The 141,501-nt window shown below is 49.5% G+C and overlaps 3 protein-coding genes across 15 annotated transcripts; 1 reads left to right on the top strand and 2 right to left on the bottom strand.

Annotated features, from left to right (window-relative positions):
- Positions 1–7,239: 7,239 nt before the first annotated feature.
- KANSL3 (KAT8 regulatory NSL complex subunit 3) lies at positions 7,240–43,205 on the bottom strand. 7 transcript variants are annotated; one of them, XR_013994566.1, is made up of 22 exons: positions 43,127–43,192; positions 41,954–42,218; positions 39,099–39,269; positions 30,353–30,443; positions 30,056–30,241; positions 25,134–25,265; positions 24,780–24,896; positions 24,446–24,547; positions 24,262–24,333; positions 23,162–23,236; positions 22,870–23,027; positions 20,969–21,032; positions 20,384–20,584; positions 20,054–20,210; positions 17,058–17,240; positions 16,589–16,673; positions 16,060–16,190; positions 15,449–15,618; positions 15,144–15,253; positions 14,506–14,728; positions 14,037–14,170; positions 7,240–9,590 (listed from the first exon to the last, which is right to left on the bottom strand). XR_013994566.1 is itself a non-coding variant. In XM_081067846.1 (22 exons), exons 2-22 carry the CDS (start codon positions 42,166–42,168, stop codon positions 9,570–9,572), a joined length of 2,691 nt encoding a protein of 896 aa, XP_080923972.1. In that variant the 5' UTR covers positions 42,169–42,218; positions 43,127–43,198; the 3' UTR covers positions 7,240–9,569. The 7 variants fall into 7 exon arrangements, 5 of the variants coding, with proteins under 5 accessions (XP_080923972.1, XP_080923975.1, XP_080923973.1 ...); XR_013994567.1 differs by lacking the exon at positions 43,127–43,192 and adding an exon at positions 18,582–18,659 and having other exon boundaries at positions 41,954–42,301; XM_081067846.1 differs by lacking the exon at positions 15,449–15,618 and adding an exon at positions 18,582–18,659 and having other exon boundaries at positions 17,058–17,225; positions 43,127–43,198.
- Positions 43,206–59,359: 16,154 nt separating this feature from the next.
- FER1L5 (fer-1 like family member 5) lies at positions 59,360–112,756 on the top strand (the record flags this gene model as incomplete). Its single annotated transcript, XM_081068421.1, has 52 exons — positions 59,360–59,444; positions 63,029–63,081; positions 63,637–63,728; positions 64,431–64,539; positions 66,180–66,246; positions 66,884–66,990; positions 68,779–68,907; positions 69,600–69,662; positions 70,386–70,436; positions 72,664–72,694; positions 73,328–73,443; positions 73,674–73,797; positions 74,209–74,261; positions 75,419–75,487; positions 78,011–78,054; positions 78,146–78,228; positions 78,305–78,399; positions 79,316–79,444; positions 81,066–81,243; positions 96,144–96,268; positions 97,087–97,187; positions 97,732–97,909; positions 97,982–98,137; positions 99,149–99,280; positions 99,935–100,098; positions 100,386–100,500; positions 101,335–101,437; positions 102,051–102,214; positions 102,306–102,479; positions 102,713–102,854; positions 102,980–103,057; positions 103,529–103,710; positions 103,895–104,056; positions 104,319–104,420; positions 105,412–105,558; positions 105,632–105,823; positions 106,496–106,546; positions 106,656–106,760; positions 107,043–107,162; positions 107,626–107,787; positions 108,030–108,121; positions 108,528–108,698; positions 108,903–109,051; positions 109,256–109,395; positions 110,466–110,554; positions 110,759–110,854; positions 111,034–111,175; positions 111,366–111,465; positions 111,538–111,731; positions 111,898–112,007; positions 112,264–112,411; positions 112,526–112,756. The coding sequence occupies 52 exons, from the start codon at positions 59,360–59,362 to the stop codon at positions 112,754–112,756; spliced, it is 6,195 nt and encodes a 2,064-aa protein (XP_080924547.1).
- A 1,043-nt stretch (positions 112,757–113,799) lies between these two features.
- Positions 113,800–137,476, bottom strand: LMAN2L (lectin, mannose binding 2 like). 7 transcript variants are annotated; one of them, XM_081068545.1, is made up of 9 exons: positions 137,264–137,476; positions 135,986–136,104; positions 133,072–133,189; positions 132,217–132,299; positions 119,680–119,712; positions 118,499–118,660; positions 118,299–118,413; positions 115,536–115,655; positions 113,800–115,196 (listed from the first exon to the last, which is right to left on the bottom strand). In XM_081068545.1, exons 1-9 carry the CDS (start codon positions 137,448–137,450, stop codon positions 115,054–115,056), a joined length of 1,080 nt encoding a protein of 359 aa, XP_080924671.1. In that variant the 5' UTR covers positions 137,451–137,476; the 3' UTR covers positions 113,800–115,053. The 7 variants fall into 7 exon arrangements, with proteins under 7 accessions (XP_080924671.1, XP_080924673.1, XP_080924672.1 ...); XM_081068547.1 differs by having other exon boundaries at positions 137,332–137,468; XM_081068546.1 differs by lacking the exon at positions 119,680–119,712.
- Positions 137,477–141,501: the final 4,025 nt, after the last annotated feature.

Genomic DNA, 141,501 nt, shown 5'->3' with positions numbered 1-141,501 from the left:
GGGTGCTGGGCTGCAGGTCCTCAGAGGCAGCTCCCCTGGGTAAGGGGAATGAACGCTATGTGTGTGGGGGGTCCTGCCTGAGATAGGGCAGTTGTGGTCCCTTTCATCAGCAAAGCCACAGCAGCGGCCTTGTCTGGCACCGAGGTGGCCAGGTCTGCACGGTGGCAGGACTTGGTTGGGCACTCGCCGCTCAGAGCTGTAGTGGTGGCACCCTCTGGAGGCTGCTCTGGGGACTACCCCAGTCCACGTTGGGCGTCAGCGTGCTGAGCTAGTCGGTGGTCAGGACGCTGAGGCCCCTACTTGGGACCCACAAACGCCGGGGGCTCCCTGTGGGCATGCTTCCTCGAAAGCCTGTGTGCGTGTGCCCTGCAGGTCCGCTGTGCTGGCTTTGCACGATTGCTCACTCCTCACAGTGCCTGGGGAAGTGACTGCCCATTTACAAATGGAGAAGGGGCTCTGAGCCCTGGACCTTCAGCTCCAGGCCAGGCTGAGCAGGAGGGAGCCTGGCTACTGGAGGGCAGCCTGCACGTGCCTCTGGGCACCGCTGCCCTCTGCGGGTACTCTGTTTCCACTCATCAAGCCAGTCCTGGGCTGCTTAGACACCAGGCGGCAGCCGTTGTTCTTGGTTGTCATGGGTGGGCAAAGGCCAGTTTCCTAAGCTAAGGACTCCAAGGATGTCACTGCTAGAAAACTCCGAGGGCTTCCAGACAGGACTGCAAGGCAAACATCGTCATTGCCAGGTTGTCCATGCAGTGTCCCTGGTTCACAGGCCAGCTGGAGCTGGTGGCAGTGGGCTGGACAGGGTATGCCCGACTGCTGCATATCCAGCAGCTTCTGCCCTTCCCGGGCCACGTCTGTGCGTCTGCAAAATGAGTGCTGTCACTTCCAGGTTCCGTGTGGCTGCTCCTGCAAAGCCAACATCACCTGTCCACAGCAAGTGGCAGCCACCACTCAGCCGTTTATGGGGCCTCCACGGGGAGGAAAGGGGCTCCTGGGCAGGTGTCTTGGGAAGGTGAATTCCTCCCATCTTCACTCCTCCCCCATGGCTCTTGACTGTCTCAGGTCTTGGGGTTCCTCCCACGTGCCTGCTGTGTCACTGGAGGGAGCTGCGAGTTGGGGAGGAAAGACCAGGAGCTGGAAGCTAGAGCACAGGCCCTGAGACCGACTCCCTCACGGATTCGGTGGGCGAGTGGGGGTTTGCAGGCCTTTACAGGCAACAGAAACAAACTCCCACTCAGGCAGGGGAGAGCCTGCGTGGCCCACAGACTGCAGGGGGTGCTACAACCAGGCAAAGAGGCCACAGCCCAGTGCCCCTCTCTGGGGCTGCCATGTGAGCTGGAGCTGGCTCCTGCTGTCTCATCATTCAGTGGTGACATGCTGGTAGCTCGAGTTAGGACACCGCCCAGGAATCAGCAAGCACCACAAATCAGGGCTCCCCACCCCTGGTCCCGGCCCCCAGCTTCCAGCACACCGCACGCCAACGCCAGTGCCATGGGTTGCCTCCCTCCATTCTGGTCTCAGCTCCAGAATGCATTTTCAGGAGCCAGAGTCTGATCTCCTGTCCTGTGCTTACCTGTGTTCCCAAGGCACCCACCCGTGCCTCAGAGGAAGTGTGGCCGCCGAGTGGACCAAAACGGCAGCTGTCACACTGGTGACACCAGGCGAAAATGCTCCCCTGGCCTCCATGTCCTCATTTTCCATCGGCAGCTTCTTCCTGCAGTCCTGCTTGGCCAACCCGCCCCGCCCCGCCCCTGCCCTGCCCTTCACCCAGGTACCAGCTCTGACTGACCACGTCTGCAGCTTTGGGCTGACTAGTGTGGAAGTCGTGGTGGATTGGTAATGTCTGCCAGGCGCCAGCGGGCAGGAGGCACGCTCGCCGGCCAGGGCTGCCCTCCCCGCTCTATCAGCATGGTGACCAGCTGCTGACCACCTCATCAGGGACTAACTCAGGTCCTGGCCCTACTGCCCCCTCTCAGCCACAGGTCCTGTGCAGAGCCGTTTGCTTTCCCTTCCACGTGAGCAAGGGCTGTGGGGGAGCAGGCCCAGGGTGGGGGCCCCAATCCGAGAAGCCTGAGTGGGACATCACTTGCCCTGGAGCTACCAGGTTGAAGGCCTGCGTAGTAATCAGTGAGGCAGCTTCTTAGAAGCAACCCAGGCAAGCTGCCCACCCCAGGCCCCACTGCAAAAATGGGCTGTGTGGACAGGGATAATCTGTGACCGAAACCAAGAGTAGAGTGGGAGTGGAACCGCAGTGTCGTTTATAGAGTAACTGTGGTGCCTTTGAGACGGGACCTGTGGCCTTGAGTATGGGGGAAAGCAGTAGACGACATATTAAAGGAACCATTGCCAATTCTCCTATGTTCTTGCTAACAGAATTCTAACTGGGTCCTTACAGGTGGGGACGCCGAGCTGCAGCGGCAGTGACCGGCTGTAAGGGAATGTGACCCATGTGGCGTCAGAGCCCCCTGTCATCTGGAGGCAGGGCAGCCTCTTGTCAGCAGGTTCACGGGAGGGACGTGCTGGGAGGCAGAGAAGCACGGGGGGTGCACGCTGCTTTGCACCCGAGCATTCATTCATTCTTGAACATATCCCTTCTACTTGTTACCCCATCATTACTTGGTTTTTATTCATTATCTTGTTTTAATTATATTTTTTCCATAACTAATATCTCCATCTGGTTGTTTTTTTTTGGTGTTTTCTTATTGTTGTTTCATCTTATGATTTCTGCCTTAACTCCTCCCATGTATTTATCATATATGAACTTCTTAGTCAGTTTCTTCCAATGACTCTGCTTCAGACGTACATGTTGTCTAGTGTGATGTCTTTCTATGAGGTGGATGTCTCTTCAAATGTCTGGTATTTCGGTGTTGGTGTCAAAGGATGCCAAGTGGGGAACCGCAGCTTTCGATCCAGTGAGTGGTAATGAGGGGTCATCCCCCATCCCCACTGCGTCACTGGGACCATATGATTAGCCCGATCACCCAGCCCCACCTGGAGGCACCCTCAGCCCCCAGGGTACTGTCAGCAAAGGTCTAGTGGAGTCAGAGCGTTCACCACTGCCAGGAGTGACAAGGACACGTAACCCCTGCAGTGTGAACTGAAGCAGGGTGAGGAAGAATAATGAGGCACCCATTCCCATTGCAGCCAGGTGGGCACTAGCAGAGGCCTAGTGGGGAGCTGAAAATCCTCCTTGCACCCAGCAGTAAAGAGGAGCCCCTCTCTTACCCCAATGTCAACAGCAACCAAGTAGGGATGCTAGACTTCCATCTCACCTGGCAGTAACAAAACAGTCCTCCTTATTCTGACAGCAGTCTCAAACAAGGCTTGCTAAAACAGAAAATTTAAATAAAATCTATGGTTTCATAGATAATACCCAAGACGTCCAGGTTTTGATCAAAACCACTCAAAGAACACACCAAGAACCAGCAAAATCTCCGCTTGAATGTAAAATCAACAGATTGACAACACTACAGTGTCACAGATACTGGAATTGGCCAATGAGGATTTTAAAGCAGTCATCATAAAAACGGTTCAGTGAGCAATTATGAGCACACTTAAGTGAAACAAATGTTCTCAGCAAGGTTAACAGAAGACATAAAGAACAAAATAGAAACTTTAGAACTGAAAAATCCTCTAAGTGAAAATCTCAATGGATCGGTTCAACAGCAGAATAGAAGGGACAGAGGACAGCATCAGTGAACTTGAAGACAGAACCACAGAAATTATACATTCCCAAAAGAGAGAAAATGGAGTAAAAAAGAGAGAGAGAGAGAGAGGGAGTCTCAGGGCCCTGTGGGACTATAACTAAAGATCTAACATTCATGTCTTTGGAGTCTGGAGGAGTGGAAAGGGGGCTGGGGCTGAGAAAATAATGGCTGAAAATTCCTCAAATTCAGCAAAGAAGCTAAGCAAACCCTAACAAGACAAGCCCAAAGAAAATTAGGCCAAGACACATCATAGTAAAGTCTAAGAACTAAAGACAAAGACAAATTATTGAAAGCACAAAGAGAAACAACACCTTGTCTACAGGGGAGGAGGAACGGGGGGATTGAATGATAGCGGATTTCTCATTAGAAACCAAGGAAGTAGCATAATATTTTTCAAATGCTGATAGAATGGTCAACCCAGAATTATATATATCCAGTGAAAATAAAGGGGAAATTAAGACATTGACACATGAATGAAAATTGAAAACATTTATTGCCAGCTAACCTTCTCTAAATGAATGGCTAAAGGAAGTTTTCTAAACAAAATGAAAATGATCAAAGTAGGGAACTTGGAATATCAGAAAAAACATTGTAAAAATAACAATATGGGTAAATACAATAGATTTTCCTTCTCTTGATTTTTCTAAATCATGTTTGAAACAAAACTTATGACACTGTCTAATATGGTTCTCAACGTATAAGGACAATTTTATTAGAGATGGCAGAGGGTAAAGGGGTATAAAGGGAGGTTAGTCTTCTATACTTTAAACTGGGAAAATGTGGATACCAGCAGACTGTGGTAAGTTTTCTATATACAACATGTAGAGCAAACCACTAAAAGCTGTATGAGGAGATACACTCAAAAATACTACAGATAAATCAAAATGGCATTCTCAAAAAATGTTCAAGTAACCTACTTGCAGGCAGGAAAAAGAAACACAAAAAGAAAAAAACAGAAAACAAAATGAAAATGGCTGACTTAAGCCCTAACATATCTATAATTACAGTAAGTGGGGAAGGTCTAAAAACACCAATTAAAAGATAGAGACTGACATCAGAATGTCAGATAGAGTAAACTTCAGGGCCAAGAAAATTACTAGGTACAGAGAGAGAGAGACATTACGTAATGATAAAAGAATCAATCCACCAAAAAGACGCCCGAATCCTAACTGTGTATGCACCAGATGACAGAACCGCAAAATGTGTGCAGCACAAATGGACAGAACTGAGAGGAGACACAGGCAACCCACAATTACGGTGGGAAATTTCAACACTACTCTCTCAACAACTGGTAGAACAACTTGACAAAAAATCAGCAAGGACGTAAGAACCTGACAATACCATCGACCAACAGAATTAGCAACACTTATGTGCCATCCAACAGAACACGTTCATTTCAGAACACGTTCATTTCAAGTGCTGACAGAACATACATCAAGACAGGACATCATATCGGGAACAAACACCAACCTCAACACGTTTTAAAAACCATGAGGTATCACCACTCACCTACAGAATTGCTATATAAATAAATATTATTAAATAAATAAGAGACGATATCCAAGTCGGGTGAGAGCAGAGAAACGCTCTCTCCCAGATTACGGGTGGGAATGAAAAATGATACAGCTACTCTGCAAAACAGTTGGACACTTTCATAAAAAAATTAACAACTTACCACATGACCCAGTAATCACACTCCTGGGCACGTATCCCAGAGAAATGAAAACTAATGGTCACACAAAGCTCCGCTTACACTTGCTCAGAGCAGCCTTATGTGTTACAGCTCCAACTGGAAACAGTCAAGATGTCCCTCAGTAGGTGGTTATAGAAACTGCGGTCCGTCCTCAGCAATAACAAGAACTACTGATACGCACAATTTGGAGGGATAGCAACGGACTTCTGCTGAGCGGAGAAAAGCCAGTGTCTGAGGCCAGGCACCGTAGCATTCTACCGTGTTCCCCAGAAAATAAGACCGGGTTTTATATTGTTTGCTCCAAAAGACGCATTAGGGCTTATGTTCAGGGGATGTGATCCTGAAAAATCATGCTCGGGCTTATTTTCCGGGTAGGTCTTATTTTCGGGGACACACGGTATTTATCTCGTTTCTAGCAGGGATGCTACAGGTCCAGAGCGGGGAGAGAAGGGGATGGTGTGGTTACAAGGGAGAACTCGTGATGGGATGGCTCACCATGGCTCTGGCTGCAGGGATAAAATGACGTAGAACTATACTCACTCACTGAACCAATGGCATCTTCTGGTTCTGATCTGGCCCTGGGTACGTGAGATGCCAGCAGTGGGGGACGCTGGACGAAGGGGACATCATTGCAAGCTTAAAAAACAAACACCTCGAAATAGCCTAATGGTTTTTCTGTTGTTTTTCCATCCCTTCTCCTGTCTTCTTAGAAAGGAAGGACTATGAACCACACGACTTCCTGCTCTACACACGATCATTAGACTGGGGAGGGAGATGTAAGAGCCAGTCACAAGTGGGACTGAGGCATCAGGGTCACTGTTCAGAATCTGACCCAAGACAGAGGCTGGCCATCCATGAAGGGCCCCCAAACTGGAAAGTCCTGGGACAACGGGACCCAAACCGGTCGCCGGCAAGCCCGAGTCTGTTGAGGTCCCGAGGCCCTGAGGTCAGCAGCAGTATCAGGCCCCGGTCTGAGAATGCCTACTGAGAGGCTTCCTTTAAGAACTGATGTGGGTGCTGAGCGGTTTCTGCTGCGTGTACGCATGGATCCTGGCTAACACATGCTTTAGAAAAGGAGCTGAAAGGTTAACAAAGCTTCTTCTGCACCCTAATGTGCTATGGGCCTGTCCCTATACTCCTCTGAACGCTAATCCTACTGTCTCCCCGAGTCAGTGAGCCGAGCTAGGAGGGAGAAGGCGTCAGTCCACTGTGGGCTAACAGTGAGCCCACACATATGGGACACTCCAGTCTACCACCATGACAGCTTGCACCCACGCAGGGTGCCAATGCCAGGTCACGGGCCTGGAATTCCAAGGACGGAGGGAAGGTCCTCTTGAACACAACGTCATAAATAACCTGGAGGTTGGAATTCATTCATTCACCTCTAAATCTTTATCGGGGGGTGGAGTGTAGGATGTACAGAGAGGCTTCAGTCTCAGGACCCAGGGCCAGGACCCCACCCTACTGACTCGGGCCCAGTCAAGAGCCCCACCATGGCAGCAACAATCACTCAAGGCCTGGTGGGAAGGAAACTGAAAAGGGTCACATGAGGCCAGGCCACCACGTTCTCCTGTCCTCGGCTAATCCCCACTTCCGGGTTCCCATCTCAGAACCCCAGGACACTGTAGAGCAGAACAGACACTGGCACCAGGATACCTGAGTTCTAGTCCTGCATCTGCCGCTTCCTCTCGTGTGACTTCTCCGTGCCTCCGTCTCTTCACCAGGACCTACCTTGTGGCATCAGTGAGATGACCACAGGCATTCCCACAGTATCTCAGCTTTTATTTTCTGTACTACCTCACTGGGTGATTACCAAATAAACACGGGAAGTCAACTGTAAATGAGCTAGAGCAATGCAGAGTTGTTTTTATTGTTTTTGCTAATGTCAGAACAGAACCATCACGGTGGCTCAGTCTATAAACCATGCAGCCCAAGACTGCTCTGGTGGTGGGGCCAAGAGCAGACAGGTCTCCCACAGCAGCCTGTTCTCAAAGCATAAGGACATCTCCCAGAGGGCATCAGCAGGCATGCCACCTGGGAATTTAACTAAAGCCTTCTTGCTCCTTCTACATTTTTGGCCAGAGGTATCCCTGTCTGAGGTTGTAGACTGCAGGTCTGCTATGTGACAGGTAGAGGAAAGCTTCCTGTTACATTTCAAGCAGTGTGGTTGCAGAAGATGTGGAATCGGGGAATGTGACTCTGGGCTTCAGTGGCCTCCCTCTAGCCCGACCCTCCAAGGTGAAAAGCATCGGTGTTCTCACGAGTCCCCTTCTCCAGTCCCGGCATTCTGCGGGGTGTATGGCCCAAGCCCAGGGAGGTCACCGCGGGAAGCGTACGAGGATTTACACGCAGACAGGGCAGGGCCGGCATTTCGGGGGCAGTCCCTCCAGCGCTGCCTAGCCTGCGCTCCTGAGTGAGGGAACACCTGCCTGTTCAGGACCCTCTGCTTGTCCTAAATATTTCCTGAAAGTGTGACATAGTCCCGGTCTACCGTCCTTGGGTCCTACTGCTGTTATTATCTTACTGGAAGTTATCAATCCTCTTTCAGAGTTCATAGCTTCCTCAAACTCACTAAATGCCTCCTGAATTCCAGAAAGCAGTTACCTACCAGCTAATTAAGATTACAGCCTAATTCTGTGTGAATCACCAGAGACCAGCTCTGCAGGAGTCAGGGAGGGAGGAAGGGTATGGGTTGAAGATGTCTTCTTCCTGGCCACCCCCATCTGTCTTGCTTGAGACTCCCGCGCACTGTGCACCCCTCCTGCCTGCCACTCAGACTGGCAGCTGAGGCTCCCGGATTGAACGCAGGTGGCCTGGTGTGGCTATTTGGTGCCCGAGGGTCAGGACCGTGGACCACAGTTCTGGCCATGGCGTGCTGTGGGCCCTCCCTGCCCATAGATACAGAGCAGAGTCCCACTTGGGTTGCCTGACTTATCACCGTGGCTGGGAACGTTCTAGAGTATGGAAGGGAGGGGAGCCTGCCCTGGATGGTGGGTCCTAAGTCAAATCTACAACTACCTTTGCGCACAAGTGCTATGAGGGGGAGGAGGGGCTCTGAGCTCCGTCTTCAGCGATCACTTCTCCAGGAACCTCCACCTCCGGCCCAGGCTGGCACCAAGAGCCCTGCTCAGTGGCATCCATGCCAATCACTTCCCCACTTCTAAGCGAGCAGACAAAAGTCGCAGGGAACAGAAACAGAAACACTGAAGCATGGCCTCATCGTCTCGACACCTAAACTTCCTGGGACAGCCCAGACATTAACTTTCACCTCCAAGCACTGGAGACAGATGGGGGGTTGGGGCTTCTTCCCCGATAACATGGCAAATTCTTCTCCACTCCAGCGGACTCAACAGTTCCTTAGGTACCAGAAGCAAAGCCTCAAGCCCAGATCATTTTCACCACAGAACCTCCTGGCACGTCCCTGAGGCCACTTCAGCTGCTGTCCCATCACTCTTCTTCAGCCTTTCTGGACCCGCAGGCTTTCTGCATGCAGGAACTGCCCAGGGCATGATGAAAGAGAGAAAGCGGCCAGCTTTCACCTCCTGGCAGCTACTACTCCCCACAGGTAGTGGCCAAGGGGCTGAGAGGATAGCCCAGTTCACCCGGCCCTCTTGGGGATCTGAAATGAGGCCTTCTGGTCTCAGCAGGCTACTAAGAGGCAGCTGCACAAGGAGCACGCCCATCTGGTGATGACAGCAGCCGGTGGGCGGACGAGCCTGGGCCTCAGACAAGGACTCTCAGTCCAAGCTCCTGCCGCCCCGGCCACATAAACGTCTCCCAACTTGGCATGGGGGCAGCACAGACTTCCAGAAGGGGCTGCTTTCTGAAATGCAGCGAGTGGTCCAACACCGCTACTCGGGGCAGGTGATAGCTGGTGCTGGAAGAAGGGCCTCTGGTTCATGCACAGCCGGGTCTACCCCAAAGCTGGGGAGTCTGGGAAGCAGACCGGCAGAGGCTGCAGGGCAACACCCCCTTGTGGGCACCATATCACTCAGCCCAACAGTTTCACAAGACGCAGAGGCCCAACCTTGAAAACAGTTGTGGGGGAGGCCAAAACGAGTGGTTAAGAGGTCTTCAGACAAGTGGACGGCTCAGCAGGACAGCACACAGGCCCAGGCTCACTGTGCAGCCATCTCCACCGGGTAAAGGACAACAGTCGCACGGCGTCTTCAGGGAGCTGGCGGCAGGCGCTGTGGCAGGAGAGGTATGAATACGGGTCAGAACTCTGCCAGCTTAACACAGCCAGACCCTGAGCCCTCACCCAACTCCTGAGAATTTACGCTGAAGTAATTCTCAACAGGGCAGGGGCAGGCTGGGGGTGCAAGGACGTATGTGCTTCGCAGAACATGGACGCTGCATCAGACCCCCACCTCCACCACCTTCTAGGCCAGTGACTTACACTCTCAGAGCACCCTTTTCCTCATCTGTAAGATACAGGTGACAGCCCTGACTCCCCAGGTGGTTGTGAGGTGACATGAGACAATCTGCATAAAGCCCCTATACAACTATACAAAGGTGAGCTCCGATTATTACGATGAGGCCAGGCAAAGAATGCAGGGCAAACACAGATGAATGCTGAGGGCGACAGAGCTGAAGGGAAGTTGGCCCTACTTGTTCTGACGTCATCACTTCTCAGATCTGCCCACATTTTTGGGGGAGGTGTGGTGGAGGGTGCCATGAATGGCTGAGCCCTGCAGCTCAGGGAGATAGACATAACATAGAGAGGGTGGGCTTTCCCCACCAACGTTCCCCCACCCCTCTGGATCTCACCTTTGGAAAACGCCTCAGGTCTCAGAATGCAGTAAAGAGGGGAAGGCGGAGGGCACAGCAGAGGTGGGCTGAGGAGGGCCTGACAGTCAGAACCGGAAAGGACATGTGTCCCAGAGGCCCACGGCACGCTGTGCACAGATGCTCCCTCTGTCCTGGGAGGAATATACCTGACAATGAGCCTGGTTTTCAGGGGCGGCCGCAAGGCCACGTGGCCAGAGAGGACAAAGACCTGGGGACCACAGGCAAGGCTCCGTTCTCAGGACCCTGACGCAAGCACGGCAGTCTCCTGCCCCCTTCCTCTTTACTGCAGCGTCTCAGTTGTAAGCAGCCCAACAGTCCAGCTCCATGAAGGAAACACACAGTAAGTACCCCTCGGTGCAGAAACGAGATAAAAGACTAAGTGCCTCAGACAAGTCTAGTCGGTGTTCACGACCTTTTTCTTTTTAAATTCATTCCGCCCATAAATATTGCAGTATGTAATAAAAACATTATTTTTTCAAATTTAAACACCATTATCACATAAAAAGGCTAACAATTCCTTAATATTAACAATTATGTGATCTGTTCAAGTTTCCAATTGTGTCATAAATGTCATAAATGGGTGGTTTGTTTTTCACCCTTTAGAAACTCACCTTCCAAAGCCTGAGTGGATTCTAAGAGCCCTTACTAATTCCACCACAATAATCACCATCTCACTAGACTAGATGAGAAAACCAAAGTCCAAAGAGGTTGGGTGATTTGCCCAGGATCACACAGCTTGTTGAAAACGGAGGTCCTATCCACAGCCCAATGCTTTTCTGGGTATCACACTGTCTGGCAGCCTACACACACAGGAAACTGTCAGAAGCTTTCGAATTGGCAAGTCTTAATCCAATAATACCTCCTTTGCTTGTAAGAAAAGAATCACCACTAGAACCCTAATCTTAGTAAGCACACACCCATCTTTACTGAGGGAAAAACAGCTCTCACATTCATACCATCAGGGAGCATCACACCTTGACCTACTGTGTGCCTCCAGTTAGCCCCGAACCAGGACTCTCAGTGACCTCTGCTCCGAACACTAAACAACCCCCGGCCACAGTGAGCTGAAGGCCCACCTAACAGGGGGTGGCCCCTAGTGAGGATCCGGTCCTAGTTCATCAATGTGCCATCGGCAAAGGTCAGGGCTGCCTGGAAACAGGCCCCAATGCTTGGAGGTCGTTTCCTTCAAACCATCAAGGAACTGATCATTTCCGGGCTATGTAAATATCTTAGCATGTGAGAAGAAAACAAAACATTTCGCATTTCATCCTGTAAGGACAGACACACACCTGACCAGCTGGACAAGGAAAGCTGCAGGGGCAGACGGGAAGAAAACTACAGGCCAATCTCACTATTGACACACAGGCCAACACCCTAAGTACAATAAAAGCAATCAGAAGAGGAGATGTGCTTTGCCTCTGAAAGCTTGGTTTCTTTCTTTCTTTTTTGCTTTGTTCTCCTGTGATAGGGACTTGTTTCCTTTGTGTGCACAATAAAAACAAATGTGGGCATGTGCAAAAAAGAATAGGACATATGGGATCTCGGATTTAGACAGTCCAATACTAGGAAATCCATTCAAATATTTCATCATTTTAACTGATTACAAGGAAATATTTATGCTCATTCATCTCCTTTGATTCCAAAAGGGCAATGGACAAAATTCAAACCCTATTATTTATTAAGGAAAGGAAAAGAATAAAGATATTAGCAAAGTAGAAACACAACGGTACTTCCTTCACTTGAAGACCTGCATTATCAAACAGGAACACCAGGCCAGGGAAGGGACAGACAGGTCGGGGTACAGAGGCGGCCCTGTGCGCACAGGAAGCCAGGCTGCGAGAGCAGAGAGCAGAGGTGTTGGATGAATGGACTCAGCAGCCTTAGGTCCTTAGCTCACTCAGCATATAAAAAGAAATCCCCAGGGGGCTGAACAACTAAAGGTGATCAAACAAGAGCATTATAAGAAAACTGTGAGCTTCAATATGGGATGATGAGCAAGTTCTGGAGATGGATGGAGGAGTGGTGATGATTTCACAACAATGTGAATGTACTTAATACCACTGAACTGTAAGCCTAAAAAAGGCTAAAATGGTAAATTGTACGTATGTATATTTTACCACAATTTAAAAAATAAAACATAAAAAAAGAAAATGCAAAAAGATTTAAAGACACAAAACCTTGGAACCATAAAGGAAAAGATTTAAAGATTTTACTGTATAAAAATTTTTAATGTCCATATGATACAAGATCCAGAAACAAAAGTTAAAAGACAAGCACTTAATACTTCAATAGAAGGAAAAAAGAAAAAAAAAGATAAGCAATTGACTGGAAGAAAGTATATACAACTTTTACAACAGATAAAGGATTGCTGCTTCTTCAGCAGCATATATACAACAGATAAATGAGTACCATCTGAATATACAAAGCCGCTACAAAATTAACAGACAGAATATGACAGGCGAGTCATAAAAGACACAACTGCCTATAAGTTATTAGGAAAATGCACACTGATACAATTTCCCTTTGGACCCATGAAGTTAATGAAATTGAGAATACTGATTTCCACAACTGACAAAAGTATAGGAAAGCAGGTATTCCCGTCACTGTGGTTTGAACTGTAGACCAGCAAACCCTTCTTAAGGCCAATCAGGCAGCAGGTGCCAGAAGGTAGATGTATGGACCCTCCACTTACTGGTCTCCAGCCTGCAGAAATCTCCCGGAGGCACCCAAATCATGACGGGGGTGTGCACTGGACCAATATTTACAATATCAAAAACCAAAACACAACCCAACTCTATCTAACAGGATTGGTGACCTGCTTCTGTACCACTCCCCCCAAAGACAGGCGGCCACGTGCAAGACACAGACAGGTCGCTATGGAACAAACAGAGAAACATGTCACAATGTTCTATAAACAAAGGCTATACAAGTCCATATCCTGTGACTCCATTTTTGTCAAAAAAGAAAATATTTTGTATAGAAAGAGCAATCTAGAAAGATGCACATCAAGCTACTAATAGTGGACGCCATCTCTGAGAATGGTATCATGGGAAATTCTCACTTTCTAAGTTGTATTATTTCTGTAATGTTTAAATTATTGAAAGCAAGCATAATCACCTTCATAATTAAATAAATAATGACTAAAATAAAGAAACGAGAGGGGGGAGAGTGGCTATGATTCCAACGAAGGCTGGGAAGCAACCTCAGGCAGAAGAGCCTCTGGGCCAGGTGGGAACTGCCCCTGCCCTGGTCCCCTGGCTTCCGCAGGTGGGTGTGGTGATGCCGGGACCAGGGCCAGCCTTCAGCCACAGCAGGTGGCACAGCACCCTGCCCACACAGGAGGCCTTGGCTGAGACAGTGGGTGCTGTCTCAGACTAGACGCAAACCACTGTTTTAACCTCTGGACTCTGGGCGGCTCTCGATCACCACGCCAGATCAGGAATGCTTCACGTGCAAAGACTGTCGTGGGCATCAGATCAGCTGAGGGACTGATGGCGTAGGAGCTAGGAAAACCCATGTGCCCTAAAAGGACGGCAGTGGGTGCCAAGGCCTGAAAGGGCACTGTGCTGGGGAGCCTTGCCACGACCTCTGCGTGGTGAGGCTGAGGGGAGGAGAAAGGGATGGAGAGGGAGAGGAAACTAAAACACTGAGCTGTAGGCACTGCGACACCTTGAGCACTACACACTGAATCCTCACAACAATGCAGGCAGTGGGCAGGAAAGGAGGCTCTGGGGTCCCGAGGCAACAAACCCCACGTCTGGACTTGAACCCGGTCTGCCTGCAGGCCCAGGGCATGGAAGCTCCCCACGCTGCAGCCTGCGTCTTCCGTCTTCCCGGCAACTCACCTGCGAGCTGGACGGCAGGGCCTGGGACGTGGGCTCTTCGCACAGGCCTGTTCCTGCGCCCATGGGGCTCAGTGTGGTGATTCGGCTTGGCTGCCCACGGAGGGTCAGCGTAATGGTGGTGGGGACCTTCAAGCCTGAGAGACAGAGAGGAAGGGAGGGAGGTATTTTGTCACCTCCCCACCCTCCTTTCCTGGGGACCTTCTGCCCCACATAACACACCCCTTAGCCTCTCAGCTCGGCCTCCTCCCCAGCTGGGTCACCTACACTCTCTCAGTCGGTCTGAAAGGCGACAGGAAACTAACTGCCTGCCTTCTCTCAACCTTCCTGGGGATGGGCCCTCACAGCCGACTCCCTGAGGATCCGTGCCAGGACACTGGGGCTGGGTTCAACAGCACACCTTGCCACGTGAGACGGGAAGGCCCCGGGGGGCACACCCTGGGAGTCCCCATGCTTCTCAGGACAGACTCACCTGATGCTTGGGTAGAGATCTGGGCCAGGCCCGGGAGGCTGCCCGCCAGCTTGGCGAGGCCCCCGTTGGTCAGCAGCTGGTGGATGGCTGTGGGCTTCCCACCAGGACCGGCACCCAAGGAGGACAGAGTGGTGGCCACAGGGATGGTGCGGACGAGGGTGCTGGTGCCTGTGGTGATGGCACCTAGGCTCTGCATGGGGGTGGGCAACTTCACACTGGTGGCCTAGGGGACACAAGCCCAGGTGGTGAGCAGCTGCCGCCCACCAGCCACATGGCGAAGGAAGGGCCCACAGCACACGATCAAAGGCTCCCTGTACCGAGGGCCCACAACACACAACGAACTCTCTTCCAGGTATTTCCCACATATTATCTCATTAATCCTCAAACCTACTCTGTGACAGACAATTATCCTCATTCTATAGACAAGGAAACAAAGATACGGAGAGATCAAGAAACTGGCCTACTGCCACACCGTAAGTGACGGAGCTTTAACCTTTGATAGCTCCTAGCTGGGAAGTCAGAGGCCGTCTGTCTGTCCTTGACCCAGGCTGCAGACAGTCCCAGGCTCCCTGCCCAAACCTACCAAGCAAGGGCCTCACCCTGCCACCCCTGCCCGCCCGCTGAAGGCCGATGTGCACCTGTGGGGCTGGCCCCGGGGAGGGGTTTGCTGGGAGGCCAGACGTCTTGCTGCTGATATCCTGCAAGCTGAAGCTGAGGCCCTGGAGGAGGCTGCTGGCTGACGCGGCCCCTAGAGAGTATGACAGACATGAGCACAGCGCAAGTCCCTTTCCTGACGGCAGCCACGCCAAACACCGTGCCCTTTCCCTCGGACATGCCGGCAAGGGCTCCCCGGCATGCAGGCTGGGTGCCTGAGGAGAGCTCTGCGGCAACATGGCCTTCGGTCCCTCGCACACCCCAGCCTGCTCCAAAGCACCGGCCCTACCTTCTGCACAGTTTTAGGGAAACCGAAGAGCGCCTGAATCCCAGAGCTTGAAATTCCCTCGCTTCTTTCCAGGGAAGAGGAAAGACTTTTTAAGGCAAAAGAATTCCAGTACCTGCCTTCCACTTCACCTTGCACACAGTCCAGGGGCCTCACAGCAGAGGGAGGTCCTCCTGTAGGAGGAGGACGGCTACAGTGCCTTGGCCTGCTGGGCGCAGGCCACCAGCCTTCCAGTGTCAGGTGGGGGTGAAGGGGAGGGCACATGTGCCGGCAGAAATGTCTCGTGTGCTAAAGCCCACTCTCGCACGTCTCCAGCTTTATTCAATCAGACGTGTTGAAAATACCAAAAGGAAACACAGCACGTACATCTCCCACCGGCTCTCTCCTCCTTACAGTCTGGGCCACACTGGCTGCACACTGGGATGTTCATTCACTGTGCGCAGTAAGGACAAGAACCAGCCCCCCCACCACCTGTCCCAAGCGAATTCCAGCCACACAGCCCGAGACCCTGAGGAGCGTCCTCCAGACTCCACTCCATTGGTGCCTTCCCAGGACCACCCTCCAGAAGCAGCCCAGACTCTGCCAGGAGGCAGGGATGCTGGGCCCCCTGGTACCTGGGAGGGAGCTGCCGGGAGAGGTGGCCACCAGGCGGTTCTGGAGTGTGTGCAAGCCACTGGGCGCAGCGCTGCTGGGGACCACTGAGGGGGCGGGGCCGGTGGAGACACCCCCTTCAGAAGCACTGGGCCTGCACACAAAGACAGGAGCTCATTACCCAGAGGTCAGGGGTGCAGGCCCTGGCAACACAGGGGTCCAGGGTGGGGCCCAACAAGGCTTCAGCAATGGACACACCAAAATCTTTGGTTTGCTCAGCCTAGCTCCGGAACCCAGCCTCCAGTCCTCAGAGCCAGGCCTACAGTAAAGGTTTCAGGACTTAAAGCAAGAGCTATGGGACACTCTGCAAACTCTAAGGACAAATGAAATCTGAGTTGACCCACAAGAAAGACACAGCTCCCACTTCGAAATAAGTCACATTTCCCAAACTGACAGAATCCAGAATCCACCATCTTCCCAGGCGCTAAGTGTACCAGAAGAAGCATGGCGAGAAGGAAGGGGCAAAGCTGGACAGACCAACGGCAGACGCACTTGCTTGTGGTGAGAAGCCCCGTGAGCTCCTTCGCCCCTGTTGACGCCTGCCCCAGTGTCATGGTGACGGGCCTCCCTCCCGCGGCTGCAAAACAAAACCCCAAGGCTACTGGTCAGTGCTGCTCAGCCAACCTTTCTCAGGCTCCACATCTGGGTGAATCCAAGATACCGTGGACAAAGACTGGAAAGAGCAGGGCTGGGTGGAGTTGTTTTCCTTCTATTTTCTAAACTTTCTAGAATATTTCGTTATCTTTAATAAAAACCAAAACAAAATCCCAAAACGTACGGTGCTGTGAATGCCCCATCGCTTCCTCTGGTCCTTGTCCTGCCTCCCCATCCCCCGTCCCCACGGCCACTGGAGCCCTCACTCCAGGCAAGTCTCGCCCTGAAGCAGCCCTGAGGGCAGTGCTATGTGCCCTGGGACGGGAGAGCTCAGGCAGCGTTTCCTAGAAAGGCCAGGGAAACTCACCTTCTGGGGCTGCCCCTTGGGAAGGTCCTCCTGCCGGCTCCCCCTGGGCAACAAGGGCCACTTTGATCTTGGGCCGCTTGGAGGCCTTACTGCCTGGGAGAGGACTGGGGGGCTGCTGCCGCTTCAGCTGGGCCCGGAGGTCCTCTTTCTCTGCTTCCTCCGCGTGTTCTGCTGAAAGGGGAACTAAGACATGGAGCTGTGCTGAGGTCCTCCCTGACCCAAAAAGGCCGCCAGACACCAACAACCAGGACCCGTATGGGCACAGCTGTGTGTGGGGACACACAGGAGCAGCAGCCACACCCGGAGTCACACTCCAAACATGAGGGCCACTGCGGCGGTCCTGCCTTGCCCCTCTCAGGGAACGGCACCAGCCCCACCCCTCACCCTGTCCTGGGGTTGGAAGGAAGGGGCTCTGAGTCATGGGAGCAAAAAAAAAAAGGAAAAGACACCCGGCCCTGCCTAGTAGCGGCCAACCCAAACACAGGCTCACGCAGCAGATCTAAACAACACTTCCCGTGCTCACAGAATGAGACAATTGCCTGTCGTAAGCCCTCCCCCACCCCACACAGCTGGAGGGCGGAAAGTTCCAGGGAGAAGCAATAGGGAAGCAGGCCACCCACTCCTCTTACACACTCCTCTTACACCTTCGTGGGGCTCCGAGTCCCCCAGGCCGGAGGCAGTGAGAAGGACCGCCACAGGACTTTCCGGCTGGCTTTGAGGAGCTCCTAGGTAAGGAAGCATCTCAGCCAAGATCCCTGTGCAGCTCCTGCTCAAAAGTAACAGGGCCACAGTGGCCCATGTCACCACCTGGTCCCAGGTCACTTGTGGTAGTACAGAGAAAGGCCACCTGTTCACACAATGGGCTTCTCCCTCCACTGAGTCAGACTCATCCTGCGCATGGCCAGGCCTCCTAGACTCAGGTCATCCTTCAGCTTCCTCGTACAGCCCCTCCTCTTTCAACCCAGAAGGCCCCCGATCCCCTGCCCAGTCCCCCTTCTCAGCACAGGCAATCAGGGGTGAGGGCAGCAGTCACATAAGGGCGGGGGCTGCCACAGGCCACAGGGAGCTACCCCAGACCACAGCTGGGCATAACCAGCAGGCAGGCTTGCTTAGGGGGAAAGGCATTGGCTACAATCAGGGTCGAAGGAGGTAATAAAAAAGAAAGGAGTTAAGTTTTATGCTGGTAAGTGGCTGGTGTGCTTGCAGCGGTCAGGATGAAGGGAGGAGACCAGAGGCAGGGAGAGAAACACAAAAGGGAACCCAGGCTCACAGGCAGCGGCCACAGGCACACATGGGAGAAGCAGAGCCAAGAACCACAGGCAGAGACAAAAAGAGAAACACCATGGGAGACAAACAGAAAGAACGGAGAGAAAGCAAAGGCTGGAGTGACCAAAAGGAGTCAGAAAAAAAACACCCAGAACATAGAAAAAGGCAGAGAGAAAAGGACAGAAGGACACCAGCAGGGACAAGCGAGAGACCAGGTAGGGGAGAGGCAGAGGGAGGAGGTGAGAGAGCAATACTCACCGAAGACACAGGAGGAGGTGCCAGGAGGAAGAGCTTTCCTCACCAGCACATTTTGTTTCAGAAAAGCAGCAAACTGTGCTGGAATGAATCAGAAAGAATTACAGAATCACAGCCAGCCAGGGAAAGGAGAAAACGAGAAGGAGTAAGAAAAAGACAGGAAAAAGTTCTAGAAAATGGTCAACAGAGGCTTTTCCTGGAACTACTGCATGGGTCTGCAGCTCCACGGAGTCAACTGTGACAATACTAGACGGCCTGCCTGGTGAGGGCCTCGCCACACAGGTCCACGGAGCCACAGATAGGTGTCAGGAAAGGGTGTGGCACCGAGTGTGGGCTCCACAAACATTGCTCACATCGCACCTTGGCCTAAGAGTTTGGCCAAAGCCAGGAGCTACGGCTGCTGCTCTCCTCATGACACTCTGGGTCCCATTTCAGATGCAGATCACTGATCAGCCTTCCAGAACACCTTAGGTCCACGACTACCGTAATCATCCCTCTGTTAGCGCCGCAGACCACTGGCTCTCTCTTCATCGAGAGCCTGAGGGGCCACCACTGGCCACCCAGAACCTGGCTCTGACCACCACTCCCCAGATCCAGGTCACAGAGCATTACGTGGGCCTGCGGCCTGGCCTTTTTCTTGCCTTCACGGATCGCACTTTGCTCCTTGTCAGCGTCACTCTGAAGGGCTACCTCCTAAGAGGCCTGGGGTCATGTCCTGCCCTCGGCTCCACTAAAGGAACTACAGGAAGCACGCAAGCCCATCAGCCCCCTACCACCTCTGCGTCCCTCGCCTTGACAGCCTCGTTCCTGATCCTGATGATGCGCTTCCGGACACAGCCCACACCCACACTGAGGACTCACCTCACGGCCGCCCAAGTGGATCAAAGTGGGGCCAGGGTGGAGCCACCGTTTCTCTCCCCGCACACTTACGTAGCACCCACTGACCGCCAAACTCTAATCTTAACCACACAAATATTTCCGAGCCTAATCTAAACCCCACCTGCACAGACCCCTGATAAACCTCAACTGGAGTCCCAGTGTGGAAATCTTAACTCTTCAGGGACAAAACAGAGAAAGCAGGATCCAGCTGAGCTGCCGTAGAAGCTGGTGAATCAGCCAATCACCTGCCAACATGACGTGTGTGTGCGGGGGCCGGCAGGGCCTGCCCCGGTTAGGAGTTAGGCCAGCACATGTGTAGTCAGTGCACCGAGCCCAGGGGCCCAGAACGCCACGGCAAAGTCATCCCCAGCGGGACAACGCAGCCCCACTCACACACAGACCTCTTGTGGGTCCGTGGTGTGCTACCCCGGACCCAGCCCTTGTACTCGTGTCCACCTAATTCTGCCTGGGCAGGATGTGGGAAGCTGCCTCCCACATCCCCTGGAGAAAGCTCGTACCAACACTTGCCAATGGGCACGTGAAGTCAAGTGCAGAGGACAGAGCCTGAGAGAGGCCCCTGGGCCAGGCCCCCGTACCTTGGGCTTGCTTGTGGGTCAGCACAGCTTCTGTCCGCTGCACGTGTCTCTTCAGCAGCTGAGCACTCCCCATCTGACCGGACTTCTGGGCAGAGGCCACAGTGGTGACTTTGGTCTTGGGACTGGAGGTGGGGCTGCTGGACACACTGGAAAGATCCTGAGCAGGGGAGAAGGCCAAGGGCCCGGCCGCTGTTGTCTGGGTCAGGAACTCTGCCCCGGGACCCACAGGCCCACAGCACTGGCCAGGTGCACAGGTGTCCCCAGGAAGTGGAGGCGGCAGCTCCGTGGTCCTGGCTCCCCAGCACAAGTGCCCCCTCCCTGCCACATTACCTCTGAGCCTGATGGGGAGGCAGGCAGCCTGGCAGCTGGCGAGGCCGGTCGACTGCCTCGCTCAGGGACCTCAAAGGCCAGGTCCCTGCGGGCCATGTCCCGGGCCTTCTTCTTCTTCTCAGCATCCTGGTCCCGAGGCTCGGTGCCCACGTGCCCCTCGGAGCGAGTGAGCACGCCCGTCAGGAAGTCCACGATCTCATCCTGGTGTAAGGAGGGACGGACGCCTGAGCTCCCGTCTGGAGAACAGGGATCTCCCGACAGTTCTGACGAAAGCTGATTTGTTTTGGCGCTGGCGTCAGAGCGGCCAGGCCCTCCCCTCGTGCCTGAAGCGGGAGCCTCGTGAGGGGGCACCCAGGTGGCCATGCGCCCCCACACCCCCAACAACTCCTTCTCCTGATGCGCCGCCCTCCTAGCGCGCTCCTCTCCTCCGTGCTTTCCCTCTCCCCCTCACTGCTTATGATTCAGGGTTAGCAGAGGCCCTGGGGGACCCCCTCCTGTTCGGAGCCCAGAGGCTGCCGCTGCCGAGCCACGGCTAATCCGGCTCCGTACAGGCCCCCCGCGAGGAAACGCACGGCAGCGGCATACCTGAATGCACCTGTCCACCATGCTCTGCGTGAGCCCTTCTGACTTCTTCTTAGCTTTGCTTATCCTAGGGGACACAAGGAGGCAGTGTGCACTTCCCGAGCACTGCATGGCGCCACCCGGAGCTAGGGACGGGCCTGTCTTCTGTGTCGGGAGCGCTGCACGCCCAGGAAGGACTACGTTAGCCCTCAGGCAGGTATCCCAACCTCTCTGCACCTTAGTTTCCACGTCTACAACATGGGGACTCATATGCCTTACTCATGAAGTTGGGGGATTGCACAGAACATAGCTCCATAAGTCCCAGAGCTATGGCCTCACAGACTGAAGTCCCCAACATGGGCCCAGACCCCAAGATTCCTGTGTGATGTTGAAATGAGATTCATAGGACGGGAGGAAAAGGGGCCAAATGCTAGTTCTGAAGGGTAAGGGAAATGCCGACAGCTGGCACCACTGCCCTCTGAGAGCCTGCCTTCTGACTGCAGGGTGTGGGCAGAGAGAAACGGCACCACGTGACAGCGTGGAGGACGTCCAGCGCTCCCAAATTCTGAGACCCCAATATACTGGTTATTGGTCTCTGACCTTGTGTAACACCCCATTTTACAGATGAGGACAGTGAGTCCAAGAGGGTGATTTACCCGAGCTTCTTAGCCCAGGACCGAGGCTAAATGGAGGTCCGGTTTTCAGTCCAGTGCTCTGGGCACCATGCCAACCTGTCCCCTGTTCACTGTGAGGAAACTAAGCAGCCTCACAGTGGTGGCCTCACTGTCCCCGTCCGTCTGAACAGCATGAGAGGTGATGCATTTACAAGAACACATGGCTCCGAACATCCAAGGACTAGCTTCCACGCCCACGAGAAGCTGTCAAACAACCAAGACCAAAAGGACTTCTCCCAAACGCCTCTGGGTAAGAAACCCACAGACAGGTGTGAGCAGGTACATGCTTTAAGCTCTCTAGTTAAAGCACACAAATGGTTGAACCTCTAAGGGTGCACATATCAGAAAAGGAGGCCCGATACATGACACACTCTTTTTCAGTACATTGCATGAAAACGGAACTGAAGACCCTACAGGCAGCCAGACTTTAAGGAAGAATGGCCAGCTCAGTGACTCAGGGGCCTTCGTAAAACCCCTCCCAAACTCTGGCTGTTCATACTCCAAAATATATAAAAGGTGCCTGATACAAATACGATCTGTGTTCACATTTGTCCTCAGTAGGAACAACATGCAAAGAAATGCCTATCCCAGTGAAACCATGATGACAAAGGCTATATTTACAGGGTCTCAAAGTGTCTTCTCCCCACAAGACAACTACTAATTACAAATGGAAAACAGTAACTTTACGGGGGAGAACCCTGGCAGGTGCCACCTTAACCGGTGATCAAGGTCGACCTCACAGTGATTAAGACGGGTCAGCATTAGGTATCGCATGTGGGTGCACGCAGGGCACCTCCCCTATGACATTCCTGCTACAAATGTTCTTCTCCACCACATAGTCAGAAAATGTTAAAAACCTAACTTGGGGGAGAGTCTACAAAATAACGGACAAGCAGTCTGCAAAACTATCAAGGTCATGAAAGACAAAGACGGACTGAAGAATGGTATCAAATTAATGGAGGCGGAGGAGACATGACACCAATAGCAACTGACAAAATCTGTCTGTAGACAGATTTAGACAATAGTATCAGGTCAGTGCTCATTTCCTGACTTTTGAGAATTATACGTTGGTTAATATTTGGGAAATCCGGTGAAGGGTATATAGGAAATGTTTGTACTAATTTTGCAATATTTTACAAATCTGAATTAGTTAAAAATGTAAACAAAAAAATTTTAACGCCCCTTTTCAGGTTTAGTCTCACAGGCATCTCTGCAGCATGGCTCTCTCGCAGCCCTGTGGGGCCCACCCACCTGAGATTATCGTCGGCTCCCCCAACCACCACCAAGCTGTTCTCAGCCCGAATCTTCTCTCGGAAGTCCTCCATGGCTTCAGGGTGACACTGCAGGGAATTCTGACCAATCACAAAGAGGACTGGAGTCTTCATATCCAAGAGGGGGTCATCCACATCCTGCAACAGGCACAAGGCCACGACAGGCTGAGCGCTGGCTGCCGGGCCCGGAGGGGCCGCCGCAGTCTCCTGTACCCAGCCTGGGCATGCGCTCCCTACGCTCACCGCCCAGCTAACAGCAGCGCCCCACTTACCCCTCTGGGGCCATCCACAGTGAGCAGAGGGAAACCAAGGCAGACAGCTGCAGTGACGTACTCCATCACCGACACCTAGACGTGACACAACATTCTGTCTCAAGGTCAACTGCTTCATCCTACCCCGAACCCAGCGAGTGCCATCTCCTCCTCTCATCCTAACCCCCCGAGAACCAACCACAGCGGCAGCAGTAAAAGCGCAGCACACAGATGGGCTGTTCCATGAGTAGCTGCCACCTGGAGAACTGGGCCTGAGAGCACAGGGTGGTAGCTCTTATACTTCCATCCCAACTCCAGGCCAGAGGCCTCCCGCTTGCCTTTTCCTCCACGTCCAGCAAACACAACCAGGACACAAATGCTGCTCTTCTCCCTTAAATGAAGAAATGTCTCCCTTCTCAACTTAATGGGTAGCTCCCAGACACCCCAAATTTCTTAGAACAGTCACTGACGGAGTCCTGCCATCCTGGGACCAGGGTCATGAGAAAATGGCCTTCTGTCTCATGGCCTGAGACGGCATACTGACCAGACCACACAAAGCAGCACAGACTTCGCTGACTGGATTTGCTTGAGAACCGGGGCTCTGGACAGGTCAGAGACCCTTACACAAACTAACGTACACATAAACGTGTGGAAAATAATAAAGAAAAGATTCCTTGATGACTCGGAAAGGGACAGGACAGCAAACTCCAGGCTAGTAAACATTTTGCCTGCTGGAATTATTGTTTTGGTTGTTTTATTAGGTGCGAGAATAGTACTTATGTTTGGGGGGGAAGGGAAGTTTTTTCCCATAGACACATGTTGAAATACATATAAATGAAATGTTAGTTGGGATTTTCTTCCAAGTATCTGTAGAGAAAGAAAGTGGGCAGGGGTAAGATGCAAACGGCCAGGTCATGAGTTGATCAAGCTGGGTGAGGGCCCAATGGCTTTTTTATACTAGTTTGTGCCCCTGTAAGTCTGTTTCATCTTGTAGCGTTTACAACATAATCATGAAGGTGCAGCAGCTAGCACACGGCCTGCAGCGAAGCAGGGACTCTGCGGTGGCTCTCAGAGCAGTCTTTTCTCCCAGGACAACCTCCAAGGAAGCGGGCATGACTTACGTGACAGGCCACCAGAGCTCCTGTATTCCAGCCAATGAGAATGACGGGCTTGTGGGGGAAGTGGCTGTGAATCTTTGTGGGAAGACAGAGAAGACGGTAAGCCAGGAGGCCGCCGCTGCTGCAGAGCCAGCCTAGAGGTGGGGCTGCCGCGTGCACGCCGTGCGAGCCGGCAGGGGAATCTCACCTCCAGCACCTTGCTTCGCACAGCCCCGATCATGTGCTCGAGACACTGCAGAACCCCAACCCCACTTCCACTGCTCAGCAGGTGGGTGGCGACAGGGATGACCTAACGGAAGGAAGTGGCAACCACGCCAGCAGAGGTAAGTTTCGAGTCTTCTCTCAGATCTGCTAACTACCCTAAACCTTCAACTGGGCTAAGCACTCTTCGAATTCCAAACAAAACAGAAGCTGGGGAAGTTCTACCTCTAAGCTCACCCACTTGGACCCCCTCTGCATTGTCTGCCCAGCACCCAAGACATGCCCACCCAGGACAGAGTTCCTCTGGTCCCCACACATGCCTTGCCCAAGCAGGACAGCTGAGACTGCCAGAAGCGGTGACGGCGTGAGGTGGGGAACACAGAGCTGGAGGGCCCAGAGGAGGCGATGAGGATGAGCGGAGAGCCCGGGAGTTTGCTCTGTGGAGAAAGAACCCGCCGGAGAACGGGAGTGAAATGTCTCTCCATGAGACCCCAAGTGTCCCCAGGCCTTCCCATCCCAACCAGTGCTGATCTGCTCATGAAACTATGTTAAGACTATAACACCCAGTTATTAATGGAAAGTTAAACAAGCCACTTATCCCCCTCCTGCCAAAGTTCTAAGACCAGATTCTAGACTCCACAGGCCACGGTGAAGTCCTGAGCCGCGCAACTCACCGGTTTGTTGTGAGAAAGCACCCCCACCGCAGGGTCCCAGGGCCTCTTCAGCAGGAGGGATAAGGCCTCAGCTCCTGCAGCCCCCGTCTTCGTGTTGGACGACACAAGCATCCGGTCAATCAAGGTAGGGATCTAGAAGCCAGGAAGAGCAAAGGTGCTTCCAGTGCGAAGCAAGAGACCTGCCCACCAGCAGCAACCAGGCAGCAGCAGAGTTCCACTGTGAGCAGACAGACTTCGGCTGAGCCTTCACACCTCCCTCAGGAGCAGAGGTGCAGGCCAGTGCGTGGCTGAAAGGTGAGCCTCCGTCACTGAAGGCAGATGGGTATTGTTCTCTGGAAAGACACCTGGTGATAGGCGTCAGGAAACTCCCTTCCTCAAAAGGAATCTACTTCTGAGAACCTTTCCTAACAAAATATGTCAGAAACACACACACACACAGCAGAAAAATATATCAGAAACACACACAGCAGGGGTTTGGAAAAAGACAAATTCACTTTCAGTAACAATCAAAAAGTGGAAACTACTTAAATGCATATGTAAGAGAGTGGTTAAGCAAATTATCTACATGATTAGTTATTAAGGGTTAATTTTAAATGTTTTTAAAAATTTGTAATAATGTAGGGGCATAATTTTGCTAAAATGTTCAAGGTGAAACAAAGTATAAAAATTATCTCCACTCAGGAAAAAAATATTAAAACGCCAAAATGTTAATAGTGCTCTTTATGGCGTCATGGCCAACAGACACGTGAAAGACACTCAACGTCACTAATCATCAAGGAAATGCAAATTAAAACCACAATGAGATATCGCCTCACACCTGTCAGGATGGCTGTTATCAATAATTCCACAAACAACAAATGTTGGCAAGGATGTGGAGAAGAGAACCCTCGTGCACTTTGGTGGGATTGCAGATAGGTGCAGCCACTATGGAAAACAGTATGGCAGTTCCTCAAAAAATTAAAAATGGAACTACCTTATGACTCAGCAATTCCACTCCTGGGTATTTATCCAAAGAAATCCAAAACACTAATTCAAAAGATATACGCTCGTATGCACCCTTATATTCACTGCAGCATTATTTACAATAGCCAAGCTATGGAAGCAACGTAAGTGTCCATCAATAGATGAATGGATAACGAAGAGGTGGTACATATATACAATGGAATATTACTCAGCCACAAAAAAGAACGAAATCTTACCATTTGAGACAATATGGATAGACCTGGAGGGTATTATGCTGAGTGAAATAAGTCAGACAAAGAAAGACAAATACCGTATGATTTTACTTATATGTGGAATCTAAAAAACAAACGAACAAAACTGAAACAGACGCATAGACACAGAGAATCGATGGTTGCCAGATGGGACAGGAGATGGAGGATGGGTGAAAAAGGGTTAGGGATTAAGAAATACAAATTGGTAGTTACAAAATAGTAACCGGAAGATACTGAGGAAGAAGGAAGGGAGTTAACACTGGATAGCAACCACACTTTTATGAATTATTAGTACTTGTTCAATGATTTCTGAATTCATTGGCATTGAATTTAAATGAATTTCAAGAAGCTGAATTTAAACCCGTTGTCAACCCTATATAACCCAGTTATTAGCCTAGGACACACTATCGTGTCTAGAACTGACCAATACGATCTGAAGTAAATTTGAAAGTTGTTCATCTTCTGTGATGGTCTTTTGATCTCTAATCCTTGATCATATGTCATACTTAAAAAGCCATCACCTAAATTGATTTCCATAAATTGTTTCATGAAAATGTTCTCTTTTTGTCTAATTAAACAATTAGTTCTTGGTGTGTCCTTTCTTCAAAATTGCTCGGTTATTCTCAGTTCTTCCCATAGTAATTACCCTCCTCCTTGAAAATGACAAAACACTTCTCTTCTTCACTTCTTCAAATAAATTAACATCCTTTTCATAACTTTTTTTAAACGGATCCACTTTTTAAATCTTTCAATCATCTATACTGCTCCTATATGCAAAGGCATATTCTATTATCTGGGATATAAGGTTCTCACCAAATTACGAAGTTGAATGACTACGATTGCAACTGGATTCTGAAGGCTATTGGTTAAAAGCCAATAAACTGAATGATTATCTGAGTCACAAAGTATACAAAAATAAACAAGTTCTGGTAAAACTTTGAAATCCTCAGGGGAAAGGAGTTAACTTATTTGTCAACATGTGCTACATCACTCTTTTCTGATACTCATCTTATTTTTCAGGTATACTAGTCAGGCTCTGTTTAAGCAGATGCATGCCTGGCACACACTTCTCCCCTGAATAACTGTTAGTTCTGCATGGCGGAACCTATCAAAAACGATTGGAGAGACATGGGGTGACAATGTTGGAAAGAATTTCCTAAAAGGCTGTGAATTCTGCTTCAAAAGTAAGGCAGCAAATTCATTCTTTCGCTCATTAGGAAACCATTCTATCCAGTAAAATCGGTGTCTTTTAGTCACTAAAAAAAAAAAAAGTCATCAGCATGGAAAGTTCAGACAGCATAAGAAATATAGTCAATAAGATGGGGTACTAGACTTGTGAGGGGATCACTTCATAAGTTATATAAATGTCTAACCACTATGTGGTACACCTGAAACTAATATAATATTGTAGGTCAACTGTAATTAAAAAATAATAATAAAAAATAAATAGTGTACAACAACAAAAGAATGTGCGGGGCTTATTCTAGGCACAGATGGCCGGAAGTCGGGGTTCGAGTAAGGGAGTACGGAAGGGTAGACCAAAGACCAGGGCCAAACTGCACAGGATCTTCACTGCAAACTGGCCATTTCTTTGTAATTTACTCTACAACTCTATGCCCCTCACCATCTTGAGGCAGAGGATATGATCTGACTAGAGTCTAACAGCTTTTATCCAGCAATAGAGTGCACCTCTGAAAGGACAGAGCCTTGAAGCTCATGTTCTGTCAATGCAGAAGACTTAGAAATTATTAATCAGTAGCCCTCTTCTGTGCTGGGAGCTCGGCTGACCGAGCTCCCCAGTCTTTCCGCACTGCTTCTCTCAGCAGACAGTGAAGAGGCTGGGTCTGTACCTTCTCTGCTCCCTTCACGGCGGATCTAATGGAGGGGCCGGGCCAAGAACAGGAGCCAATCCTCTGCATTTTCATCCAGCAGGCACACGAAAAGTTGTGGGAAACAACCAAAGTACTTCTTGTGACTCTGAGTCACGGGGCAGTGAGAGTCTGACGGTAGAGGGAACACTGCTGAGAGCACGGCCTCTCTCCGCATGCCGTCTGCCATTCCCACTAACACACACTACTACCCGGCAGGCGGCTGGGCAGCCGCCACTGTGCGCACCTGTGGAGCCCCCCCAGATGTCTGTGACGCTCATAAAACCTAGACACCACCTCGTTCACTTGGGAACATCCAGGCAGTAGCTTAAATGTGGAAGTGGGGTGAGGGGAACTACATCGCAGTCCTGGGGCCGTGAGAAGGAAGGAGTCACTAGAGAAGTGGGACTCTGGGCGCACGCACCCCCAGACCACATGCGCCTGTGTGTACCTCTCCCATGGAGACAGTTAAAATGACTGAAACACTCTCTGTCAGGGTACTGTCTTGGCCCCACACCCGACCTGTGCCCACGCCCACCCGCCATTCACCTCCTGGACCCAGGAATCTGCTACAGAAGAGGACAGGGGACATCTGGGCTGTCTCTCCAACAAAAAACAGGCTCCATCAGAGTGGGCATTGCTGTTTTGCTCACCTCAGTGCCTGGCACATTACAGGTGCAAAATAAATTATCTGTTGAATAAATAAGTTAATGTCAAATTTCCTACCTTGTATACATATCATTCATGTATCTAGTCCTGAGTTTTGTTTTATTGTGCACTAAACCAGTCTTCTTTTGCTTTCAAACAAACTCAGCACCTTTCAACTGAAAAACAGGTGGGAAACAATGAGTCTGAAAATTGGGAGGCTATGACGGGGAAGCTGTTGGCCAGGCAAACTATAGCAACAAAATGGGCCAGCTTCCTGCAAAGGAGAAGAAAGAAAGAAAAAAAAAGTTAAGAACTGAATCAATCCAAGTTGTCTGAGGCTGTTTTGTATCAGAGCAAAACTAAAAATTTCAAGAACCCATGACGGCACCACTTACATCATCGTAAACCATCATTGTAAATCGTGGGCTTACTATGGACCAAATTTTGTACCAAGCATTCTATCTGGATTAGCTGATTTAATTTTCACAAAAATTGTAGCTAGGTGTTAGATTACAGAGAAGGGAACTGAGACACTAACGCAGGTGACATAGCCAGTTAGTGACGGCAGTAGGATCAGCCTTGAGCACCCCATTCCACCACCCTGAACAAAACCCAGGGCAGTAACTGAAATCACAACAAAGTAGAATCATGAAGAAAAATAGTTTAACTTTGTGGGATACTATCTCAGTGAGAACGCACAGAAATGTAAGGATACGTTTTACAGAGAACTATTAAAGTCCAAGTATTGCTACTGAAGGCTCACCCATGATGACAGATGGAGACGCAGCCGGCCCCCCTGCGTGGGCACCTCCCCACCCGGACCCCTGCACTGAGCGCACGGCTGCTTCTGGTCCCTTCTCAACACTCCTCCCTGGGAAACTTCATCTTCTCTGTGATAATTCCTTTCTCACCTCAGAGGTGCCTCAAACCACAGCTCAGGACTGCAGAGGTTAGAAGTGTACTCTGGTTTTCAGGCCCACACCTCATCCTGAAGACAGCGGGACCGAAGATGTTTACACCAGACAAAGACATGAAACGACACCACGTCTCCCATTTTCAGTAGCAAACCTGGCAGATTCAGCCATGGCCTCCAGGCTGACCTGGCAATGACCTTGTCCAGCCACACTCTCAGAACCCTAGCAGAGGCAGGCTACCCCAGAACAGGGCAGACGCCAGTCATGCACAGCCTTACCTTCCCTTTCAGCGTCTGCAAAGCATCCAGGTAGGCCGCCAGCATGGGCAGACTCAAGGTCTCCACCAGAGTGGTGTGCAGCCACTGGGTCAGCTTGGTGTCCCAGCTCACACTCGCCAGGGCCTGCCGTACTCTTCTCGCACACTTGTCCACAGCCACGCGGCGCAGCACCGGCTCATTACAAGCCTGGAGTGACAAAACGTGAGGGCCACCTTGTCAGGAGATGGGTACACGTCAGCCAGCCAGTGAGGCCTTAACTAGGGAAAGCCCACCACAGGCAGCTTTCTGGAGCCTCACCCCTTCGTTGGCCAAGCGGGCAAGCCGGTCAGACTGCAATGCTTTGAGGGTCTTGTTGAATAGCTTGTTCTGGGCCACTGTCCAGCCCGTCCTGCAAGAGAAACTCCAAGGAGTTAAAGTTAAACCCCAGATGCTCCCCACGCATGCACACTGCACAAAGGTTATGCCATATCTTTTGCTGCCGCTACGAAACAGGGCAACTCGAAGGCGCTTAGTCCGAGACCACTGAGCTAAAGCACAGAGCCAGCCCCTGTTCCCAGCTCTGCCGCGGGGCCACCACAGCACTGCAAGGCAGAACCAGTCACAATGGAGTCTTTTGTGCCAGCCAAGCTAATTATTCACCTGGCAGCTAAAATAATACAATACTAAATGAAAGCATGGCTCTACTGCAGACATACTCGAATTTCACATAAAACGGCAGACAAGATGAGCAAGCATTTTAGTGTACTGAAACCTCGGGCTAAGATAAGAGGCCTACTTAAATTAGCTTCAGGAACAAAAGTAGAACAGAAAAATAGCAAACCAAGTGGCAATTCTCCCACTCCCTAATATACCACCCCACACTAATCTCTCTCCCTTTTCCATGTGTACATTTTTTCTGTATATCCCACAATTATCAAATTTATTTTTGAATGTCTGTTCCATTAATATTGCGTCAGCCCAGTACAGGCAGCGCGTGTACACTCCTACCCTGCTTGTGTGGCACGTGTCCTCCTCCAACCCAGTTGGGAAACCCTGCCATTAGAAACCTGTCTCACTGCTGTCCCCACCTGCCACACCCCACACAGTGAGGTGCAGCTTATTAAAGTCCCCGCCATCCCATTCCTGCCAATCTAAATTACTCTGATACCCCAACTCTGGGCAGTCATCTTCCTAAGGACACTAAGAGAAAGGTATAGAAGATGCCCAATCAATATTTGTTTACCAAATCTCTCAGCTGTAAAAATGACTGGGTGATTAGATTACCTTTAAAAACTCTTTTAAGTGGGTACCAGACCTGAACAAGAATGTGGAATGAAACCAAGGCAGCATTTCAAACCAGTGGGGATAAAGTTAGTGGGGCTGAGACAGCCAGGCGCCAACTGGAAAAAGAATCCCCGACCCCTACTCACCACTCTTCATAGCAATATAAATTTCAATTGGAACAAAAAGTTAAAGATCAAAAAATAAAATTACTAAAATTCTAGGAAAAACTAATCTACCTTAGAATGAGTAAGGCCTGTCTAGGTATGACCTAAAAATCTAGAATCCATAAAAGAAAGATAATTTAACTATGTAAGAATTTCAAACTTCCGTAGAGGAAAAAAATAAAGATCATAAATAAAGTCAAAACACAATGGGAAAATAAGTGCCATTTCATTAAAATAGAAAATTAAGAAAAAGAGAAAATACTCAAAACAAAAACAGTGGGCAAAAAACATGAAAAGGCAGTTCACACAAAAAAGTATAGTCAACTCCATTCAAACTCAAACACAGAAATCAAAATAATAAAACATTGTTTCATCTACCAAATGAGTAAAAATTAAGTGTAATACTACTCTGTGTTGAGAGGGTGTTGAGAAAATAGGTCCCTCCATACTTTGTTGCTGGAAATATAAATTAGTACAACCTTTTGGAAAATCAATTTGGAAAATCACTTTTGGAAAAAAAAATCAATCAAAAAACCTAAGTCAGATCATGTCACTCTGCTCAAAGCCCTCAGTGGCTCCATGTTAATCAATTAAAAGCAGAAGTCATTGCCGTGGGCGTGGGCATCATCCTGTGAAGGCCGGGACTTCCAGGCCTCACAGGATTGCAGGCCCACCCCCAGCATGCTCCATCATCACGGCTGCTAGTTAGCCATTTCCTCTGCCTGGAACAATGGCTCCCTCTTCACCTCCTTCAGGCCGTTGCTCAGAAGTCATTTTCCATGGAGGGGTCCCGACTCACCCCTATTTAAAACTGTCAACACCCCACTCTGACCCCAGCTTCCCTGCCCCCTCTCCAGCCATGTTCTATCCACTGTATGTATTGTTTCGTTGGCTCCCGCTACTGGAATGTGGAGGCCAAGGCGGCAGGGCCCTGTCGGTTTTAAGTGCTAGATCCCATGCCAGCCTGTGCAAGTGTCTGACACACAGTAGGGACCTGACCCAGTATGGATGAAATGTGTGCACCCAACATTCTAAGTCCTGAAACAGCTGCGCACACTCCAACCCTCCCCTCCACCACATGGAGTCCACGGGGACCGAGCAGCCGGACGCGGAAGCGTGACTTTCCAGTGACTGAGTCGAGCCCTTGGCCACAGCAGGTAGCCACATGTCAATGCCTCTTACTTGTCAGCCGACTGGCATCCTTCCCATCACACCCCACCAAGAAGGCACCGATTTTGCACAGCTCTTCCCTCTAAGAACACTGAGAACATGGCCTAGTCACCATGTGAGGGGCACAACTACCTTCTGTAATTCACTCTGTACAAACTACCTCTTAGAGTAAACACCCTCAGGAAAGGAGGAAAAGAATGGTCCAACTCCTCCTGTAAAATACCATCTCCAGTTTTACAATCGAACACAGCTCCATGATCCAGGAGACACTAACTGGGGGCCAGGACTCCCACCAGCTCTGCAACAGAGAGTGGGCCATGTGCCCTCATCTCCTCTGTAACAGCCTGGATGAGATGATCTCGAAGGTCCCACAGCTGAGCTGAGCTTATGATGTAAGCAGAAGCTGCGAGAGCTGTTCCAGACCACAGGAACAGCTCCTTCTCCTCTCCTGGCCACACCACACCCTTTCTTAACTCCAAAGCTCCCACCCTTTCCTAACCCCCTGGTGGGTATGAGAAGCAGTCAGGTTTTTAGAATTGTCCTTTTTCTTTTTTTCCAAAGATTGTATTGGGGAAGGGGAACAGGACTTTATTGGGAAGCAGTGTGTACTTCCAGGACTTTTCCAGTCAAGTTGTTGTCCTTTCAATCTTAGTTGTGGAGGGCGCAGCTCAGCTCCAGGTCCAGTTGCCGTTGTTAGTTGCAGGGGGCGCAGCCACCATCCTTTGCAGGAGTCGAGGAGTCGAACCTGCAACCTTGTGGCTGAGAACCCGCGCTCCAACCAACTGAGCCATCTGACCACCTGGGAGCTGATCGTCAGCTCATTGACTCCATTCTGGTTGCAGAGGGCACAGCTCGCTGGCCCACGTGGGAATCGAACTGGCCACCCCGTTGTCCAGAGCTCGCGCTCTAACCAAGTGAGCCATCTGTCCACCCCTGGAATTGTCCTCTTTCTTATTTTCCCCTAGTTCTCTTGGCTTTTTCCTGCTACTTCATCAGAATCCAGTCTGGTTTTGTTGCAGTTTAATATTCAAAGATTTTGTACTTGAGAGGCAGGGAGTGGAAGCTTCAACTCAGTTTCGGGACTCAGGATACCCTGGGACCAGGAGGTTTGTGGGAAGCAGCTGGTTCACATTATTTCAATGCACACAACACACACACACACACACACACACACACACACACACACACACACAGAGTAGTATCTCTCTTATGCAGACTGAGTCTCGGGTGGGCCTGAGGGTCTAGAGGTGATGCCAGGAGACCAGGTGGTCGCATGTGGTTTAACAAGTTCTTGGAGATACATGGATGTATTTCATATTAATACACCTCTTTGTTTATTGGCTGGTTCTACTGTGGTGAGCCTTTAGGTTGTGTCCCTTTTACTGCTCTTATGAAAAGCCGCAGTGACACCCCTCTTGTCCCCAACACACACATACAGTGACCTTGCTATGGTTGTGCAACTCTGTAGGACAAATTTCCAGAGGCAGAAATGGAAGCTCAAAGGCTACTGTGTTAAAATTTTCCGGTTCCCAGTTCTGTGAAAATAATATGGGTGAAGAACCTGCGACATCTTGAGTGGGATTACACTGCAGCCTTACCCCAGGAGTAGTGCTCACTGATAATTAAAGCCTATTGATCACGTTGCAAGCTTTAATGCCAAGGACAAAAAATGAGGTATAATGTACTTACGAAGCATAACCTACTTATGAGGCATCAACAGCATTTCACGTTCTTTATTATATAACAGGATGTTTTCTCCAGTTGTTTTTCTTACTCTATATTTATTCTGAAACTCAAAATGACGGGAGCAAGGGAAATGATGTGAACAAAATGGGAGGGGGGTTAGGAAGCTATTTAGAAATGATTCCCATATGCCAATGACAGCTGAAATTAAATTGAAAAACCACAACGTTGACAGTCTGAAATCCCAGAGAAAGTTCTGGGGTTGTTCCTGGATCGGTAACAAAGTGATTCTAAGAATTGAAATGTTCTCTGTATTTTGTCAGCTTCGTGGGAGGCTGGGAAATTAAGTGGACAGGAAGAAAAATCTGACCCAAGATTAAGATAAAGAGCATGCAAAGATATAATTGAGGAAAATTTTAAAAACAGGAGACAGAATTTAAATACAAGTCTAAACAGAATTTAAATACAAGTCTAATAGCTTTTGGGAACTGTGGTAAGTCAATGCACGATCCCCCCAAACCTATCAATTTTCATGAGTGCAAAAATGCCTATTCTTCATTTCTTAGATGAGAACAGATGATCTTATATTCTTGGTCCTCTGATTGAACCTAAGAGGTTTTGACCTCTGGCTCATCTTATCCAAAGCCACCAGAAAGTCATGTTGGTCCTAGAAAAGCCTGATAATTTCAAAGGGAATTATTCTTTCTCTGATAGAGACTAATTTTGCAAGGGAGACGAATTCAGTATTAAAATGTCTAAAGGACTTTTTTTAAAACCAGAAGTTTAACAGGGGGAGACAAAGAACATCAGAGAGACAGTATAGGTCACACTTACTTTTTCAGATTATAAAAATCCTTTGCTTAAACACCAGGAAAAAGAAAGAATAAAGGGGAAAGGGAAAGGAGGGGAAGAAACGAAAGAGAAATAAGCAACTCAAAGATCTTGGACTCAAAATTTCAAACATCCAACCTAAGACTGATACATAGATAGATACATACAATATTGAGAAATATAATTAAGGCAAATTCAGAAAAGGAGAATGGATTTCTTTTGGCTGAATTCAGAGACGTTCTGATTTCTAAGATAAGACGACCTGCTTTAGGACACTAGACTCTTTTACTGAAATGTTGGAAATGTCCTAAAATCCATTTGAGCAATGCTGAGATGTATCATGTGTCAGGAGTATTTTGTTGAATGTCTTTCAAAAATTGTGCATCTAATTAAACTTGGCATTTGAGAAACATTTGGGGGAAAAAAGAAAAAGTTGGTCCAACTTCTTCAGGACTATATTACTACTTCAGTGAAATGTAAATCATTCTCAGTGGTTCTCCGAGTCATATGACCTTGGCATGCAGACACAGGAACATGGTCTAGACCAGAGGTCAGCAAACGTCCTATAATGGACGGGGATAGTAGATACCTTAGTCTGTGGGCCATGTGGTCTCTGTCATAGCTATTCAACTCTGTGGTTGAAGTACAAAAGCAGCCATGACAACACCTAAATGAATGGGCATGACTGTGGGCCAATAAAACTGCCTGACAGACACTGAAATTTAAATTTCACGTGTCTTCCTTTGAGTTTTTCCAACCACTTAAAAGCGTGAGAACCATTTTTAGCTCACGGGCCGTACAAAAATGAGCAACGGGCCCGATGTGGTGCACAGGTCACAGCTTGCTAGCCCCTGATCTAGACAATCTGATCGGGCATGAGGGAGATTTAACATTCACAAAGTATCAGGCATTACCAGCCAAGTTCAGAGTCACTTGTTTCGGGGGGAGGGGGTTTTATCTTTATTTTCTATATACAGAGAGTTATCTGAAGGCAGTTTCTATTGAAATAATTAAGAGGGAAACACAAAGAAAATTAAGTTTCTGACCCCACTGGTAGATCAGTAAGCCCTCTAAGAAAAAACAAATCTCTAGAACTCATAGCCCATGAGTTCTTGATGTGGGACACTGCAATTGTACATGATTTTAGACAGGAAGGACAGAAGCTGCAATTTCACAGTCAAGTCAAGGTGGTTATGAGCAGAGCAGAGGGAACTGACTGCAAGCCCCAAACAGGCTTCGGAGCCAGAGTTCGAGGACAAGATCACAAAATGACGACTTCTGAAGGTGAAGCCGGTGTCACCAATGAAACCAGCTGTGTGCAAAAGTGACCTACCTGAAGAGGGTTTGTAAGACTGCTGCTAACGACAGGATGCCTCCAAAAACCTCATCAAATACTAAAAAACAAATAATCTGAGGTAAAGTGAGTACTAATTAAGCACATCAATCTGTGGCGATGTCATAACAGAAGGATGGAGGTCCTCATGGAGAAAAACAGGCCAAAGATAAGAATGTGGCCTGTTTCTCTACAGGACTGGGAAGGTGAAGGCATGCCCTGGTCCACTCTTGCTCTGAGGAAAGATGGGTGCTTCTGGCTACCCTGCTGCAAAAGGGGGCCATCTACTTCGGGACTAGGATGGCTTCCCAGCCTCCCCCACTGAGTCAGCGCTCTGGCCAGGCCACCCTGTGTCCCTTCTGCTTTGCAGCAATCTCTCCTTGTAAATTAAAAAGCTGGTATTCATATGTATGAGTCTCTGACAACTTTGGTAAGTACAGAATCCCCAAAAACCTCTTGATAATGACCACGGGTCACCTGATAAAACCTTAATGCAGTTCTCCCGGGCAGTTTCTGAGACTGTACATTGAGGACACCACAAAGGGACACATAACCATGCGGGGCCACCTTGTTCAGCCACCACTAACTGGTCTCTTTTTACCGCCCTTGAGTAGAGGGGAGGAGTCGAGAACACGGCTTTGGAAGCGGACACATTCCTGCTCGATTACTTCCTACCTGAGGTTCTTAACCTCCCCGAGCTCAGTTTCTTCATCTTGTAGAAGAGATGAAGAAGGGCTCTACCTTGAAGCTCCTGTGAGGATTTGGAGATCAGACCCATGAAGCAGTTGGCACGATGCCTGGCACCTGGAAAGCACTCGACAAATGGTAGCTTTTTGTTCCTACCGCTGCCATTGTGTTTTCTTATTAACCGTTCTGTTGACACCGAGCCCGGTGATATTCTGGTAGCTGATCCTCACTCACAGCAGTTTCCCTCCTTATCTATTAGAAGCTCTGGACAGCATGTCCCTGTTTAGGGCACAACGTTAATTCCAATTCAAAATCCCGAACACCGTCTTCAAAAGCTCTTCAACCAAGGTGTGGGGCTGTTCCTCATCCAATAGCTGCGACCTTGATGGCACGAGCACACCTGCTCCATCTCATCCCCTGCTTCCGCCCAGACTCCTGAATCATGACAACTGCCTGCCACTTTCCTACCCTTCTTCCTAACAAATGTCTTCTTTCTCTGCCATTATTATAAAACAAGAGCTCTCCAACATCATAATGTTGTGTGTAAGAAGTGTGTAAGGAGATAAGTACAGAGAGAGCCATCAGGGAAATGCAAATTAGAACCACAATGACAGGTCACTTCACTCCCACTTTCTTTCATAAAGAAAAAGACATAATAACAAGTGTTGGCAAAGATGGGGAAAACTGGAACTCTGTTACAGTGCTGGTGGGAATGGAAAATGGTGTGGCCCCTTTGGAAATCAGTCTGGACATTCCTCAGAAGTGAAACATGGAGTTACCGTATGACCCAGCAATCCCAGCCCTAGGTGTACATGCAACAGAACTGAAAATCTGTGTCCACACAAAAACAAGCACATGAATGTTAATAGCAGCATATTCACAATAGCCAGAAAGTGCTAGCAACCCAAACACCCATCAACAGATGAATGGATAAACAAATGTGGTCCATCCGCACAACGGAATAACACCTGGAAATAAAAAGGAACGACGGGCTCATTCACGCTGCCACACGCACGAACCCTGAAAACAATCCGCTAAGTGAGAGAAGCCAGACACAGGACATGTTGCAAGATGGTCTTCACGTGAAATGTTCAGAACAGGCAAACTGAGAGGCAGAAGGTAGCGGTGGCTGCCAGGGGTGGAGGGACTGGGAAATGACTGCTAATGGAACAGAGTTTCTCCTTAGGGTGGTGAAAATGTTCATCACGTTGTGGTGACAAATATACTAAAATGTGCACATTAAAAAAGTGAGTAGGATGCTATGTGCATTCTGACTTCATCAAGTTGTCGTGCAGTTAAGTAAAAAATAAACACGTTTGCCAAATGAACAACGACAGGACTTGGAGAGGAGTGTGGAGTCCTGGGTCGGTAAGAAGCACGGGAACAAAACCAGCCAGCAGACTCATGAAAAGGGGCCAAAGTGTTCCCTCAAAAGCAGACCGCAAATCTATTTTTAAAAGCCACTCAAATCAAACATGTTAGCTTTGCAGGTGACTCCAAAACATTTTCATTACTCTAGTTGTAACCCATATAAAACAGTTATCTTACAATTGTATTTTTATTTAATGGTTTTGAGGGATTTTTTGTAATCTGGGTAACTCCCATATATCTTGTACTATATAAGCTACAGAGTTAGTCATACCTATCAAATTTAAGTCACTTATTTATTCAGTGACTGTTTACTACGCCTACGGTATGCCAGGCAGGGTCCTAGGTGTCAGGGACGCACCGATGGCTGCGATGCAAGCCCTCCTGTCCTCAGGCTGAGCTGACAGTTAGCACGCAGGGTTAGAGCACTCTGTGTGGCGGCAAATGACATAATGAACGAGGCGCCCAGGAAGTGCGTCTCAGCGCTGACGGTGCCGCAGCATGTGTGCTGTGCGGGGAACACGAGCCCTGAGGAGCGGCCTACCTGTTCACATGCTCCTCCCAATCCTCTGGGGGGGGAGGGGCGTCAGCATCCGTCCTGGCGAAGATGACATGCCGTTCACACTCGTTCATCACACTGCGTGCCTTCTGATTGTCGTAGAGTGGCACAGGGGTTGAAGTGACTGTCTCCACGTCTATTGGGACATCTGATTCACTGTAAACAAGCCAGAAAATAGGACCAGGCCACACGGACTTTAAACAACACAAGTGTTTAATGACCATCTGGTTGCCAAAAACATCTCTGATAGAATCAGCTTTAAAGCATGATAAGCACATTATATTCACAAAAAAATTATGATCCAAAGTCATGTTTCCCACACTTGTTCAGATCCCTGCCCTCCGACACACTCTTATGTGCGCGGGGGACACAAAGTCGTTTTAAAATGAGTTTATGCAAAAAATGACAAACAGCTATTTTTTAAAAAGACAAATACATTCCATAAGCAAATAGTTCATTGCCTAGATGTACTTTCCAATACAATAGCTATAAGCCACACGCAACTATTTAAATAAATGAAAATTAAACAGAATTAAAAATTCAGTTCCTCAGTCACGCTAGCCACATTTCAGGTGCTCAAAGGACATAAATGGCTAGTGGCTACAGACATAGAGCGTTTCTATCACTGCAGGGAGTTCTGTTGAACAGTGCTGGGCTAGAGCTTTCAATTATTCACACAAACTTCTCCTTCCACTAGCAAGTCACCACGTAGTTAATTGCATGCCGAAAACACCTATGATTGTCTAAGACAGAGCACCTGGAATGGAGACACCTTAGCTATTGAACTCACTGTGAAAGGAGCCTACAACAGAACCAATAGAATGGACAGCTGAAGGAGCTTTCATATGTTAAATGTTGGTCATGAAATTCTAGTGCCATAAGTGTCCTTTATCACCAACTTTGTCACCCAAAATACTTGCCAATCAAACCGGTCTAATGGCTGTCTACCAAACATCACCTTTAACTTTTGGACCTCGGTGACCCTGCTGCATCCATTCCCAAGGGCTGGAATAATCACATCATTATGAACTGAAGTGAAATCACGAGCAGCTAGTTTGTGTGTTGGGTGAAAAAGCTGACTATCTTCTCTGGACCAGACAGTGCGCGAGGCACATGGACCTGTGTGCCTAAAAGAGCTCTCTCAATTTCACCATTCCAACCTGTCCTCCCCAAGTCATGGCACCATCTAGCTGCTCAAGCCAGAAACCTAAGAGTCATCCTAATTTCCCCTTGCTCCTTAATGCTGGCCCCTCTTTGCAATTCACCACAGCAGGTCCAGTTGATGACTCTACCTATGAAATGTACCTCAAGGCCACCCATTTTTCTCCGTCTGTGCTATTGCCGCCGCTATCCCAGCCATCGTGGTTTCTGGTCCTCATTACTGCAACGGCCTCCTAGCAGGTCTTCTGTTTCACGCCTGCACTATAATCTCTTCAACAAAAGTTCAGTGATCTTTAAAAAATATAAATCCAATCTCCAGCTCAAAACCCTTCAGTGACTTCTTACCACTCCTCAAATGAAATTCCTACATGAGGTAGGTAGCCTTGCCAACTTCTCTCCCAGCTCCCACTTACACCCCAGCTGCAACCGTATTCCAGACACAACAACCTAAAGAGCTCCTGGAACATGCCAAACTCCCACTTTCAAGGCCTATTTACGGAGATAGCTTATAAATAATTTTCTAAGTACTGAAATAACCAAGTCCACAAAAATCTCACTTTAAACACAGGAGTTTCATGTTAACAAAAAATTATTACATAACTAAGAGAAAAAGATTTCTGATTCTGTTTAAAGGAGCTCACCAGTTATGCCCTGGGCCAGAGGCCTAAGGATTAGATTATTTTCTAAAATCACAGATCCTGTGCCCTGCACAAGCCAACTAAATGCTGCCCTCATTGGGAAATGAAATCAAAACCACTATTCTGCATGTGTTTAAAACATACACATCATGGCATCCCACGCTCATTACAGCTGAGTAGGGGACCTAAAGACGCAAAATACAAACTAGACATTCCCCAACTAACCTAAAACGTGTGCTAAAGGAAAGATTAAACATTAGGTCAGATTACAACAAACAAACAAACAAACAAAAAACCTCTTCCCCAAAACAGTTTATAAAATAATTAAGGGCATGATTTGATCATTGAAATAGAATATATCAACAGATCTTGAAATATAAGTAATCAGAACACCTTAAATCTCAAAAGAATTGCTAAACAAGTTTATTTAGGCCAAATGTAATCGTATCACCTTTTACATACTAAATTTATGAAAAAAGTTCCTTACCCTATAATGTAGGCCGGCTGAAAATACAATGAGACCTAAGAAGGTAAGCTCACCCTTGGGTGACAGTTCTGTAACAAGCTAAGGCAGAAAGCAAGGTCTTGGGAATGTGCTCCTAACTGTGCGGGCGAGACCAGGAAAAGAAACCACATTACCAGAAAGAGGTTACTGTTGCCAGAGTTGGAGCAAGCCAGAACACTGGACTAAGAAATGAGTCTAATCCTGGATGGCAGTTTTTAAAAGTCAACTCTTCAGTCTTTTTCTTCACCAGTTAAATAATCCTCTTCAATTTCCTCTTTCCAAACAAGTCCTATTACCTAAGTGGAACAGGTGGTTTGCTTTCCTTTGAACAGCTTGCTTTCCTAAATCGTTAGATGTCTTGAGTGTTGATGTCCACATATAGGCTTGATATCCTCCCGCTGCTTCCCAGAGATGCCTGAATTAGACAGCCAAGCCCCTCACACAGTCTCCCACAGTAAAATGCTCTCGAATCCCCACCATCTGATCACTGCCCAGTTAGGGCAATGGCAGCCCTTAGGAGAGGAGCCCAAACTCACATGGTACTTTCGTGCTGCCTCCGGGGCGTAACAAAGAGCGTGCGGGTGGGCCGAGCACTACTGGCGTCTGGGTGGGCACTCCACGGCTTGGCATAGCTATGATCCAGAAAAACCAGGTCCAGCTCCCGCTCGTGCACCGACAGCTGGAAGAGCAGCGAGGTGCCCATGCGGCGGGCTGAAGTCTGGAAGTCTCTCTCGGCGCCGCGGTGGGCCATGTCAGTAGGGAGGCGGCGAGCCGGAGCCCCGGAGTCTGCGTGCTCGTCGCCTGAAGCGGAAAACCTCAGTCAACTCACTCGGTCTCGCTTTCTTCCAACCCGGAGCACGTCCTACGCGCCTGACTTCTGTGCCCGTCTCTCCTTCACACCTGGGCGTCTATCCCTCGGCAGACCCTCACGCACCCCGGGAGGGCTCCCGGGCCCCCCCCGGAGGCCGCGGCGCCCCGCGCTCCGCCACACGCCGTGCCTGCGCCACGCGTGCCCCGGGGGGCCGGCGGCCGCACCGTCCCCAGGGCCTCCCACGGTCGGTCCCAGGCCCGCCGGCCGGCGCCTGCAGAGCCCGTGTGGCCAGCGGGTCCCCGCAACGCCGGCACAAGGGCTGGGCCCCGGGCCGGGGGTCGCGGCCGCGCGTGAGCACCGCCCACAGCGTCCCCGCACCGCGGCACCGGGGGCCGCAAGCAACGAAGCCCCACAAGGCTCCCGGTTTTGTTAAAAGTTTTGCAACGACTGCAGACTCCTCCGGCGTTTGAAGCACCGCAGCCGAGGGCCCGGCCGGAAGCCGGTAACAAAATGCCGCCAGGAGGGCGTCCCCGCGCCGGGGTGGGCGGTCCCGGGGCCGGCCTCCGGGGGTCCCGCCGCTCACCCTCCAGACGGCCCCATCCCACAGGCGCGGTGGGGCGCTCGCGTGTCGCACACGGAGGCAGCGGCTCACGGGGACTAAGGCATCTGCCCAAGGTCACCCCGAGTTCGCGACGAAGCGCGGCCTCGCACCCGCCGGGCCTGGCCCGGTTCGGCGCCCGCGGCCCCCGGACCGACACGCCTGGCCGCCCCGGCCTGGCTTCCAGCCCCCGATCCCCGCATGCCCGGGAAGCCCGGGGCCCTGGACGAGCCCCCCGCCCGCTCCGCCCGGGGCCGCGACCCCCAGGGCCCGCCACCCGCCAGGGCGACCCTCCCTCACCCGCAATCCGCGGGCCGCGCGTTCGGCCCGGGCCGACTCTCTGCGCGCGTGCGCGTCACCGCCCCCACGCCTAGCGACCAGGTGCCCAGCAAAACGCGGAAGCGGATCGTAGCCCGGGAAGGGAGGGGCGGGGAGCGGGAAAACCCGGAATAGATACGGATTCGCCACTAAGGCGGGAAGGGGAGAGTCGGGCAAGCAGGGTTACGGGAGGCAAAAAGTCAGCGCCCAGTCCGGTGTCCCACCTCTGTGACAAGGAGGTCAAGAAAAGAAAAAAACAAAAAAAACCGTGCCTCAATTCAGTTTAGACAATCTACTTAACAATGGAAGATAAGCAGGTCAGAGCAAAAGTGCCGTGGGAAATTTTCGGCCACCCGAACATATCTTCCGTTAAAACCATGTACCCAGTTAAGCTTACCCCAAAACTAGATATCCTGTTGCTGCAGCAAAGATAAGCAGATCCTGTTGCTGCAGCAAAGATAAGCAGAACATCCCCTTACCCCTGGGAACATTCCCTTAAGGAAAACCTACCCCTGAAAACATCCCCTTAAAAAATAATAACCAGCACCCCTTTTTTCTCCAAGGCACATAAATCAGAAAAAGGACAAGTAACAGAAAAGAATAAATAGGGATGGGAAACAGTGCTCAGGGCTCTCGCTCACTGCTTGCTATGTCAGTGGAGGCTTGAGCCCAGATTCGAATCTGTAATAAAGGCCTTGTTAATTTGTCCAATTCGGCTCCGTGGTCATTTCTTGGGGACTCGCTCCGTAACATTTGGAGGCCCCAGCGAGATCGCCACCGGGACGCCCTGGAGCCCCCTCCTCAAGGTTGGAGGGAGCCCAGAGGCTCCCCTGTAACCACCTAAATTCCTGAATCAACGACCAGCGGAGACTCCCTCCGGACCAACTAGCTAGCGGCGCCAGGTAAGTCAGGCCTCTGTCATTCCTGTTTTGTTTTGTTTTGTTTCTGGTTTGGTAGGTACCCTGAGTGGTGGACGTTTGGAAGGCGGGACGCCGCGGAACTTCCAGTCCACGGCCTAGACGGTGACGACCGTCGAGGTCCTGGTTTGGGCAGATTGGGGCTCCAGCCGCCCCAGTCTCCAATCTCAATCCTGTCAACTGTCGTGTTTGTGGACAGCTTTGGGATTCTGGATCTGTTTTTGTGTTCTGTGTTGTCTGAGTGTCTATTGTCTTGGCGCGCAAGCGAACATGGGTCAGGGAAATTCGCAAGCCGGGGGATTGAGTCCCCTCGACTGTGTTATTAAGAACTTTCAGGATTTCAGGAGGAGGGCAGACGGCTACGGGGTGCCCGTGGACGCCTTCTCTCTCCGGAAATTCTGTGAACTAGAGTGGCCCACTTTTGGGGTCGGGTGGCCTTCTACGGGGACCTTCGATCTAGATTTCTGTTACGAAATTCGGCGAATCACTTATGGGAAGACCGGCCACCCCGAACAAATTCCCTACATAGATATCTGGATTGATATTGTAACTGACAATCCAGGTTACCTGAAGGCCTGTGATTGCCCTCCCCAGAAATCGGGGAAAAAAAAAAGCGAAAACGATCAGTTCTGTTGGCTAAGTCCCCGGGCCAGACAGAGAGACCCAGGACTGAACAGCCTCTTCCTGCCCCGCCGGTTCTCTCAGCCCCGGGGGAGGATCCCGTCCCCCATCGGCGGCCACCCCCGTGCAGCGGCGGCGCCTGTCGGGGGAGCTGTGGGGAAGCCGGGAGGGGCGGGATCCGCCCGGGTTCCTCCCGGCCCGCTCTCCCCGTCTCTGGCTGGCCTCAGTGGGGAGCGGGAACCCCGGGGCGCAGGTCGAGGGAGCCAGATTTCGACTGGCCCGGCTGGGGAATCGAGTTCGCCTGGTTCTTCCACTGGGGAAGGGAGCCCTCTAAGCCCCCGTAACTCTTTAAGTTCCTCGCACACCCGTTCGGGGGCACTTTTTGGAGAGGCTCAGGCAGTTCCTATTTTGCCCCTCCGGGAGGTGGGAAAAACTGGTCCGGGAGGGGTCCCGCTACGGACTTATGTTCCCTTCACCACTTCTGACTTATACAATTGGAAAAATCAGAATCCTTTTTTTCCCCAGAACCCCCAGGGTCTTATTGTTCTCCTTAAATCGGTATTTTTCGCCCGCCAGCCCACGTGAGATGATTGTGGCTGCTGCTGAGCGCTCTGTTCGCCGAAGAGGAGGGGGAGGGAGTTGGGACCGAGGGGAAAAGGCAGGTTCTTGGTGCCCGCGGGGAGCCTTCCGCTCACCCTGATCCTGTGGAGGCTGTCTTTCCCACACCTGTCGTAACTGAAGCTGTAGTTCATTGGTTAGAGGAGGGGCTTTGAGCCATTGCCGCCAGGTTCTTTTCGGGTGTCCGAGCTGCGGCTAGGAGACCCACCAGTCTATCTGGGGTGACCGAGGTAAGGCAGGGGCCGACTGAAAGCCCGTTGGCGTATCTCGAGAGGCTATGTGAAGCTTACCGGACTTACACGCCTATGGACCCTGACGCCCCAGCCAATCGGGCGGCCCTTGCAGTCCAGTTAGTAGCCCAGTCAGCCCCAGATATTAGACGCAAACTACAGAAGTTAGAAGGCTTCGAAGGGAAGTCTCTGTCTGAGTTGCTGGCCGAGGCCCAAAAAGTTTTTGAAAATAGAGAAGACCCATCTCAGGTCTTAAACCAAAAAAATGGCTAAAGTCCTACTTGCAATACAGAAAGATAGAAAAAAGGGACGAGGGAGAGACAAGACGTCTGGCCAGGAACAAAGGAAAGAGCGGAAACAATTGGGGAAGAACCAGTGTACATACTGCAAAAAGATTGGCCATTGAAAGAGAGAGTGCCCTAAGAGACCCCAGAGTGGGAGGGACACAGCCGCTCCCATCCTAGTAAAAGAGACAGACTGGGAGGGTCAGGGCTCCCCTACCCCCCAGGAGCCCCGGGTAATGCTGAATGTGGGGGTAAAAGCCCATTGACTTTCTGGTAGATACTGGGACAACCCACTCTGTTTTGCTGAAACCTGAAGGACTCCTCTCGAAAGAAAGGGTGCTCATCCGAGGGGCCACTGGGAAGTCCAAATCATATCCGTGGTCCCGAGCCTGGGTCTCCAATCTCGGGGAAAAGACGGATACCCACTCCTTTTTAATTATCTCCGAGTGCCCCGAGCCCTTACTCAGGGGGGCCTTCCCCAAAACCTGGGTTCGTTGGGGTATCGTGTCTCTGCCAAAAAGGCCCAGCTCTGCAGGACGAAGTTCACCTATCTGGGTTATCTTATCCAAGAGGGGAAGCGCACTTTATCCCGGAGCCGGATCCAGGCGATTCTCCAAATCCCCACGCCACGGACTAAGAGGCAAGTACGGGAATTCCTTGGGGCCGTGGGCTATTACAGACTCTGGATCCTCGGGTTTGCTGGGATCGCCAAGCCTCTGTACTCAGCAACCGGGGGAAAGGAAACAGAACTCAAGTGGACAAAAAACAAAAAAAAAAGCCTTCACCGCACTCAAGACAGCCCTGGTGAGTGCCCCCGTCCTAGCTCTCCCTGACCTGGAGAAGCCCTTCCAACTATTTGTGGCTGAGTCTAAGGGGATCGCAAAAGGAGTTTTGACCCAGACCTTGGGGCCCTGGAAACGCCCCGTGGCTTACTTATCTAAGTGACTGGATCCCGTAGCTGCTGGCTAGCCTGGGTGCCTCCGGGCCATCGCTGCCACTGCCTTCTTGGTAAAAAAAAAAAAAAAAAAAAAGCCTCTGAAACTAACGTTTGAGCAGAACCTCCAGGTCACTGCCCCTCATGGTATTGAGGGCTTACTGTGGTCTCCACCAGAGAGGTGGCTGTCAAATGCCAGAGTGACCCAATACCAGGTCCCCCTGTTAGACCCACCTCACAGCAGGAGAAAAGGACATTAAAAACTCCCAGAAAATCCTGACCCTACTGGCCTCCATCTGGGGTCCTACTGCAGTAGCAGTCTTCCATTGCCGGCAGCACCAAAAGGACAAATCAATAGTGTCACAGAAAAACAGGTTTGCCGACCGGACAGCCCGAGACGTCGCCAAAAGACCAGTAGGGCCCCTACAAGTCCTGAGCCTCCATGAGGTCACCCTCCCTCCGGGCCGTATTACACACCAGAAGAAAGGGAATTAGGATATAAACTGGGAGGAACCGAAACAGAAAAAGGATGGATCCAGCTCCCAGATAAAAGGACCTTACTTCCTCAAAGCTTGGGCAGACAAATCGCCGAACAGATCCACAAAAGTATGCATCTAGGTGGTACCAAGCTCGCAGAACTCTTGAGAAAAATTTTTTTCATAAAGGGACTCTATAAGATGACCCAGGACATCGCAAGGAGATGTCAGACTTGTGCTCAAGTGAACTCCAACCCTACTCCCGTCAAGAAACCTGGGCTCCGGTTTAGGGGAGGGTCCCCAGGTGAACATTGGGATTTAGACTTCACTGAGTTGCCACCAGCCAAAGGAGGGTACAAGTACCCCCTCGTCATGGTAGATACTTTCTCAGGATGGCCAGAGGCTTATGCAACCAGACAAGAGACAGCCCAGGTAGTAGTTAAACAATTGGTTTCTGAAATTCTCCCTCGGTTTGGCCTACCGCTATACTTGGGATCTGACAATGGCCTGGCGTTCACCGCCCAGGTCACCCAGTTATTGGCTTCCACCTTAAAAATTAAGTGGAAACTCCACTGCATATATAGACCACAGAGTTCTGGCCAGGTAGAAAGGATGAATCGGACTCTTAAGGAAACCCTAACAAAATTAAAGCTGGAAACTGGCGGTGATTGGGTAAGTCTTCTCCCTTTCGCCCTCCTGAGGGCCCGGTGTACTCTGTATACCCAGGGTTTTACTCCTTATAAAATAATGTTTGGGCATCCTCCTCCACTCCTACCCCGGTTGGGGAAGAGCAGCTGGGGGCCATCAGAAACCATAATCTTCTTAAGTCTTTACAGGCTCTCCAGGTAGCACGGAACACAGCTCAAAATGTGGTGTGTGGAGAGAAAGACCTGGAGACTTCCAGCCCAGTGAGGACTCCTGTTACTAAACCTGGTAAATTAGTCTGGGTCAAAAAGCTCAACCCAGGCCAGCTTAAACCCAGATGGACTGGCTCATTCACGGTGATCCTGAGCACCCCGACTGCGGTTAAGGGACGGTCCCGACAACCGGCTTACAACATCGACCAGCCGCCTATAGGGCCTAGCAAATGTGAGGGAGAAAACAACTTCTACTGTGCTGCCTGAGGCTGTGTCACCCTAGCCCCTTGGACCACGACCGACCAGCACCTAAGATTCCGGAGGGTCGCTCGCCACGGGGGCTCCAGACGCACCGGGGACCTGTCAGACCCCCTCTCCAGGGACTCTCCTAGAACACGTCTGCCCGTGGGGAGCCCACCCAAAACTAACTCTTGACGACGTGCAAGGAAAAGGCACATGCCTTTTCCCAGGCAACTTTCGCATAGAGGATTCTCCTTATTCATCCTCCTGTGTTCAGACCATCATCCTTCCAGAGACAGAGACCGACGGGGAAAACGTCCTTCTCGTCGCCCCCGAAGGGACTTGGTGAGCCTGCACGGAGGGTATCACCCCTTGTGCTTACCTCCCTGCTATCATGAACAACAACTCTTTAGGGCTCTGTATCCTTACCCGTATTCTTCCTCAGATCTATTATCATTCTGGTAAAGGGGGTAAAGAACATCTAGGGTTAGAGCCCCATAGGGCCAGGAGGGCCCCAGTCCTAATCCCACTCTTGATCACATTGGGTGTCGCCGGTTCCACTGCGGTCGATACTGCCTCCCTCGTTAAACAAGACCAAGATTACTGAGAGTTAACTAGACAAGTGGACTTAGACCTCAGTACCCTTGAGGAAACGGTTACAAAACTTAAAAGCTCTCTGAGCTCCCTTGCCGAGGTTGTTCTCCAGAAGAAAAGAGGCCTCGACCTCCTTTTCCTTAAACAAGGAGGACTATGCCTCACCCTGGGGAGAAGCCTGTTGTTTCTATACTAACCATTCTGGGGTCATAAAAAAGTCTTAGCCAGCTTAGACGGAGACTCAAGGAGAGAGAAAAAGAGCGAGCCAGGCAAGGAAACTGGTATGCGAACCTATTTTCCTGGTCCCCATGGCTCCCTACTCTCCTTAGTGCGGCCGCTGGGCCCCTAGTTCTCCTCATCTTAATCGTCACTATCGGACCCTACATGTTTCCATCTCTAGTCAACCTAGTTCACTCTAGGATCCAAGCTGTCAAGGTCCTCATGTTTCGTACTCACTATCAAAACTTAGGCCTAGATGATGCTAACTTCCCAGAAAAAGATCGAGAATCAATGATTTGATTCCTGGGTAAGACCAGTAGGGAATGTGACAAGGAGGTCAAGAAAAGAAAAAAACAAAAAAAACCGTGCCTCAATTCAGTTTAGACAATCTACTTAACAATGGAAGATAAGCAGGTCAGAGCAAAAGTGCCGTGGGAAATTTTCGGCCACCCGAACATATCTTCCGTTAAAACCATGTACCCAGTTAAGCTTACCCCAAAACTAGATATCCTGTTGCTGCAGCAAAGATAAGCAGATCCTGTTGCTGCAGCAAAGATAAGCAGAACATCCCCTTACCCCTGGGAACATTCCCTTAAGGAAAACCTACCCCTGAAAACATCCCCTTAAAAAATAATAACCAGCACCCCTTTTTTCTCCAAGGCACATAAATCAGAAAAAGGACAAGTAACAGAAAAGAATAAATAGGGATGGGAAACAGTGCTCAGGGCTCTCGCTCACTGCTTGCTATGTCAGTGGAGGCTTGAGCCCAGATTCGAATCTGTAATAAAGGCCTTGTTAATTTGTCCAATTCGGCTCCGTGGTCATTTCTTGGGGACTCGCTCCGTAACAACCTCCTGCATTTTCAGCGGGAAAGCGAGGGCCATGGAGGAGAGTGGCTTCTGCAGCCCGGGTCTGCTGCCCACACCCCGTTGTTCCTTGGCCCTCCATCTCCCAGACCAGGCCCCCCAAAGAGGTTCCTGAAGAATTTACTCTTAAGAAACAAGCACCATATAAATAAAAGTAAAAGTAAAAAGTTTCTGTGAGCCTAAACCTGCTCTAGAAAAACTCAAGTCTGTTAAAAATAAATAAAACATCCAGAACTTTCCTGAGTGCTGCTGAAATGGGATAATGCATGGCACCTGACAAGAACACAAATAGATTTCAAGATGCTAATTACCACGAGGAACCCCAGAGTGTTCTAGAAGAAGAAAGATTTCCTACAAGGGGTTGGGGTGGTGGCGTGAAGGGGAAGTCACCAGAGGCTGGTTTCTGAAGGACCAGGCCATTGCAGGAGGACTGGAAAGGTTGGTGAGGGCCCCTGCAGAGATAGCAATAGGCCAAATACAGCCCCCAAACCATTTTCTTTTTCCTTCACATTACTTTCTTAAAATTTTATTCCACTGAAAACTTTATACTTGGCAGATTTCATGTAAACATCCAAATTTCTGGATTCTCTTGAAAAATTGGTGGCTGTGCCATCACTGGGACCCAGGTAGGCAAGGGGTCTGCATCAGCTTCACTCAGCGGTGGGCCCTGGGGCATTTGATTTGATTCAAAACTCAACCCTACACAGACACACACACACACCACCCGCAGGCTAGATTTATTTTTTTATTTATTTACTTTTTTAAAGATTTTATTGGGGAAAGAGAACAGGACTTTATTGGGGAACAGCATGTACTTCCAGGACCTTTTTTTTTTCCAAGTCAAGTTGTTGTCCTTTCAGTCTTAGTTGTGGAGGGCGCAGCTCAGCTCCAGGTCCAGTTGCTGTTAGTCCAGTTGCTGTTAGTCCAGTTGCCATTGTTCAATATTAGTTGCGGGGGGCGCAGCCCACCATCCCTTGCGGGACTCGAGGAATCGAACTGGCAACCTTGTGGTTGGGAGCCCACTGGCCCATGTGGGAATCGAACCGGCAGCCTTTCAGAGTCAGGAGCGCGGAGCTCCAACCGCCTGAGCCACCGGGCCAGCCCCCCCACCCCCAGACTAGATTTAAATGCAGATATCCCTGGGATGGAAAACACAATCAGAGGTCAAGTCCAGTCATTTTAGGGTGATTAGGGGATTGATTCATTTTGGTTGCCCTACCATGGCGGGAGTGAAACTGCTGACTTGTAATGGCAATGGAAATAGTGGGAAGAGACACAGTGCTCCAGACAGCCTGTACAATGCCACAGGGAGTCCTGAGTGTCTAGAGGAAAGGTGGAGGTTGGGGGTAGGCAATGGAGGAAAAGAGGCAGATTGTCACTTCACAATTCTGGACTGTTTCCAACATGACAGAGAGCCTCTCTATAGCAGGACTGTCAACACCGTAGTGCTTGTCCTGTAGGTGTTTTGTTTTCTTTTTTCTGTGCCCATAGCAGACATGATTAGTTAATAACAGTCCACTCTCTCTGAACGCAGATGCAGCTTTAAAATCATTTTCTCTGCCCAGGACTCCAAGTGGTCACTATCAACGGATTAGAGATGGCCATCTCTTCCTATAACATTCCTCCTTCCTCTGATATCCTATAGGATACACTTCACCTTCATTCACTCACAAATATTTCTTAAATTCCTACTCTGTGATAAGCAATGTGTTAGGTGCTGAGGATACAGCATTGACAAGGCATATTTCTTTTTCATCTACATAAATAATTGTTTAATTCATAATTGTGATAACAAGGGCTAGTATTTAAAGAATGCCAAAGAAGTTCTAAGTGACATAAATGACTTAGTTCATTTAACCCTCTCAATGAGTTTGTCTGAGAGGTTCTATTATAATCATGTCCAGAGAGATAAAGTACCTTGCCCAAGGTCACACAATTAGTGGCAGAACTGGAACCCAGGCAGTGGGGCTCCAGAACCTAGGCATTAACCCCTCGCAACTCTGTTCCCCACCATACCTACCACGATAAGAAAAAGTGCAAGGTGATGAGAACAGTGACCCAGTCTTGGGTTGGGTGATGGGGAAAGTGTCCCTGTGAAAGTGACATTGAACCAAGAGGAGAATGAGATAACATGGTTAGAAGCTGGGAGAGAAGCTCTCCGGGAGAAGCAACAGCAAAGACAAAGGCTCTGAGGCAGAAAGCAGCTTGATAACATTAAAACAAAACAAAACAAAAAAACGAGGACGATGTTTTCTAGGAAGCAATGGTCGGGGCGTGGAGAGACAGACATACACCAGAGCCTGCAGGCACCTAGAGGCCCTAGTAAGAATTTTGGTACTAGCCGTAGACTGCTTTGTGTTAATTTTCCTCTGTGTTTTGTAAAGAGAGCATAAATCCTCAAAGTCAGGAACATTGACCTATTTTGTATCCTTCAGAGAACATACCCCAGGACTTAAGGAATGGTTCCTGTATTGACTGGTTGATGATTGATCGGTTGGTTGACACCAGAACAAAAGACACAGTTGAAGATGAAAAATACATCTTTACCACCTCACAACCTCTAGAATGGCTAAAAAATCAATGGTGACAACAAAAAACATGATAAGAAGTGTTGGAAATTATGTGGAGAAATAAAAATCCTCATCTGTTGCTGGCTGGATTATAAAATGGTGCAGCCACTGTGGAAAATAGTCTGCTAGTTCCTCAAAAAGTTAAGCACAGAATTACCATACGACCCAGCAATTCTACTCCTACATACATATGCAAGAGAACCGAAAACATATGTTCACATAAAAACAAGCACACAAATGTTCAAAGCAGCATCATTCATAATACCAAACAGTGTCAACCTAAATTTCCATCAACTGATGAATGGATAAACAAAATATGGTATATTCATATAATGGATTTATTAAGCCATAAAAAGGAATGAAATGCTGATACTTGTTACAGCATGGATGAACCTTGAAAACATGCTCAGTAAAAGAAGCCATCATAGGAGCATTTGAGATTTTGCTCCCCAGCAATTGTTATCAGTTTCGTTCAAATAAACTCTTATAAAAATTCAAGGGGAGGAGGAGGAAGAGGAGATGAGGAGGAGGAGGAGGAGAGGAGGAGAAAGAGGAGTGGAAGGCAGTTACGAAAGGCCACCTATTGTGTGATTCCATTTATAAGAAATGTCTAGAATCAACAAATCTATACAGACAAAAACTGGATTCATGGTTTTCAGGGCCTATGAAAAGGGGGAAATGAGAACTGAATACTAACAGGTAGGGAGTTTCTTTTCAGGGTGATGACATGTTCTGGAATTAGATAGTAGTGGTAATAATTGTATAACCTGGTGAATATATTAAAAACCTGAATTATACAGTTATGGCATGTAAATTATATCTCAGCAAACCTGTTATTAAAAAAAAAAAAAAAGCGGGGGTGGCCCGGTGGCTCAGGTGGTTGGAGTGCCGTGCTCCTAACGTCAAGGTCAGGAGTTTGATTCCCACATGGGCCAGTGAGCGGCGCTCTCTACAGCTAAGATTGTGAACAATAGTTCTCCCAGGAGCTGGGCTGCCATGAGCAGCCGGAGTTTGGTGTGAGCCGGAGTTTGGTGTGAGCTGCCGCAGGCTGCTGAGTGCTGCCATGGGCTATGGTGTGCCAGCCAGCGTGAGTAGCCAGCTGCTGTTAGTGGCCGGGCCCACAGACAAACAATCAGGGGGAAGGGGGTGGAGCGCAAGGCTCATAATACCAGCATGGGCCAGGGAGCTGTGTCTTACACACTAGACTGAGAAACAAGGGCTTGAACTGGAAGGGGGGAGGCAGAGAAAAGGGGGGAAATGTTTATTGTTTCAAGACACTGAGATTTTTGATTTGTTAGTTACCTCAGCATAACAGAGCCCATCCTGATTGACACATCTAACCAGGTTGTCAGTCAAGTGCAAGGGCAGAATAAAGATCTGTACAGATCTGCAAACAGTCAAACGGTTTCATCAACTAATATACATTTTTTTAAACATTCATTAATTTTCACATTAATCATTGGATAAGATGTAACTTATACAATGTTCAACCCTAAAGCAGAAAAAGCCTTCATGTTGATGCCAAGAGTCAATAACACAGCTCCGTCCTCATGCCCAGAGTCCTTGAGAGCAGTTAGGATGCCACAGCAAAATTCCAATGGCACTAGCAACATAGGAGCTCATTAATTCAAAAGCTAGTTTCCAGGAGATCCGGTCAAGATGGCAGAGTAGGTAAACACTGTGCTTACCTCCTCTCACAACCATATCAAAATTACAACTAAACTGCAGAACAACCATTATTGAGAATCTCCTGAAGTCTAGCTGAACCGAAGCCCCACAACTAGGGACATACAGAAGAAGCCACCTTGAGACTACTAGAAGGAGCAGAGATGCGGAATTGGCAGGTCCCACACCCGCGTATGACCATTAAAAATTGGAAGGGATAGCTCGGCTGCAGAGGGCCCCCGTCCCGGAGGAGTGACGGGTCCCAGCACCACACCAAACTCCCCAGCCTAGGGTTCCAGTGCCGGGGAGAGAAGTAGCTACAATCTCTGGCTGTGAAATCCAGTGGGGATGGTAGCCAAGTGGAGCGGAGGGCAGCTGGAGTCCCAGGTGTTTCTCTTAAAGGGCCCATGCGTAGACTGACTTGCTGTCAGACCCACTCATTTTGAGCTCCAGCACTGGGACAGAAGATCAAAAGGTGACAGGGACATATGGGAGAAATGGAGTTGTCTGGCTTCAGGGCAAGGACTGGAGGTGCAGCTTTCTCCTTTCGCCAGAGGAGCTGGTAGAAGCCATTGTTTCTTTGTTTAGTCCTCCCCCTCCCTGCAAGCAGATGCAGGCAGCCACCATATCTCAGTCTCCATCAACCTGGCTAACACTGTTCATTGGCCCTGATTCCCTGAGACCCCCCAACCAACTTCCAGGCCCATCCAAGCTGCTTTCAGTGGCTTTTCCATATAAACGGCGTGTCTTGGTTCCATGCTGCAGACTTTCCTAAAATCTCTCAAAGGTTCACAAAATCCAAATACGCAGCATCTGGCTTGGGCATGTCCTGTACCTCTGGCTGAACTCAGCACTAGTGATAGTTGGCATTGGCTCACAGCTTGGCCTCTTGAGGCACCTCCAAACCCAGAGTGAGTGGCAGCCATCCGAGGATTGCTTTGTGGCTCATGCCAGGTGGCCCCAGGGCAGGGCACAGTATGCAGCAGAATTTAGCCTGCGGTGGGTCCCCTCCCAGGAGGCCTCCTGGCTGGCATGCTCAGTGCCGGGAAGAGAAGTACTTATGACCTCTGGCTGTGAAATCCAGTGGGGATGGTGGCCAAGTGGAGCGGAGGGCAGCTGGAGTCCCAGGCATTTCTCTTAAAGGGCCCGTGCATAGACTGACTTGCTGTCAGACCCACTCACTTTGAGCCAGCATCAGACCCAGCCTGAGCATCTCCCAAAGGACACACCCAAAGGGTGCACTGGGCGGGTACCAGAGCACTGCTAAAGTGAATCCTGTTCTATAGGGTCAGTCCCTGCACCATAGCGCCTCCACTGTAGGCACAACCAGTCCTCACAGCCAATCAACCCCAGGCTCAATCCCTCCCACTGACATGCAAACAGCAGCCAAGACTCAATTACAACAGGAGGGCACACACAACCCACACAAGGGACACACCTGGAGCACCCAGCCCAGGAGACCAGGGAGACTGCATCGCTGGGCCCCACAGCACACTACTATATAAAGCTATTCTGCTAAGACCAGAAGACAGCAGCCCTACCTAATACAGAGAAACAAACACAGGGAGGCAGCCAAAATGGGGAGACAAAGAAACTTATCCCAAATGGAAGAATTGAACAAAGCTTCAGAAAAAAAACTAAACAAAATGAAGGCAAGCAATCTACCAGACAGAGTTCAAAATACTGCTTATAAGGATGCTCAATGATCTCAGAGAGAACTTCAACAAAGAGATCGGAAACATAAAAATGGAGATAGAAAACAAAAATGAACCAGTCAGAAATAAAGAATACAATAACTGAAATGAAGAATACATTAGAAGGAATCAGCAGTAGATTAGATGAAGCAGAGGGTCGAATCAGTGATTTAGAAGATAAGGTAGCAGAAAACACCCAATCAGAACAAAAAGCAAAAGAATCCAAAAAAATGAGGAGAATTTAAGGGGTCTCTGGGACAACATCAAGCATACCGACATTCGCATCATAGGGTTACCAGAAGAAGAAGAGAGAGAGCAAAGACTTGAAAGCCTATTTGAAGAAATAATGACAGCAAACTTCCCTAACTTGGCAAAGGAAATAGATATACAAGCTCAGGAAGTGCAGAGAGTCCCAAACAAGATGAATCGAAAGAGGCCCACACCAAAACACATCATAATTAAAATGGCAAATGTTAAGACAAAGAGAGAATTCTAAAAGCAGCAAGAGAAAAACACTTAATTATCTTCAAGGGGGCTCCCAAAAGACTGTCAGCTGATTCCTCAGCAGAAACTTTGCAGCCAGAAGGGATTGGCAAGAAATATTCAAAGTGATGAAAAACAAGGACCTACAACCACGATTATTCTACCCTGCAAAGCTTATTTAGAATAAAAAGACAGATGAAGGGTTTCCCAGACAAGAAAAAGCTAAAGGAGTTCATCTCCACCAAACCAGTATTACAAGGAATGTTAGAGGGACTTCTTTAAGAACAACAACAACAAAAAGATAAAAAGATAAATAATAAAGTGGCAATAACTACATATCTATCAATAATTACTTTCAATGTAAATGAATTAAATGCTCCAATCAAAAGATAGGGTGGCTGAATAGATAAGAAAACAAGACCCATATATATGCTGCCTACAAGAGACTCACTTTAAATCAAAAGACACACACAGACTGAAAGTAAAGGGATGGAAAAAGATATTTCATGAAAATGGAAATTTAAAAAAAAGTGGGTAGCAATACTTATACCAGACAAAATAGACTTTAAAACAAAGGCTATAACAAGAGACAAAGAAGGACTCAGTATCCCACTTCTGGGTATTTATCCAAAGAAACCCAAAATGCTACTTCTAGGGGATGTGTGCATCATCCATATGTCCATTACAGCACTGTTCACAAGGTTTAAAGGTGGAGGCAACCTGAATCAATAGAAGAATGGATAAAGAGGAGGTGGTACACATATACCAGGGGTGCCAAAAAATGTGTACAAGTGGACACTTTGGTCAGAGTTGCTCAAGCAGTAGTTCACCATAATCAGAAGTGTCTGGACACTGATGGTCACCACTTTGAGCACCTTTTGTAATTGCAGAAGTCAAACATGACTTGTATTCATCTTTTGTTATCAGTATATACTGAGTATTACAATTTTAATATATTTTTCCTGTCTTAAAATGTGTATACATTTTTTTGGGCACCCTCTGTATAATGGAATATTGCTCAGCCGGGGAAGGGAATGGGTTCTTGCCATCTGCAGCAGCACGGATGGACTTGGAGGGTACTGTGTTGAGTTAAGTATGTCAGACAGAGAAAAAACAATGTAATGTGATTTCATTTATATGTGGAATCTAAAGAACAAAATAAACAAACAAATAAAACAGGAACAAGCTCATAGATACTGAGAACAAACTGATGGTTACCAGACAGGAGGGAGGCTTGGGGTGGTTGAAAAAAGGGGACGGGATTAAGAAGTACAAATTGATTGTAACAAAGTAGTTATGGGGATGTAGGGTATAGCATAAGGAATATAGTCAATAATATCATAATAAATATGTATGGTATCAGATGGATAGTAGATTTATTGGGGTGATACATGGGCGGCGGTTTGCGGGACAGGGTGAAAAAGGTGAAGACATTAAGAAGTACCAATTTGTAGTTGCAAAATAGTCATTTGGACGTAAAGTAAAACATAGGGAATGTAGTCAATAATATGGTAATAACGATGTGTAGTGCCAAGTGGGTACTAGACTAGACAGGGGGATCACTTCTTAAATTATGTGTCTAACCACAGCTGAAACTAATGTAATATTCAATGTCAACTGTAATGGAAAAATTATAAAGGGGGGGGGGAAGTTGAAAGGGAATAAGAGTTCCAAATTTCCAGGTATGAAACAAGTCATGAGATGTGATGAACATACAGCATAGGGAATGTAGCCAGTCATATTGTGATAGCAGGTATGGTGTCAGATGGTTGCTGGACTTATCAGGGTGGTCCCTTCTTTAGGTCTATAAATGTTGAATAACTATTGTGTACACCTGAAACTAATAATATTGCATGGTAGCTATATATATATATATATATTTTTTTTTAAAGATTTTATTGGGAAAGGGGAACAGGACTTTATTGGGGAACAGTGTGTACTTCCAGGACTTTTTAAAATTTTTTCCAAGTCAAGTTGTTGTCCTTTCAATCTTAGCTCAGTTTCAAGTTGTCCTTTCAGTCTTAGTTGTGGAGGGCGCAGCTCAGCTCCAGGTCCAGTTGCCGCTTTCTAGTTGCCGGGGGCACAGCCCACCATCCCTTGCGGGAGTCAAATCGGCAACCTTGTGGTTGAGAGGATGCGCTCCAACCAACTGAGCCATCTAGGAGCTCAGTGGCAGCTCAGCTCAAGGTGCCGTGTTCAATCTTAGTTGCAGGGGGCAGAGCCCACCATCCCTTGAGGGACTCGAGTAATTGAACTGGCAACCTTGTGGTTGAGAGCCCACTGGCACATGTGGGAATCGAACCGGCAGCCTTCGGAGTTAGGAGCATGGAGCTCTAACTGCCTGAGCCACTGGGCCGACCCGATAGCTATATTTTTAATACAATCTTTTTTTAAAGCTAATTTCCTTTGTTTAAAAAGAGACTCATATCTGAACTTAGGTTTCCTTCAGAAGAGCTTTTCTCTGAATGTTTGCTTACACATCAGGCAGGACTTCTCTCAAAACATCACTGAAACAGTCTTTGACTTTCCTATTCCTTTGCTCAGATCACCTGCTTCTTGTATGTTCTCATCTGAATTGTGTGACTTAGGCAAAAATTCCCTCCAGATAACTTGCTTGTATAAAGAGAAAACATTACCCTTATGTCTGATCTTGAAATCAGAACAACTGCAAGAGTAAAAGAAAAGAAAGAGGAAATGAAAAACAGCTGTATTGTTTTGTTTCTAGGGCCTTAGTCACCTCTAGCCCTAGGCTTCATACTCTGACTTCTTCCTCCTCTCGTTCCCCTAGATTCCTTCCCAGAACCAGGAACCACCCATCTTTGTGACATCACCATTATTGCTAAGCAACAGACTCAGGTTGCCCTGTGAGCCCTGGGAGAAGCCTTGGACCAAGGCCCTCCAAGAAGGGAGCTTCCTATAGGAGGGCTGAGGAAAGAAGGTGGACGCCATGCTTCGACTTGTGATGGAGTCGGCCAAGATTAACCCACCCCTAACCCCCCCACCCAGACCCTGTGTAACTGTCTATTTCAGAGGTGAGCACTGGGGTTCTGGATGGGAGAGAGACGCCCCAAGAGGCAACACATATTCAGTGAAAATAGGGTTATTGGTGCCCTCCTATGTGAAAGACTCCCTTTGTGACAGAAAGCTTAGGTAGCACCCTCCAGTTCTTCAGAACTGATCACCTTTTCTGCTGTTCTTTCTCTTATGACATCTCTGCCTCCCACTTATTCCAGGCCATGGCTATGGGAAAAAGAGACGTTTAAGACTTTTCTCAAATTATTAATCTCAAACTTCTTTTATGAGCTAGGGCTGTGGCACAAATTCAGGTTTAAAGAAAAAAAGTACCTGCTTTTTTTTTTTTTTTTAAGATTTTATTGGGGAAGGGGAACAGGACTTTATTGGGGAACAGTGTGTACTTCCAGGCCTTTTTTCCAAGTCAAGTTGTCCTTTCAGTCTTAGTTGTGGAGGATGCCGTTCAGCTTCAAGTTGTTGTCCTTTCAGTCTTAGTTGTGGAGGGCGCAGCTCAGCTCCAGGTCCAGTTGCCATTGCTAGTTGCAGGGGGCGCAGCCCACCATCCCTTGTAGGAGTCTTGTGGTTGGGAGCCTGCGCTCCAACCAACTGAGCCATCCGGGAGGCAGCTCAGCTCAAGGTGTGGTGTTCAATCTTAGTTGCAGGGGGAGCTGCAACTGGCCCATGTGGGAATCGAACCGGCAGCTTTCGGAGTTAGGAGCATGGAGCTCCAACCGCCTGAGCCACCGGGCCAGCCCCAAAAGTACCTGCTTTATAGGATCAATGTGAAGACTTAAAAAGCTGATACACGAGGTGTGATCAAAAAATGCAGTGAATGTTTAAATTAAAAAATTTATTACAGTAAAAGACACATTGCCATTAATTCCCCTCAAAATATTCCCCCTCACTTCGAACACACTTATCCCATCGTTCTTGCCACTTTCTGAGGCAGTTCTGGAAGTCCTCTTTTGCGAGTGTCTTTTCTTTAGTTGCACTGTTGTGGCTGTGTTGATGACCTGAATTGATTCAAAACGTTTACCTTTCATGGTCATTTGACTTTGGGGAAGAGCCAGAGGTCGCACGGTGCCAGATCCAGTGAATAAGGTGGATTAGGACACACCAGAATTTTTTCCCCCCTTCTTCCGCCTCCCTTCCCACCTCCAGTTCAAGCCATTGTGTCTCAGCCTAGTTGTGTAGGACCCAGCTCCCTGGCCTGTGCTGGCATTATGAGCCTTGTGCTCCCCCTGGCTGAGGCAGTCGGTCGCCGGTCATCGGTGGCCGCTCACAGCAGATCACGGCAGCTCTTGCCGGCTGCTGGCCACTCATGCTGGCTGTCAGCCACTCACGGCAGCACATGGTAGCCCACCGCAGCTCACGCCAACCTCTGGCTGCTCATGGCAGCCCAGCTCCAGGGAGAGCCGTTGTTCACAATCTTAGCTGCAGAGGGCGTAGCTCACTGGCCCATGTGGGAATCAAACCAGTGACCTTGGCGTTAGCAGCATGGTGCTCCAAACACCTGAGTCACGGCTCTGGCCCTGCTGTAATGTTTTTATTTGACAGAAATTGCCACACTAGAAGCCATGTGTGACACAATGCATTATCATGATGGCGTATGAAGTAAAGACACTCACGAAAGAGGACTTCCAGAAGTGCTTCAGAAAGGGGTGCTTCAGAAAGTGGCAAGAATGATGGGATAAGTGTGTTCGAGGGGGAGTATTTTGAGGGGGATTAATGGCAATGTCTTTTACTGTAATAATTCTTTTTATTTAAAAATTCACCATATTTTGTGATCACACCTCGTACCGCTCTTTGTACAACTTCTAGTAATTGCTAAAGCCTATTAATTACTTTTATAACCACCAAAAATTTACATTTTTCAAAAATATAATGCAAATGAGACAAGTTTTATTGTCTCCATTTTTTTTGTGTTTTTTAAGGAGGGTGTAGCTCACAGTGGCCCATGCGGGGCAACGTTGGTGTTATAAGCACCACGCTCTAATCAACTGAGCTAACTGGCCATCCCAATTGTCTCCATGTTTTATAGATAAGGAAAAAATCCCAAGAAAGTTGGGGAAGGAGGAGGTGAAAGGGTGTGAGAGAGAATGCAAGTGATTAAGTTTGTCTTCATAGCAAAGAGCTGGGAGCAAAAGGGGAAGAAGGAGGGGAAATGAACTGTCTGTTGGTGGAGAGGCTGGAGAGGTAGCTACAGGTAGATAAGGTTTCCAGGAAGAGTGGAAGAGTGGGAAGGGAGAAAATCGGGGCCAAGAGAAAAGGACACAGTAATTTCTGTAAGAAACATGAGTCAAGAATGAAATTCCGGGGCCAGCCCGGTGGCTCAGGTGGTTGGAGCTCCGTGCTCCTAACGCCAAAGGCTCCCGGGTGGATTCCCACATGGGCCAGAGGCCTCTCAACCATAAGGTTGCCAGTTTGATTCCTTGACTCCCACCAACGGATGGTGGGCAGCGCCCCCTGCAACTAACAACAGCAACTGGACCTGGAGCTGAGCTGCGCCCTCCACAACTAAAATTGAAAGGACAACAACTTGACTTGGAAAAATTCCTGGAAGTACACACTGTTCCCCAATAAAGTCCTGTTCCCTTTCCCCAAAAAATCTTAAAAAAAAAAAAAAAAAGAATGAAATTCCTTCCATTATTTTTCCGGTCTGTGCAAATGTGCTTCCTGAACTTGACAGATGGGTACCATCTTTCTCCTTCTAGAAATATCTCTTACAAAGATGCCCCAAACCCAGAATCCTGGATTGACCCACAGATTTACCTATAAATTCTTATAACTGAATACTTGTTTGATATTTTTTATTCCTGTTTCACCTGTCCTTCCCAGCCCTTCTTTCTCCATATATCAACCACTACCCTGCACCCTTCCCAGTACCTAACGGGCACTCTCCGAGTAATTTAGTGATTTTGAGGTTCTCTGCAGGGCTATAGACAGTTGTTAAAAATATTTTTTGAGGACAGGCATTTTAGTGGATGAAGAGCTCTCGACCCGTTAAGAGATGTTTTCGGATGTCTGCGGGTATACTGGGCTTTTCCCTGGGAATAAATCTCAGTGCTTGAACACAATCAACATATCTGCTCACATCAAGCCCTGTGTGGATGGTGTAGTCAGGCAACTCTCCTGAGTGGTTTAGAGACCAGCCACTTGCTGCTCATGGCTGCAGAGTCGTCTGTACCCTACCCCCTTGTACCATCCTCCCAGCAGATCATGAGGGTGGGTGTGGGGAGTAGGGAGGAGAGTGGAGAATCTCCTGGCAGAATTTAGGAACCAGGCCTGGCAGTGGTGAATGTCATTCCTCTGCCTCTTGGGCCAGAACGAGTCACACGGCCCCACCTGGCTGCAAGACGGCTGGAAACTATGTACCCCAAAAGAAAATGAACACATAACATTATCTGTCACATGGGCTGATGTTACTCTTATAAAAAGTGAGAAATTTTGAAACCCCCAGGGGAAGAAAGAATTGGTGTCATAGCACAGCTGCCATGTGGACTTCGAGTTTTTTCTTGGAGCATACCACCTCCCTTGACCCTACTCGAACCTGGACTTTGACATATTTCTTGCCACCAATGCCAGCCCCTTGGTGTCCTTGCAGATGTCAAGAGGAAAACTCGTGAAGTGGAAGGAAATAACCCTACCTGGAATGAGGTAAGACGTGTCAGGGCAAGCCCAGAAGAGGCAGTGACACCACAATAGTGAGTGTGGGTCAGGCTGTGTTCAGAATTCTAGGGAGAGGACAGGGGGCCTCACAAGCTTTTCCCGAGGCTGGGGAGTAGCCTCTGAGCTGATGAGGCCTGAGGGCTGGTAGCCTCTGTTCAGTGCTGCCCAGGCTCCTCTCCTTGGTGTGGCCCATCTTGTTCAACCGGGCCACTCTGGTGTCCCCAAAAACCTGAAACAGAGACAAGTCTCCCTGTGCAGGACCCCCTCTCACCTTCAAGCCATCCATATCTCCCTGACCCTTGGTCCCCAAACCTCTTCATATGCCCACGATATTACTGTTTAAGCCGTGGGGGCCGGGTAAGATGCCCAGCACCTTGGTGAAAGGTAGCAAATGCCATCCTTTGAGGAAATTAGACTTGAGGGAGGTTCAGCAGGTTGAGAGAGAAACAGTGCAAGTCCATCGTCTGCATCTTTCCTTGTTTCCTAGAAGGATGGGAAGGGGAAGGTAGAGGAGGGACGCTGAAATCCCCCTGCCTCCCGCAGACCTTAATATGGCGCCTCTGGGACAGGCCCCTACAGAACGACTCTTTCCTGCAAGTCATCCTTCGGGACTTGGGTTCAAGCAAGACAGAAAGGTGAGACAGAGAGAGGCATGAGGGGCCTGACTCTCCGACCAAAACTACCACAAATGCTGCACCTCCTGTCTCTAATCCATAACTCAGAGACAGGACCAGAACCTACGCCAGTCAGCTACTGCCAGAAAAGGGGGGTGGAGCGGTGGGATGTGTGGAAGGGTAGCAAGGCTAGGAGTGCAGATCAGCTGCAACTGGGAACCTGGGAACCCAGGAGCAGCAGTTCTGACGCCAAGGGCATCTCAAATCTCCACCCCTTTCTGCCTGATCCTGCTTCCCATCAAGGCCCCATTCAGCAGAGACTGACATCCACTGAAATGGAAGCTATGGCCCTTCTCTTGGACGAGAGAATCTGATTGGCCCAAGTTGGGTCAGGTGTCCACCCCCTCGTCCAATCAGCTATTACTTGCTGCAGTGTCCACTCAAGAGGCTGTGGGAGCAGAGCTCCCAGGAAGGGACTGGGCAGGCCAGAGCCAGTAACTGGGGTGCCCACTGCCCAGGGAGCCCAAAAGCCAATTCCCAGAGACCCGGGCGCCCTTCGCTCTCTGGTGGATGCTCCCCATCACTGTGTCCCTCCTTCAGCTTCTCTGTGGATAACAAGGCCTCTAGGATAGAAAACCACCTCTAGATAAAGTTCTGCCTGGGATGGAGAAGGACACCCCTGCCCCTGGCTCAGGCTCTTATATCTGCTCCTCGTCTCCCTAGGTTCCTTGGCCTGGCCACAGTACTGCTCAAGCCCTTGGTGAAAAAACCAAGAGAGGTTCTTTTTGTGAAGGACTTGACCCTACTCAACCATTCTATGATGCCCACAGATGTGAGTCAGGCCCCAGGAGGGATGGCTGGAGGTGTGGGGAACAACCAGACAAGCTGGGCTACTCCACTCCAGCAGAGGCTCAGTTCCCCCACTCCGAGAGCACTTCCAGCCCTGGTGGGTCCCATCACATTGCCATGATCTCCCCAACTCCCCCCTCCCACCACCCACCCACCCATTTAGATTATTTAGTGGCTCGTCCAATGAGTCAGTGACTGTGCGAGGCCTGGGATACAATATGGAATGAAATCCATGGTCTGTTGGAGAAGGCACCACTCACAGTGACCAGTGAGCGCCAGCTCACAGGTGCCAGGGTGAGGACAGCTAGGTCACTGAGGTCAAGAGGGAATGAATGAATGATCTCACTGGGGAGGTCATGGAAAGGCTTTACAGAAGGGGTGCTGAAGACGTGTGGAAACAAATGAAGACCAACCAGATTAGAACAAGCAAAGACTTTGTATTCAGAGCTTTCTATAGTGAGGGAGGCAGCCACCATTACTTGTTTTTGGCAGAAACTCAAAGATAGGCAAAGGAGAGAGAAAGACTTATAATGGAAAAAAGGGAAAGCTCCAGGCCTGATTGGTGGCTGTTGGCACAGGGGATTGGGAGAGGGCTAACAGAAGCTGGGCATGCTATGTGATTGGTTAGGGGGAGCGATTTGGTTTTCTCTGGTTGGTCCTAAACTGCAAGTGAGGACAAAAATTAGGGAAGCTGTCAGTCACATATTAATCAAGTCCTGGCCATTTGGGGCTGATCAGTATCGTATGGCTTCTGGGCTTGTTGCTAGAGCCAGTGCTCTGACTGCCTATAAGTCTAGCTTACAGCAGGCTGGCTTTCTGGTCTGCTTACTGTAGATAATTGGTTGGTTCCCTGGGCTAAATGCTGCAGATTGTGTGTCAGAGTGCCATTTTCATATATGATCTGGTCACTGTCCATTTGTCTGTTCGGTTTTCCAGACGCGTCTTAAGGAAGGGTGTGAGTTTGCCCAATGGCCAGGGAAGGAAGCCCATCTTTACAGGGGTATAAGGTCACGTGTGAAGGCTGGAGGGAGAAGTGCGGGCTGCCTGCACTGATCTCACAGGGGGCAGAGGGGTGAGTGAAGGAGGTGGGCAGCCAGGGAGCAGAGGTGCAGAACCTTGGCATCTATGCTGGTGAGTTGTGACTTTCCTGTGATTTTTCAGGGCCCTTGGGGAGTGTTTAGGGGGCAATCCTGGTGATAATCTGGAGGATGGATGGGCAGTGAGAGCACTTGGGGACAGGAAGTCAGTGAAGAGGGGTTTGTAGGACTTTCCATATGAGGTCATGAGATGTTGGGCCAGGAGAAGAGCTGTTGGCATCAACAATTCTAGACTGGTCCAAAGTCACCTCTCCCTCTCCTCCCCACCCGGTTGCCTCCGCTGTTGTCATCACCACTGCCACGTGGCTCCTCTAATCTCCAAATCCTCTCCGCTATAACCCACTGCTTTCTCACTTCCCTGTACCCTAGACTGCACAGACCCCCATGCTGTGGTCCTGCCCTGTGACCAGCCTCTCTACCCTGGAGGACCGGGAGCAAACCCACCCGCCTGGGCTGGGCACTGCCGCTGTGACATGGCCACGGATCACACAATCTGGCTTACAGCTCCCCTGTCTTTGCCTTGCAGTGCACTGTCACCCTACAGGTGGCCCATATGACCTGCCAGGATATTGAGAAGACAGGTTTGTCCTTCCGTGGAGCTTACCCCACCCCCCCAAGCATAGCTGGATGGGCTCTTTGGGGCCTTCAAGACCCATCCCTTGGGGGCGGCCGGTTAGCTTAGTTGGTTAGAGTGTGGTGCTCTTAACAACAAGGTTGCCGGTTCGATTCCCTACATGGGCCACTATGAGCTGCGCCCTCCACAACTAGATTGAAACAACTACTTGACCTGATGGGTCCTGGAAAAACACACTTAAAATAAATTTTTAAAAGTTAGAAATAAAAAAGACCCATCCCTTGACACCTATAGAAGGATTGTGACCAGGTTAGGGTCACCAGGTTAGGGTCTAGAGGCCAGTTCTCCAGACACTTAGCTGAGGTCATCTGTCACCCCAATACGTCCATTTGTCATAGCTAGACATAAGACTCAGCCTCCAATGGGCGGCAGAGGGAGGTAAGAATGGCTGTTTCCAAGAGCCCTATGTGTAGAGACTGAGGCCTGGGGTTACTGAGGGTGAGAGAGGGCCCATGGAATGTTCTGGGGAGAACATGTGTCCTTATTGGGTCTTGGCCGTGTTCTCAACTGGTCAGTGGGGAAGGAATGACAAAATGGAGAAACTCCTCCAAACGTCCTGAGCCCTCTGTATATTCACCCTGCACTGTGTTCCCCAGGGGATGAAAAGCTGGACACAGCTGTGCAAGAAGCAGCCAGGCAGAAACTAGTGGCTCCTGGCTATGCTGTGCCCAAGGAGCTGTCTTCAAAGCCTCAGCACTTTCAGGTGAGGACCTTCAGGTTGAAAACCCACGTGGTTGGTCTGACACCCTCACGGTTCCCAGGTTTCCCCCGCCTCTCCAGCAGGTTGTGCATGGCAGAGGGTGGGAGCTCCGGTCCTCAGAGACTCATCATATCCCTGCTCCTCCAGGGGCTGCTCTGGGGAACCTGTGCATATGGCTGAAGCTAGAGACAGTCCCATGGGGCAGTAGGAAGCACGGGGGCTGGGCCCCAGCAGGCCCTGGCAGCTGCCGGGGGGCCAAGCAGAGGCCTGGCCTGCCCTTCAGAGTCCTCAGGGCAGGTGACAACACAAGGCTAGCCACATGCGAGGTGAAGTCAGCTGTGTGGGAGCGGCTGAGGAGAGTTTGAGGGATGTGTGGGAAGGTCCATGGGATCCACCGTGAATTCCGGAACCCCCAATGTCCCTCCATCCTCTAGCCAGTAACCTAACATTTCTGCCATGGTTTTGCCTGCCTGGCCTGCCACTTGTTCAGGAGCCTGGAGATCATCCTTGACTGCCCCTCTTCCTCATCCTACTTCTGCATTCAGTTGCTGGCCAAGGCCAATTCTTAGTGTTACCTGCCAGCACCTACTTCTCCATCGCACTTCCACTCCTGGGCCCGAGCCACCATCATCACCTCCCGAACTCCTGGCCTCCAGCTCTCTCTTGTCCATTCTTCAAAGTGGTCTTTCAAAGATGTGATTCTCGTCATGCCATGCAGCTGCTTAAAAATGAGGACACCCCAGTGTCCTCAGGAGAAAACCCAAATTCCTTACAATAGCTTCCCAGGCCCTTGATACCCCAAGCCTGCCCCTCCAAGCCATTCTGTCCCCTGCCCCTGCTCGTCCCCACCCTGCACTAGCATGCTGGACAACTCGAAATCTCCATTCTCAAGCATCTCTCTAGCCCCCAGGCCTTTGCACATGCTGCCTTTGGAATACTTTCCTTCTCCCTTGTGGCCCCACCCCACTTCACCAGGTTAGTTTACCATGTGTGACAGAAGGTCAGCAAACCCATGTCACTCCCCTTCCTGTATCCTAGTGGTTAGGACAAAATGCTGACATGCCGGCTATTAACCTGGTGTGGCCACCCTGCCTCAGATGGTCAGATAACTGCATGAGTGTCAGTCCCGGAAGGGCCCCTGGACTTGATGGAGCCACAGGAGGCCTCATGGAGCGTGGCGGGACTTCCGGCGTGGGCTGGGAATGCCATGTGCTATTTACTGCCCACAGTCAGATGGCAGCCCCCGACTGCCCTGCTCACCGCTGGCAGGCTTCTCTCCCAGGCTCAGCCAGCCTGCACTTCAGTGGCTCCAAGTTGCTCTTCTCCCACCCACCTTCTAATTCTATGTCATAGTCCCTTTACTAAGTCATGGTCCCTTTACTGAGATGTCAAAGTCCCTCAGTCCCTTTACGGAGGCTCAGTTAAGCACACGAAAACAGCCGAAGGAATCACAAATCAGATCATAGGTTCAACTGCGTGAAACTTAAAAATTTTTCAGTTATTTAAAAAGATCACAGACAAAAATAAAAACCAACAAATGGCAAAATCACTAAGTCCACAGAAGATGAAAAAGGCAGGGCAGTGGAGGTGACATCCCAGAAGGAAACAGGAGCCAAGGCCATCCCCAGGCGTGTCTCCAGCAGGTGGATTCAAGTACTGCCAGCCTCTCCCCAGGCCATCTCCTTCTACCCACAGGCGATGTCTCTCATCACATTTGATTGTTTTAGAGAGGAGTCCCTGTGGGAATGGGGAGCCTCGCCCTCACGGCAGGGGTGAGTTTTCTCCCCATAGGTCCGAGTGAGGGTGTTTGAAGCCCGCCAGCTCATGGGCAACGACCTCAAGCCGGTGGTGAAGGTCGTCATCGCAGGCCAGCAGTACTACACACGGATCAAGATGGGGAACAACCCTTTCTTCAACGAGGTAGGTACATATGCCCTTCAGGGCTGAACGAGGCCCTTCAGCCAAGTGGGCCAGTCGGGCTGGGCGTCTCCTGCAGGCAGCCCCCCAGCTTGCCCCTTAACTAGGGTGTTTCAATTGTTCCACAAACTTGTACTGAGTGCCTGCGGAGGGCACAGCACTGTGTCTGGCACTGGGAATACAGCAGGGATAACTGGCAGGAATTCTTGATAGACCTGTAGACATGGGTGTGGCCAGAGGGGAGTGGCCAGAGGGGAGCCTACAAAATGCACTGCGGCCCATCATAGATGGCACTTCGGAGGGACGGAGGGATTGAAGCAGGAGAGTGACAGGGCCAGGTTTGCACTGGGGAAGGGAAATTCTGGCTTCAGCAGGAGTGGTGGTGGAGTAGTGGACTGAGAAGGCATTCTAGAAGGACAGGGAGGCTCCGATCTCCATCCCAGGCAGCTAGCTGGGCCTGGAGCTGCTCACAACATGTTCTCTGAGGACCCACTATCCTTGCCCTTTATCTGGGCAGAAGACCCTCCAGGAGCCTGGCAGACCTCTGCTTCTGGAGGAGGAGCATGAGGGTGATATATACTTAACGTTGTGGAAATGGGCAGAAACCAACTGTTCTGAACCTTCAGACATACTGAGTCGCTGTGTGAAGTGGTGGAAGAAATGTCATCCACTCCCACCCTCATCCTCTCCTTCAGATCTTCTTCCAGAATTTCCATGAGGTTCCTGCAAAGATCTTCGATGAGAGCATCTTAATCCAGGTGAAGAGCCAGATGACATGGGTCCACTCTCTTGTCCCACCTCACCTTTAGTGCCACAGTCACTTCAGATGGTCTTTCTGACCCCAAGGCAGCATCTCCACCACTTTCTTTACTCCCCTGCAGCCCAGATCTTCATTCATTCATTCAACAAATATGGAATGCCAACTGTTAGGCCCTAAGCTCAGAGCTGGGCACTGAGGTGAACAAAGTAGCCCCTTTTCATGTGCTGGGACTCATGTGTCCCCTCAATGTAGCACATTCCGTTCCATGGCCAGAGGGAGCCTGGTAACAGTGGTGAACATGTGTTTACCACATGTCTCCTCTGTGCCTAGCATAGGGCTGAGGAGAACGAGGAGGCCCCCCCCCCCCGAAGAGTTTCCACGTTTGTGGGAGTACAGGCACGTAGGAGACAAGCAGGGTAGTGGGCAGGGAGAGAGTTGAGAGCAACACTGCTTTTGTGTTGCCCTTTGGGTCGACCAAGTTGTTGGCCTCTCTGATCAATTTCCTCATCAGGAAAATGAAAATAAAAACCTGACCCTCACAGGGCTCCTCTGAAAATTAAAGGAGAAAACCTCTGTGGAAGTGTTGGCTCCTAAGAAGTGTGGAGTAAACCCTGAGAAACCTGAATGGGCCCTTACACTTCCTCCCGTGGGGGTCGGGGAAACTGCCGCTGCAAATAACGAATAACCGAATAACCTAGCACTCTCGGGAACTCCTCTGCAGGTGATGAATTCCTCAGTGATGAGATTCAACTCGGAGATTGGGAGATTCCAAGTGAGCACTGCAGAAAGGAGGAGGTTTGGGGAACCGGTTAGAACCCTACCTGGGGCTCCGAGGCCAGGAAAAAGGACTTGCATTTTCATGCAGAGAGATCCAGATTTGCGTCCACCTACCAAGCGGGTGACTTAGACAAGTTATTCTGAGCCTCTACTTCCTCATCGGTAAAATGGGGGTGATAATTTACTCAACCACAGGTCATTGTGTAACACTTACAAAAGTGCTGGGGGCCATGTTGAAGTCCCCACACTTACAATAGACAGACGCAGTTCAAACGTCTGCCTCCCGGAAATGGAAGCACAAGCCAAACAGGCCACCTTAGTAGTTGGAGAAACCCAGAGAAAGATTGCTGCCTGTGGGGACAGAGTGAAAAGGTTTGTTTTGGAAAGACATTGGCTGGGAGATGAGGAAAGTTCATACAATCATGAGGGGCTACGTGAAGACCCCCCAAATCCAGAAAGATCAGAAAAAAGGAAGAGTTGCCTGGTTAAATACTGGATGCCCCGTTAAATTTGAATCAGACAACAGATACTTCGTTAGTAGAAGTGAGCCCCAGATATTGCATGACTCCTCATGAAATACTGCAGGGCACATATGTATACCGAAAAAATAGTTAATTGCAATTCAAATTTAATCTGGCATCTGTATTTTTATTTCCCAAATCTGGCAACCCACGGAAAAGGTCCTCAACCTTGGAAAATGGCAAATTTAGGACAAATCAATGTTAGGTTTCTTTCTCACTACTGGTAATAAGCACATGAAGAGTCATGAGCTGCCCCTCTCCCACCTTACCCTCAGCAGTTGCACAGGCTTAGAAACTATTAATATTAAAATTCTAAAGAGGGTAGATGACAGGAGGTCAAAAACATTGTGCTTTTGACAAAGGCCACTGTGCAATTTCCAGTCAATGACCAAAGTTATGAACTGTTGAGGCAAGTTATGAACTTAGAGAGGGCAGAGAAAATCTGAGCTTTTTTTTTCTTAAGTACTGTTTTGGAAAATTTCAAACATACAGAAAAGTATGAATTCCCATACCCCCATCACTCAGCTTCACCAATTCATTGCCAGTCGGGTTTTATATGCACCTGGCCCACTTCCCCTCCTCCACTCGGCTGTTTTGAATCACCTCTCAGACATGACACCATTTTATTTTAAAATATTTCAGTATGTATTTTTAAAATAGAAAGATTTTATTAAGCATAACCAGTGCAACTATCATATTTAAAAACTTCTAATTCCTGGATAGCATTAAATATCTAGTCAGTGGTCAAATTCCCCTAATAGTCATATGAATTCCTTTTATACTTGGTTCAAATCTGAATCCAAACCAGACGCACACCTTGCAGTTGGTTAAAATGTGTTTTCAGGTCTCTTTTATTCGGTTGGCCCCACCCCCTTTCTTTCCTTGCAATTTATTTGCTAAAGAAACTGGATAGTTTGTCCGGTAGCGTCTCCCCCCCCCCCCATCTGGATCTTGCTGAATGCATCTCCAGGGGATCAGTTCACAGGGCCCTCTGCCCAGCGTTTCCATTTAGAGGCGCCATCAGACTTGACTCAATTATCTGGCAAGATGACTTCAGCAGAAGGCACAAAATGTCTGCGGAGCTCTTTTTAAGTTGTTAACAGCTACTAATGATCAGTGCCTAGACTTATTGCTTCATTAGAGGTGACTGAGTTTTATATTGTTTTGTTTTCTTCCGTCTTTATCGAGGTATAATTGACATATAATGAATTGCACATATTTAAAATATATAAATTGATGCATTTAAAAATATGTACACACCTGTTAAACCACCATCATTATCAAGATAATGAATATACGTATCTATCACTCCCCAAAGTTTCCTTGTGCCCCTTTGTAGTTCCTTCCTGTCACCTCAGTCAGAAACCTCCTCCCAGGGAAAAGGGAAACCCAGTCTCTCTGCCAACTCTTCCCTTGACCATCCTCTTCCCCAGGACAGAACACACTCTCGCCCCCCAGGCATCAAGAGTCAGTGCTGTGCTCAGCCACATGGTGGGTACAGAGCAGTCCAGGCCTCCTCACTCACTGGCAGTAAGGACTTGGGCATTTTCCCCAAACTCAGTACCCTCTGCAGAGTGATGGTGATATTGGACCAACTTCTAGATTGTAAAGTTTAAAGGAGTCAGAGCAGGGAGAGTGCTTGGTATTGTCATCAAGTTAGTTGGTTTTACAAATCTTCTTACTCCACTCTTGTCTTTTCAGACAGATATTGGTTTTATCTACCATTCTCCAGGTAGGTAACAGTTACTGCAAATATGTGTGTCTTCTGAGAAAATATCAGACCAGGTGTCAAAACATTGCCAAACCCCTGTATGTTCAACACATGGGGGGAGAGTATTCGAGCATGCAAATTATTTTCTGTATTTGATAATATTTTACTGTAATTTATGGTGTTTTATCTTGTTTTATAAGAACAACATCTTTCTCTGCAAAACTCAAGGCATCCCTTTGGGTCAAATGCTAATCTTTCATTGCAGCCTTGGGTTGAATTTCTATTTTCAAGGTCAGTGTTGGGGATTGGAGTTTGCGTGGAGGTCTCCTCTGTGACCTGGTCATAACATGCATACGAGGTTGAGGCTGGGACTTAAGGTTGGGGAAAATGCTTGTCTCTCTCAGACCAGAACAGTAACAGCTGAGGTTCCCGGATAGGAATAACGGGTCCCTATTTCCTAAATGCAGTAGCTGGCAGCCTGGTGTGTGTGCAGTCTTGGCTTCATGGTAGGAGCCACTCCCATTTTCCTACCACTGGATGGGAAGAATATATGAGACATATTTTCACACCCCTCTCCCACGCAAACAAAGACTGGTTTCAGGGGAGAAGGATGGAGACTGGAGGCTGGTCTCCCATGGACCCATACCTCTCCAGGTCACACACTCCTGAGGAAATGGTTAGGCCTCTGCCAGCCAAATGAACCCAGCAGTGGTGTGAGAGGCTACCTGAAAGTCACCATCTGTGCCCTCAGTGTGGGAGACCAGGCCCTGGTGAGGCTAGCCCCCACCCCAGTAATATTTCCTACCCTGGCTGCTCCCATGGGACACCCCTGGGCCCTCCAAGTGGCCACTGACCTTCACATGCTTTCATTTGTCCACTGTGTCACTTTAGGGTTGTCCATTCGCCCTGTTCCAAGTGGAAGGTCAGGAGAGCCAAATCTGGTGGCCTTGGCCGTGACCTCCCCATGATTCTGACTCTGCCAGCTCTCTGGTTTCTCCAGGTAGATCAAAAGCTGCCCTATCGGGCTGATGACACCGATATTCAGATCTTCAAGTCAACAATGGTCCCAATCAACATGGCCTACTTACAGTTCTTCATCTACTGTGCAGAGGACCTTCACCTCAGTGAGAGTCAGGGTGGCGGGGAGATAGTGGCCCTTAGGTTCCCTTCACAGGCCTGGGTCCTCATGGGGCTTCCCTGTTCCACATGGGCACCAACCCACATGGTGGAGGGTGGAGGGAGAGGGTTAGACTGAAGTCCACCAAGAGTTGTTTTTATGGAGGCCCCGTGGACACCCTGACCTATCTGATGTGCAGAGGCTCCCTATGCCGGCCCCCACCCCTGCTGCCAATATGGGTCATGACACAGAAGAGCACAAAGAGACAGAGTGGAAATGGGAGCGGTCTGTCCAGAGTGGGGAGGGTTTTCAGTTGTTCTGTCAGCTCTCTATTTCCCCCTCCTCAAAAAAAAATAAACTAATATAAAATAAAATAAATGCTGCTGTCTCAGGAATCCTTTTAACTTCTTGTTCACAGAGAAACACCAGCTAGTGAGTCCTCTGTTGGAGGTGGAACTAATTGGAGAAAAGGTAAGTGTAGAAAGGGTGCGAGGCTTAGAGAAATGGTTAGAGAAATGGTCACCTAGAAAAAAATAGTGTAGGGGAAAAGATTGGGTTGGTGGGCAGGACCCCAGGGACCCCAGGGATCGTATCCCAGTTCTTCCATTAATGGACAATGGGATCCCACTGGACCACGACCTCAGTGCCCAGGGCCTCCCATGGAGAAGACACCCCCAAAAAAACCAAAGGTACAGATGCCCGACGAATGCATGAAACAACATGCCTGCAGATGACAGTTATTGAAACTGTCTCCGTTCCCTCCGGGCCTCAGTTTCTTCATCTATAAATTGAAGGTTCTGGGCAAAAGAGTTGCGGACATTCCATGAACTTCTGTAAATAGAGCAGCGTTTTCCAAAGTTTGCTGATAGTTATTAGGTGCAAAAAAAGATCCTATGCTGAAGTTAAATAAGTTTTCCTCCAAATTTATAAACCACCCTTCCCGCCATATTCAACCTATGAGAAGAAGTCATTGAATCCGGCCCATACATATGGGTAGCGGGGTCAGGCTCCACCCTTTGAAGGGAGCTGTACCAAAGGACTGGTGCCCATACCTTAGGACCGCCACACCGAGCATGGTTTGTATGCCAACTCCTGGTGAGATGACCATGGGTGGTAGATGGCACACACTTCAAAAATTTTATTTCTGTGTTTTTCTGAGCATGTGTCAAAAAGTTTAACCAGCCCAACCAACCCTAGATTTCACCGACATGCTTGCTTAGAATAAGGCTAGGTTTATAAATGAAGTCCAGTGATGCTTCAAGAAGGGGTGCCGTGTGTGCTGCTGCCATGGGCACTGTTTCTGCTCACTTCTCTATTGGGATCTTAGAGTTTATCTAACAAAATCTGTGTCTGTTTGTGCACTCATGTAATAAAATTAGAGCCTTATATCTGTTTACTAATTCAGTCTATTGAAAGCCGATTTAAGGACAAATATTGAGGAATCTGGACCTGAGTGGGTACGCAAAGGACTGAAGTTGTAGCTGACGAGAAGTTGTCCATGTGTCTTTAGACCAGGGATTCCCATGAGGGACAGTGTCCCTCCGTGGGCTGGACTGGAAGGGCTGGAAGGTGAGGCAGCGGAGGGAGGGGGACGGGTTGGCACTGACACTGCTTTGGGATGTTCCCAGCTCAAGACACAGGTGCAGACCCAAACCGAGAACCCTACCTGGAACAAAACCCTGACCTTCCGGATTCAGGTACTGCCATCCCATCATGCCTCACACATGGGAGGGACGATGGGGTGTTGGTGTGTGTAGGGGTGTGAATGGAAGGAAGGGCCAACGAGCATGGAGAGGGCAGGGCTCTGGCTGACAGGGCGCACAGGAAGCCAGGACTACTGGAAAACCTTACTTTATCCAGTATTAAGAAACGAGTGGGCCATACAACTGAACTTTCCAGAAAATGTAAATGTGCCCTCTCACCTGCATTAAAAAATACACCGCAACCATCACTTTAAAGACTCATTCTAAATGGTATTATGCATTTTCTTATTTCCTAGGCCAAGGGCCCTGAATACAATGACAGCCTGTGTTGATGGCCGAGAGGCACCATGGCACTAGTTTTTATTCTTAGTTATTATTCTGGAGTACGTGTGGTCCGGGCTATTCGTTCATAGCTAAATGCCCCAAGATGCCCTTCTTTGTGGGGTTCTACGGTCTGATTGTTATAGCCTTGCAGTCCTTCTCAGCCACCAGTCATCAGTGCAGATAATGCCAGGTGTCGCCCAGCCCGGGAGCCAGGCTTCTGGGAGCTGTGTGCAAAAAAGACACGACAGTTCTGAGAGAACTTGAGTGCTGTCAAGAGTGTCAGTGGACAGAACTTTGGGTGACATCTATTTGGCCACCGAGAGAGTGTTCACTGTCCTTATCTCTTACGTTTGTGTGACGTGAAATTAGCCAGTGAGCTCCCGTCCCCACTCCTGTGGATCCTTCTCCTTGCTTCTAGAAGCTTCCTCAGTTTGCCTCCTGGTGAGTCACTTCTTACCATTCCTCATAATCTCCACATTCGTGGATGATTTTATAGACTCTTAAAGTAGGAAGAGAGTTTAGAGGGGGCCTAGTCCATCGTAGTCCCCCACCCTTGCCACACTTCCTTCTACCTATCCCAGGCTATGACAGGGCTCATGGCCAGCCCCCCAGGTGCTTGATGGATGCTCAGAGCCTTGGAAGTCCTCCCTTGTGTCCAGCTGCCATCAGGCTTAGAACCAGTGGCACAGAACCAGTCTCTCCTTCAATCTTCTAATGTGCGAAGATGTCCACACACCCCCATTCCTGGCAGAACTCAGTGTCCAGGGCTGAGGTCACGTGGAGGCAGGCCTAATTGTCACTCGCCCTCTGGAAATGCAGCAGGCTGATGTGAACCTCACTTTGATGTGGCCGCATGACGACACAGATGGTAGCATCTGAGGCTAGCTGGTCTGGGCCCCAGCAAGGCGGGTGGCAGGGGGAGCACTGCTGAAGATGGGGGTGTGCCAGTTTGCAGTCCAGGGGCCGCAGGACACGAGGAGAGTCAAGACAAGGTGCTGAAAAAGGGGACAATTCTCAACAGGTGGATGAAAGCTGGTTCAGCCATGAATTTGAGCGTGGAGGATTCATAACTTTGGAAGACCTGGATGCCTAAGAGTGCCCAACGTCCTTCCTTAACCAGGGCAATTTCTTCATTTCTTACTAGCCAGCTGCCCCACTGGAAGGCCCTTTCCCTACCTCCCCTTGGACCCCAGCCTGCACAGCAAGGGGGACGTAGACGGATGAGGAGAGTGGAGAACGGGCAGGACTCCCAGCCAGGCTTCAGGAACTTCTGTGAGGGGAGAAGAGGCCCCAGCTGAGAATATGGGGGTCCCACTCAGGCCTCAACCCTAGCAGCTGTTTTACAGATGGACTTTTTGTTCTCATAATTGAGAGAACCCTGTAGCAGAGTGGAGATGAGACTCAGAAACGTGGGTTCCAGTCCTGACTCCACCCCTTACTGTGTGACCTTGAGCAAGCCCCTCTGCCTCTCTGGGCCTCATTCCCCTTCTGTAAACAGGGACAATCCCAGCCTTCACTGGGTTATGGTAGAGTGGTTAGGAACTCTGAGGCTGCTTCAGCTCCTGCGTGTGACATGAGAACTTCAGGAACTCAGCTTCTCTGTGCCTGTCTGAAAATGGGACTAAGAACAGCACCTGCCTAGTGGGGGTGTCAGGAAGGGTCAATCAGGTGAATCCAGGCAGATCATTCAGTAGGTCAGGGGACAAAGGAGCCCCTCCCCAGACAGGCAGCCACTATTATTCACTCTCCGAGGAGCTAGATGTCCCACTGCTAGATACGGTGAAGACATTCTGGGCCAGGCCTTCCCCACGTGACGGTTTGGTGATATGCATTCAGACTGCGCAGGGCTGCGCAAGCACTGCAGCATCGAGTCCACAGTCAGGCGGACCCCGGTCTCACAGGTCCTGAGTGCATGCAGTTAGCGGGCCATTTGAAGAACAAGAATCCAAAAGGATCACAGGATGCAGTCCTAGTCTCTCCCAGGGCCTTGCAAGAGGTCCATGTCAGTGGGGGCCCCAAGGCCATGGGCACAGAAATCCCCATGGGAAATCTTGGTGGTAGCTAAATGGCGCATTGGTAACTGAGCCAGGCCTTGGACCTGGACCCAGACTTCCAAACCTTGCAGTCTCTGAGAGGACCTGACCCTCCAGGTAGGAGCACGCACCCACTGCTCCTCTTGCCTCCCCCCTGCAGCTGCCCTGCCTCTCCAGCTACATCAAATTCAGAGTCTTGGACTGGTGAGCAACTGGGTGGAGACTGAAAACCATGCCAGGGAGAAGAAAATCAGAGCCCGGCCAGGGCCTCAGCCTGCAGTGTGTTTCTCTCCAGCTCCACGAGCAACTGCCAGGATGAGATCGGGACTGCCAGCCTTTCTCTCAACCAGATCTCATCCACAGGAGCAGAAATAGAAGGCAAGCAAGCCCTACCCCACCCTGCCGTACTGCTGCGCCTCTCCACCAGGTCTGCCCTCTCACCCTCTCTTTGCAGGAATGTACTCTGGCTTCCTACCCTGCTTTGGCCCCAGCTTCCTGACTCTCCATGGGGGTAAAAAGGCTCCTTTCCAGATCCAGGAAGATGGCACTGTAAGCTTCTCACTTCAGCTCTAGGGAACAGAGGTAAAACCAACCATGTGTGAGGCATTGAGCCCTGGAGATTCCCGGAGAGGACCCGGTCCCATTTCTGTCCATCACATGCTGTGGAGGACATGAAGCCTGTACATGAATGGCCATGGATATGTGAGACACATTCTGTGGCCCAAGAAAAGAACAGATGGGGGGCACGGAGATGAAACCTTGGGTAAGATTTTCAGCAGGTGAAAGGACCTATGAGACAAAAAAAACCACACACACAAGTAAATGCAGAAAAGCATTTTTATTTAGGTCTGGTGACAAATGTCAGAAAGCCAAATCCAATTGGCTTACAAGAGGAAATGGTACTAGGAAAGACTCTGAGGGAGGAAGACGCAGGCACGGGGACAAGAGTGCCACCTGAGGACTAACACTGTGTCTTCATCTCTCATAGCTCCTGCTCTCCAGCCTGGGCCTCATTCTTTCCCATGGCAGTCAGGCTTGGGAATGTGGCCACAGGAGTCTCTAACAGGGAAGCCCAGGGAAGCACTGTAATTGGCCTCCTCAGGTCACATCTGCTCCCTTTGGGCCAATCACTGTGGGCAATGAGGCATGCCCTGATTGGCCAGACAGAGAGAGCACTCTCGGTAGTCATCACAGTTCCCTCCCATCAGGAAGCGTTTAAGGGGTGGGCAGGCAGAATGCTGTAGGGCCGAGTGGATTTAAGGGTGCAGAAGAGGGGTTGGGTCCAGAGGTCTCCAGGCACTATCATGTCAGGGGTCTGGAAGTCCTCCCTGGGTCATGGTCAGCCCTAGAGGTCATGGGCAGGAAGTTACTAGACAACTCTGTCTTTGCTACAGAGGTATCGAGACATGGGCCTGCTCTGTTTCTCTCATCCCATTTCTCGCCATTTTCCTCCCTGTTACCTTAGAACAGCCCCAGCTCTGTGAAGGATGGTTTGGCATATCGAGGCCGAGTCTTCCTAGAATTAGTCACCCACATCAAGTCCCACAAAGACACGACGATGAAGAACCTCTCCCAAGAAGTGACCAGTGTAGAGGTAACCCAGCACGAAAGGGGTCCTCTGCCCGCTCCTGTCAACTGCGCGTCCCACTTCTGGGCCTGGCCATAAGCTGAATGCGGTGATGGCCCATGAGGATGGTGGTCAAGCTGCCTGAGTCTTTACTGAGTGGCTATGGCTTCATGCTGTGCCAAATCCCAGGTGTCCAGGGGACCCAATAACGACAAGATAAGGCTTCAGTGTAAGAAATGTGTCATCTAGTTAAGGAGAAATATTTTAAGGCACATTCTGAGGAGTTTGGATTTCTTCCTAAAATCAGGGGCAGGGCACTGAGGCAGGAAAGCGTTAAGAATAGATGGGGGGGGGAGTAACGTGGGCCACCCACTTACTCAAGAGAAGTGGAGTACAGTCACAGGGGAGGAGAGCTGGGGAAGAGGGTGCTGGTTTCAGAGTCCTTTCGGAAGCAGAATGACTAGAGCCACTGACTAACAGGACATAGAAGTGAGGCCGACTCCTCTAAGCTAACACCAATTTTCTGCCTTGGGTGGCCAGGTGGTAAGGCAGCTTGCCCCAACACGGGCTCCCTGAAGGAGGAGCAGGTCTGGGGGAGACGATGAACCCCACCTTTGATCTGTGCTTGTGAGGCCAGTCCCCAAGGCTGCTGGACAGATGGGTGTGCCAGCAGCCCAGCAGGATCGGAACCATGGTTGTGCGGGACCTGCCGGGGGGAGTAGGCAGAGTGAAGGGAAAAGGGAGCTGAAGCTGGAGCCGAGGGGGCCGTGGAGGAGCAGTGTGCAGAGAGGTGTGCTGCGGCAGCCTCCGGAGCGGGGAGCTGCAGAAAGGGGCCGTCAGCGACCTGAATGAGGTGGAGAGAAAGGGTGAGGGCTCAGAAGTGTGCGCTGGTAACTGGGAAGGCACACCGGTAGCCTTGGGTCAGGAGAGCAGCTAGGTGCCCTAGGTGGGAGGGAGAGGTCACAGGTGAGTCATGGAGGCGAGTGCATGCCACTTGGCTGGAGAGTGACAGGAGACAAGGTCAGGTGGTAGCTAAACAGGAGCACAGAGGGAGGAGCGGGGTTCTGTTTAAGGCAGGGGAGACCTGAACTAGTGAACAGGAGTGGGAGGATGCAGGGGTAGGGCTGAGGTTGGCGACAGAAACAGGCTCATATGACGGGGGAGAACCCTGAGCAGATGAGGGGCATGGTGGGAGGAGGGGGCCACCAGGGCCAGGAGAGGGTGTACGAGTGTGTGCAACCGGCACCATGCACCTCTGTCCACACTTGCTCTCATTTGAGGAGGGCGTTTAGGCAGAAATGAGAGGGGTGGGGTGGCTAAACATTGGTGGGGATAGGTGGCCTAACCCAGAGACTGACCTGACAGGGGAAGAGCCACCTGTCCGATTTCAGGAAGGGAAGGACCCAGGGTGGGCAGGGTATAGGGGGCCAGGTGCTGGAGGTCCTGGGAGGAACTTCCCCCTTGATGAGCCAGGTAAGGGAGTGGAAGTCAAGGCAGGGTGTGAGGGCGGGGGTGGTCTGTCATGGTCTAGCTCACCTTGAAGAGAAGCAAAGATGGTTTTTGAAAGAAACAGGCACCTCATCCTAGCCCCTGCCTGTTTTATAGCCTTGTCCATCCCTGGCTTATGTGCTGGGGGTTATTGTTCCAGAAGCACCAGAACCGCCAAAAGTATGGCCTGTGCGTTATCTTCCTTTCCTGTACCATGATGCCCAAATTCAAAGAGCTAATCCAGTTCGAGGTCAGCATTGGCCACTATGGAAACAAGATGGACCTGAAGTACAAGCCTCTCATCTCAACCACACAACACAGCCCAGTGATCTACGATGGTAACAGTCAGATCCAGCCAGAAAGCAGAGTGCTCACCCACTACGTGCTGGGCTCTGTGCTTGGCCCTCTAAGGGGATTAGCTCATGGAACATTGATAGGCACTGTTAACCCACAGTTCCCAGCTGCAAGGAGGGGAGGTCACCTGCCCAACAGTGCACAGCTAGTGGGTGGTGAACCCATGATAGGACTTGAAACTAGGTCTTGACTTCAAGCCTTTCGCTCCATATTACAACTTCCCAACCCCATCTTCTCCCCGATTACTGGGAAGCAGCCCCATCCATCCATGCCATCCACTGCTCATCTGCTCACCTCTGTCCATCCATCCATCCATCCATCCATCCATCCATCCATCCATCCATCCACTGACTGGTCACTTGGCACCATCAGAACAGTCTTCATGGTGTTGTCACTGGGCAACAGCAGCAGCATTGCCTGAGACCTGTGAGAAAAGCAGAGTCCTGGCCCCACGTGTCATACAGAATCAGCAACTCTACGGATGCCCCCTCCCCTCTCCCCTGCAATCCGTGATTTACCAAGCCCTTAGGGGGATTCAGGTGTCAGCTAATTTGTGAGAACCCCTACTCCAGAGGAATACGGTCTCCCTTTCATCTCCATCAGCTTCACCATCTCATCACCCATTGAGAGCATCCCTCTTCTCCACTTGCTTTTTAAAGCAAAGCTTTATTGAAATATAAGTCACAGTACCATACAATTCATCCATGTACAGTGGACAATTCAGGGGTTTGTAGTATATTCACAGAGTTGTGCGACCACCACCATAGTCAATTTTAGAACATTTTCATCACCCCAAAAAGAAACCCTGCGCCCACTAACAGTCTCTTTCTCTTCTCCCCCATGTCCCCAACCTTAGGTGACCCCTAATCTACTTTCTGTCTCTGTAGAGTTTCCTGTTCTGGACATTTCACATACCTGGAATCATACAAGATGTGGTCCTGGGTATCTGGCTTTCATTTAGCATTATGTTCTATTTGTTTTTAAATTATGAAGTATATAGACAGCAGGTATATACAATGTATATGTAGTTTAAAGAAAAAGAAAAGTAGTACCCGTGAACTCACAGCCCAGCTTCAAAGATAGAAAACTGTCAGCCTCATAGAAGGCCCCTGTATGCCTTTCCCACATCCATTTACTCAAGAAATAATCATGATCCTGACTCAGGCTAATCACACCCTTGCTTTTCTTGTTAATTTTTATCACCTATGTGTGTGCAGCCCTAACAAGCATACTATCGTTACGTTTTATATCGCTGGAAACTTTCAGTCTCTATTCATCTGTTTTTTCATCTTTTGCTCAATATTAATTTTTTTATATTAGCATTCATAGCTGAAGTTCATTGCCATTTCTGTATATATCCCACTGTATGGTTATAATTTTCCTTGAATGTTTGGTAGCACTAACCTCTAATTATGTGGTATATGAAGACACTTAGATTGTATCTTTTTTTCTACTATAATTTTGTGATAAACATTCATATGCAGTCTCCTAGTCACAAAAGCAAGACTTCCCGCTAAATTATACGCCCGGGAGTGGAGAAGAAATTCAAAGCAAAAGTAATGCTACCAAATTACACTTTCATCAGCATGGTAATGAGAGTTCCTACTAATCTGCGTTCTCACTGTACTTGCTGTTGCCTAGCATCTTAGTGTTTGCCAATCTGGTGGATGTAAAATGTTATTTGCTAAAATCTTGATTTGTATTTTTCTGATTATAAATGAAAGTTGAGCATCTTTTCATGTGTTTACAAACATTAGTTTTTCCTCATCTGTAAAAAGCCTATTAATATCTTTTACCTATTATTCTATTTGGTTGTATTTTTCTTATTGATGTGTACGTAATTTTTTCAGGGACAATCATTTGTCAGATGTGTGTATCATAAATATCTTCTCTAAGTTTGCGGCTAAGTTTTTTTTCGTTCTCTTAATGGTGAATATTTTTTAATTAAGGTATTATTTACAAACAATAAAATGCACAGATGTTAAGTGTATAGCTTGATGAATTTTGACAAATACAAAAAGACACTGGCTCAGCACTGCGTTTTAGACATTCATCGTGTTGTTGCATGTGTCAGTATTTTGTTCCTTTTACTTTCTGATGGCATTCCATTCTAGGAGCATGAGAGTTTATTTATCCATCCCCTCATAACGGACATTGGGATTGATGCAGCGTTTGGAGTATTATGAACATTCTTGTATAAGTCTTTGTCAAGCTTCATTCTTGCCTTTCCTTGCTCTACATCTCAGGGGCTGGATACCTGTACACTACATTTCCCAGACTCCCTTGCCAACTGCTAGAAGGGGAGATACTGTTGTACTGCCCTCTTCTTCTCTCCTCCCTCTGCTTCCCCTCTTCTTCTCTCTTCTCCTCCCCCCCCCCCCGACCTTCCCTCCCCTTTTCCCTCTCCTCCCCCCATTCAGGAGAAATGTCTGGAAGTGGCTGCATCCCTTCAGAGACCTCAGCTTTGGCTGCCCCCTCCTCCAGCATGCCCGCCTTAGCCAGGCAGCTGCCCTCTGCAATCCCACTACACCTTCTTGGTGGCTCCGGCACCCTCTGCAGCAGCCTCTCCACGCAGGGTGGCAGGGTGGGTGTGCACCTGCCTCTGGTCCCAGCACTGCCTCCCTCTGTGCCCCCCCCAGGAGTACAGTAACAGGGTCTGCCTCCTGCTACCGATCTCTGGGCAGCCTCGCTTGCCAGGTCTCTTGGCCCTTGCAACACTTTTCTCCTGTCAAATTTACTCTATTTAAAATATCTAGTGTGGTCTTTTCCTGGCTGGCCCCTCCCTGACTGTTTGTCGTCCACCCTACGCGCCCACCAGCCATGTTTGAGAGCCTTATCAGCAAATCTGGTACAAACTTTTGTGGTTTTATCAATCTGATGTGTAGTTTCAATTTGTATTTCTCTCATTATAAATGAGGTTAGACATCTTTTCATACGCTTAAAAGTCATTTGTGTTTCCCGTTCTGTTAATTGCCTATTGGCATAATTTTCTCTTTTCTTCTGTTGGGATGTTGGTCATTTTCTTATTCATTTCTAGGATCCCTTCATATATGGGGAAGATTAGACCTTTATAATATGATCTGTAAATAATATGTTTCCCATATTTGTCTCATATCTTTGCTTATGGTGTTGAGATTTTCTTTCCCATGCAGACTTTTTTTAATGTTCTCAAACAATTTCTTTCATGGCTCTGGCTTTTGAGTCATAATTAGAAAGGTCTTTTCCACTCCATATTTATTAAGTAATTATCTCATCTTTTCTTCTAGAAGTTCGTGGTTTGTTAAAGGTTCATAACTCATACCTTTTCTTTTTCTGATATTTTCCCCTATAACCTCTTGATTTTTTTTTTTATCCGAAGAGTCTCTCTTCATCTTGTAAGTCCAATAACGTCACTGGGATATGTTTATGTTGATCCTTTTAGGTCAATTTTCCCTGGCACATGGTGTACTTTTTCAATATGTAGATCCAACTTTTTTTTGTTGTAATTTATTTAGTGGTGTAATTTACATTCCATAAAATTCACTTGTTTTGTACAATTAAGTGATTTTTAGTAAATATGCAGATTTGAGCAGCAATCACTATGCCCCGTTTTAGAACATTTTTATCACCCCACGAGTTCCCTCCTTGTTAGTGGGCATCCTCCCCCTCCCACCCCCCGGCCCACAGAACTACTGGTCTACTTCTGTCTCTGTGTTTCCTTTTCCTGGACATGTTACATAAATGGAACCATACAGTGTATGGCCTTTCCTATGTCTCTTGGAGTAATGTCTTGAGGTTTATCCACGATGTAGCTTGTATCAGCACTCCATTCCTTTTTTGTTTTTTTTAAGATTTTTATTGGGGAAGGAGAACAGGACTTTATTGGGAAATAGTGTGTACTTCTGGAACTTTTTTCCAAGTCAAGTTGTTGTCCTTTCAATCTTAGTTGTGGAGGGCGCAGCTCAGCTCCAGGTCCAGTTGTCATTCCTAGTTGCAGGGAGCGCAGCCCACCATCCTTTGTGGGACTCGAGGAGTTAAACTGGCAACCTTGTGGTTGAGAGCCCACTGGCCCATGTGGGAATCAAACCGGCAGCCTTCGGAGTTAGGAGCATGGAGCTCCAACCGCCTGAGCCACCGGGTCGGCCCTCCATTCCTTTTTATTGCCAAATAGTATTCCATTGCACGATGGAAAAGTATTCCATTCATAAGATGATGAACACAGTTTCTACTTCTACACTCTTGTTTATTATGAGCAAAACTGCTATGAATGTTTGTGTAAAGTCTCTGTGTGGACATATGCTTTCATTTTGCTTGGAGAGATGCTCAGAAGCGGAATGGCTTTTTAAGAAACTGCCAAACTTTTCTAAAGTGCCTGCACCATTTTCCATTCTGCCAGCAGGGTTCCAGTCTCTCCACACCCCCACCTCTGTTTGCTGTCACCTCTTTTTTTTGTATTATATAAATTTCTTTTATTTGTTTATTCTTTTTAAATTAAAGTTTATTGGGGTGACAATTATTAGCAAAGTTACATGGGTTTCAGGTGTACAATTGTGTAATACATCATCTATATATCACATTGAGTGTTCACTACCCAGAGTCAGTTCTCTTTCCATCACCATATATTTGATCCCCTTTACCCTCATCTATCACCCCCCCTTACCTTCTGGTAACCACTAAACTATTGTTTGTGTCTAAGTTTTGTTTCTTCATTTATTTCTCTTGTTTTGTTGTTTTCAGTTTTATATACCACATATCAGTGAAATCATATGGTTCTCTACTTTTTCTGTCTGACTTATTTTGCTTAGCATTATAATCTGAAGATCCATCCATGTTGTCACAAATGGCACTATTTCATCTTGTCTTAAGGCAGAATAGTATTCCACTGTGTATATATACCACAACTTTTTTATCCAATCTTCTATCAAAGCACACTTTGGTTGTTTCCATGTCTTGGCCACCGTAAATAAAGCTGCAATGAACATCGGGGCACATATATCTTTACAGATAAATGTTTTCAGATATTTTGGGTAGATACGCAAAAATCTGACTGTAAAGATATATGTGCTTGATTATTCCTAGGTAATTCTATTTTTTATTTCTTGAGGAACCTCCACACTGCCTTCCATAGCGGCTGCACCAGTCTGCATTCCCACCAACAGTGTATGAGGGTTCCTTTTCTCCACAGCCTCTCCAACACATTATTTGTCTTGTTGATGATGGCCATTCTGACTGGTTTGAGGTGATATCTCATTGTGGTTTTTATTTGCATTTCTCTGATGATTAGTGATGTTGAGCATTTTTTCATATGTCTGTTGGTCATTTGTATATCCTCTTTGGAGAAATGTCTATTCAGGTCCTCTCACCATGTTTAATTGGATTATTTTTTGTTGTTGTTGAGTTGTATGACTTCCTTATATATTTTGGATATTAGCCCCTTATCAGAGGTGGTGTTTGCAAAAATCTCCCATTCAGTTGGTTGTCTCTTTATTTTGTCGATGTTTTCTTTGGCTTTTTCGTTTGTGCAGAAGATTTTTAGATTGATATATTCATTTATTTTAGCTTTTACTTCCCTTGCCTTTGAAATCAAAATCATAAAATGCTCTTTGAACCCAAGGTCCATAAGTTTAGTACCTATGTTTTCTTCTATGCAGCTTATTGTTTCAGGTCTTATGTTTAGGTTTTTGATCTATTTTGAATTAATTTTGGTACATGGTGACAGACAGCAGTCTAGTTTCATTCTTTTGCATGTGGCTTTCCAATTCTTCCCGCACCATTTATTGAAGAGTCTGTCTTTCTTCCATTGAATGTTTTTGGCTTCTTTGTCAAAAATTTTCCATGTTTATGTGCATTTATTTCTGGGTTCTCAATTCTATTCCATTGGTCTGTGTCTGTTTTTTTGCCAATACCATACTGTTTTGATTATTGTTACCCTATAGTATAAGCTGAAGTGAGGAAGTGATACCTCCACCATTGTTCTATTTTTTTAGAATTGCTTTGGCTATTTGGAGTCCTTTGTGGTTCCATACAAATCTGATGATTTTTTGTTCTATTTCTTTAAAAAATGCCATTAGGATTTTGATGAAGATTGCATTAATTCTGTATATGGCTTTGGGTAATCTGGCCATTTTAACTATGTTGATTCTTCCAATCCATGAATATGGAATGTCTTTCCATATTATTGTGTCTTCAATTTCTTTTAAAAATCTCATAGTTTTTAGTGTATAGGTCTTTCACATCTTTAATCCTAGGTATTTTATTCTTTTTGTTGCAATTGCCGAAGGAATTGATTTTTTTTATTTCTTTTTCTGAGATTTCATTGTTGGTGTATAGGAATGCAATGAACTTTTGTACGTTGATTTTTGTAGCCAGCAACTTTACTATATTTGTTTATTGTTTCTAAGAGCTTTTTGGTGGAGTCTTTAGGGTTTTCTATATATAGCGTCATGTCATCTTCAAAGTGACAATTTAACTTTTTCATTCCCAATTTAGATGCCATTTATTTCTTTCTCTTGCCTGATTGCTCTGGCAAGGACTTCGAATAGTATTTTGAAAAGCAGAGGTGATAGGGGACAGCCCTGTCGTGTTCCTGAATGTAGAGCAAAGAGCTTCAGTTTTTCCCCATTAATTATGATATTGGCTGAGGGTTTGTCATATGTGGCCTTTATTATGTTAAGGTATTTTCTTTCTATACCCATTTTATTAAGTGTTTTAATCATAAATGATGTTATATCTTGTCAAGACCTTTTTCTACATCTATTGATATAATCATATGATTTTTGTCCTTTATTTTGTTTATGTGATGTATCACATTGATGGATTTGTGGATGTTGAGCCATCCTTGTGCCCCTGGAATGAACCCCATTTGGTCGTGATGTATAATTTTTAAAATGCATTGTTTCATTCGATTTGCTAGAATTTTGTTTAGGATTTTTGCATCTGTATTCATCAGAGATATTGGTCTGTAGTTTTCTTTTTTTGTGTTGTCCTTATCAGGTTTTGGTATCAGGGTAATGTTGGCCTCATAAAATGAGTTAGGGAGTACTGTCTCTTCTTCAATTTTTTGGAAGAGTTTGAGCAGGATTGGTATTAGATCCTCTTTGAAGGTTTGGTAGAATTCACTAGTGAAGCCATCTGGTCCCGGACTTTTGCTTTTGGGAAGGTTTCAGATGATTGATTCAATTTCCTTACTGTTGATCGGTTTATTTAGATTTTCCAATTCTTCGTGATTCAGTCTAGGAAGGCTATATGTTTATAAGAACGTGTCCATTTCTTCTAGGTTACTGAATCTGGTGGCATATAATATAATGCCACCCTTCATAGTATTCTTGGATAATCCTTTGTGTTTCTGTGGCATCCATGGGAACTTCCCTTTTTTCATTTCTGATTTTGTTTATATGTGTCTTTTCTCTTTTTATCTTAGTGAGTCCAGCCAAGGGTTTGTCAATATTATTAATCTTTTCAAAGAACCAGCTCTTTGTCACATTAATTTTTTCTATTGTCTTTTTGTTCTCTATTTCATTTAGTTCTGCTCTGATTTTTATTACTTCCTTTCTTCTGCTGACTTTAGGTTTCATTTGTTCTTCTTTTTCTAGTTCTTTAAGGTGTAATGTGAGGTTATTTATCTGGGATTTTAATTCTTTCTTGAGATAGGCCTGTAATGATATAAATTTCCCTCTTAAAACTGCTTTCGTTGCATCTCAAAAATTTTGGGAGGATGTATTTTCATTGTCATTTGTTTCTATGTATCTTTTGATCTCTCCTCTTATTTCTTCTTTGACCCAGTCGTTCTTTAAAAAGTATGTTGTTTAATCTCCACATATTTGTGGTTTTTCCTGCTTTCTTTTAGCAATTGACATCCAATTTCAAAGCCTTGTGATCAGAGTATATGTTTGGTATGATTTCAATCTTCTTAAATTTGCAGAGGTTAGTTTTATGTCTCAATATATGGTCTATCCTTAAAAATCTTCCGTGTACACTCGAAAAGATTGTATAGTCTGATGTTCTAGGATGAAGTGCTCTATGTATGTCAATTATGTCCATTTCATCTAATGTGTCTCTTAGGCCTGATATTTCTTTATTTTCTGTTTGGATGAACTATCCATAGCTGTCAATGATGTATTTAAGTCCCCTACTATAATTGTGTTTTGGTCAATTTCTCCTTTTAGTTCTGTTAGTAGTTGCTTGGTATATTTCGGTGCACCCTTGTTGGGGGCATAAATATTGATGACTGTTATGTCTTTTTGTTGTATCGTCCTCTTTATCATTATGAAATGTCCATCTTTGTCTCTTGTTACCTTTTTTTTATCCTGAAGTCTGTTTCATCTGATATCAGTATGGCTACACTTGATTTTCTCTGGATACCATTTTCTTGGAGTGTCAATTTCCACCCTTTCACTTTGAGTCTGTATTTGTCCTTGTAGCTGAGAGGTGTCTCTTGGAGGCAGCATATGGTTGGATTTAGTTTTTTGATCCAATCTGCTACTCTGTGCCTTTTTATTGGTGAGTTAAGTCCATTTACATTTAGGGTGATTATTGATATATGAGGATTTCCTATCATTCTATCTTTGGTTTTCTAATAGGACTGTGTCTCCATTGTTTCTTTGCCTTTTTGTTGTTGTCTATTGTTTTAGTGTGGTGGTATTCTATGGCTTTTCCCTCTGTTTCTTCCTTTTTTATGTTATATATTTCAGTTCTGGATTTTTTTGAGTCGTTGCCATTAAGTTTATGTAAAAGAAAGCTTCATATTTAGAGTAGTCCATTTTCTTCAGCACGCTTACCTTCTCCATTCCCTTGTGCCAATTCAGACCTTTACTCTCTCCCCTTTTATGTTTTTATTGTCACAAATTATCCCTATTTATGCTGTGAGTTGATTTCTGTGCTGCAGTAGCAAGTTGTCTTTGTTTTCTTTTTTTCAAGTGTTTTTTTCTTCTTCTTTACCCTGTATGTTATGTTTAGTGTCTTTATTGTTTTGTATAGTGTCTTACTTGGTGTAGGGTTGCCATTTCCTGCTTCTATCTGTCTGTTCATAATACTAACTCATGGTTTTGTATTATTTTGCTTTTTTGTTTCAGGTCAAATAGCCTCCTTCAGTATTTCTTGTAGTGCAGGTCGTGTGTTAGAAAATTTCCTCAGCTTCTGTGTGTCTGGAAAGGTCTTTATTCCTCCTTGATATCTAAAGGATATCTTTGCTGGATATATTATTCTTGGCTCATAATTTCTCTCTTTCAATAGTTTGAATATTTGTCTCCACTCCCTTCTGGCTTGTAGAGTTTCTTCTGAAAAATCTGATAATAATCTAATGGGCTTTCTTTTGTAAGTTACCGTCTTCTTTTCCCTGGCTGCCTTGAGGATTCTTTCTTTGTCATTGATTTTAGACAGCTTCAATACAATGTGCCTTGGAGAAGGCCTGTTGGGATTGAGGTAATTAGGTATTCTATTTGCTTCTTGGATTCAAGGATCCAGTTCTGTCCACAAGTTTGGGGAGTTCTCATCGACTATTTGAATATACGCTCTATTCCTTTCTCCCTTTCTTCTCCTTCTGGTATGCCCATTATTCTTATATTGCTGTTTCTTATAGAGTGTTTTCATTTCTTTTAACTCTCAAGTCTCTGTCTCTTCTTCCATCTGTGTCATTTCCAGATTTCTATCTTCAATGTCACTGATTCTTTCCTCCATCTGGTCAGCTCTATTAGCTAAGCTGGCTATTTCATTATTCATTTTACTGAGTTCTTTTTTTTTTTTTTAATGGAACGCTTCACGAATTTGTGTGTCATTCTTGCGCAGGGGCCATGCTAATCTTCTCTGTATCGTTCCAATTTTAGTATATGTGCTGCCAAAGCGAGCACATTTTACTGAGTTCTTAATGTCCAGAAATTCTATTTGGTTCTTTTCTAAAATTTTAATCTCTTTAGTTAAATGCCCATTTTGTTCTTTGATTGTGTTTCTGAGTTCATTAAACTGCCTGTCTGTGTTTTCTTGCATCTCATTGAGCTTTCTCAGAACTGCAATCTTGAATTCTCTGTCATTTAAGTCACATATTTCCATGCCTTTAAGATCATTTTCTGGAGACTTTTCATTGTCTTTCTGAGCTGCCTTGTTACCTTGGTTATTCATGGCAATTAGTGAATTATTATTTCTCTTCTTAGACATGTACAGAAGTGGGTTCTTCAACAGGTTGGTAGCAAGAGGTCTTCCTTTTGCTTTCCAGTAGGTGTTGGTAGAATGCTTTATTTTCTCTCAGCCTTTTAGTCTCTCTCACACTGTAGTGTTATATTTTCTCTGCACTGTTCCAGCTTCACACACAATTCTCTGGAAGGTAGGCTTCTCCTCTGTGAGCAGGTCGCCTGGGTCTCAGGCCACTGTCTCCATGGGGTATGTGGAGAGGTTCCAAAGTTCCACCGCTCTTCCTGCACCAGATTCAGGGCCTGCGTGTTTCAGTGGCTCTGTTTACCCTTGCAGGGATCTGCTCAGACCGGTGGGTCAGGGGCGGGGTTGGTTATGAGAGGTGGCTCTGAGCAATGGCGGTGACCACCACTACAGCCAGTCCTGCACCCAAGGCTCCCTCCCCTTTGCTAGACCTAGTTGGGCTGCGAGTCCATGGCTGCGGACCACAGTTCTCAGAACTGCAAATATATATTTTTTTAATCTGACACTGCTACTGTCCCACTTCCAGCACTGGTCAGGTGGGGGTCAGGTGAGCTCTGGGAAGATCGGTAGGGGTCAGCTAGGCTCTGTGCCTATGCCTTCCGTCCTCTGCTTGGCAGTGAGGGCTTAAACCGCCGTTTTCACCCTTCTTTCCTCAGTCTTTGCTCTGAGGTCTCTGCTGTGAGCGTTGGGTTCACCCGTGTTATATACTGATCCCTCAGGCAGGACTGTGGGCCATAAACGGAGCACTAGAAGTCCGAATTTTTCCCTCTCTCGCAGCTGTGGTAGCTCCAGAATGCAACGAGCTCGGAGCCTGGAGCTCCAGTCTGGGACCTGGGGCCCTACATGGCCCGCATCTCGGCATTTCCTGCTTTCCTCCTCTCCTGCTCACACAATTTGCCCACCTTTAAATGATTTCAGTTGCGTGTCTCTTAGTCTTGCCTGTCTGCTGTGCAGGGAATCCTTGTGGAATTATAGCTGTTCAATTTGTTGTAAATTCCAGAGGAGATTTCAAGAGGCTCACTTCACGCCGCCATTTCTGTCATTCCCCTAAATTTTGTCCCCTTTTTTATTATATCTATTAAAGGGGGTGTGTGTCTCATTGTAATTTAACTTTGCATTTCCCTAATAACTAATGATGCTGAGCATATTTTTGTTTGTGCATTAGCCATTCACATACCTTCTTTGGTGATATGTCTATATAGATCTTTTGCCCAGTTTTAATTGGGTTGTTTGTCTCATTATTAAGTTGTAAGAGTTCTTTGTATACTCTAGATATGAGTCCTTTATCAGATATATGATTTGCAAATATTCTGTGGTTTTTCTCTTTATTTTCTTAATGGTGTCTTTTGAAGTGCAAACATTTAATTTGGATGAAGTCCAATTTTTTTTCTTTTATGGTGTCATGTCTAAGAACTCTTTGTCGAACCTTAGGTCATGAAGACTGTCTCCTATTTTTTCTTCTAAAAGTTTTATAATTTTGGTTCTTACATTTAGCTCTGTGATCCATTTTGAATTCATCTGTATATAGATATCCAGATTTTCAAGTACCGTTTGTTGAAGATTATCCTTCTCCCATGTGAGTTTCCTCAAATTATATTTTAAAATATCCTATTGCATTGTTTAGGTTTTCTACTCAGGGGCTCCGTTTATGGGTTTCACAGTTCTCCTTGGGTTTCTTCTATCTCTGTCATTTCCTCCCAGATCCTTTTTGACTCTCTATTTCCATTTTATTTGGTCACTTATTTCTATGCTTCTCACTGCCTTGTCTGCTGGGTCTAATCTTCCTAGGGCTTCTTTTTCTATTGTCTTCCTTTCTGTGATCTTTTGTTTTTTCTTTTACTTGTTTTCTGAGTTTTGCCGGCTCACATTTGCTCACGTGAGTCTTGAATTTGTTCTGGGAGTGTATTTTTGCTGGCACTTTCTGCACTCTGCTCCCATCAAGCTGGGCTCCCAGCTGTCTGTCTTGTTCCTCAGGTCCCTCAGGTGACTCCTGCTGCATTCCAGCCCTTGGGGCCCCTACTGCAGTCATAGTTACTGTTGGCAGTCCTGAGGTGTATTTTGAGACTGCAGATTATATCTGTCTCCTGTGGTTTTTGTATGCCATCCAAGAGTAGAGGAAGAAAATTGCTGTCTTATATCCCCATGCTCATCTCTGTATTTATTTTGTCTCTGTTTATTTATTATTCTAACAATTGATTCCCTCACTGCCAGGGTCTGAGGCTGGTATCTTCCAACAATTCTGGAAAACTATATTTTCTCTTTGAAAAATTACCTTTTCTCCTTTTCTCTTGTATCTCTTTCTCGAATTCACTCTATCCCTTGTGGAACTTCTCATTTCATTTTTCATGTTTTTAAATCTCTTTTCCATATTTTTCATCTCTCTGGGCTGCATTCTGCATAATTTCTTCTAGATCCTCTAGGAAAGGCATTAGCCATTTAATTTAAAAATTTTTGGTAGCTTCTTGTTTTCCTTCTCTACTATTCTTCCCCATAGCATTTTCCACTATTTGACACACTGTATTTTATGTATTTATTTTGTCTTTTCTTCCCCCACCACTTTTTAAATTCTTAGGTAAACTTTTGATTCAAGTATAACATACCTGTGGAAAAGTACACAAACCAAAGTGTCCAGCTCAATGAATTATCATGAAACAAACATATCCATGTAATGACATCCAGACTGTGAATCAGCCCCATCATCCTGGGGCTCAGCCCACACCCCCACCCCCACCAGGGCAACCACTCTCCTAGCCTCCAATTTATTTTGTCTGGTTTTTACCTTTATATAAAGGAAGTGCTACAGTATTTATTCACTTGTGTCTGGCATCTTTTGCTCATCGTTTTTTTGTGTGTGAAACATCCAGAGACCTAGCTGTTGCTAGGTGTAGTTGTAGATTGCCTGCTCTCATTGCCTTGTAGTAGTCCATTGTACAAATGCACCATAATTTGTTTATCACTTCTACTTGTGAGGGAGAGTTTAGTGGTTTCCAATTTGGGGCTATTGCGAGTGGTGCTGCTATGAACATTTTCTTGCCCATGTGTTTCTGTTGGACATATTTTTCTTACTCATGCCTTTCTGTAGGAGCGGAATTGCTGGGCTAGAGAGTATGTACATCTGTTCTAAGCTGTTTGTTTTCTTTGCACTTCATGTGTGGAGTCCTTTGGAACTTGACTAAAATTTCATGCTCCAAAGGGGGTCTGTCTTTTCTTCCTCCTGTTACCTGACTCACTGCCAACCAGAGACCACTTTAAATTTTCTGCAGAACCCATGGGTGGCATGAATGCAGAATGAAGCCTGCGTGAGGACCCGCTTTGTGGTTACAAATTTTCAGGAAAATTTCCTGCCCCTGTCCCCCAGCCATGCTGGAGATAGAAACATTTCCTCATTGTCTTCTTCTGTGTGGTGGATTACTTCTTGTTGACGGTGGGATTAGGTTTTGGAATATCAGCTTTGCATGCTATATTAGTTTGCTGGGGCTGCCATAACAAAGTAACACAAACCAGTGGCTTATAACAACAGAAATGTATTCTCTCACAGTTCTGGAAGCTAAAAGTCCAAAATCAAGGTGTTGGTCCCTTCTGATGGATCTGAGGGAGAATCTTCCAGGCCTCCCTCCCAGCTGCTGGTGGTTGCCTGCAATCTTTTGTGTTCCTTGGCTTGGAGACACAACACTCCATCTCGGCCTCTGTCTTCACATGGTGTTCTCCCTCTGTGTCTGTGTCTTCATATGGCTATCTCCTCTGTGTCTCCCTCCTTCTCTTTTAAGGAAACCAGTCATATTAAGTTAAGGGCCCACCCTACTCCAGTATGACCTCATCTAACTAATTACAGCTGCAATGACCATATTTCCAAATAAGGTCACATTCTGAGATACTGGGGGTTAGGACCTCAACATATCTTTACAGGAGACACAATCCAACCCGTAACACAGGGCATCTTATGTTAGACTGCCGACCTTGGACAGTGCTAGGCCTTCTCTCCTGACCCTTTGGCCCTAGCAAGTCCCAAAAGGAAGTGCAAGATCTCTGAGATTTGTCAGAAACTTGGGACAAAAGCAAGCTTTGCTTCTGTTTGCCTCAGATTTCTGTTTTTACTTTAATTTTGGTTTCTGTGGGTTTCTTCCTTATACATCAACTCAGCAATACACCTCAGAAAAAGAATCCCTTACGCCCCTTTTCCCCATGTTTCAATAAGGAACATTGCCGGGGACGCAATGCACGTTTTATCCATACTTGCCATTCCTCCTCACTGGCAGGACATTTATGTTAGTTAGATGGCTGCCCACCCCAGCCACACCCCGGGTCTCCAAGCCTCCCCTGCCTTGGGAGGGGCAGGGGAGGCAGACCTCCCAGAGGGAGACCTGCCTCAAAGCATGCCTCGTGCTTTGGAAGCTTGCCTGGCAGGGTAAGGGCCCAGGGCTCTGGAACTAGATGCCTATGTTAGGACCACTTGGGGCCACCTCAGGCCAACTGCTTCCCACCAATAGCCTGGATTTTCCCACCCATAAACAGGGGACTTCAAAAGGCTGTGTGACACCCTGAGCATGATGAATGCTCTGTAAGGCCAGCTGTGTTCATCAGAGTGCCTACGCTCTCCACTGGCCCCAGTCCACCCTCTGGCTGGAGGGGTCAAGTAGGATTATTAGCGGATGGCATCCTAGAGGAATGAAGTAGCTCAGGGAAGGACCTCTGAGGGGACACAGTGAGGGGAGACCTTCTGGAGTCCCTCAGACACCCCCCGCATGTCTGTGTGTCACAGGCAACTTCTACCATTATGTGCCCTGGTACAACACCAAGCCTGTCGTGGCCGTGACCTCCTACTGGGAGGACGTCAGCTTCCGCATGAACTGCCTCAACCTCCTGCACTTCACTCGGGACCGCCTGGTGAGTCATGCAGGAGGACCCGGACACTGATGGGGACCTTGGGAAAGTGAATCACTGTCAGAGGAAGCCAGCCCCTTGGCTCACTCATGGCCTCCACACTGACTGAGACAGAAACAGCAGACACAGTGCTGGGCTCCGAAGACACAGAGATGAGTAAGCACCGCCCCTGTCTTCACCATCCGGGAAGTCGGAGATGCGCACAGTTACCATGCAGTGCAGCAAGGGCTGCATGGACATACAAGTGCCCAGAGCTCTCAGGGCAGAGATTGGGGTGGGACATGAAGAGAGAATAGTCAAAGAGCTATTTGAAAGGTGACATTTAAGCAGTCTTGAAGAATGTAGAGTTTGCTGGGGGCGTGGTGGGGTGCAGAGAAGGGAAAAATGTGTAAAGCCATTGGTGATGGAGGTGATGTAGAAATAACACAAGAGGAGCTGGGAGGGGTCAGATCACAAAAGGTCGTAGGTGTCTGTCAAGGAAGGAAGCCACTGCAGTTTTAGGCAGGAGAGCCACCTGGTGCCTCCAACTCAGACGTGGCCTTCTGGAACACATGGAAGGGAAGCCAGGATCAGGATCTGTGCTCCTCCACAGTCCCGCCCCTTCCTGGCCACCCATTTCTTCTTTTGGGTGGTAAGGAGGGTGCACGGGATCCTAGTCCTGCAAGGGATCCTAGATCCTAGCATGGGACAGCTTTGAACTGGCATCCCCGTGTTACCTCTCAAAGGTCTCTAAGTTAGGGCTGAAAACATCCTCGGCTAATCAGCCCTGTAGCCTGGCCAGGTGACCAATGCTCGCCTGCCGTTTCTCTCCTGTCGGGCAGAAAGCCAACCTGGATACCCTGAAGTCCATGAGGAACCCGAGGGACCCTGCCCTGCTCCCCCAGTGGGAGAAACTGCTGAGGGAGCTGGTGGAGGACTGCAAGTAGGAGCCAGGCGCCTGCACCTGGGCCGGGCTTCAGACCAGTGCCCTTCCACCCCCGCCACCTCCTCAGATCTCTCCCCAGCTGGAGATTCAAACGACACAGCAGCTCCTCTTCTCCCATCAGGCCTTCCAGAAAATGGCCCTGACCTTCCCCGCCCCCGCCCCCACCCCGCCCCAAGCATTGTCCCTGCTGTCCCCATACTCACACCTGGTGCTCCTACCAAACCAAGCCTCTCCCTGTTACCCAGAAGAACCCTAGGGGCACATCCTAGCCCCGTACCTTTCCCCTGCTGCTGCTCCTCTGGGAGATCCCTTGTAAGGCCTCTGCTGGCCCCCATCCCACTTGGACCCCCATCCCTATCCCCCAGGGTTTGGTTGGCTCATGCCCTGTCCATGAAAGGGTCCTTGAGCACCGCTCACTGCAGGGCTGGGAGGATGGGAGGGAAGGGCGTCCTGGTCAGGCCCGCAGGCGCATCGGCCTAAGGCAGGGCTGGCAGTCGGTCATGAGATGGTCCAGCCCCCTCCTTACTGGTCTTGGCCACAGGCGTCCTCTGTCCTGCATGACCAGTCAGCCCAAAGCCACCAACCTGGACAAGAAAAGGTGGCACCTCCGCAGACTCCTCCTGCAGGAACTGGCACAAAAGGCCAAGGAAGCCCAGCCCAGGGACATGGTGGCCACTGCGGAGGGCTGGCTATACCGCCTCAACGCCGTGCTCCCCGAGGTGGGCGCTGGACACCCCGGCGGGAGCAGGCCTTGGAGCCGGCACGCAGGCCTGACTCTCACGCCTCGGCAGCCCCAGGTGAGCCTCCCGGACGTGATGATCTGGCTGACGGCCAAGGAGCAGCGAGTGGCCTACGCACAGGTGCCTGCCCACAGTGTCCTGTTCTCCTCGACCGGGGCCCTGCACTGCGGCAGGTTCTGTGGGAAGACACAGACCCTCCTTCTGCAGGTACGGAATGGCGGTCCTCCAGCTGCCCCAGTCCTTGGAAGGAGAGGCCCAGACACAGCCAGGGAGTAGCCCTGAGCTCTGGGGGCTTCCCCTGCTTCCCTCTCAGGCCTTTACCAGGTGAATTAGGGTGTCAACAGTCTCCAGGGGAAGGCAGGACCTATGGCCACAGCATGGGTCCAACGCCACATCCATGCTCCTCAGATTCAGCCCCACGTCATCCTCATGCCACACTTGGTCCAGGCCCTTGTCATTTCTCCCCTGGATTACATCTGAGTACAATCCAAAACATTTCATGCTCTAAGGTTTGGGCACCAGCCATCACATCACAGACGAGCCATAAATAATGGTGATGACCACTACCCCCGCCCTGATGACAGCCCCCTGCTTTCAGCCCTCCCTCTGTGTCCCCACTGCCTCCTGGAGAAGGTTCACCCTCCCTGGTCTGGCTCCCACCACTTCTCCTCATCAGCCCTCTTGGGTCCCCTACTCTCAATAGTCAGGCCACACTGGGTCCCTGCCCTCACACCTGCCTGCCCCTAGGCCACCTGAGTCCTTCTCATCCTGCGAGAAGCACTGACACCTGAGCCCTGGCTGTACCGTTCACTGACTTGTATGACCCCAGGCCAGTTCCTGGCCATGTCCAACCTCAGTCTCCTCTTCTATAAAATTGGCCTGGTGACAATGACACCCAGCTCACAGTGGTGTGTGAGGGTGAGAGCACGTGCCACATATTCGACACTTAGCCGTGCCTGGTGCACCATGAGCACGCAATCACTGATCGCTGGGATCACTGTCAGCGTCACCGTCACCACCACCCCTCCATGGAGCCTCCTTGGCTCCTTAGGCAGCACTGCCCCTCCCCTCCAGGCCCAACCAGCCCCCCTGTGGGCATGGGGTCACAGGCACAAGCATGTGCTAACCCAGCTCTGTGTGAGGCCCCTGCTGCTGAGACTCAGGGTGAAGGGGCAGGTGGGACCTGCGTCCCTGGAGGTTGACCTGCTTCTGGCTCAGTACCCAGAGGGTGAAGGACAGAAGGACACGCTCCCAGCCCACCTCCGGGTCTGCATTTGGTTGGGCAACGTCACGGACAGCACGGATCTGCAGCTGCTCCGCCAAGGCGAGGTGGTCGTGTTCGCAGAAACGGTGAGTGGCTGGGAGCTGCAAGGGCCCAGCTCTGAGAACAAGGTTACTGTAGAATCTGGGATTGTGAGAGCGGGTGTGAGAAGGAGGCAGCAGACACTAGAGTGAACTGAGATGCTGCCGGCGTGGGGTCTATGGTTGACAAGCCTAGCGGTCCCCTGGGCCTGCTCCCTCCTTCCCTGGTTTTTGGGGAGTTTCTCCTAGCTCAGGGCATGTGACGTAAACAAGGCTGCGACATGCATGGGCCTTGTTTGTCACCAACAGGGCAGCCTGGGACTCCCACAGACCCCAGCTGGGTCCTTTGGGCCAGTGTTGTGGTCCCAGAAGGGGGTGGCCTGGGACAGTCAGAGGGGTAGGAAATAGGCATCTTTCCACAGAGCCGTGAACCCAGGGTTTGGTGAGCAGCCATGCACACCCAGCCTGGACATAGGACTTGGGGACCCTGAGATGGAGTGGGGGTTCAGGGGAAGATGCAGGGACCACACACCCAGCAGGGAAACATGGAAGAAAGGCCCGGAGGCAGCAAAAGGGTGGCAAGTGGTGGAGCAGGGCTGGGCTCCCTGCACCTCACCCCAGTGACACAGGGGGACAGGCTCTATGCTGTCCCACTGTGTGCTGGGGAGGTGGCTGTCACTGATGGCCTCCCCCTACTCCCAGTATGAGAATCAAGCCAAGTATAAAGACCAGTGGGGGCCGCAGGGGCTGTACCGCTGCCCCAACTTCTCCGATGTCCTGGGGCGCAAGGCTGTCCCCAGGGAGGATTTCAAGTTGCCCCCGGGATGGCACTGGCAGGGGCAGTGGATAGTGGAGCCTCAGAGGAGGTAAGGCTGGGGTGTGGGACCTGGGTCCTGTGTGTCTCGGACACACAGCGCGGGAGTCAGTCAGCAGCAGCCGACAGGCGGGCTCACAGCCACTGGAGCCTGGTCCCGGGGCTGGGGTACCCAGACGGGGGCCCTGCCCACCCCTGGCCCTGCATGCCCAGCCCACTGTCCAGCCCTGCCCAGAGCAGGTGGGGCTGCCCAGTGAGGGGGCACTCGGCCAGCAGAACACCCCAGGGACCTGGAAGTTCAGGGAGATGTGCTGGGAACGTGGGTCTCGCTGCCCCCAGACTCTGTCTGGACACAGACATCAACAAGAGCCAGGTGCTGGAGGAGGTGTATGAGAACCAGCACCGTGACGCCGCAGGGGCGTGGGTGCCTGCTGCCACCCCCAACACAGATGCGGTGAGCAGGGCTGGGGTGGCCTCGGGGGCCGGGGACGTGGGCAGTGGGTGCCTTGGGAGCTTGCCTGAGTGGAAAGAGCTCTGACCAGGAGTTACCGTCTGGGCCCTGCTCCCCACTGCGTGGACCCTGGGCGAACTCCAGTGATGGTGGGTACAGATGCTTCAATTAGACTGTGAGAGACAGCACGAGTGTGGGGGGAGTACCATGTTTCCTGCTCAGGCCTCTTGAAAGTGAGGCCTTCCTGTGAAGGAGAAAATAAGGGAGGGGCTGGTTAAGCAGCGCTGTCTGGTAGAACTTTCTGTGATGATGGAAACGCTGTGTGTCTGTGCTGTCCACAGGTGGCTACTGAGTACTTGAAATATGGCACTTGTGAGGCTGAGGAACTGAACTCTGAATTTTGTTTCATTTTAATTAATTTAAATAGAAGTGGTCCCAGGAGGCTGGTGGCTACTGCATGGGACAGCGTGGGCCTAGCATGTCACATGCATGCTGGGCTCCCCTCCTCAGCAAAGACCTGCAGCCTGGGCTTGGCAGGCGGCCGGACACCTCCAGGGGACAGCCAGGACACAATGCTGCTTTCACAGTCATTACAGTGTTTGCTTCCCATTTATGGGGAGTGATACTGGTTTTCCACTGAGAGTGGACATATAAACTTTCCTTTTAAAAATACATTCGTTTACAGTTAGTGTAAGTTGATAAAAGCATATGAAGTGACTATGTGGTTGGCATCAGACGTAGCAAGTGCTGTCTGCCCCCGGGGCTGGGGTGGGCAAGCCAACATGTGGAGGATGAGTGAAGGCAGCCTCCTAGCCCGCCCCCTCTGCCCACCCACAGAGCGGACAGCCCACGGAGGCCCGTGAGAATGTGAAGTGTCCCCAAGGCTGGCACGTGAAGAAGAACTGGGCTGTGGAGCTGAACCATGCGGTGGACAATGAGGGCGAGTCCTCTGCTCACGGGCTGCGGGCAGGAGGGCTGGGAGCTGCCAGGCTCCAACACTTCCCACAGCCTGAAAGCTGCCACGCCCTCGGCTGGACGGGTCTGAATTCTTGGGGGTGCCCCACCCTCCAGGGAGTGGGGCTGTCACCCTTTCCGCAGATATGGGCCCCAGTTCTGAGACAGGAAAGGCTGTAAGTACCTCCTGAGCATCCGAACAGGAATCCAGTCATGGAGCCTGGGGTCATGCCAGGTGGCTCCGGGAGGACTTGGGCTCTAGGCACAGACTCTGCGACTTACGGCCCGTGTGACCTTGTGGGGGTCACACGACGTCTGAGCCTCACCAGCCTCATTTGTAAGATGAGCAGTTGGGCCTAGGCCATGCAGGTGACAGTGTGTCCACACCTTCCAGGGCTAGGAAAGCACTGTCCCCAGAGCCTGCCCTCTAAGGCCCATCTCTCAGGCCTGTCCAAGCCACCTAGCTACTGCATGGGACAGCGTGGAGCTAGCCCGTCACATGCATGCTGGGCTCCCCTCCTCAGCAAAGACCTGCAGCCTGGGCTTGGCACCCATGGGTGGGCACCTGGCACCCATGCGCCACGGTCCTGCCTCTGCAGGCTGGGAGTACGGCGTGTGGATCCCGCCCTCGGGCCAGCCTCAGGTCTGGAACGCAGTGGAGAAGACCTACTACTCATGTCGCCGGCGGCGCTGGGCACGTGTGCGCTGCCGGAACCAAGGAAAGCTGAGCCTGGAGCAGGAGACCCTATCCTTCCTGCAGCTGGTGAGGGGCCGCCCGGCAGGGACCTGGCGGGACCACAGGCAGGGCCCACCTCGGGCCACAGTGGGAGGGTGACTGTGATCTCCTCCCACAGCACCACCCCGGTCTGGCCCGGGAGGAGGAGGGCTGGGAGTACGGCACCATGGGCTCCAAGTTCCAGCTGAACCCTCAGCCCCAGAGCCGCTTCCGCCGCCGCTGCTGGCACCGCAGACTGGCCCCCAACAAAGACAAGGGCATTGCACCCATATTCCTCCTGGAGGGGTCCTTGGTAAATTCTCAGCGGGCTAGGTGACTCCTCCCTGTATCCCACCTCCTGGAGCCTGGGCCCAACCTGGGGGTGGCAGACAGCGGACATGCCCCAGGTTGCGGCACTGACTGCTGGGGGGGGTAGTCTGCACCCCAGATTCATATCCTTAGGCTTTGGAGGGTGAAGCCCAGAAGGGGGAAGGGTGACCTGGGCCTGGGCTCCTAGAACCTCAGGAGAGACCGTCCTGGGCACAGGGGATGGGCCAGAAGTGGCAGGCTGAGGAGGAGAATGGGACGCCATCCCGGGATCTGGGCAAAACATTTGGGGACTCCTGGAGGCCTGCAGCAGAGGATACCCAGACACCCCACCTGCCCTTCATCTACTGCGTCTTCAACGGTGAGCACTTAATTGAGAGTCAGCCTGGGTGGCCCCTGAGGCCCCATATCTGAGGGCAGGGATTGGGGACGGTTGGGGAGGGCATCCTGGTGGCGAGTGATGAACTGGGCTCTTCTCTTACCCAGAGCCCCACTACTACCAGCTTTTCTGCTACATCTACCAGGCCCGGAACCTGATGGTCCACCAGATTCAGACATTCCAGGGTAGGCGGCAGGTACCCCTTCTCCCCCAGCCCTCGGGGCCCTTTGATGTGGCCATCTGCAGTATGAAGAATGTGGCAAGGGAGAGGGTGGCAAACATGCAGACCCTCCCCCCCCAGCAGCTCATGGCCCTGGTTTGGGGAAAAGACACGAAAACGTGGACTATAAGGTGTGTCCATGAGTTCCTGGTCCCTAGAACTCCTGCAGAGAAGGCAGGGGGCCTTCCCCATGTGACACCCAGACCTCTACCACGGTGGTGTGAAACAGATGTGGGTGGAACCAAGTGACCCTGTGCCTCTGGTTATCCGCCCATTTGCTCTGCGGCTTACACTGAGGTGGCCTTCTTGGCAGCTGGCAGTGGCTGGGCTGCCCGGCCTGGGCCTCCCTGGGCACTGGGTCCAGTGGCAGCAGCAGCGGACAGAGCATCACATGATAGCTCAAGGGCACAACATGACGCTACCCTCCCCCCTTCAGGGCCTTTCGTTCGGTTGGTTTTCTTGAACCACAGCCAGTGCACCCAGACCCTGAGGGACTCAGTGGCCCCCACGTGGGCCCAGACGCTCATCTTCCAGCACCTCCTGCTGTACGAGAACCCCCAGGACACCAGGGACAGCCCGCCACTCGTGGTGTTGGAGCTGTGGCAGCGAGACTCCGGGGTGAGGCGGACTGGGCTGGGTAGAGTGGCTGACGAGTTTTTATTTTCAAGGAGAGTATGTGGGCCTGACATGCGCGGTGTTGTGTGGACTTAAATATTCATAATATTAGCTCTTTTCCCAGACTGGAGAGGAGCCAGAACCTGCCCACCTGGCCTTCATTTCTGTGAACTCCCCCTCCCTCCAGGGCAAAGAGAGCTTGTGGGGACGGGGCATGTGGTCCCCAGTGGTCTGGCTGGATGTTCACCACCGGGTCCTGCCCCCCATGAAGTGGCACCCCCTGGTGAAAGAGTTTGGGGAGGAAAAGGGCGAGATCTTGGCATCCTGTGAGCTGATCCTTGAGACTGAGGTACTGGGAGATGGCACCCTGCCCCCGCGCCCCTGCCCCAGGCCCCTGCCACAAGTCCCCACTCCGCCCCCTCAGGAAAGATCTGGGGCCTTGGGGAACCCAGCTGGCCTGCCCAACCGCTGCCCCAGCTCCCCGCCAGCCAGCATCTGCCAGGATCTGCCTCAGCTGAGCCCTGAAGCACCTGCTTGAGTTGGGGGTAGGGGACAATAGGAGCCGCCCAAAGGGGCTTCATGCTCCCTGCTCTCCCATCTCACCCCTTCAGAGTCTCAAAAGGAAGCTGCCCATCTTAAGTGTTCCCTGGAAGAACGGAGTCTACACTCTCCCCAAGAGCATGCAGCCCACGTTAAGGAAAGTGGCGATTGAGGTACCCTGGTGTGGGGCCGAGGGTGGCAGGGGTGAGCCTCACCTGGAGCAGTGGAGCCCGTGGAGCTCCCTGCTGACCTGAGAGCCTGATCCAAAGTGTGGGCCCCAAGAGGATTGGAGCTGCGGCGGAGAGAGACAGGAGAGGCTGGGAAGCAGGAGCCCTGAGAACACTGTCCATTATTTCTGGGGCCTCTCTGCCATGGGGGGAGGGCACAGGGCTTCAGCATTCATGAGCACACCTGGGCCTGCAGGAGGGCTGTCCCTGCAGGAGCAGTCCTTGCAGAGAAGGAAACAAGGCTCTGAGAGACAGGGACGTGGGCTAAGTGGCAGAGGCAGACTTTGCACCGGGCTCAGCTGACTCCAGAGACCAGGTTTCTCACGTCTCTTCTGAGAGTAGCATGGTGGTCCCTGTGTGGGAACCTATGGGTCTGGCCACAAATCTAGCAAAGAGCAAAAGGTAGCCAGCTCCTGCCAGCAGTGGATGCCTCCCCAGGGTCAGGTGCCCTGGTTGGTCTCCGCTCTGGTCTCGAGGAGGCCCTCATGAGTGGGGGCGTGGACATTTCCTGAGGAGGCCCAGTGTCCGCCAGCTGCCAGCGAGGTCACAGGGTGCCAGGTCACTGAACAGCCATGGTGTTGTATGGGAGACCAGTCAGCAATGAGCTAGTTGGCATTAGGGAAGCCTGAGAAATCTGGGCCCTCTCCCCCTGGTCCTGGGGGCTTTGGAGCCGGCCAGTGTCAGGAACTCACTCCTGAGAGAACAGGTGACAGGCCAGACAGGGTGGCAGGTGACAGAGGGCAACACCTAGGGGGCAGTGGAGGTCAGAGGACAGTCACTGTGGCCAGTGGGCACCTCCCTCATGGAGGAGGGGGACAGTGTCTAGCAGGCCTTGAAAACAGCCCTGAGCCGCAGCCCCGCGTGCTCCCCGGTGACCGTCACTGCCAGCACAGCCCCCACCGGACCCCTCACACAGACACTGCTCCCCGTCTGGCAGATCCTGGTCTGGGGCCTCCGGAACTTGAAGCAGGTGCGCTGCCCCCAGCTGCTGGTCGAGTGCTGGGAAGAGGCCCTGATGACGGAGCCCATCAAGGACTACCAGACCAACCCCAACTTCGGCCAGTCGGTCCTCTTCCTCACGCTGGTAAGAGGGCCCTGGGCAGGGCTCGGGCAGCCGCTCCTCCGGGAGGCCTCACGCTGCCTCTCCCTGGCCGCAGTTCATGCCGACGGAGGCAGCCTACGCACTGCCCCTCGTGTTGAAGGTGGTGGACAACAGGGACTTCGGCCAGCAGACCATGGTGGGTCAGGCGAACATCGACTCCCTGCAGCACTACTTCTGCGACCCCTGGGCCTCGGACTATGTGCCCCCTCGGCTACCAAGTATGCCCTCCCCCAGGCCTGGCCAACAGGTTGGCCCCGGGAGGGGCGAGGCCCGCCCCACCCCCAAGACTCACGCCTGCACTTTCTCTACACAGAACTGTCCGTGAACAAGTATCAGGTGAGCAAGGGGCCGAGGTCCCACCTCCCACTGCATCTCCAGGGAGCAACCCTGGTTCCTGGCGGTTCTAGTATCTGCTCCCAGCGTGAGGCCTAACTGTACACGAGAAGGCTAAAGTAGTCATTCTCAAACCGACTGCCCTTCTGAACTGCCTGAGAGCTTTCAACAACCCGAAAGCCAGGCCGTTGACCATCAGAACTGCTAGGGCAGGCCCCAGGCAGCAGCAGTTTTTACAAGCCCCCCGCCCCCCTCACCCCCCGGGTGACTCCAGTGTCTCCGGATTCAGAGCTGCTGTTCTAGAGCGGCGCTTGTAACACTTGGGTGCACAGGACTCCTTGGAACATCCTGAGCAAAATCACAGTCGGTCTGGGGTGGGTCGGGGTTGTGCACTTACTGCTGAGCCTTTGGAGCTCTGTCTGAAGCTGTGGGCAGTGGCAGCGAAAAAACCTGCCCACCCTTCTGCCCCAGTCCCATGTGGCAAGGCCCCTGAATGGAAAGGCCCCTGTGAGGTCAGCCCTGGACAACCCCCCCCCACTGGAGTGGACTGCCGGCCCCACCTCACTCACCCGCTCTCCTTTCTCAGCTCCTAGGTTACCTCTTCGAAAAGTTCTGGTTCAAGTCTAGCAAAGCCGAGGTGATGTGGGCTCAGCCCTGCGGGTCAAGGAGCAACTGCAGGCAGGCTGGGAGCTGGGGGTGACACAGGCCTGGGCAGAGGAAGGCCAGCTGCCCCTCTTCCCGGCCAGGATGACGACGAACCCCAAGAGGTGGACTGGTGGAGCAAGCTGTTCTGGGCCATGGGGGACAACAGGTCCCCGAAGTACCAGGACAGAGACTACCACAGCCTGAAGGTTCGGAGACCCCCAGGACGGAGAGCTGAGGGGGGATGGCAGATGCTGAGCCCAGCACACCTGGCCCGGACTCCTCGGGGAACTACCATGGGGGTTTCCTCACTGTCACCCCAAGACTCCAGGCCCCACCTCCACCAGCACACCACGTGGGAAACAGGGCTGCCCCGGCCACTGAGTGGGCAGACGCTTGGGGGCCAGGCCCAGGAGCGGGTTGTCTCTCAGTGTCCTGGTCACGCCCAGGCGGGCCCCCCAGCAGCCTGGCTGCCACACAGCCTCCTTCAGGTATATGACTGCGAGCTAGAGGCTGTGCCAGCTTTCCAAGGCCTTCAGGACTTCTGCCAGACCTTCAGACTCTACCAAGAACAGCCCAAGTCTGACAGCCCTATGGTGGGCGAGTTCAAGGTACGTGTCTAGCACAGCTCAGCTGCTGTCTCTCTGTGCCCCCACCGTCCCCAGAAGAGATAAAACTCTGACTCTGTATGCTCCTGGTAGGACGGGGCAAGGAGGACTTAAAAAAGTTTGGGGAGCGGGGGAGCAGAGATTGACCTATGCAGGGTTTAGGGTGCGCCCCCCTTACAAGGGAAGGGTGAGGGCCTTCTTCCCCCAGCTCTGACCTACGCCGGTCTCCCAAGACCTGAAGAGGGTGGCGGTGGGATGAATGTTCACATCAGCCAGCCAGGAACCACCTACGAGCGGTGCCTTGCCAATGCCCTCCCAAATCCCCACTGTGTCTCCCTGTCCTTGAGGTCTGCTGTCCCTGTCACCCTCACGCTTACTCTCTCCCGGGCTTGGACCAGGGCCCCTCCTGGATGGTTATCCAGAGCCGCGGCCCACACCAACCCCTCCCCCCAACACACACACACAGGGCCTCTTCCGTGTCTACCCCTTTCCTGAGAACCCGGAAGCCCCCCAGCCCCCGCGCCAGTTCCAGCTTTGGCCTGAGAAAGACGACTTCCCTCAGCAGTGCCTGGTACGGGTGTACGTGGTACGAGCAATCAACCTGCAGCCCCAAGACTACAATGGCCTGGTAACGAGCAGCCCCAGACCTGCAGCGCCCATTTTCCCGGGCCCCACCCAGCCCAGGCGCTTCCACTCCCTTCCCTAAACCTGTGTCCTGAAGCTCTCTCAGGCTGCTGGCGCCCACATGGTCACCTCCCCACAGGCTCCATCTGGTACAAGGGGTGCACTTCTGCCCCCCTCCTAACCTCTTGACCAAGCTGGACTGACTGTCCATTTCCTGTCCTTCCCTCTCTTATTCCTGACCCCCAGTGTGACTGTTATGTGATCCTGAAACTGGGACAGACGAAACTTGGCAATCGGGACAAGTACCGGCCCAACACTCTGGACCCCATCTTTGGCACGTGAGCAGACCCAACTCGCCGACCCCACTTCTCCACTCCCGTCCACGCCATGCCAGGAGAAAGCTCCAGAAGCAAAGAGTGCTTGCATTCCTTTCTAGCCGCCCAGTTCCCAGCAGTGCCTTACATGCTAAAGATGAAAGATGACTAGGAGGGTGGCCCAGTTCTACCCTCCCCCTCACACACTTTGTCTGGGAAGGGAGCTGAGTCCCACACCCTAGGCTCATCAGATTATTTCCAGCCACCCTGGGGGCTGGTTACCGGCAGACAAGAGCCATCCCAGACTCGGCTCTCCAGTCACCATGACCAAGCAAGGGGACGGAGCCCGACCCACAGGATGAGATGCTGGCGGGGGGCACGCAGGTAACAAGGCCCATGGCCCCTGCAGTCGCCATCACCCTCCCCCTAGCATGTTTGAACTCAGCTGCACCATCCCCCTGGAGAAGGACCTGAAGATCGAGCTGTATGACTTTGACCTGTTTTCACCTGATGATAAGATTGGAAGCACAGTCATTGACCTTGAAAACCGACTCCTGTCTGGCTACGGAGCTCGCTGTGGGCTCTCTCAGTCGTACTGCAAGTGAGCATGAAACTGACCCAGGGCAAGAGTTAAGGAGGGTGGGGGCGTGAACCCACAGCTCCCTTGCAAGAGGCCTGCATCCTGAGCTGGGACCCCAGGGTCCGAACCTTCCAAGGGCCCTGCACACTGGGCATCTTACAGCTCAAAGGAGCATGTTCTCCAGAACCCACACGGCCCTCGTCTTCCTCTCTCCTGTCCCCACAGGTCAGGGCCCTTTAGGTGGCGGGATCAGGTGCCCCCGAGCTTCCTCTTGGAACACCACGCGAAGAGGAAAGGCCTGCCTCCGCCTCTGTTCAGCCCTGAAGACGACTCTGTTTTCTACAATGGGAGAAAATTCAAACTGCAGCACTTTGGTAAGTAGAGTACAATGCCTGCTGGGAAAAACACAGCCCAGGCCTTGGAAACAGGGAGGCCCAGGATGGAAGAGCTGCCAGAGGGCACCCCCTACCCCCTTTCTCCTGTGGAGGGCAACCACAGGTACTGTCCTAACTGGGCATGGGGAAGGGGGAGGGCTCTAATGACCTCGCAATCCCTTCCTTCCGGCTGCTCCAATCTAGAGCCCCAGCCCGCCAGTGCTCGCTACTTGGGACCTAAGAGGGAGCGCCTGGCACTGCACCTTCTGCACACCCAGGGGCTGGTACCCGAGCACATCGAGACCCGCACGCTGTACAGCGACAGCCAGCCAGGCATTGACCAGGTAGGAGACTGCAGGGGCTGGACCAGGAGGGGGGATCTCACCCACGCAGGACAGAGCCCCAGACAGATGAGGGGAAGGAAAAGCCGAGCAGATGCCCACGTGCAGGGGACACGCATGGTCTGCCCAGATTACTAAGCAACAATTTCCATGATGCCACTCAGAACGGAGAGGTTCAGAAAAGCCGGGTGCGGGAGCCGGGCAGAGCGCCACTGCAGGCTACACCCAGACGGCTAGCACCCAAGGCCAACAGTGCCTCAGGCTCTCCTGAGGGTGGGTGGGCAGCAGCCCGGGCTCGGAGTGCACACATCACAGCCATGGTTTGGCTGTTAATTGCAGGCTGTGTTTTCTCCACGGCGAGGAACCCCAAAGAGAAGGAATAAAAATCCCACAGGCCCCTATTATCCACCCTCCAGCCGCCAGAATGGCTCACCTCCTTCTCTACATTTCTCAAGCTGATACCACATTCTAGACACAAAGCTCTCTGCCCAGCAATTTTTTTTTTAAAAAGCATTCTCATCAAACCTCTTTGCTCAAATGGGGTCAACTTCAAAAAAATAAAAATTAGGTCAGGTAGTTTGAAATAATATGTTTATCTTTCTTCCAAGGTTGGCAGTTCCATTCTTTTCCTTTTTCTCTCCCTTTTTCTCACCATTTTCATCCCTTACTTAGACCTCTGTTCTTTATCTTCCTATCTTTTGGATGTGGTTACACACCCTAAAGTGACTTGGAAATCTGGACTGGCCATCTAGTTTGCACTCAGTTAGGGCCAATGAGCTGATTCATAAGCGAAGCCCCTGGAGCCGTCCAGAGGCTTCTAGCATCACCTGCTAAATGGCATACACCCTGCAGACCCCAGTCACGATGTTCTCCCAGCCAAAAAAGGAAAAAGCAGAAGCTGGTGGGGGGTTACCTGACTTCCCGTCATTCCACCTCACAGACACTGTGCCTACCCCTCAGTGCTGGGAACAGGGCCTCCACAGAGATCAGCAACCAAGGACAGGGCTCCCCAGGCCAGCATGCTGAGGATAGAGGCTACCGAACCCCAGCCAACTAACCCATCTCCGTTCTAGGGAAAGGTACAAATGTGGGTGGACATCTTCCCCAAGAAGCTGGGGCCTCCTGGCCCCCCAGTCAACATCAGACCCAGGAAGCCTAAAAGGTGAGTGTGCCCGGGGCAGCCTTCCCAGGGGCGGGGCACCAGGGAGTCCTCAGCCCTCAGGGCAATTATGCTCCTCTGCTGGGCACCCTGGGGGCTTCTTCCCTGAGGCCCCCAGGGCAGCTGGACTGTGTGTGGGCACGGAGGGCGGAGGGCAGAGGGCAGTCACCCAGGTCTCTTCGTCACCAAGGCTGCCGCTGGCTTCAGGTACGAGCTGCGCTGCATTATCTGGAAAACCGCCCAGGTGGACCTGAAGAGCGTCAGCTTAAGTAATGAGAAGATGAGTGACATCTACGTTAAAGGGTGAGGCAGACGGGCAGGGCCCCGCAGTGCCCCAAGTTCCCCATTTCCAGCTTCCCTGCAGGTCCTCCCCATCCTGGGGTCACGTCTCTCCCTCTCTTCCGCCCAGGGTCCCTCCCCCGGGGCTGCAGCTCGGGTGGGACAGTGCCCGTGAACCCCAGGTGACAGGCCTCTGGGCCCAGGTGGTTATTCGGGCTGGAGAAGGACCGGCAGACGACGGAAATCCATTACCACTCCCTCACTGGGGAGGGCAGCTTCAACTGGCGCTTCACCTTCACAATGGACTACCTGGCAGCCGAGCAAGTGTGCGTCCTGAGCCAGAAGGTAGCCGGCCTAGGGCGGGCTCCTCTTCCCCCTCTCCCTCCGGATACCCGCAAGCTGCACAACACTCGGAAGGAGGCCTCGGGAAAAACCCTCTTCCTTGACAGCCCATCGTGCAGGGTAGGGACCTCCTAGGGTGGCCAAGATGACTCTCCAAGGAGACGTGGTAACTGGCTCCTCTGCCGTCCCCCAGGACTACATCTGGAGCCTGGACCCCACAGAGATGAAGTTCCCACCCAAGCTCATCATCCAGGTCTGGGACAATGACATCTTCTCCCCTGATGACTTCCTAGGTAAGGTCCTGGCATGGGGCCCGGGACCTAGGGACAGGGAGCTCCTTGCTGATGGCATTTCTCTGCACTCAGGGGTCCTGGAGCTAGACCTGTGTGACATGCCCCTTCCGGCCCAGCACGCCAAGCTGTGCTCCGTCAGGATGCTGGACACGGACTCCATGTGGCCCCACTTCCTCCAGCACCAGCGCTTCTCCCTCTTTAAGAAGAAGGCTGTCACCGGCTGGTGGCCTTGCCAGGTCCTCGAGAATGGCAAATGGCGCATGTCGGTAGGAGCTGGGGAACGTGTCCACTGCAAGGACCGCTGTGCCCCATCATGTGGCTCTAACAGCGTCCTGAGGGCTGCAGCTAGTCCCTTTCTCTGTGCGTCCTGGGAGGGGGCTGCTCCTATCGTAACACAGCCCGCCCCCACCACCTGCACCACGGTGTTTCTAGGGTAAAGTGAAGATGACGCTGGAGATTCTGTCAGAGAAGGAAGCCTTAATCAGGCCAGCCGGGCGTGGCCAGTCAGAACCCAACCAATACCCCACACTGCACCCTCCCCTGTAAGGGTCCTGCGGGGTACAGGTGCCAAAGCTTTCTCATTCACAAGCTGAGCTGTGGGACCCAGCCATTTGTACGGGGCGGTGACTGAGGGCCTACAGTGGAGGGGTAGTTCCTTCCACCGCCCCAGCTCAATGCTCAGTGACCATCGGGAGAGAACAGCCAAGGTGTGGGGTAGCGGGGCGGGGAAAGCAAGCTCTTTGCTCTGGGTAAGCCTTCTGCCCTCTCTCCTCCGGCATCAACCCTGCTCATGGACAGACACACCAACCCCATGCTTACATGGTTTCAGTCACCATTTAGAAACTTGTGCCATGTTTTCTGGAAACGCTACCGCTTCAAAATCATAGCCGTCTCAATCACATCGATTATCGGGCTTATGCTGTTCAACTTCATGTATTCAACTCCGGTGAGTGCCGACCGCGGGGATTGTGGGGCCAGGGAAAGGCACGGGCTGCTCTGGGCTGACTGAAGGGAGGCTTCCGAGTGTGACCTCAGGCTAACCGTCTCCTGCTCTCCCTAGAGCTATCTGGCCATGAACTGGATTAAACCTGAACTTCGGCTGAATGCGCCCATTAAAATATTCACCAGTGTCATCAATTCACTCAACACCAGCAATGGCAGCTCTCCCACCCTCGCCACGCGGCACCCGGGCCCAGAACCTGCAGCACACGATGACCTGAAACCCCTCCTCCAAGGCCCCATGAATCACCTGCACGACATTTTTCCAGAACTCCCAGCCCCGGAAGGCTAATTTGCCCGTGTGTGCCTGGCTTCTCTCTGCCCACCGTCAGCCCTGCCTGGGGCTTCCTGCCAGTTCCCTGTTCTCATCTTCCGGAACAGCAAGGGGCCAGGGACATTCTAGCCATTCTGTTCAGAGCACTTGCAGCACAGGGCAAAGCTGTACTTTTCCAATAAAATAAACAAACTTTGGAACAGAGAGCCACCTTGTGATTTGGGGGGCTGAAGACAACATGAGAGGCTGAAAACGACGGCTTATGGACAGGCTCACAAGCACAGGGCACAATGTCACCTTTCCATGCCACCTCTGGTCTTCAGGGTCTCCTCCACTCTGAGACGCTCTGACGTCAGAGGGAAACAGAAGGAAGGGTGACTGTGAGGAGAGAAATGGCTCTGTGGGGTAAGCAGCTGGCCACGACCACACTGTCACCCTCAGTGTGTGCACACGAGAGCCACACCACAGAGCGGGCAAATGCCCCATTCATGAGGGAAACGTTTGTTTCTAGAACAAAAAGAGCTAGGGCAGGACACACTATGCTTGGTCCGAAGGCTTCCCAGGCTGGGTGGGGACTGCTTTCAGGTCTTCCCCTCCTTCTTTAAAAAGCGTCAGGCACGCATGAGCCAGACTCACACATACCCCTCCGCCACGGCAAGACCCCTCCTGGGCCATGTCAAGAGCCCAGGGGTCTCTGCAAGTTCCCCTTGAACCCAAAGGAGACAAAACAGCCATTTGCTTTTTTCAGTTCTGCCTGGTCCAGGCTGTAGGTCTCAGCTCGTCCTCTGGAGCTGCGCTGTCGTTGTGGGGGTGTTAGGAGGATCCCACCTTACGCCCACCTGCAGTCAGCCCAAGGCACTTAGCAAACACCTGGCCAGGACATAAGAGAGCCCAAGAGAAGGAAACCTACGCAGCCAAGGTGGCCCTCCTCTCCTTGTGAGCCGAGCTGAGGACTTCCCAGCCCAGGAGAGGTAGGGCAAGAATGGGTTTGCTCAGGAAAAAGACCTGGACCCTCCCCAATCCCAACCCCAGAAGGAAGCACACTGAGTCAGGAGCTCGGGTTTGGTTTCCATCGGTCATTTACAAATCTCCCTCAGGCTACACAAGTGCTCCGCGGGGGAGCTCAGAGCAGGCCCTGGGGGAGACTCTGGCCCCCTGCTGGTTTCATCATGGGGCACACAGGTGAGCAGCATGGACCCCTTGTCAAGTAAGGCAGTGGCATAAGGGCGGGCCTGGAGGGTGACACGCAGGCCCTGGTGCTCAGTGACAACAGTCTCTCCCAGGCACAGGGGACCACGGTCTATCGCTCCAGACGAGTGACCTGAGAATAGCAGCTCTCTTATCCATTAAGAAGAGAAGCCAGATCTCCTCCCGGGCAGTGCCCAGGCCGAGGCTGGAAGAAGAAAGCATCCTTGCATTTTGAACACTCAACGCAAGATTCCAAAGATCATGACAGACACAAAACATGCAGCTAAAGGATTCCAGATGATCCAGAAACATCTCCACGTGGTCAGATCACACAGCAAACGTTGCTTTCTGGGTCAAGACCTGGCCAGTGTCACAGTCAATCCCACGGCCTCCATGAAATCTTCCAAGCTTCTTAACTTGCACACCAGCTTCCAGCCAAACGTGACTGAGGGTGTAGAGAGACCTCACTGGAAGGTCACGGACACGCCAACAGAACCCAGAGGCACGCTGACAGACAAAGGCTAGCGCAGGGAGCCAAAGCAGCCAGCCCTTCCCTCTGGCCACCGAGTGAGCGCCAGGGGACCGCTTGTTCTGCAGCCCCGACAGGCGGGCATTGGCTGTCTTCTCCAGCTGAGCCTACACTTGGAAGGACACGAACAGAGGGGGGGAGGGGAGGCGGGAAGAGTTTCCACCCAGAGTGCTAAGGAGAGCTCCTCAGGTGGACAGAGGCTCAAAGAGCAAACAGCAATGACGGGATGGCGGGAAGGTGTGTGGAGTTTTCCATTCTCTGCAGATTTCAATGTGAAGCAGGAGGGTCCTGAGTCCAACGCCAAGGCAGCCGCCTATGAAGTTCTGTTCTGTGATCTGGGCATCGTGACAGCAGAGACTGCCTCAGGGAAAGGCACATCACCGCCACGTGGCCCTGGGTGGGTGGGCGTTCTGAACCAGAGTCAGAGGGGCCCACGGGTGACCATGGGAACGCAGTGTCCTTGCATTCAAAGCTCCAGTGACAACAGAGCCCCTGACCAGAGGCTGGAGACTGGAGGAGACTGCAGGGCTGCGCACAGGCCAGCACCTGCCCCTCCCACATTCCGTGGTGACAGCCACAGAGGTGGCGGCAGGAGGGCTCAGTAGAAACGCTTCCGGCTCTGTTCCTGCCACTTGTTATAGAGTATGATCCCAATGACAATGGCAAATACGGAAAACACCAGAGAGAAGAAGACGATGAGGAAGAGGGCCAGGCCACTCAGCGGTGCCAGAGGGGCTGTCACTGAGGGAGTGAAAGAGGAGCAAGTCAGCACCACGGACCCAGCCTGCTGGGAAGGACCACCCAACAAGCTCTCCCCAATTCTGACGCCCATTTTCGGGGACAGAGCGCGGACTCCCTCTTTCCAGATGCCTCAGTCTGAACACGAAGCAGCCTCCTCCTGCTCATTTGTACCCTGGAGACAAGTGACAAGCAGGTGCCAGTGCTCCGTATTCCTCAGGGGGACGACAGAGGGGAGGTGGCCCTGCGAGCCGTGGGCGCAGGTTACCTCAGAAGCCCCACGTGGCTGCCCCTCCCGCACTGTGGGCCAGTCCCCAGGGTCCCCAGGGTCCCTATGCTCACTCTCAGGCAGTTTCATGTTGTCTACCGAGGGCAAGAACACGTCTCGATGCAGCTTCTCCTCTTCTGGGGTCCTGTCCACTGTCAGCTCGAACAGTTTCAGGGAGACGATGTCATGGTTGTCTGCAGAGAAAGGAACAAGAACCGCTCCAGCCCCCAGAAAAGGCGGGTCTGAGAGGATCTTGGGTCAAGCTTCTGCTCCACAGCTAACTAGCAGTGACCTTGGAAAAAGAACTGAGACCTTTCTGTTTTCTCATCTAAAAATCAGAATGGGGTGGGGAATATTCTATACTATTCCACACTTAAAGATTTTATCAACAAGCATCCATCACCCACATCGCCCAAAATTGAGAGATAATACAAGGGTGAACCCCGTGATGTATAAACCCATCAGTGAGAGGAGAGCCAGCAGTTTCCACTCAGCAGGAAGGACGCACATGGGCGCGATGGGAAAGGGCCTCATGGGGCTGCCCGATGGCCCCGCACGGGCACGGCTACGGCATGGGACATATTCCCCTTCTAGACTGGGCCTAATGCTTCGCAGCTCCATGTAACTGGGAGCCTCCCCAGTAGCTACGAGAGAAAGGACTGAGGATTTCGGGACGCACTTTTTTCTCTTTGTGAAGTATCATCATAAACTCATCAATGAAACACATCTGATGGGTTCCAGTGCACACCATACTGATGCCCAGCTCAACCGAGCGTGCTCCAGCAGGAGCCTGCCTGTTCAAGTCGACTCCTGAGTTCTCTCACGTGAACCCCAAAGTTCTGGATGTCTCCCCTGCTCTTCTGGGAAGTTCCCGCTGGAACCCTTCCTGCCTCAGACCGGCCATTTCTCCGAAGCCTAGTTCCTCTCAGTGGACACTGGTCTCCAGAGACCATAAACCTGAGTGCCAGGGGAGCTCACGGCTACTCGGTTGGTTAAGGGGACTGGATTTCTTGCTGTTTCTATTACTAGGATGACATCCACACCTGCTTGGACTCAGAATTTTTAGCCGACCCCAGACAGTAGAATACTGGATTTGCCTTCCGTTAGAAAATCATTTCCACTGTCAGAACTGAGTTCAAACCATGGACAGGATAAAAGGCCAGGCCCATGCTCCTTACATGTGGGGCAGCAAAGACTGGGTGGCTGGGACATGCCCCCAGTTTCTCAGATGTCCTCGACCAGCCACTGAGTAACAGTAGGAAGATATCAACAAGACCCCCCAGAGTAAGACACAGTTTACATTTAGGGGTATCTGTGGGCAGAGGTCACAGACTTGCTAACCAGGTATTACCACCAACAACCAGAGCAAAGAACTCCTTTGGATGAACAAAAAAATGACTGTATTCTCTTTGGCAAGATCTAACAGTTGGGAACAAATTCCCATTTGAAAAGTACATTGAGAGGTAACTGATAGGGCCCAGAAACCTGTAGGCTCCGAAGAAAACTCGCAGCAGACTCAGATACCTCTTTTACCTTGAGTCACATAAACAGGGTTACGTAGCAGACCTAAGGCTGCCTCCTGTCCCTGAGCCCCAGGGATGTCCCACAGCATCAGCCCGCATGCACAGTATTCAGAACCCAGCTGCCCAAAGCCAAGTCCTTACGGGACACAAGCAGAACAACAAGCAGAGCGGGCGGGATAGGGAGCAGCGCCGCGAGGGGAGCTTCCTACATTTGGACTGTGGCAGTGATGACATAGGTGTGAGTATTTGTCACAACTCTTCACGTTATATATTTCTGTTGTATGGAAAACACACCCCAATAAAGTTGATTTTTTTAAAAATTAGTTGCCAGGATTTAAAAACTCAGATTTCATTTTTAAAATCGAAGATTTCCAGCTTCTCTTGAAACACTAGAAGACATGGCCTCACTGAACCGAGTTTTTCTTAGCTGGAACTGAGTGGCTGTTGCTCACTTCAGTGGGTGTTTGCCTTTCCTTTTTTGCCACTAGAAAATCCTATTTCATATTGGCTTTATTCCTAATAAATTATGTCAAAAGTCCCGGTTCTTTACGTCTTGTCAAACAACGTATGGTGGAGCTAAAGCCAAGGGGGAGAACAAGCATAAAGAGAAGCCACACAGGGTCGGGCCTGGTTCGTACTGGGATGGGAGAAGCCACACAGCGACAAGGAGGAAGAAAGCCCCAAGGAGCCAGGAAAGCAAGCGCAGCAGGTGCCATTAGTGCCACATCGTCACAGAGGGTGAGAGCTTCAGAGTGACAGGCCAGCGGGCCGGCCGGGCTGGAGAGAGGAGAGGAGCAGATGAGGGCCCAGAAGGGTACCGCCCACAAGGAGTGCTAACAGCGCAGCAGACACTGGCCCAGAGAAGCACGCACATTTCCAGCGGGTGGCTGGAAATGAGCATCTGAAAACACGACAGTCAAAAGCCTGAGCAAAAAGGAGGGTCTGGGGGTTGGTCAGAAGAGGGATAGCAGAGTCACGGGGATGTCTTGTTAAGAGAAGGGGAACTGAGCACGTCAGGAGGGTAGAAAGGCGGCCCCAGAGACGGGAAAGTGTGGAACTCTAAACCCAGGCTGGAGCAGGCTCTGTGACTGCTGTCCCTTGGCACCAACGTCTCCTGGGACAGCTGTCCGAGGACAGCTGAGGCCTGGGGTCGTAAGGATCTGGGAACCCAAGTGCAGGAAGACAAGCACTCCCAGGAAACCTGCTTCCCAGAGCTCCGCCTGCCTGGCTCTCCCTGAGAAGCCTCACTGAGGCCTGGCTACCGAGATGTGACCTTGGTCCGGGCGCACAGGACGTGCACACAGGTGGCAGTACCTGAGAGGTCTCCAGTGAGGGAGGAAGTGCCGAAGTAGTAGCCACGGGGCAGGCGGACCCCGGGCACCTCGATGCAGTCCCTCCACTCGTGCTTGCCATCAATGTCCATCATTACCTAGAATAGAAAAAGCGGTCAGGGCAGGCCACGGAGCAGAAGCCAGACAACCCACACTACCAGCTGGTCCAGAACAGGGACTCACCGTCAAATGCCTCTTAACATAGCGGATCACCAGGAAGGTGTCATAATGCAGGTTGCGGATGATGGCCGTACAGCCCCCCAGCTCTGTGGGCCGTCCATCTCGCTCATGATCATAGCTGAGGGAGCCATTGTTCACCATGGCTGAGATGTAGGGGAACACCCGCTGGGAAAGCAGACGACAGTAAGGGAGTACTCAGGAACGGAAACAGCAACAGGAGCTGTGCACATATAAGCCGAGCCCCTTTGTGACCAGACAACCCTCGGCCTCACCACCGACAGCCCCCGAGAACCCACATTCTGATGGTCACTCAGGGGATATGGCCCAGGAAGCAACCGAACTCCGACCCTGCCTTCAGGAATACTCCTTGCACAGACTCGGGTGGGTCTGAAATGGGCCCTGTCAGCCTCGGGTGTCTGACTTGAACCCTCCCAGAGACTACCAAGCACTGATACTCTGCCCAAGACTAGTGCTCTTCTGTTTATGCATATACACCTATCTATCAACTGCCATGTAAACTTCTTAGAGAAAAAGATCATTTATTACGCTTTGCATGTCTCCACCTCAGCTGCATCCCCACCCCAGCCCCTACCCCGTAAGAATACCTACACACAGCAGGTATTCTGAAAATACCTGTTTGATCAGGGAAATTTTTCCATTCAGGATAGCTCCTTTCAAATGGTAAAATCCTCCCCCGTGATGCTCAATAGACCCAAAGAAGTGCCAGAACCGATCTCCAGCCGTGATGACTGTTCTCAGTCAAAAGACCTTCCGGCCCACTTAGCTTCAGCCACACACAGCTTCTCCCAATCCAACGCTCAGGGCGAGTTTCCCCCGCTGCAGGTCTGCTCAGGTCCCACCCATTCCCCCACCTACTTCGGAAGCCCTCTCTCACCAGTGGAGTTCAGGAGCAAACTCTTTCCTAGGAGTGATGAGCTAACCATCCCAGAGCGAGCCGGGTGCCGGGCAGTGCAGATGAGAGGGGAGGAAACATGAGACATGCCACTTCCTTGGTGAGTTCCTCACCATCCTCAACAGTCAACATGCAAGGTAAAGACGTACTCATAATCAGAGCCGGGTGACGCTCAAGACAACAGCCACATGGACGCTAAACAGCAGTGAATGCTGGACGGACACACAGGGAATAAGGGATGGTGGGGAGTGGGGTGTCAAGAACTGAGTACCTGGACTCCTGGAGAATATCTCCTCTTCTGGGCCTGAGAGGGTCCAGCAGGTTATTATAAAAACAAGAGAGGGCACAGAAGACAGGAGACCAAGTCAGAAAGAAACCAGGGAAGAGCTAAGACCAGTGGTGGCGGACGAGCAAAACAATCTGAATCCCCACAGAGGGTATTCAAGCCCTTATACCCCCAAACTACAGGCACAACTGTATGCACAGGCGTTCGTACCTTTCCCAAGGACAGGGTGTTAACTATCACCAGAGCCTCAGACGGGTCCACTGGGGAGACCTCTCCAAGGTCCTGAAGCTTGCAGAAGTTTTATGAAACGTACAGTGACACACCATTCAAGCAGGCCCCACTATGACGCTGAGAGTCAGGGGATATTCTGTAGACATCAAGTTTGTCTGTACCCAGACTGCAGTATTTCTGTAGCAAAGGGACCGGAGTGACAAATAGGTCTACGTTCTTCGAATTACAAGACGTCCTTTGCTGCCTAGGGTGTCAGGATATAGGTCTTGCCCAGAAGACAAAAAGCCCACCACCACTTTAGAGGCCGTGAAGTTAACACTAATCCAAAGGGATCATTTACTCTCTAACTGAGCTTACGGACACATATTTCCAAATAGCTCATCACTCTAACCTGATATGTGGGCAAGGAAAATCTCCGTGGGAGTGCGGCAACATGACACTTAGAAAATCATGAGGCTCAAGGGTGTTTGGCTTTGCTCCAGAAAACTGCTAGCTCTAGCAACAAGAGATACGCACACAGGCTCAGCTCAGCCCTGCCCTGCGGGAAGGGTGGGCCAGGGTGTAGAGCCCAGGGCAGCCCTTCCTCTGATGCCTCATGAGCACCTACCAGGGGCCAGGCACTGCTCCAGATGCTAGGGTTCCATGGGAAATAAGGCAGAGCTGACACCAGAGTGGAAGGGACCACCGATAAGTAAATAAAATTTCAGACCGTGATAAACACCATGCTGAAACTAAAAGAGAGGACACAGTAGAAACTGAAGTTGGGGCAACATGTGAGCTGGGACCCAGCTAGTGAGAGGGGGGTCCACCAGCAGCACGGGGTGGCACACGTGTGGACTAGACAGGACCACCTGAAACTCAGTGAGCGACGGGGAAGCTGGTGTGAGCTGAAGCAGGAGCCAGACTCCACCAGGCCTGGAGGCCCCAGCAAGGAGTTCAGGGTGGGCCTCAGGGCAGCCCCCAGCTGCTCTCCTCGTAGGCCGCTGGTGGACTCTGTACAGGACTAGAGGAAGGTGTGAGGGAAACCCGTGGGGGGTCACACTGCCATAAAACTACTGTCACCTACTTGTACAACTGACATCTAGGACAAGGATCTGTGAGCAGATTACCAAGCACTTTACAGAAATGTGCTTGATAAGGAAGCTCTCACTTCAGTGAGTACTTAGCGAAAAGAGGGGGTTAAAATGCTGCGGGGGGGGGGGCTCTGATGATCCCGAGGCTGCTGTCTGGTGCCAGTGACCCCAGCACTCCTTGTCAGCTGGGTGACTCACAGGTCCCAAGAGTGCCTAGGACACACACAGCCTCAGCCTAAGGCGCCTTCCTCCTCCCCAGGCTGGGGGAGAGGGGGCACCCAGTAACTGGTGAGCTGGGCCTCAGGACCGCCTTGGGGAGTTTTTCGGGAGCACATACATGGGCGTCCCTCAGTCAGAGTCTCACTCCGTGGGTCTAGAGTGGGCACAGGATCATTTTTTAAAAAGCACCACAAATTTAGGAAACACCGTGCTAGACCCAGAGCCCACAGCTAGAAGCCGGAAGCTGTCTACTTCAGCAACTCGTGACCTGGCCTCCAACTCTGCCCCTCGTATTATAGGAAGTCTTTAAATGAATCTTCTTTTTCCTGCCCAGCCAGGAGTTCGAGAAGTGTTTCTTGGGTAGCCACTCACTTCACACAGCGGCGATTTCCTTCCATTGGAAGGCAGCCTACAGAACCGAAGGCTCACTGACTCAGGCAAACGAGGCAGTTTCATTCTGATTTCAAGAGTCACCAAAAATTAGGAACTCCTGCCTGCTGTGCAAATGGTTGTTGTCTGTAGGGTGGACAAATGTGTTCACATTTTGTACTACAAGGCCACTTAAAAACAAAGACCCTGGGGCGGCCGGACGGCTCATTTGGTTAGAGCGCAAGCTCTTAACAGGATTGCTGGTTCGATTCTCACATGGGCCAGTGAGCTGCGCCCTCCACAACTAGATTGAAGACAACGAGCTGCCTCTGGGCTTCTGGAGAGGGGCCGGATGGTTCAGTTGGTTAGAGCACGAGCTCTCAACAAGAACGTTGCTGGTTCAGTTCCCACATTGGATGGTGGGCTGCACCCCTGCAACTAAGATTGAAAATGGCGATTGGGCTTGGAGCTGAGCTGCACTCTCCACAGCTAGGTTGAAGTACAACGACTGATGGGTCTTGGAAAAACACACTGTTCCACAATATTTGGAAATAAAATTTTTAAAAAAAAAACACGAAACTTTGTACGTGATCACTGTACCCTCGGCATACCCTAGGTATACTGATTGAAAGGAGAGCCATGAACGTGCGGATTCATGGATTGTAGGCTAATGTTCCACAGGTCTGAGCACGGGAGCTGTGAACCACAGGCAGAAAAGAGCACACATGCCTGTCATCTGGGAGAGCCAGGTTCTTGGCGCAGTTACGCCATACCCGGCTACGTAACCCTGGGTGGATTCTACTGTTTTCTGAGATTCTAGGTCATCACTGGAGCGGGGAGAACAACGCACAGCTCACAGGGTAAATTATGGAAGTGAAATGAGACACAAAAAGCATTTCGTACAGTGGCCAGTGTTCAGGAGGGAGTAAGTGTTCATTTGATCCATGACCAAATTAATGAATCTCGAGCTAGAAATAGTATTCACAGGTACTTCATAAAAGCACAAAGCCAAACATACATCTTTGAGAGCAGAAATTCCCAGACCGCTGGCTTGTCATAAACCAGTAAAATCTCTAAAAATATTTTGAGGATTAACAGGTTTGCCCTTTTGGGGTTTTCTTGACCTACTAAATATATTAAAGCAATGACAGAACAACCATCTTTATAAGCATCTTTTTTTTTTTTTTAAAGATTTTATTGGGGAAGGGGAACAGGACTTTATTGGGGAACAGTGTGTACTTCCAGGACTTTTTTCCAAGTTAAGTTGTTCTCCTTTCAATCTTAGTTGTGGAGGGTGCTGTTCAGCTTCAAGTTGTTGTCCTTTCAGTCTTAGCTGTGGAGGGCACAGCTCAGCTCCAGGTCAGGTTGCCGTTGTTAGTTGCAGGGGGCACAGCCCACCATCCCTTGCGGGAGTTGAACCAGCAACCTTGTGGTTGAGAGGACGCGCTCCAACCAACTGAGCCATCCGGGAGCTCAGCGGCAGCTCAGCTCAAGGTGCCGTGTTCCGTCTTAGTTGCAGGTGGCGCTGCCCACCATCCCTTGAGGGAGTCGAGGAATCAAACTGGCAACCTTGTGGTTGAGAGCCCACTGGCGCATGTGGGAATCAAACCAGCAGCCTTTGGAGTTAGGAGCATGGAGCTCTAACCGCCTGAGCCACCGGGCCTATAAGCATCATTTTTTAAAAGAACATTTTAACACCAAAAAGAAAGAAAGAACTGTGTAATGTCATAATAAAATACTTGGCATTTATGAAAAGTCACCTCACTGTCCCTACTCCCAGACCAGTGAAACTCAGTCACCAACTAACATGAACTCGTGAACACTGAACACCTGGCGGCCCTCTCATGCAGCTTTGCCATCTAAACCATCCTGCACTGCGTAAGCCAACTGAGCTTGCTCTCTGGAACCCAGACCGGAAGAAAAGGAGGGTGGGAGGGGAGAGGACAGAGCCACAACGGCTACTACCAAGATGTCTGCAGAATGGCCCTCATGTATGTCACTCAGTGGTAAGAAGAACAGCTTTTTCTGAGTGCTTACTCTGAGCCAGGCACTGTTCTCAGTACTGTACACGTATGTGTTCCTTCAATTTTCACAACCCATGAGCTGGTAGTGTTAGTATCTACATTTCACAGGTAAGGACACTCGTTTAAGAGCACATAGGTATTCAGTAGTGACAGCAGGATACGAAATAGGTAGTCTGGAACCAGAGCCCTGGCTCAGTCACCATGCCACACTGCTCCCACATCTACCAGTAATGGAAGGATGCTTGGTGTATGCCGTGAGGTCCAAAAACAACAAACAAAAACCCAAAACAAAACTAGGTCTCAAATAGTACATACCCTGAAACACAAAGAAGTGTACACACACACACACACACACACACACACACTGAGGTAAAAGAAAAGGACAAAGTAAATGTAGTAAAACATTAACATTTGGGGAATCTGGGTAAAGAGAAGTCCAGAATTCTTTGCTATATTCTTACAACTTATCTGTAAGCCTGAAACTATATAAAATTTAAAAACAAAAGATTAATCTGAATCTAGTAGTTGCCATTTTTCAATTTTTCTATATATCTACAAAATTTCAAAATTAAAAGTTTAAAACAAAAGTATGTTCATATGATGTAATGTTGTTTTTAAAAAGATGCTCGTACAGTTTTGCTTTTTTCCCGGCCTTTCTGATTTTTCTCTAATGGGCTTTTATATAAAGAAAGAACTAACAAATGCCCCTTCCACAGCCTCTCCCTTACGCCTCATTTGACCCTCCCTTTGGGTCACCAGTGGAACGTCACTGCTACTTCCACACTTTGGAGACTTACAAGGTTTGTCAGTCTCTGGTCCCACAGTAACTTTCAGCAGGATTCTGGGTACAGAGGTGACCGGTTAACTCGGCTATACCCGTTCCGCAGTCTGAGACCAGGGGCTTCTACCACACCACTGGCAGCATGAGGAGGCCCCCAAACTACTACTCATCTACGTCAGGGCTCTGTCCCCAAGTCTTAAAGCTCCTCGTCTGGAGGACATATAAAAGGGGGCCTCCGCCAGCTGACTGACCGCCTGGAACACTTCCACAGATGTGGACATGGTCATGAGGTCTGAAGTCCATGGGATGATTTTCATCCCATTTATCTTAGTCGAGACCCCACTAGAACAAACACAAATAAGGTAATCTGAGGGCTTCAATAAAGAGTGCTCTGAAATCAGGAAACAAAACTTGAGGTCTGCCCAAACAACAAACACGGAAGTCCACAGCCCATCTACCCAGATTACAAGGGCCAAGATTCAGAATACAGCCTAATGTCTCCACTTCACCGCTGCCTACCATTCTGATCGAACGTGAAAACTTCTCATGCATGAGGACCTTGTGTACAGTTCTACTTTGGGCAGTCCATGAACCTCCTAAAATTGCACGTAAAGTCCTCTGTGTACCTGCATCTTTCTGTGGGCCCACCACTCTCATCATATTCTCCAAAGGGTCAAAACCCAAAGACAGGTTAGAACCGCCCCAAGGCCAAGTGTCCTCTGGAGCACTGGCTCCTGCTTTCTCCTTCTCTCCCTCTTTCACTCTCTCAGAAAGGAAACATTGTGTTCCACTCAATTCCAGCACAAAAGCCATCCATTTCTACTCCCCTCGAAAACTAGCCCTCACCGGTAGAGCTATGCCTCAACATGTAGTCACTTCGGAGCCTGCCAACACTCCCCACACCTACTTTCCTAAGGAGTCTCCTGGAAAACACTGCCTCACCTGGGACTGAAACAAAAACCCTAAGTCACATCCACACTGGATGATAAGAGAATTTAAGAAGTACGGAGCTCCTTTAATAATGGAAAGATTCTCTGCCAACAACAGAGACCAAGAGGGATCAGTGTCTTCATCAAGGGAATGTATTTTTAAACTGGGTAGCACAGTGTTGTTCATTTTGTTCCAGTTTCAAAGGAGGAAGAACAATCATCACATTGAAAAATATGGGGAGCCGCTGAAACTAGACTAGCACGCTGGCCTGACCCAGCAAGAGCAGTGTGCTTTCTCCCCACTCTCTCGCCAGCTGTCTCATCTCCCAGGAGCGAGGCCCCACTGTCTCACTAGGGCGATGAGGCCGAGGCTGCAAAGGGCTGCACTTCCGTGTTCTCCTGCCACAAGGCCTCGTCACCATACTCTGATTTCCGATGAAAAAACACACTGCTCCAAAATTGATGAGTTCCCAGCAACTTTTCACCAACATTTGGGTTCTCATGAGGAACTGACAACCATCAGCTGATGACTTCACATGTCAAAAGATGATCGGGTCACGTTCTAATCCACAGTTTAAAATGGCAATACTAAGATATAATCCATACCACAAATTCACCTAAAATCTGTAATTCAATGCCTTTTAGGCTATTTGGAGAGTTAAAATTGTGATTACAATGAATTTTAAAACATTTTTATTCCCCCTAAGGAAACCCTGTGCCCACTAACAGTCACTCTCCTCAGACCCGGGCAACCTCTCCTCCACGTCATCTCTACCGATCTGCCAAGTCATATATATGGGACCATAAATGTGTGGTCTTTGGGGACTGGCTTCTTCCACTTAGCATGTTTTCAAGGGCCCTCCACATTGGAGCACATATTAAGGCTTCCCTTCTTTTTAATGCTGAGTGGTACTCCATCATGTGGATATACCATATTTTGTTTATTCACTCATCAGGTTGATGGTCGTTTGAGTTGTATCCGTGTTTTGACTATTATGACTAATGCTATGAATATCCACGTACAAGTTTTTGCATAGACATGTTTTCATTTCTCTTGGGTATACACCTAGGAGTAGAATTGCTGGATCATGCAAACTCCATGGTTAACCATTTGAAGGAACAGCCCACCTGTTTTCCAAAACAGCAGCCCTATTTCACATTCTCACGAGCAGTGTGAGGGTTCCAGTTACTCCACATCCTCTCCAAAACTTGTTACCATCTGTCTTTTTCATTTTAGCCATAAAAGTGGGTATGAAATGGCATCTCATGATGGTTTTGACCTATCACGTACCTGATGGCTAATGATGTTGAGCCTCCTTTTATGTTTATGGGCCATGTGTGTATCTTCTTTGAGGCGATACCTACTCAGGTCCATTGGCCATTTTATAAGTAGGTTGTCTTTTTTAATACTGAGTTGTAACTAGAATATATAAAGTCCCTTCTCAGACATATGATTTACATTTGTTTTCTCCTGTCTGTAGGTGTTTTTTTTTCACTTTCTTGATGGTGTCCTTTGAAGCACAAAAGTTTTTTAATTTTCATGAGGTCCAATTTATCTATTTTTTTCTTTTGTGGCTTTATTTTTTTCCCAAAGATTTTATTGGGGAAGGGGAACAGGACTTCATTGGGGAACAGTGTGTACTTCCAGGACTTTTTTCCAAGTCAAGTTGTTGTCCTTCAATCTTAGTTGTGGAGGGTGCCATTCAACTTCAAGTTGTTGTCCTTTCAGTCTTAGTTGTGGAGGGCGCAGCTCAGCTCCAGATTCAGTTGCCCTTGCTAGTCACAGAGGGTGCAGCCCACCATCCCTTACGGGAGTCGAGGAATTGAACCGGCAACCTTGTGGTTGAGAAGACGCGCTCCAACCAACTGAGCCATCCGGGAGCTCAGTGGCAGCTCAGCTCAAGGTGCCGTGTTCAATCTTAGTTGCAGGGAGTGCTGCCCACCATCACTTGCAGGACTCAAGGAATAGAACTGTAGCCTTGTGGTTGAGAGCCCACTGGCCCATGTGGGAATCCAACCGGCAGCCTTTGGAGTTAGGAGCATGGAGTTCTAACCGCCTGAGCCACGGGGCCGGCCCCCTGTGGCTTTTATTTTTGATGTCCTATCTAAGAAACCATTGCCTAATCCAAGGTTATGAACAATTAACCATTTTCTTCTAAGAGTTTTATAGTTTTAGCTTTTACCTTTAGTTCTTTGATTTGTTTTGAGTTAAAATTTGTGTATGGTGTGATGGTGACAACTTCATTATTCTGCCTGTGGATATCCAGCTGTGCCAGCACCATTTGTTGAAAAGATGGTTCTTTCCCCATTGAATTGTCTTGGCACCCTTATCAAAAATCAATTGATCATAAATATGAGGATGTATTTATAGTTTCAATTCTACTCCACTGATCCATATGTCTATCCTTATGCCAGTACCACACTGTTTTATTGCAGCTTTGTAGTACATTATGAAATCAGAAAGTGTGAGTCTTCCAACTTTGCTCTTCTTTATCAAGGTTATTTGGCTATTCTGATTCTCTTGAATTTTTATTGACTTTGGGATCAGCTTGTCAATTTCTACAAAGAAGCCAGCGAGGCCTTTGATAGACAGGGATTGCATCAAATCTGCAGATCAATGTGGAAGTATCACTATCTTAACAATACTAAATTTTCTGATTCATGACATGGGATGTCTTTTCATTTACTTAAGTCTTTAATTTTTCAACAATATTTCATAGTTTTCAGAGTACACATTTTTATGGTTAAATTTATTTCTAAGTAGTTTACTCTTTTTTTGATGATAGTATAAATGGATTCCCTACTTTCATTTTCTGATTGTTCAATGCAAGCGACATAGAAATACAATCGATTTTTGTATATTGATCTTGCATCCTGCAACTCTGCTCACTTCATTTATTCGTTCTAATAATTTGTGGATTCTTTGGGATTTTTCTATACACAAAATCATGTCATCTGCAAATAGAAATAGTTTTACTTCTTCCTTTCCAATTTGGATGTCTTTTATTTTCTTGACTAATTGCTCTGACTAGAAACTCCAGTACAATGTTGACTAGAAGGGGTGAGAGCAGATATCCTGGTCTCGTTCCTGATCTAAGGGGGAAAGCAGCCAGTCTTTTATAATTAAGTGTGATGTTAGCTGCGGTTTTTTCACAGATGCCCTTTATCAAGTTGAGGAAGTTCCCTTCCATTCCTCATTTGTTTCATGTTTTTATTATCATAGAGAGGTATTAAATTTTGTCAAATACCTTTTCCACATCTACTGATATGATCACATAATTTTTGTCCTTTATTCTAGTCACGTGGTCTATCACACTACAGATATTAAACCAAATGTGAAGTCCTAGGATGAATACACTTGGTCATGGTATACAATCCTTCTTATATGTTGCTGGATTTGGCTTGCTATTATTTTGCTGATGATTTTTATACCTATTTGTAAGAGATGTCTATTAGACTATCATTTTCTTGTGATGTCCTTATCTGGTTTTAGTATCAGGATATTACTGGCCTCAAAGAATGAGTTTGATTTTTAGTAAGAGTTTGAGAGGAATTCGTATTAATTCTATTTTATATATTCATTAAAATTTACCAGTGAAGCCATCTGGGTCTGGGCTTTCCCTTGTGAGTCATTTTTAATTACTAGTTCATTCTCTTTCCTTGCTACAGATTTATCCAAATTGTCTATTTCTTCAATTGTCATTTTAATAACCATTTATGATCTAGCGGCCTCACTGTGACACAAGTAGTAAGTAGCCTGCACTCCCAAATACCGAACTCTTGACTTACCTCAACTGCAATTCCTGCTTTGCTGGTGGGGCAACAATGTGACTTTGGACAGTCTGTCCCGATTTCAGAGCCAAGCCTAAACTCAACGCAGATCCTGAACAACTTCAGCCCATTATGGATGCATTACTGGTTGCTAACGCTTTCCCAGTATTTCCTCATGGACAAACATGATAGGAAGTGAATTGACCTATAAGGTCATGTGCACTCTGGTGACAAGGAAACCAGAAACCAGAGAAACGCCTGCACGCCAGCACCTTTGGGGATCTGATGGCTACTCCACACCCCTCCTGCCAGCTCCCTGTCCCCCTACTCCAGCACAACTTCTACATATGACATTTGCAAGTTTTCAAAAGGCTCCGTATTTGTCACCCTTTCCTTATGTGCTCCACACAATAAAGCAAAATAAGGAGGTTGCAACCTCAAGTCAAACCTACTCTTGCGTGTCACTGACAAGTTTTTTAACCTCTCTGGACCTCAATTTCTTACTCATAATGTGGGGATGATATCTACCCCAAAGGGTTGTTAGAATATATACGTAATACGTGTAAAAGTGCTTAACAATGGCTGGCACCTTTATATATCATGTCAAAGTGAACCATGCCGCTAACAAGACACATCTGATCTTCACCTCTAAGATTGTTCCAGGTGGTGGGGAGGCAGGAAGGAGGACACCTTCTACACCCTCTGTACTGAGTAGCTCTGCACTCAGAAATCACTCAGAAGAACGGCAACTGCACAAGAGATCATATGAGAATAACGAATGTGTTCACACGCAAGGAAATCCACCCGGCAAAAGAAAGCAACGGGTGGCAGGTGATAGAGCATCATCATTAAACGCACGGCCTCCAGAATCAGGTGGCCTGGGTTTTCAAAATCTGGCTGCACCTTTATTGGCTATCACCTCGAACGAGATGCTTATCTTCTCTAAGCTTCTGTTTACTCATTGGCAAAGTGGGAAAATAATACTGACTATAAGGAGACTTGATGAGGATGAAGACGACATTTGTAAAATGCCTGGCACATAATGGCCAACTAATAAACAGAAACTCCTTTTATTAGGTTTTTAAATTTTTCATTTTAATTAAAAATTTTGTTTAATAGATAAACAAATAAGGTAACAATGACTTTGGTCCAGGGGTTCTCAATCCTGGCTATCCACGTGACTCACCTGGAAAGCTTTGAAAAAGTAAGGTTGCCTAGACTGCACCAAAGACAAACAGAATCAGTCTCTCTGAGGTTGGGCCTGGACATCAGTATTTTCCAAAACTTTCCAGGTAACTCCAACGTGTAGTTGGGAGTGAGAAACGTAACAGCTAGCCAGATAAGAAGTCCTGACTTTTACCATGTGAAACTAATTGTTCTGACTAACAACTACTCTCCTTAAAAATAAGCTCATCAGATCTGCCCTCTCAAATCAGAATTACTGCTATCTGATGGTGGAATGGAAGCTAAGACAGTCTGAACAATTCCCGTCTGGGAGAAACAGAGAGCCAGGTTTAAACTCTAGTCAAGCCCCGAAGCCCAGACCTCTCATTCAGATGCTTTCTAATTACCACCATCTCGTTGGCAGGACTGCAAACCGAGTCATGACACACCCCTCATTAAAATCCTTCAGCTCAGGGACCCCCTTAGAATGCAGCCCCAACTCCTTAACGGGAACACCACCCTTCACAACCTGGCCCCACAAGGCGCACAATGGGGGTGGCTCACACCCATGCAGACTGCTCCAGGGTTGGTCTAAATAGCCAAACCACCTGCCACCCAAGACACTGCTCACCGTCAGAGGCCAGTTAACATGCCCTGGAGAGAGCAGTATTAACACTAGAGAATGCAATGGGAATGGAGGCCATGGAATTGTGCAATGTGACAAGACTGCTGGCCTGTTTCTCTTTCTAGCCTCATCTCTCTCTGTCCTCACTCACTGTCCCTTCTCTCACTTTATCACCTTAACACATGCTTTTCCCTCCACATGAAACACTGGTTCCTCATTCTGCAGACTTTGATGTAAATGTAACTTCTGGGAAAAAGTCGACCCCACCTGCTACTGCGGCCACATCACCCCACCCCAGGTTCAATGCAGCTGCTCCGTCTTCCTGTTGCACCCCCTCATTTCCCGTTCCCCCACCAGCATGCACACTCAGCAGTGCTACTGCCTGCAGGGATCACTGACTCCCAGGGCCTGGCCCCAGACAGGACCTGACGGACAGTGGGGTGAAGAGGGGCCCAGAAGCGACTCCGTAACTGGCCCAAAGGTTATTCCCGACTCAGGTGTCGCTTTCCATCAACATGTGAATGCTGTGCGAAATGTTAAAAACTGTTGAATGTGGGGTTTGCATATACAGTGATCTGTTCTTCCAATGTTTTGATAAGTTTGAAATTTTTCATAAACTTTTGGGGTAAAACTAAAGTGAATTCTGCCTCCATTCCTAACCCTGCCTTTCTTGCTAAACATTATTTAGCTGTAGGATACCCAGCAACAAGCCGTCACAACCATTTCCCCACCACCTGACGGCACGATCAACCTGTTGCTAGCATAGAAAGCACTGGAGGACCCTTAGGGTCAGCAAAAGAAAGCAAGACGCTTCTGACGACAGCCACACACTGGGTTCCCACAAAACGCTGAGAAACGGTGCAAACTTATTTCCTCTGAGGCCTTTCCTACAGGAGAGGAGAAGTGTTGTCTGGGTCTGGGCAGAGCAGAAGAGGACGTCAGGCCGGGCGAGCCAGCTCAAGGGACAGCACAGCGGTGACGTACTAAGTCACGCGGGCTGCGTGACACAAGTTAGCTTGCTCTGGCACGGGCCTGGTAGCCGAGTCAACCCGCCAAGCTTGTGCTCTCCCAGCAGCCACCTAGTACACAAGACAGAATGCCGTTAACACTAAAGAGAAAGCCCCCATCCAGACGGCCATTCCCCAAAGTGTATACCACACACAGTTCTCTCTAGAAAAGCTCCTGACAGAGACACTCACTTCTGAAGTTCAATAGACTAAGGAAGTGGAAGCGAACCCCTCACTTCCTGTCCCCTGTGCTCCCGCCTGAACAGTGCTTCTGAGGCAGAGAATGGGACTTCCGTGTGGCTGCCCTACGCTCTGACACTTGCCATTACCTCTTGCTGCTTCTCCTCATTGGGGTAGGTGTCTACAAATACTCCCAGCCCCACAAATTTGTCCATGTTTCCAAACACAGGCCCTAGAGAGAGAGAACAGATGATGAACAATGAAATAAAGCCAAGAGTTGGGAAAGAAATAATACATCACTACAATGGAGAAAAAGGGACATTCACATGACTGCCGGGCCTCAGTTAAGACAAGAAAGCATGTCCCAGCACCTGGCAACGTATGTGGCCTGGCACAAGCACCGATGAGTAACTGGAGCTGTCACGGACGGCAGGAAAGACGGAAGGCCACGGCAACCTGGCTTTAGCACCGCAGCTGCTTCTGACCCCAGCGGGGTGCTAAGGCGTCCCTAAAGAATTCTGCCTCACAGATACTTGGTGATGACCATTCCCCTGAGCGAGAGCTGAATTCCCAAGTTCAACTTCTTGTTGCAAAATAGATCGGGTTGAATCACGTGGAGTTTCAATCTGCTTGGAGCAATGGCTCCTGCACAACGGGACAGACCCCTCGTCTCCTGACTTAGGAGTACTGAGATCGGCCCGTGTGTACCCAGGAGGAGGTGTCAGTGTTCCAGACAGCCAGTGCTCTTACCCAGGCGACAGGCCGAGTGTGTACAGGGAAATCAGAAGGGACTAATAAGCAGGAAATCGCCCAGGACGAGTCAAGTTCAGCTGTTTGTTAAGACTCAGACCCCACTGTAGAGACTAGACAGCCAGCCTTCATCCACAAACATCCAGGGAGAGGGAAAATTGCTGGCATTATGGAGATGTGCCCTCCCCAAAAAGAGGGCACACGAGAAAGCAGGTCGGTCACACCTCCCACAGGAGTACCCAGGGCCCTAGTACCTGGCTGCATCCGATCCTTTGTGTACCAGATTGCCAAGCCGTCCCCATGCAGATTCTTCTTTCCTTGTCCATGGATTCTGAAGTGCACCTGCAACTCCCAGTCTCTCAGGAAACACGGCTAAAGAGAAAAGACATTGGGGTCAACGAGGAGCATGAAATGTGGAACCCCTCAAGCCCTCACCAGCAGTCTAGACTTGGAAGACACAAATGCAGGTACCATGAGGCTAAGGGTTAAAACTGAAATCTAAGGCTTGCTACGTGCTTGTCATAAAATTAAACAGATTGAACCATTCAACTATGTATGAGATGTAATATGAAAGGTGTATAAACCTCCCAGTTATCTTCGCCATCTTCCAAGACAATCTGGATAGTACTGTGAAGTTGGAAAAGACATGAGAACACCGCGCGAGGCCACTGGCATGCCACAGGCAGCAGAGCAGCCGATCGTGTGAGTACGGGTGGCTGAACTAACTCATCTGCAACACACGATCGGCTCTCTGAAAGAAAGACTCCAAAAAGCTGGGGTTTAAAGAAAGGTCAAAGCCTCATTCATTGCGAAAGAATAAGAAAAACTAACTTACTATGCAAAAGTTCCCAGGGATAATTAGCAGAAGCTATACACAATTCTAATTAAACTTGGCCCTATGCCAAGCTGATGGGTAAGCCAGAGTTCCCATGAGAAGGGGTAAATTACAGTCCCCCTAATGCTCATGCCCATGGCCAGGAAGCATAAATGCACCAACTGAGAACACCACCACCCTCCCCACCACAGGGACAGCCTCCGGTGGGAAGACACTAGGGAGGGGGTACAAATCAGACTCCTGTTTCTTTCTGGAACTGTGTGTCACACCTTGGGGAAAGGGAGAAGGTAAGCGGATGGTTAAGTGCACTAAAGAGTCGAATGCTTTCAAGTAGAAACCAGAGTGGGTATTTGGTTTAGAGAGGCTCCTGGTTGAAGTTCACTGTGAAGAAAGAGGGGAAGGAGGAGAGGACAGACCAACAGGGTTCAGCTGAAGGCTCTCCAAATATATTGTTCTGGCTCTCAAGCAGCACACTGCTAGATCATTTTCAGTTTTCAGTTTAATTTCTGGGAAATCTTCCAAAAGTGTTAGTATTGGGAGTACATAGCCCGAATGACACGGGTGTTGACACCTCTGAAATCTCCCTACTCTCATGGACCCAGTCCCTGTGTTGTCATTCTGGTTTCTCATCTTTCCGCTGTTCCATTTCGATTTCAGGGCAAGAGTGAGATCAGTGGGAGAAAGCTGCTCCACAGCCATTGGGTATGTATGCCCCTGGGAGGAGGGCAGGCCAAAGAGCTTCACGCTGGGCCAAGGGGTGCCAGCCACTTATCCCTGGCCTCAGTGCCGCACAATGCTGTGCAGTTCAGCTCAGGACTATGTCTAACCATGTTAGACTCACCTAGAGGGCTTAAAAAAAAAAATCGCAATGGCCAAGATGCACCCCGTTTCAATTAAATCAGAATCTCTGGGGTGGGACTCAGGCATCAAGTCCAATGGACTTCAACCAAACTTGACAACCACAGCTCAACCAATGCATTGTATCCAAATGATGCAGAAACAACTCCAATCTCTCTCTGGTAGTCAGATGTCAAAAAATACAGGTAGCAGAGAATCTGAAAAAAGACAGATTCTAGATTCTAGACTAGAATTGCTGCTAAGACAGCTATGTAGAGACAGCTGGCAAGAAAGCAGCAAGGCATCGAGCCCTGCACATAATCATTTAGTAATCCAGAGACCTCCATCCATGAACTTATACCAAATGCAGAACACAACAGTGCATGTTTCTGTAACCATTTTAACTTCCCAAAGCTTCTTCGTGTCTATGTTCTTATCTTACTCTCACAACCCTGGTGGGCAACTGGAACAGTTATTATGAAGCGCATCTGACAGATGGAGAAACTGAAAACCAAGAGAGGTTAATTAGCCGCCTAGGGCTCACAGTGGGGCTGTGATGCAGCTAGATCTGGAGCCCAGGTCTTTCAACTGGCGGCCCTTCACCTCTTCTGCCAGAACACATGGCCCTAAACTCTGTCCAGGAATGGGCTCAGCACTACAACCTGGAGGAAGGGGCCAGCGTGTGCAAATGGCTCAGATAGAAACTTCTTTCCTTCCTCTGCAACTTTAGAATTCACTGCACATAAAATGACCAGGGAAAAGGAATACTCTTTTCTGAGGTTTACTCATCTGTAACTAATGATAAAAACCATGGAAAAGTAAGTTCTTAGCTGATGAGAACCCAAGGGACAAGTATCAAAGGGTGCCAAAGTCATTCCCAAAAGTAAAGTGGTAGTAAAAGATTTAGAAAGAGCCCTGGAAACCGAAAAGAAAGCATCACCTTACACTTGTATAAGATCACAGTGCAGCCACAGCAGGAACACTGCACGCACTTCTTGCCGCCATACCTCAAGGAAGACAATGTAGCTAGAAAAGGTCCAGAGAAGGACAAACAAAATGACCAAGGGCTCAAAGTGGCTTTCACATGAAAATAAAACTTAAAATTAGACTGCAAAGTTAAAGAACAAGCTGGGCTGGGGGTGGGGCACTGGGGTGAAGTTTGGGATAAATTTAAAAGAGCAGTCTTCTACTTTACAAAGTAATTAAATGTTGAGTTGTTAACCTCCATGAAGTCACACAATCAGGTCAATCAGAAATGAAAGACATTTCAGATAACAGAATCAAAATGAATTATTTGCCATAATTAGAGAAATAGAGAGTATTTCCCTAAATAGCTGATTTCATTATGAAGGTCATCATAATTTCTGAAATGAAAACCCTTGATATCCACAGAAGTCAGAATCCTGGGAAAAGACAGTAAAATTAAGTCACTATGCTCCTGGTGAACTTCTTAAGAACTTTTGGGTAACCAACAGAGGAGGGAGAAAGATTCTTACCACCCGGTTCCACAGGGCACCCTGTTTACTTTGCATATCTGGGGTAAGGCGGACATACTGGGTCATCACCATGGCGTTGCCCATCAAATTCCACAGTGAGGAACTTCCTGTGCCCACGCCTGTGGGAAGGAAGTAGATCAGTTCATATTCTTCAACACCAACCCGTTCAGAAAGCCACCATGGGCTCTCCAGGAGCTGGAGTCATCATCTTTTTTTCTCTTTCATGTCACTCAATCTCCAACCTTCTGTCACTCATCAATCTAAAATCCTTACCATCTTTATAGCTTCCTTTCACAAAGCCCTTCTCAGGGGAAGACCCCAAAACACATCAGAGGTATCACATTATCCATGCCACAGTAACCATAGCTCATCCATTCTTCCGTTTTTATATGTGAGTAAATTTTACCAACAAAAAAGAAATTCCCCAATTAAACCAAAAAGAGCTGGACCCTCAGGCCTCTGGGGCTTAATCACATCCCTTCTTTAAACAATCCAAGCGTGAACCTAACACCTCAGACTACAAGCCCCTTGAGAACTGTGTGTCTGTCTGACCCACAGCGTTAGCAGCAACCAGTTCGGAGGCGGCATTCGATGCACCTGCTAAGTGAGTAAGCGATCACCCTTCGCAGCAGTGTACGCGTCCTCTTACTGGGAGGTCTTGTTTGTTTGCTGTCCCCCTACCCACGCTCCCTGGGGAAACAGACTTGTGTGAGTTATGCCATCTGCACTGATTTGGTCCTCTTTGTAGCCAATTACATAAATGTGTTGGTTGATAAGCTGTGCCTAGGGGCCTATGAACCCTAAACAGAGCAAAGCTACCAGGCTCCCGGACTGGAGAACAGGTGTTCTAACCGACACCAGAATTTTATCTTCTTTCTCAATCGGGCCACGCACACCCGCAGCCCCATCGGGAGACCAGCTCATTGCCAGTGGTCCTCCATCACTCGCCACCATTCGCAATCCCCGTCCCTCCCCACCTTCTTCCCGCCCAACCCCCAGCCCCACTTCGTCCTGGGAAAGCGCTAGCGGCACCCAAGAGCCCTGCTGTGACCTGCTGGAAACTTCCAGAGCTAAGTGCGCGAGGAGGAAGGGTGGGGGACACGCCGACCCCTGCCCCTCGCATCCGTGGCTCCCAAATGCGGAGCGAGTCCCCGTGGGCTCCCACCCACCGCTGGTGGTTCCCTGGGGCCACAAAGCTCGTCGCCGCCCGCCTCTACGGAGGCGCTCAGGTCCCGAAGCCCTCCCCGAGCACGACCACCGTCGCCCCGGGCGCCTCACCCTGGTAGGGCTTCGACAGCGAGTGCTCCCGTTTCAAGTACTCGAACGTCTGACCCGCCCCGACTTGCCGTGGCCCCTGCCAAGATCCCAACAAAAAGAGAAGGAACAACATCCTCGACCCATCTCGAGCGGACAAACACCACCGCCACCGTCGCCACCACCCCGAGGATGCCAGAGTCGCCGCCATCTTTCCCACCGCCGTCCCTTCATCAAAAGCCCGCCCAGTCTTACAAGCCATTTGCCCATGGAACAACCTAGCGGCGTCCCATTGGCTCTCGTCGAGTCCCCGCCCCCACAGGTGAACATCTCACCGATTGGTTGGCTTGGGTATCAGTTGCCTTGCCAACCCAAAGAGGAGGCGTGACCGAATGCCTAGCTTCCCTTATTTGCATTTGTCCTGAGTTCCGCTAGGCCTGCTGGGATACGTAATGATTTCCTTGTCTCTGAGATCTAGAGTCAGTTTAAAGAGATAAAATGTTTCTTCTGCGATCTAGAGTAAATTTAAAGAGATAAAAGTTTCTTCCTGTCCCACGCAAACGTTCTATCCTCTGTGCCACAGTACCCGCCTGACTGTGCAGACTCATCAATCAGGAGGCTATAGAACTGAAAAGGGAAATAGACAAATCCACAATTAAAGTAACTGGTAAATTGTCAGGAAAAGAATGGCATTTATAAAAGACTTGAATAGCACTATCAAACAAGTGCTGATGACCTTTATAGAAAGTCCACCCAACAACAGTGGAAGACACATTCTCTTCCGGAGCAAAAGAACCGTTGACTCAGTCTGGGCCAAAAAATAAAAAACCCTCCACAAATTTAAAAGAATTGAAAGCACATAGAGGATGCTCTATTGTGACAGAATTTGACTAGAAATCAGTAACAAATTTCTGCGAAACCCCAAATATTTGGAACAACTCACTTGTAAATGAGCCTTGAGGGAGTAGGGGGTACTGGAGGTACTGGACTTGAGCCTGGCCCCTAAGAAATGGAACAGGGTAACCAATTCTTTACCTGGGTAGCCCAGCAATACACCAGGCTCCAGAGCCAAAACAGACAGTCATCCCAACTTCTCCTTTTCCTCACCAAGTCCATGATGCAAACAATACGTAATCGAGTCTCAATGACTTTATTCCTGTTTTGCAAAGCCATCACATCCTGTCATCCCTCCTTTTGTCTTTCCCTTTGTGTCTGGAACCACAACAACATGTTTCCCTACTATTGTCCTGGCCACCATCGTCCACAAAGCCACCCAACTCATCTAAGCCATGTACCATGCCACTTCCTGAGTGCCAGGGTTGAATGAGTCGAAATTGGTAAAGCTCTTAGAGTAGTGCTTGGCACGTAGTAAGCACGATGTCATCATCATCGTCATTATTAATGGAGCCCTTGATGGCTCCCCATCACCTGTGGGGAAGAGATTCAAGCTCCTCAGCTTGGCACATAAAGCTCTTTGCCATTGGCCTTGGCTCACCTCTGGCCTTAGTGTCCACAGCGTCCTCCCTTCTTCTCTCTGCTCCAGCTTCCCCTCTTCTCTCTCCTTTTCCCCAGCCTGCTTCCTCCCTCTCACAGGAGCAGGTGCCCAACTCTGAGCTCTTAATGTGCCTCGAGCACATTTCTTACAGAGTATTCGCCAGATCTGTGCCTCTGTCCTCCCAAAAGACTCAACCAAAGTTAACTCTTCCCTGAGCATAAATATATTTAATAAGAGAAACACGAATATAAGACTATTTTACAGGGGGTCAACTTTTTAAATTAAAGCTGTCACAGCCATCAATCTTTTATACACCCCACACAAAGCAAATTTTTGTGATAAGATATTAGGAATTGCAGTGAATCTATTTGTTGTCACACCCTGGCTTTAAAACCACTCATGGTTCCCAATTACCATAGGATAAAATCAAAACTCCTTAGTGTAGCATTCAAGGCCCTTCACAACCTAGCTCTAATAAGGCTGTACACATGTCTATTACAATGTGTCACCCTGAATTATGTGGCTCAATTAGTAGATTATGTGTTTGTCTCCCCAGCCACGCTGGGAGCTCCTGGACCGCAGGAAGCAAGTCTTATTCATGTCCTATCCCAGACTCTACCCACTTCCACTCTTCCTAACTCATCACCCAGTACATAGCAGGGGTTCTAATTGTTTTGAATAAAACTATTTCTATTGTATTTCTCTGTCAGCTAGAATTTTTTTATTGTGGTAATATATACATTATACAAGGTGGGATCAAACAATACAGTGAGTGTTTAAATAAAAAAAATTATTACAGGGCCGGCCGGGTGGCGCAGGCGGTTAGAGCTCCATGCTCCTAACTCCGAAGGCTGCCGGTTCGATTCCCACATGGGCCAGTGGGCTCTCAACAACCAAAAAAAAAAAAAATTATTACAGTAAAAGACACACTGCCATTAATTCCCCTCAAAATACCCCCCTCCCCCTTGCTTCGAACACACTCTTCTCATTGTTCTTTCCACTTTCTGAAGCAGTTCTGGAAGTCCTCTTTTGTGAGTGTCTTTAGTTGTGTTGCCATGGCTGCCTCGATGTCCTGAATTAATTCAAAACATTTACGTTTCATGGTCATTTGACTTTGGGGAAGAGCCAGAAGTCACACAGTGCCAGATCCAGTGAATAAGGTGGATGAGGACACACCGTATATTTTTATTTGACAGAAATTGCTGTACCAGAAGCGGTGTGTGACACGGAGCATTGTCATGATGGAGGATGAAACCGTTTGCTTATTTCATGTTAATGTGTTGTTTGTGATGCATGATTTACAGCACACTTTGAAACACACCTTTTCTCAACCATAGCTCACACCCAACTGACTGCACCAAAGAAGTTGAAACTTGTCGCACAGTGTTACTGCAACAAGGCCTGGTTGGGACCCCCACAGTAGAGGCCTCCCCGTGTACTGGCCTCACCTTTCCTTGACCTACCTACAGCTTAACAATAGGTCATCCCCCTGCGGCTTGAGCCTGGAATGTCCCCTGTCCCACCCAGTTCCCTGTTTTAGACAATTACCCTGATAACTTATGATTAATACCCTTAGGCTTATTGATCACAATCTCAATGGTCCACCAGGCTACTCCCATCCTTGTTCCTGGGTTGCTGACTCCACCAGAGAATCACATGGCCAGAGGGCAGGCTCCATGCAGACCCCTGGAACCATCACGTAGCCTCTGGAGGAAGGCCCAGATTTTCCTTTAAATACCCCCAGCAGGACTGAGAATGTGAAGGTAATTTTTGGAGATGTTAACCCGCTGCCTTCTCACACCACTGGTGCTCTGATAATAATGCTTATTCTATGACCCAACTCCCGTGTTGGTCTATTGGCTGAGCGGTGCAGGCAGCCCGAGACCCGAAATCGGTTGGCTTTCAGTTTCATTACTAAGGTTTGACACGCTGCTTCTGGGTGGCACTCGACAGCAGCATTCACCATATGATTTGATCACACCTTGTATAAAATTTATCATTTTAACCATTTTAAAGTATACAGGTCAGAGGCACTACGTGCACTACGTCCTACGACCTATCAGCTGGACTTTTGATAGGTTACCTCAGCAGTTTTCATTGTCAACTGCATTATGATGAAGTAAAGCAGGAAAGAGGAGAGCGTGTGAAAGACAAAATGGACAGGACAATAAATCAGATGATTTTGTTCAGACTGTTGCAATCAGAAGAATGCTCGTTACTGAGGAACATACTAAAGAAAAGGAAGAGGCAGGTAAACAAAGGAATCTTCGTAAGGAGGTTTGGAGAGCGTCTGAGTCATTGAAGAAAGGTGGAAGTGGGTCTTAGCTTGGAATATTCTAGAGCAGGATAGAACTTTGAGGTCAGCCACTTCTCAGAACTCAAAAAGGGATGGGAGGGTAGGACATAAGAGCTGCTTTCCAGAAGTGTACAGGGTTCAGATGAAGCTCCACACTGTCAAGGTGTTGAGGGAAGGTGGAGGGAAAGAGAAAAAGGAGCCATGCCACTCCAAAGCCGCTCTATATACACCTCGAGGTAACTTCTGGAAGCTAGCTCAGGTCTTCCTACCATTCTTTCAGCTGCTTAATATTCCTCTTTTTTTCCATGGAATCATCTCCTTTGCCACAGGGCTGCACACTCCAGGGCGGTGGTGGTGGGGGGATTCATGTACAATGTGCCACAATGGGTGGTTCCTCTACTGTCCTGTCTTCAAAGACAAGTAGGTAGGTACCTTCACTTAGGAACACAATGAAGCCTGATGGCCTCTGCC

Source organism: Rhinolophus hipposideros (assembly GCF_964194185.1).
Source record: "Rhinolophus hipposideros genome assembly, chromosome: 12".
In the NCBI taxonomy this organism is placed as follows: domain Eukaryota; kingdom Metazoa; phylum Chordata; class Mammalia; order Chiroptera; family Rhinolophidae; genus Rhinolophus; species Rhinolophus hipposideros.
Note: the sequence above shows the minus strand (reverse complement) of the source record. Positions and strands in the feature narration are given on the sequence as shown.

Bases quoted from the DNA above. Each gene is read 5' to 3' on its own strand.
- KANSL3 (XM_081067849.1), bottom strand. From the start codon at position 42,168: ATGGCCCACCGCGGCGCCGAGAGAGACTTCCAGACTTCAGCCCGCCGC. The intron at 23,028-23,161 runs GTAAGTGGGGCG...TGCCTGTTGCAG, and splicing joins CTGTGGATGGCCCCAGAGGG to GATGTGGATGACCCCCTCTT. The intron at 20,585-20,968 runs GTATGCCGCTGC...TCCTTACACCAG, and splicing joins TGGTGGACAGGTGCATTCAG to GATGAGATCGTGGACTTCCT.
- LMAN2L (XM_081068545.1), bottom strand. From the start codon at position 137,450: ATGGCGGCGACTCTGGCATCCTCGGGGTGGTGGCGACGGTGGCGGTGG. The intron at 118,661-119,679 runs GTACTCAGTTCT...CTGCTTTCCCAG, and splicing joins GATATTCTCCAGGAGTCCAG to CGGGTGTTCCCCTACATCTC. The intron at 115,197-115,535 runs GTGAGCATAGGG...TCACTCCCTCAG, and splicing joins CAACATGAAACTGCCTGAGA to TGACAGCCCCTCTGGCACCG.